The sequence below is a fragment of the Lynx rufus genome, unplaced genomic scaffold (genome assembly GCF_022079265.1).
Source record: "Lynx rufus isolate CCGP_SWC_20201006 ecotype Redwood Valley unplaced genomic scaffold, mLynRuf1.p SCAF_9, whole genome shotgun sequence".
NCBI lineage: Eukaryota > Metazoa > Chordata > Mammalia > Carnivora > Felidae > Lynx > Lynx rufus.
In genome coordinates, this window is record NW_025814897.1 from 88189427 (window position 1) to 88306282 (window position 116856).

General features: G+C 42.6%; 2 protein-coding genes, 1 non-coding gene and 1 pseudogene across 5 annotated transcripts; all 4 read left to right on the forward strand.

The window, feature by feature from the left end:
• The first annotated feature begins 13542 nt into the window (after nt 1–13542).
• Nucleotides 13543–16261, forward strand: LOC124506010 (40S ribosomal protein S17-like; annotated as a pseudogene).
• A 21956-nt stretch (nt 16262–38217) lies between these two features.
• Nucleotides 38218–76339, forward strand: CAPRIN1 (cell cycle associated protein 1). Of its 2 annotated transcripts, XM_047072530.1 has the most exons (19): nt 38219–38364; nt 38950–39165; nt 53728–53790; nt 53904–53990; nt 57648–57886; nt 57974–58056; nt 61473–61610; nt 62788–62840; nt 62916–63002; nt 65242–65397; nt 65480–65588; nt 66692–66753; nt 67476–67586; nt 68044–68193; nt 69113–69263; nt 71720–71914; nt 72405–72505; nt 73562–73625; nt 75158–76339. In XM_047072530.1, exons 2-19 carry the CDS (start codon nt 38950–38952, stop codon nt 75220–75222), a joined length of 2130 nt encoding a protein of 709 aa, XP_046928486.1. In that variant the 5' UTR covers nt 38219–38364; the 3' UTR covers nt 75223–76339. The 2 variants fall into 2 exon arrangements, with proteins under 2 accessions (XP_046928488.1, XP_046928486.1); XM_047072532.1 differs by lacking the exon at nt 62916–63002 and having other exon boundaries at nt 38218–38364.
• Nucleotides 76340–77393: 1054 nt separating this feature from the next.
• On the forward strand, nt 77394–116141 carry NAT10 (N-acetyltransferase 10). Of its 2 annotated transcripts, XM_047072528.1 has the most exons (29): nt 77394–81278; nt 83231–83353; nt 83666–83757; nt 84346–84517; nt 86011–86133; nt 87983–88044; nt 89449–89563; nt 89662–89769; nt 92873–93006; nt 94241–94334; nt 94476–94574; nt 97388–97524; nt 100269–100393; nt 100856–101006; nt 101281–101377; nt 102463–102579; nt 103430–103531; nt 103627–103701; nt 104493–104609; nt 105410–105543; nt 105756–105804; nt 109011–109107; nt 109186–109296; nt 110191–110363; nt 110864–110983; nt 111341–111439; nt 111807–111880; nt 113042–113125; nt 115330–116141. In XM_047072528.1, exons 2-29 carry the CDS (start codon nt 83246–83248, stop codon nt 115439–115441), a joined length of 3081 nt encoding a protein of 1026 aa, XP_046928484.1. In that variant the 5' UTR covers nt 77394–81278; nt 83231–83245; the 3' UTR covers nt 115442–116141. The 2 variants fall into 2 exon arrangements, with proteins under 2 accessions (XP_046928484.1, XP_046928485.1); XM_047072529.1 differs by lacking the exons at nt 77394–81278; nt 111341–111439; nt 111807–111880; nt 113042–113125; nt 115330–116141 and having other exon boundaries at nt 81565–83353; nt 110474–110956.
• Nucleotides 85190–85296, forward strand: LOC124506532 (U6 spliceosomal RNA). The gene has a single exon (XR_006960791.1). It is a non-coding gene; the product is annotated as a U6 spliceosomal RNA (small nuclear RNA).
• Nucleotides 116142–116856: the final 715 nt, after the last annotated feature.

Sequence of the window (116856 nt, forward strand, 5' to 3'; positions counted from 1 at the left end):
TCTGGACGGATGTTGCCACTTTTTAAATGTGTTAGCCTAGACAAGTCACGGAACCTCCATTGTCTTGTCTATAAACTGAGAGAAATAACAATAAAGGAGAGGTGATAGTTTACCAGAAAAGATAGAACGATAATACTAAAAACATATACTTAGAAAATAGATAGGTGGCTACAGTTAAAACATCTTAAGGTCCTGGGGCACCTGGGTTGCTCAGTCAGTGAAGCATCTGACTCTGAATTTCAGTTCAGGTCATGATCTCACGGTTTGTGAGTTCAAGCCCCATGTTGTGCTCTCTGCTGTCAGCCTAGAGCCCACTTCGGATCCTCTGTCCCCCTCTCTTTCTGCCCTTACCCTGCTTGTGTGCTCTCTCTCTCTCAAGATAAATAAATAAACTGAAAAATATATTTAAAAATAAAAATAAAATAAAGACATCACTCAATTAAAAAATATGGTTTTATTAAATTTTATTAAATATTTTATTAAATATTTAAGACAAAATCACACCCAAAGAAATATATATCAAACCGCTAAAGCAGATTTTGAAGGTGAATATATAAGCTTAAATGCATATACTAGAAAAAAAAAAGAAAGATTGGAAATTAATTTATGCAACTAAAGCAGTTACTGAAAGAACCACAGAGAGCATGCTCAAAAAAGAGAGAAAAAAGAAGACTAAAAATTGGCACAGAAATTAATGAAATGGAAAATAAGGAGACAAGAAAGAATAACACCGTAACACCACCAAAACCTTTTGGGGGGGGAGGAATATTTATCTAATAAACAACCCTCTAGTGAGATCTATTAAAATAAAAGAGAGAGAAGACATAAATGAACAATATCAGGAATGAAAAGAGTATATATTACAGAATATTTGAAACACAATAATATAATACCATATCAACTTTATGCCAAGGTATTTGAAATGTAGATGAGCAGTTTCATTGAAAAGTTTAAATTACAAAAACTGAGTCAAGAAGAAATAGAAAACCTCAGTGAACTTTATAAGAAGGAAAATGAACCCTTAATTTAGAAAATCTGGGCCTCCTGGATGGCTCAGTTGGTTGAGTGCCCGACTTCAGCTCAGGTCACGATCTCACAGCTCGTGAATTCGAGCCCCGCGTCCGGCTCTGTGCCGACAGCTCAGAGCCTGGAGCCTGCTTCCGATTCTGTGTCTCCCTCTTTCTCTGCCCGTAACCCACTCGCATTCTGTCTCTGTCTCTCTCAAAAATAAATAACATTAAAAAATTTAAAAAAAAAGAAAATCTGCCAGTGATAAAACAATGAGAAATTATTTTTTTAGCGGTCAGATTGATGAAAACCTGATACATGTGATAATGCCAAGAGTCGTCAAAGATGAAGGGAAATGGGAATTCTCAAACTCAGATAATGGGTGTGTAAACTGGAACACTTGGGAGAGCAACTGGCAGTGTCATCTAAAATTGTAGGTTTTACCCTATGACCCAGCAATTCCACTTTCAGGAATTTGCTCTAGAAAAAGTCTGGCCCGTGGCTAACAAGAACAGATGCACACCGGCCATTGCCGTATCTTTTGAAATGGTGCAAAACAAAGTTACTACGTTTCTAACAGCAGGAGACTAGATGAGTAATGCATGTGTCCACATACGCAAGTAGAGAGAGACGCTATCTAGTAAGTAAAGTGAATAAACTTAGATACATTTCAATGGAGAGAAATCTTAAAAATGTAACTTTGCAAAAGTGCAAATGGATACATATAGTATGATATTATATGAAAGTTTAAAGAATGAAACAACAATATCCATTGTGGATTCAGATAGATAAATAGATCATTAGATATAGCTTTAGGACCTGTGTGGGATGGTTCAAACATAGAATGGGTTTTAAAATGCAATGTTTAAATACAGTAGGTTCTCTGAGGAAGGACAGAAGGAAATGGGATGAAAGTATTCAATGGTATCTGTAACATTGTATTTCTTTAAGGAAAAATACATGTAAATGTGTCAAATCTGGGCACTGGTTCATGGATCTCTCTATATCATTCTGTGTATGCTTGAAATGTTTGTACATTAAAAATAAATAGAGAAAGTAGTACCTGCTCTGTCTTCTTCTATAAACATTGGAGGACATTTTTCAAGTGTACTGTAAATAAAGGTTTACGCAGATGTAAATGGTGTCCTCCTCAGAGGTCTCCAGTATGGCAGAGGTTGAGGGGGCGGTGGGAGCCAAGTCTGGGGCTCTCTCACCTGCATTTCCTACAAGGTCAATGTGAAGATCATTTCCAAGAGAAAATTCTGGTTGGGGCTCAAGCGGCTTGTCAAAATGCATATAGCCAGAAGTGTAGACAGCTAGAGTCAGGAGCTAAGAAAGGCAACCAAAAGGAGCGAAAGCGTACTAGGAAGTCGAAAAGGAGAGCCTGAGGATCTAACCAGGCAAAGACAGAAATGGCGTAAACGAATCCTGGAGATGAAGGCTGAGATCCACAGCAGGTTTTTACACGAGTTGGTAGGTCAGCTCTGTGTGAAGAATGGGGCTGGTGAGGGGTAGAGTTGTTTTTGCTTCTGTAAGATGTGCTACCTTGCAGTTTTGTAGGATTGGTTTCGCTTGCTCGGGCAGCTTTTCTTTGATGATGCTTCCTGCTCTTGAGACTCAGGCTGCGTGTCCCGGGTATGTTTGGTTTGCCTTGTGGAACATAAACGGTTGTATTCACTGTTAGTTAAAAGCATGGGCTCTAGGGTCAGAGATGAGAATCTGAATCCTGGTTCTACAGCTTACTAGATGTCTGCTCTTGGAAATGTTGAACTTTTCTTCTTTTCTTTTCTCTTTTTTTTTTTTTTTTTTGAGAGAGAGAGAATGCGCACAAGCAGGGGAGGGGTGAAGGGGGAGAGAGAGAGAGAGAGAGAGAGAGAGAGAGAGAATCTTAAGCAGGCTCCATGCCTAGCTCAGAGCCCAACTTTGGGCTCGATCTCACGACCAGGGGATCATGACCTGAACAGAAATCAAGAGTTGGACGCTTAAACAATGGAGCCACCCAGGCGCCCCTGAACTTTCTGAACCTTCATTTTTTCATTTGTAAGATGGAGCTAATGAAGGGCCTTCTCCACAGGGATGTTAAGAAACCAATAGCAGCAAGGTACCTGGCACATGAAACACTTAATGAGCATGGGCCCTTTCCTGTAAAAACAAACAAAAGTAATAATTCAATCATGCTTCTACAAAGAGTGCCAGTCATTTAAAAGCAAATGTAGGGGCACCTGGGTGGCTCAGTCGGTTAAGCGGCCGACTTCGGCTCAGGTCATGATTTCGCGGTCCGTGAGTTGGAGCCCCGCGTCGGGCTCTGTGCTGACAGCTCAGAGCCTGGAGCCTGTTTCAGACTCTGTGTCTCCCTCTCTCTGACCCTCCCCTGTTCATGCTCTGTCTCTCTCCATCTCAAAAATCAATAAACGTTAAAAAGATAAAATAAAATAAAATAAAATAAAATAAAATAAAAGCAAATGTAGACCTTTATCTTATTCCAGAGTGGTGTCAGGAGAGGTGATACTAACTACCCAATTAATGAAAGATAGTTGATCCTGTTGTGTGTGTGTGTGTGTGTTGGGGTGGGGGGGGTGTTCCCTTGCACACAACACATGCCCACATGCTCCTATGTGGGGTTTGCAGGCAGCAGGGGCCATGCCCTCTCCTCATGGTCACAACAGATTCCTCAGCCTCATCAAACCAGTCTAATCAGGACACATGGCTTCAAACAATCTCCTTCAGTTCTGGCTCCGGCCAGGTCTACAAACAGAGATGACCGAGGGAGTTAGTTCAAGAAAAAAAGAATTAAAAGGAAAGGTATTCTTGGGGCTGGGTGTGAGGGCTGCACAACATTATGAATGTACTAAATGTCACTAAATGGTAAATTTATGTTATATTTGTGTGTGTTTTTTTAATGTTTTACTTATTTTTGCGAGAGAGAGAGAGAGAGAGAGAGAGAGACAGAGGATGGGGGGGCGGGGCAGAGAGAGGGGGAGACAGAATCCGAAGCAGGCTCCAGGCTCTGAGCTGTCAGCACAAAGCCCGATGCGGGGCTCGAACCCACAAACCATGAGATCACGACCTGAGCCGAAGTCAGACGCTTAACTGACTGAGCCCCACAGGCCCCCTATTTATGTGTGTTTTAGTACAATACAGAGAGAGAAAAGAATGCATGCATAACCACCGAAATTCACAGACCAGTCCACCAGACACAAAATTAGCCTACGCCTCCAGCAAAGAACAGAGGACATGAGCAATCACTTCATGAATGGACCAAGATATATACATGAGGTGAGCACTTCCTGCATAACAGACAAAAGTATTCCATGTCAGACAAGTGATCTTTAGCTTTTCAAGGTGAACTGAAACCCAGATCCGCCTGACCTCTGAGAGACAACTGTGTATGATTTGAATGCAACTTTATGGGAATAAACAAAATGTGACAGGTTCTAATGGTGCCACTTTCTTGGTGTGGTCATAGCCGTGTGGTTCTTCACCTATCAAAGTTGTCTGGCTTAGGACTCGCTTACGAAGGGCATAAAACTTACCAATGGTTCTTGCCCCAAATTAAAGGCTGGCATTCATTGTTTTTGGCTTCAACGGTTTAAATATGAAATAAGAGGGGTGTGGGGCTGGCTTAGTTGGTTAGGCATCCAACTCTTGATTTGGGCTCAGGTCACGATCTCACAGTTTGTGAGTTCGAGTCCCACTTCAGGCTCTGTGCTGACAGCATGGAGCCTGCTTGGGATTCTCTGTCTCCTTGTCTCTCTGCCTGCCCCCCTGCACCCCCCCCTTGGCCCCCGCTCACTCTTTCTCTCAAAAATAAACATTTTTCAAAAATAAGAGGAAATAAGAATGTTTTAATTAGAAGGCTTCTGCCATCGAAGATCTTTTGCTGTATGTTACAGGGTTTCCAGTGCAGTCTCACTTGGATGGGGACCTCACTTGGGACCTTCAAGGACAAAGCCAGGAGAGTCTGTTGAGGGAGAGGTTCTAAGTGCATTTCAGTTTTCTATAGCAGTCATGTGCTGAGGGCTTAAACTGAGCCCAGCACTTTACTAAGCTCATCACAAATGTTATCACAGTTAATTCCCACAACACTCCTATGAAGGCAGGTACTATTATTATCTACATTTTACAGCTGATGGATCCAAGGCTTGGAGACACTGACTTCCTCAAAGTTACACGGCTAATAAGTGGCAGAGCTGGGATTAGAACTCAGGGTGGTATGACTTCGAATCTTGAGCTCTTAACCACCAGCTCTACGGCCTGTCTGTTCCACTTGAGTGGAAAACTGGGTTTCATCATTCTTTTTTTTTTATTTTCCGCCTCTTGCTCTGCTCTCCTCCGGGTTGACTTTGTTCTCAAGCAGGCTTTTTCCACATGGCAGCAGGGATGGCCCCGTCAGCTCGGGATTTGTGAGATTCCTAGTATGTGGGCTTCTCAGAAGGAGACTAGGTGTAATAATGGCCCTGGGGAGGGCTCTGCGGTAAGTTCCCCGCAAAGTGGTCACCTCACCGACAATTCTCTTTCCTGTGCAAGCATGCTGCTCCTCCATCAAGAGATGGAGTCTATTTCTTTTCCTCCTGAATATCTGAGATGGTGTTCTCTAACACTGTGACAGAAGTGACATTCTGGGACTTCTAAGCCCAGGCCTTTAAAACACCAGCAGCCTCACTGTCATTGTCATGCCCTAAGAAGTCCAGGCTATACCACTGGAGAAGGTCACATGGGAAGGCCCTGTGAGATGAGATGCCACACAGAAGGAGGCCCACAGAGGAAAATTGAGGCCCCTTAGCTGAAGGTCACCAAGCACGATGGTCCCAGACCTCTCAGCTCAGCCTGGCTGCCTGCTGAACGGGGCTGTGTGAATAAGCCCAGGCAACACCACACGGGGCAGAGAAATGCCCAGTCAACCCACAGAATCGTGAGAAATAATAAATCAGTGTTTAAAATTGCCAGCTTTGGGGCGCCTGGGTGGCTCAGTCGGTTAAGCCTCCGACTTCGGCTCAGGTCATGATCTTGTGGTTTATGGGTTTGAGCCCCGCGTCGGGCTCTGTGCTGGCAGCTCGGAGCCTGGAGCCTGCTTCCGATTCTGTGTCTCCCTCTGTCTCTCCACCCCTCCCCTGCTTGCTCTCTCTTTCTCAAATAATAAAAATTTTAAAAATTTAAAAAATAAATAAAATTGCCAAGTTTGGGATGGGCGGTTACACGACAATTGTCTTGGTGCAGGTAGCATCACACGCCCAGGGGCGCACAGGGCTCTGACTGGAAAGGTGTGCTTCACCTGTGTCCTGTGTCCTCTCTTGAACCCTCAGTGGCTGCCCGTAGAAATACGAGGCAAATGGGCAAAGCCTATGTCCACTTGTTTTGTGTGGGTTTCCATTAACGTAGAAGAAAGAGCAAAGACTTTGGGGTCCAAATACTCGGATTGGAATACTTGGTTCTGGCCTCTTGCCAATGAACCACCATCAATAAGATATCTTGCCTCTCCGGGTCTTTCTAAAACCTAGAAATAATCTCAATTTTTCATCCAAGCCTCTTCCGTTAAGATGAAGTGAGACTTATTCCACATTTACTGAGCCCTTCCAATCCACCTGACGCTACCCGTTGCATTGTCAGCTCTCGGAGAACAAGCTCTTTGTACTGTCGCTTTTTCTAAAGTTCCAAAAACATTTATTGAATGGATGCGTCGGGACAGATCCTGGTGACACGAAGATGGATGCAGAATTGACTTCTGAAAAGTTCAAGGGTCCGTGGTAAAGAATGTATACAGGACTACAAAGTGGCAAACAACATTTCACTATTATTTAACCTTTTAAATACAGTGGTTCACCAATTCACTTATTAGATTTACTAACTCTCCCACCTCATTCACAAGAAGATTTGCAGAAGCTTAAAAAAATCATCAAACATAAAAGGATAAAAGGTAGGTGAGAAAATTAGGGCAACGGGAAAATAAAGGTCAAAACAATGATTTATTCATCTATAACTAATTGCAGCGTTGATTGTTTTTAAGCTGGTAGCTTCACTTAAGATAATTAATCTCTAACTAGTGCCAAGATTTCTAGAAGCAATAAAATCTGTTAAATTAGCCACCTGTAGTTTTGCCTTAAACAGATCCACTCAGATTATACTGTACATTTCAAATCATTTTAATTGGTAGTAAAGGTCTTGGAAAAACTGCCCCTCCTCTAGTTGGGTTAAGTTTGTTAGTTCAGTCTAGGAATGTAACCATTGTGACATGGTGATCAGGTGGTAAGCAGTGGAGACCAGCAAGTAAAAACTAGAAAGCAGTTAGTAACTGAAAACCAAGCTTCAGGCTCCTGGGTCTATCACTTGCTAAATATGCGACGGTGAGCAGGTGACCTTTCCAAACCTCAGTTTCCCCGTCAGTAAAATAAGTGAATGACAGTACTTGCAGCATAAGGTTGTTATAAGAATTAAATGAGATAGTCTGTGGGTATTGAGGAGGGTACCTTTTGGGATGAGCACTGGGTGTTGTATGGAAACCAATTTGACAATAAATTTCATATATTAAAAAAAAATAAAAAAAATAAATGAGATAGTCTGTGTACCATTCAGTAAATTTTCATGAATGTTTGCTATGTTCGTTATCAGCATTGTAGCAGAGAGAGGATGTATTGTGGAAAGGAGAGGGTCTCTGGTTCGTGGGCAGCTGTAATTTTATCGTAAGTCTGAGTAGGTGGGTATTAATTAGGACACTTTGGTAGCAAGTGGAATGGAGCTAATACTGGCAGTTTGAAAATCATCAATGTGCTTTTATATTTAGCTTGTCAGAACACGTGATCTTCCCCCCTAGTCTCCCTGAAGCATCCTTCTGGCTAGGGAGATTAAAATTGTTACAGAGGCTTCTGAGTGGCTCAGTCAGTACCGTCTGACTTGGGCTCAGGTCGTGATCTTGTGGTTTGTGAGTCCGAGCCCTGCTTTGGGCTGTCTGATGTCAGCACAGAGCCCACTTCGGATCCTGTCTCCCTCTCTCTCTGCTCCTCTCTCTCTCTCTCCCAAAAATAAACATTAAAAAATAATTAAAAAAAAAAAAACCAAACCTGTTACATAGGAGAGGTGCCTGGGTGGCTCAGTTGGTTAAGCATTTGACTCTTGATTTTGGCTCCGATCACGAGATCAAGCCCCGTGACAGGTTCCGTGCTAAGAGGGGAGCCTACTTGGGATTCTCTCTCTCTGCCCCTCCACTGCTCACGTGCTTGCTCTCTCTCTGTCTCTCTCAAAATAAATAAACATTAAAAAAAAAAAACTTACAGAGGAAGGCAAAGCGGGTGTCTGGCTCTGGCACTTGAATATAGGATTTTTCTGCACCACTCCAGCTTTGCAAGTCAGACTATTAAGGGAGCATTGCATGGCTTCCTTTATTTCCATCTTTATTCATCACGGCCCAGGCTTGTAGAGTTCCATATAGGAGGAAAGCCTGCCCTTTCTTGGCCCCAGAAGTATCGTAGGAGGAAGGATAAAAAAGAGGAGGCAAATCAAGCCTAGTTTTCTCTCTCTAGGCTTCAGCCGGAGTCTTTTGCCCTGTTGCCTGGGGCTCTGGGAGGGAAACACCTTGGTGGCTGCTCTGAAGCAACAAGGAGATCACACACACCCATTAAATTTGGCAGCTCAGCTTGATCAGGCAGAGGCAGTCTTGAAGTTTAGGTTTCCTGAGCTGCTCTCTAGCACTGAGGGACTGCAATCAGTCTGCCATCCTGGAGCAAGGCCACTCACTCCATCCCAGAGGTTAGTGGAGTTTGGGGGGGCGTCGGGGACCACTGGCTGGAGGCCAGAAAGAGGATGAGGCAGAGGTCAGCAGCCTGCAGCCGGGAATGATGAAAGGAAGCCGACAGCACAGGGAAGAACGGACCGCACCCTCCGCCTTAAGCCTCCACCAGCCGCCGTCACGCTGCTGAAAGAAGCCTGCTCTGTGTGACCTCGGACAGACCACATATCACTCTGGGCATCCAGTTCCTCGTCCGTAAAATGAAGAGGTAGGTGACATAATCTCCAAAGCTCACCCTTGTCACGGAATTTGATGATTCTACAATTCAAATCAATGTCAAACTTTCTCCTAATGCGTGCAATTTACAATAACAACACAACTTAATTAAAGTCACAGGTAAACCTGGTATCCCGGGCGTTGTAACAGAGTTAGAAGGCCTCGTATTTAGTGCATTTCAGACAGGCATTTAATGCATTCAGACATAGGCAACGAAAGACTTAGCAGAATTAACAAACTTCTATTTTATGAATTGCAAGAGCAGAGAAGAAAACTCTCTATTCCTCACTACTCAGCAATGCAACGCAGCAAACTACTTTATGGGTGAATCTCAAAATAATTATGCTGAGCGAAGGGAACCAGATACGAAAGCGTACATTTTGTAGGATCCCATTTGATTAAACTTTGTGATGACAGAAGGCAGATCAGTGGTTGCTTCGGATGGGGGTGCACAGAGGGGATTACAAAAGGGGCCTGAGGAAACTTTGGGGAGTAATGGATACATTCACTATCTTGATTAATGGTGATGGTCTCATGAGTATACACATATGCCAAAACGTAGAAAATTCGGATGCTCTAAATATGTGCAGTTTATCGTGTGCCATTTATACTTCAATAAATGTGTTTTTGTTTTTATTTTTATTAAAAAATTGTTAATGTTTATTTATTTTTGAGAGAGAGAGAGAGATAGAACACAAGCAGGGAAGGGGCAGAGAGAGAGAGAGGGAGACACAGAATCTGAAGCAGGCTTCAGGATCCCAGCTGTCAGCACAGAGCCCAACGTGGGGCTCGAATCCACAGACTGCGAGATCATGACCTGAGCCAGAGTCAGACGCTCAACCGATTGAGCCATCCAGGTGCCCCAATAAATGTGTTTTTAAAAAGATTAAATTTTACAGAATAAAAGAAACTTTATACATTCCTTCATTTGTCAACTTCAGTAGGAAATATATGCCAAAATGAAAATTTTAACTCTTAGCTATTATAGACTTGGAGAAAAAATGGCAAAAGAGTATGTATGTATATATAATATGTATGATATATAATGTGTAATATGTAATATGTATAAAATACATAAAGTGTATGATTAGATAAGGTCTCTCCATTTGATGGTCACAACACTGAAATCACACTGACTGGATTGGACTACAAAATTGTCATCCCATGAAGTAACAAAATGTTAAATCATAAGATGCTGTATTTTTCTAAAGTATTCATGGTTCAAGATACCTAAACTTCAGGAGTAAATAATAGCATCATTTGTTTAGGTTTTGCTCAATCAGCATTTGAGATTCTGTTTACTTCCTTTTGGATGCTTTGCCTGCAATTGAAGCATGCTGTCACCAGTGAGCAGTTATGTCTCAGTTATAGCCATCACATGTCAACAACAGGGCTTCCGCCATGGGTGCGGCTAATTGAGAGAACGCAGCAGAAATGAGCACTCACCTTTAAGAGACCAAATGAGGGGCCCCTGGGTGACTCAGTAGGTTAAGCGTCCGACTTCAGCTCAGGTCACCATCTCATGGTTGGTGAGTTTGAGCCCTGCGTCAGGCTCTGTGCTGAAAGCTCGGAGCCTGGAGCCTGCTTTGGATTCTGTGTCTCCCTCTCTATCTGCCCCTCTTCCACTCACACTCTGTTTCTCTCTCTCTCTCTCTCTCTCAAAAATAAATAAACATTAAAAAAAAAAGACCAAATGAAAATTCTTAAAACTGATGCTCATCAGTATTGCTTATGTTCATTTGTTTTCATTGTAAAAGCAGTTTTAGAAATTAATATGGAAGTATAATTTTATTTCTTTGCAAATTCCTAATTGTTATACCTTTCCACTTCTTTGGAGGGGAAAGTTTTTGTGTTTGTTTTTGTTTTTGAGAGAGAGAGAAAGAGAGAGAGGGAGCAAGTGAGCGAGGGACAGAGAGAGAGAGAGAGAGAAGTGGGGCTCACCCAGGGCTCATGTTTTTTACCCGAAGTGGGGTAGAAGCTCACTCGAAGTGGGTCTCGAACTCACAAACTGTGAGATCATGACCTGAGTTATATTCAGATGCTTAATGACTAAACCACCCAGGCGCTTGAAGAGGAAAGTTTTTTTTTTTTTTAATGTTTATTTATTTTTGAAAAAGAGAGACAGAGCATGAATGGGGGAGGAGCAGAGAGAGAGGGAGACACAGAATCTGAAGCAGGCTCTAGGCTCTGAGCTGTCAGCACAGAGCCCGACGCGGGGCTCAAACTCAAGAACTGTGCGATCATGACCTGAGCTGAAGTTGGACACTTAACCAACTGAGCCACCCAAGTGCCCCAGGAAAGTTTTTAAGAAACAAACACTGGAACTCAAAGAGAGAGCATGAGAAAAGTGTATCAGGGTAGCCAAAAACAAAAGTCCCTTGTTCCGGAGAAATCTGTGGCTTTGAAAAGATTAGCAGAAGACCAGCTCAATTCACATAATGGCATACACATTCTTAGTAAAACTTCAAACTGCTTTTTGTTTTCAGGTGTTAGGCTAGTGTGAAACAGGATTAAGGCCACATCCTTTAGACTTCGCTTGTGTAAAGTCTGAAGTTGATTTTAGATTCTAAAGTTGACTTTGCTATTACAGTGAGACTGTCAAAGCTGAGTTTCAGGGCACATAGTGACTCAACAACTCCAGCTATATTTCAAATTCACTGAAGGACCCCGTCATTCCGGAGTCATTGAAAACTTAAACTCGTAGGGTCAGTGACTCTCCATGTTTCATTGTCCTGTCATTATAAGAAAAGCAGTGGAGAATGAGGCCGGAATACCAGCAAGGGAGAAGAGCCTGCTGGAATATGGATGAGCTAAAAATATCTATGAAACCATTTTATTGGTGATGGTGGGTGGGAAATTCTGGTAGGAGGTGAAGGGCGGGACAAAGTGTTTGCAGTGGACATTTCCTCTCCTGGTAATAGCCAGCTCCCCACCCCCATCACCAGCCATGTGGCTTGGGTGGGATTGACCCTGGCTCCATTTTAGATGGGCTGTGACTTGCTTAAGCCACCCGAGGCCTCTTAGTCACCATGGTCTTTCCAATGAGCACCTAGTGCATTGAAGGCAACTAGAATGCAAGGAAGTATTGGGACATCTGGGGGGAACTGTTTGCTTTCCCTTCAGTGGGAATATCACAAGAGACCCTCTTCCTCTGAAGAGTAGTAATAAGGACGGCACACCTGACCCACTTGGATTCTGAGTATCCCTAGGATCCCTGGACAGGTCACCCAGTTGTTCAAAATCCACCTTTGCCATAGTCCTCTAAGAGAGCCTTTTTTTTTTCTGGCAGGCATGTATAGACATCCCATCTTGATGGAAACAGCTTTTATTCTTTTCTTATTTCCAGATCATGTGGGACTTGGTGAAAAATGACAGCAAACTCTCAGCTAGGTGCTTGTTCCATACGGGTATTGTGCTGAGTAATTTATATGTACCATCTAATTTTCTTTCAGTAGCTACTATTTTTACTATCGTACCTATTTTCTAGATGGAGAAAACGAGGGTTAGAAGAGTTAAGACACCTGCCCATGCCCACACAGGTGGCAACATCAAGGCCAGGGCTTGAACTCTTTCAGGGCCACATTGAAGGGTAAAGGCTACAGCTAATAATGTTAGTTACTGGTGGGAAAAGCCAAAGAGGCTGGTTCAATGTCTCTTGGGCATAGATAAGCTGTAGCCAACATTTCTCCTCGCCAGGAGACGAGAGCAGAAAAACAAACATTGCTTCGCAGCACACGTACTTCCGCATTAATTATATGGTCATTACCAGGATCATTTCTTTCTGATTAGGAATGTGCCAACAAGCTCTGCTTTGGGGGGAAAGGACTGAAATCCCCCCTGCTTCTGTCCCTTTGGCACTGTCTGTGTGTGTGCTGAGTTGTGGTCCAGAAAGAAGATGGGGGCGGGGCGGGATGGGACAGGAGCTGGGAAGGGAGACTGAAAAGAAGCTTGAAGGGTCCTGAAAAACTTGCTAAAGGAGTGAGGTTTGAGCAAGATAGTGACTTAAACAATTGTCTTAAAGACAAAGGTGAATCTGAGATGTAGCATGAGTCGAGCTCCAAGGGGGTAGACTGGGAATACCCCCAATTCTAAAATGGGCAGATTCTACAGCAGAGAATTGGCAGAGACTGGTGCCCAGATCTCCATGTCATGATAATGGTTTTGAAGTTGTGTTATCTCTTGCGTCTTTTGTAAACAAACTGATTCATTTCACAAACGTGTTCTGATGTCTTGCTATGTGCTAGGCACTGTCCCAGGAGCTAGAAGAATAAAGATAAACAGGAGGGAATCCCTGTCTTCAAGGAGTTTATAGTCTAATGAGGAAAATAAATATTGGAGTCATGCAGTCATTACAACAATGAAAGTTCAGTATAAAGAATTATCAGCTATAACATGACTTTGTAGTGATGAATGATTAGTAAGAAGAGAACTCTAAAGAATACAGAAATAGCAGATCTCTAATAGCAGTTCTATTACCTATATTATATCCAATCGCGATTACCCCTAAGGTTGAGTTAGGGTACAGAAGAAGAGCCCCCATGGCCGCTAAGGTTGAGCTCATCCTGGAGAGGGCATGGCCATGGCTTACTGGATGGCAAAGGAGTCTCTGTGGTGCTGCACCTGTGAAACTTACCATAAATCTCCCTGGAGTTCACACCCTTATACAACTGCCTGAGGAGGGTCCAGGGGAGCCTGGCTGCTGGGCCCTGGTGCACTTCAGGGGCAGGACACCAGAGAAGACTGCCATGCAACTGGCCACTGGGGAAATGACATGTGCCGCCAGAGCCCAGTGTTGAAGGAAGACACAGGAACTCAAGTTTGCTGCAGGAACCAAGAAAGAAAACCCTTTCCTCTTGTAACATCTCTCCAGCACCCTCTACTGACAAAGCTCCAGGGTCAGCTGGCGAAGGACAAATGTTAAAGGCCCAGACCCATTTTCACAGAACAGGCCAAAAGGTTGAATTGGAGCTGAGAGGAAGTAAATCTACAGCTGGCACCCAGGGACAGGGAAAAATTCTTCCGACATACCCCGAGAAAGTTATTTTCAAACTAAACTCATGACGTCAAAGTGTTATATCTGATAAAATCCTTTCTAGTGGCTAAAAATCTGTCCTGGGAGATTTGTGCCAGCACACCCCGTTTACTAATATGACTTTTCTGTTATTAGTATCAGGGAAAGTTGTTTCCATTTGTGATTGAAAGTGGTGTTGTGTGCCTTATTTTTAAATGGTAGTTAAGAACAGGAGCTTTGGAGTTGAAAAATCTGAGTGTGGCCAGTTACTTGATGGCCTGGTACACATATAAATATTATCAGACTGCTAATAGCAGCTGAAAAGAATGACAGCATACTAACGCTTAAAATAATTCACTACATGCTAGACCTAACAGTGGCTTTAAAATATTATTTATTCATCCAATATTATATATCAACATTAATCACATCTTGGAATTTGGGCAAGAGACTGGTTTCAGATGTCATGAAGCTATATCAGTATGGCAATTAGAATGTATTGCTCTTTTCTCTGTATTTCTGAAATAAATGCCTTATTTGTGTGCCTATTCTAGTGCTTAAATCATTTTGTCTGTTATTATGGTGTTATGGAAGATGGTTTTCACTAGACAGTGATTTCCTTAGGATGAATACTGTTTACCCATTTTTCTTTTCCCTCCAGACTTCTAAAAATTGTGTATTTTGCATACAATAGGCACTCAGATAATTGCCAAAATGGAATTTTTTATTTTACCATCAGTCTTTCCTTATTCTTGCATATCTTGAAATTCTTACAAACTCCCTGTAAAGATTTAAAGGGAACAAGAAGGTTTAATAATTTTGTTTTACAGAAGAAGATTCTGAGACCAGAGTGTTCTGCCTAAGGTCACACAGCTAGCTTAAGGACAGGCCTAGGACCAGAACCTAAGTTTCGTTTATGGATTGGTCATTTTTCAGATATTGAGCTAGGTACAATGCTGGGCTCTACAGTTCTGCAAATTAAGCACAAAGTCTTTGCTTTCAAAGATCTGATAATATATTAGGATGGGGGGACAGGGGACAAGTAAAAGCAATCCTATGGATACCAAGCAATGTGACAAGTGTACTACAGGGAAACATGGACTGATATTGAGCTGATGGTCCAAATACTGAAATATTTTTATGTCACTGATCAATAGCCACCTCCCCCGATACCTTCTCTCAGACATTCCCATGATCTAGAAACTAAAAGATTAATTCAGGAGTATCCAGAACTCTGTTCTAGTTGTTGGAACCAGGCTGGTGTTCTGATTAGTCACTCTCAAAGCAAAGTCAGTTTTTATATATCTTTTCATATTTTGACTATCACCCCTGGGGATATGCATAGGGAGTTAGAATTCGATGGAGTATAGCTCAGGAGAGGGAACGAATTCAGAACAAAAGGTTAAAAAGCATCTTCAAGAACTTTAAAAAAGATTATTTTATCTGATTATAACATATACTAAAGAATTTATGAAATACATATATTGTTATGTAAGATACTGTCAAGGGGTAAACTGAGTGAAGGGTACAAAAGACCCCTCTACTATTTTTCCAACTTCCTGTAAATCTTCAATTATTTCAAAAAAAAAAGTGTTTTTTTTTTTTTAACATGAAGGAAACCTATCTACCTGGGTTGCTATTGTTAATTACAAAGATATTCAATATGCCATTGCAAATGGAATTCTGCTTGGGCTTAATTAAAATGCACAAATTTTAATGACAGAAAAGATTAAGTCTAAAATAGATCTGAAATATTTCACTTCACTAGTTTGCAGTATAACGCAGACACATCTTACAAAGGTCAAATATTAAGGCCTTGGCCCTTTTACCCTACCCGCCAACACAGGCCACGTTCTCACCAGAACCGTGAAGAAGGTGACTCGGGTCATCACTGAGACGTACTACACACACCTGGACGACTTCCGTACCGACACGGCCCTGTGAGAGGAGACCGCCATTATTCCCAGCCAGAGGCTCCACAACAAGGCAGCAGGGCTATGTCACGTGTCTGATGAAGCAGATGCAGAGAGGCCCGGGGAGAGGTATCTCCATCAAGTCTCAGGAGGAGGAGAGAGAAAGGAGGGCTAATTATATACCTGAGGTCTCAGCCCTGCATCAGCAGATCTTGAGGTAGATCCTGACACCAAGGAAATGTTGAAACCCTTGGTTTTGGTACTCCATCCAACCTGGAAGTCACTCAGCCTACGATCAGGATGAATTTCAAAACACCATGTGGAGAAGTTTGAATCTTCCTGCCAGGCTGTAACATCTTCAATAAACCTTGGACAACATCATCAACGTCAACATCATCATCATCATCATCATCACCATCAACAACAACAACAAAAGGACTTGGTCTTAAGGAAATCCCTCCTTCGCCTGAAGTTCTCCCTCACAGATGCCCATTCTCCATGATTCCTGTGGCCCATGCTGCATGTCAAACCCTGGAAACTCAGACTGCCAGGGCCCTTCTGGGAAGCACTGATTCACCCTCACCATTTCCTCAGCAATTACTTGGGAGAGCTCGGTCAGGAAGGTTCTAGAGTCTACCATTTGCTCAACCTGGAAGCATTTACTCCAAGCAAGGACATAGTCATTATCCTTAAATTCTTCTGAAGTAAAGGCAGACCCCACCACACAGATGAGGCCAATATTATAGTCTATTTTTTTAAGTTCATTTATTTTTGAGAGAGAGGGAGAGAGAGAACATGAGTAGGGGAGGGGCAGAGAGAGAGGGAGAGAGAGAATCTCAAGCAGGCTCTGCACTGACAGTGCAGAGCCCAGTACGGGGCTTGAACTCACAAACCATGAGATCATGACCTGAGCGGAAACCAAGAACCAGACGCTTAACCGACTGAGCCACCCAGATGCCCCTGAAATTACTAAAATTTTAGAAAGCCATTTCGCCTTCTTCTTCAAAGTCACAGGCTGGCTAAAGACAAGCTCAATTTGCATTACCAGACAGAACACGAAGTCTCAGTCTGTGGCATCAGTGTGCAGATTTAAAGTGAACTGTATAGCTTTCTTGGAGACCACTGAGTAAATGTTTGCCTCATATAATAATAAATAAGGAGCACATTGTGCTGAGTTTCCCAAAACCGAGGAGTCAGCTCCAAAGAGAACTCCAGAAGCCAAAACAAATGACAGCTTCCTTGGATGGAATGACTTTACACACAACATGCACACACGCACACACACACACACATACACACCTATAAACACCACTGTGCACATACGCTTATATATTTTAGTATAAGATTTTTCTTAGTTCCTATATATATTTTTTGAGTTCTTCTTCTGGTACCCCACAAGATAATAAAATAGATCAACATAAACGCAAAATGACAAATAAATGAAGTTAAATTTTAAGAGTATCTTTTCGACTCACCTCTCAGTACAAGTAAATATACATGAATGAACATGTATATTTCACTCTAATGCAACCACTAAGTGAGATATGTGAAAATCATACATTAAATAATGAATGTGAGATTCCCCATCTGCCAACATACGGAAGCGCTGATGAGTGGAGAGGCTGGGATGGAAATAAGTCACAGCATGTTAGTTCTAGAAGGCATGGTAACTGGTCTCCCAAGGTGGCTCCGATGAACCACTTTTTCTAGTAGCCACGCCCTCTGTAGTCCCCTCTCACGGTGAATCTGGGCTGACCCTTCTGCTTGCTTTAACCAATAGAATGCAGTGGAAGTGATGCTCAACAACAAAAGCATTTTTTAGTTCTTTTTTTAAAAGTTTATTTATTTATTTTGAGGAGGGGCGTGAGTGGGGGAGGGGCAGAGAGAGCAGGGGAAAGAGGGAGAGAGAGACTCCCAAGCAGGCCCCGTGCTGTCAGCCCAGACCTCACATGAGGCTCAAACCCATGAACCATGAGATCATGACCTGAAGTCAAATCAAGAGTCAGAGGCTGAACTGACCAGGTGTCCCAACAAAAGCATTTGTAACAATCAATTGCTATATAGAATTTAAGATAAAAAAATATATTTTATTGTATGTTGTGTCTATTCATCTTTTATAGTGATAAATTATAAAATACACACAAACACATACATGTCACACACATACACACGTGCATGCACACACACACTTTTTTCCCAGAAAGCCAGTTGTTGAATATTCACCAGCACTGTTGGGCTTGCCTCATCTCAACATACCTTCCTGGAGTTGTAATCTTCTGGAAAAAAAAAACAAGTCCTCAATCCTTTTACTCTGAACTGGAAATTACTAAAATCTGCCAGAGTGGTCTTGGGTGACTCTTTGATCCCTGTGATAGGAAATACAAAAAAATCATTGTGATACAACTGCCCATGAGGATAGAAAGAGCGGGAAACAGTGGGCTCACTTCTGCATCATGCAAAAGAAAATGAAGGTCCTGAGTCTATGAGAAGGCCCTGGCTCAACTTCCTTAAAGGCAAGCTCCAAGAGAATGATGGAGTTGGTGATGCGGATTTGCTGTGGCACAGGGGATTCAAGGTGATCTCGATGTAGAATACCTTGGCATAAAGACCATCAGGCTCTATCCTGGCCTGCCAGGGTCTCAGCAGGCAGTGAGACCCAGTCTCCGGGTGACAACATTGAGCAGAAACTTCTCTGCACACAGCATGGGTTTCAGCCAAGCAAGCAGGCGGCATCCAGGAGCACATGCAGAAGACTTCAGGCTCAAGCAGGTCAGTCTGACTTTCAGCTTCAGAAGCCAAGCTGTGCTAATACCCCAAGTCCCAGAAGGCTTTTGGCTCTAAGTAAAGTTTTAGTGTCAGATGAGATTTATTTTCTAGAAAAAGAGCAGAAGCTTAATTTTAAAAAGGAAGAGGGGAGGGGAAAAGAGGAAAGGAGAAGGAAAAAAACATTTTGCCTGGTCATTAAAGACGAGCATTAAGTTGGGTTCAAATTTAGCACCATGGCAAAGGGCATGACATTCATCCTTAAAACGGAAGTGGAACGGGAATGAAGGTTCTCACATAGACACATCTTGGTAGGTTGCCAAAGGGCAATGTCCCAGCAAACAGGGGAGCTTGCCACCAAAGCCAGAGGTAGGGAACTAAGGGCAGAGAATGTTTCCTAAATGAGGAAAGTACTTTAAAATGTATGGTCTTTTTAAAGAACTGTTTTTTTACCCTCTAAATTTTAGGCCCAACCACAGACTAAGCCTCAGTTACTAAATTGTAGCTCTAGATATTAGCTAAGTCACTTAAATTCTCTGAGTCTCCATTCTCTTGTATTGGTAAAATAACACCTGCCTCACTGTATTAATTGTGCAGGTTAAATAAGGATACAGATGAAGTGCTTGGCATATAGTGAAAGGTAGCCAGAATTGTTTCTATTGAGGCCTTTCAATTCAGAATTAGATTAGTAACGCTTCATACTAGATTTTTAAGTCTAAGAAAGCATTCAGTTTTACTTAGGGTTTATTTCTTTAAATTTTTCTCTAAAATTAGGAATTGTGGGGCACCTGGGTGGCTCAGTCAGTTGGGCATCCTACTTTTGGTTTCAGCTCAGATCATGATCTCGTGGTCTGTGGGTTTGAGCTCTCCATCGGGCTCTGTGCTGACAGTGCAGAGCCTACTTGGGGCTCGCTCTCTCTCTCTCTCTCTCTCTCTCCCTCTCTCTGCCCCTCCCCTGCTCACTTGTGCACGCTCTTGCTCTCTCTCTCTCTCCCAAAATAAATAAACTTAAAAGTAAAATAAATAAAATTAGGAATTGCTTCATTAACGGTTTCTGCAGAAAAGTTATTGAAGATGTTTGATGAGAGCAGGTACCTGGGACTTAGGAAAAACAATCCAGTTTGATATGTAGTCCTACACAGGTACTATCATTCATCTTTTTTTATGTTACCTAAATTTCAGGCATAGTGTGTAGACAGAAAGAAATAGCCTCTGAAGGACTGTGCAAAGCAAATTTATAAGAACGTGTATATTTGGTGGGGGGGAGTGCCCCTGATGATTCTGATGTGCAGTCATAAATATTTATTCGAAGGAATGGATTTCCAATCCCTAAACCCCACAGTGGAGAACCTCTGGGAGCATATTCAAATTTTGTTGCCAAGCTGTGCTTACTTGCCCTAATTTCCAATTAACTTTAGCATGCCCAGAGGGTACATGGCACAACACTTTTAGACCTTCTAAGGACTTACCAGACAGATATTTCATGTTCTGATAGGTCCATGGCTCTGTAAGGGCTCGCCCTGCCCTCACCTGAGCCAGACTGCACACAGGTATTTATGGGTGGCTCTACTTTGCTCCTATGGCCAATTGAAGGGAAGGGCCCAATATAAATCCAGTCTCATCTTGAGAAGTAACAGAAGTCGGATTAATTTTGCTCTTTTCGTGGGGACTAATATGTTAAGTTAGGGCAACTTTGGGTCATTAGCCCCTTCTGAAGACCCTATAGAATTCTTTATAACCCCTCTAGGACATGGTGCTGGAATGAGAATTCCTCCTGCAATCCCCAGAGAATTGATTGGGCTCTGACTCAAAGTGCCACTCCTTTCTCTACTGTACTTCCTTCATTCTGTTCAGACGGAACTTCCAGCTTTATCCTGACTCATATGTTAGTGTTTCTGCTTGAAAGGACACATGTGACTTCTCCCTCTATTAACAGGCTAGAAGCAAATGATGGCCAGGAGTGATTCACGGACATGTGTGATTTTCCCTGGGAACTTGATAAATGTTAGGAGGGAGAGGAGTCTGAGAGATACCATAACATCTTCAAATCAACTACGTTAGGGCTTGTAGCTTTGAGATTCTGGAGTTAAGATTCAAAAATATTCCCAGAATTCAGGTGAAGTATCAATAAGTTTACTCCAAATTTCAGTTCTCTAACTTCCCCAAATATTTTCAGGAAAACCTTGGAAACAATTTGAATCCCTGCTAGTCAATCAGGTAAGGTCTTGGAGCATCAAAATCAGGGGGATTGCAGGGCACCTGAGTGGCTTGGTCAGTTGAGCATCCGACTTTGGCTCAGGTCATGATCTTGCCATTTGTGAGTTTGAGCCCCGAGTCAGGCTCTGTGTTGAGACAGCTCAGAGCCTGGAGTCTGCTTCAGGTTCTGTGTCTCCCTCTTTCTCTGCCCTCCCCCTGCTCACCCTGTCTCTCTCTCTCTCTCTCAAAAATAACTAAAACATTAAAAAAAATTTTTTTAAAGATTAGGAATATTGGTACATTAGGGGTATTGGTATTGGGATATTGTGACTTCATTTATGTAAACCAGCTTGTGAAGCCCGAGATCTAACAGCTGTTGGCAGCTCTATGTCACTGTTGTTCTGATCCAGTTGTCTATGCCTGGAAGTCCTTGGACGTTTCAAGCACTATCACCACTCCTTAGTGGAGCCAGACAGCTGATTATATCTCGGCCAAGACTTCACAATCTAAGCCCCAACAATTCCACAGTGCTGCAGTTTTAGGCCAGCCTCCAATTTTCCTGAACTTAGTATAAAAATCCTTCAGTTCACAAGGTAGCACTGCTTTGTGCTAGGCTCCTGAAAGGGATACTTCATAATAAAGATTTCTGGACTCCGTGGTATATTCTCTGGGACTAAGCTGACATTACTTGAATTAAGACAAGACCCTCAACCCCCCCCCCCACCACTCACCCAAGCTGAATATATTGAGGCCACTGGTGTCAAGCTGATGCCACCTAGAGTGAAGGGAGCCAACCCCTCTGTCCATTAACCCAGAATCGGACATCCTCCAGGGGATGGTGGATGGTGGATTAATCCACTCGGCACTCCCATCCCGGTTGTCCTTGCCACATTAGTCACTGGTTTCCCATCACATCTGTGGTCTCTGAAAGTGTGGACCTTGGATCAGAGCATCCACATCACTTGTAACACAACTTGTAATACAAATTCTCAGGCCCCACCCAGATCCACTCAATCATACACTCTGGGAGTGGGTCCTAGCAGTCTGTGTTACAACAAGCCCTCCCCGTGATTCTCATGCACATTAAAGTCTGAGCATGACTGCATCAGAACATCATCCCCATTATGCTCCGTATTTCCTTGTTCCTGAATCAGTACCCCTTCCCCCCCACTGCCCTCCAATGTACCTTCTGGAGCAACTTCTCTGTGATCAGCAAATTGCCCTTCATTCTCCACATATTCCAGGCATTTTCTCCATACCTCCTCGCATTAATTGAAGCCCAGTGTCTTCTAGAGAGGTGGTGATAGGTGCTCGTATCAACTTCTCTGTGATCAGCAAATTGCCCTTCATTCTCCACATATTCCAGGCATTTTCTCCATACCTCCTCGCATTAATTGAAGCCCAGTGTCTTCTAGAGAGGTGGTCGATAGGTGCTCGTATCTATTTACAGCAGGGCAGGTCCTTGTCCCCCTTCCTCTTCATCAGTATTTCTACACAATTACTTCTTTCCCACCCTTTTATAAAAACACCTACTCCATTGAAGCTCATGCCCTGTAGTTACATCACCCTTCCCTCTTCTTATCATTCAAGTCTTCTGTACCAGGCTCATCCTGGGTCACTTTGAAGTCCATTGTGCTGGTGAACACCTGAGCCTCTCCATTTCTTGACTACTTTATCTCCAATGACTTTCTCCTTTGTCCTCTAACACTGACTCCCAGAGTACACACAGAATCTGTTCCCCTTGAAACTACCTTCCCTCTAAAAATCACAAATACAGGCATCCCATTCCTGACCACAAATTCTTGCAATATAGTTTGTTTGACCGCTATTCCCATTAGGATCATTTTCGAACCTCTTTGGGATATCTAATTCCAACCCTTCCCCTTTTAACTCCCCTCATATGGTCACCTCCTTTGTTCCTTTCCCAGCTTTGATTGGATGGCCTATCATTTCAGTCTTTTGTATATATCTTCATTTACTTTGTCTTTCTGACCTCTGTCTCTACTCTGGCAAAATCCAATCATGGTTGACATCAACCATCAATAAATCAGATATTGAATAAGCATCAACTTCATGTCCAGTACTTTTTATAGGCACTAACACTGCAAAGTGAACAAGTCAGATCATGGCCTTGGCCTAGTGGAGTTTATTCCCTATTGGAGGATAGATGGGGATGAAAAAATCAGACACACAGATATTCATTTCTTTATTTTCCTTTTTTTTTCTTCCAAGATTTTATTAAAATTCAAGTTAGCTAACATATAGTGTGGTATTGGTTTCAGGAGTAGAATTTAGTGACTCATCACTTACATATAACCCAGTGCTCATCACAAGTGCCCTCCTTAATGTTCATCATATATCTAGCCCATCCCTGCCCCTACTCCATCTCTTGCAACCCTCGGTTTGTTTTCTATAGTTAAGAGTCTCTTATGGCTTGCCTCCCTCTCTTTTTTTTTATCTTATTTTATTTTTCCTTCCCTTCCCCTATGTTCATCTGTTTTGTTTCTTAAATTCCACATGTGAGTGAAATCATATAGTATTTGTCTTTCTTTAACTTATTTCACCTAGCATAATACACTCTTGCTCTATCCACATCACTGTAAATGGAAAGATTTCACTCTTTTTGATGGTTGAGTAATATTTCATGGTGTATATAAACCACATCTTCTTTATCCATTCATCAGTCGATGGACATTTGGGCTCTTTCCATACTTTGGCTATTGTTGATAGCACTGCTATAAACATTGGGCTGCACATATAATATGCCCCTTATAATCAGTATTTTTTTTTTAATTTTTTTTTCAATGTTTATTTATTTTTGGGACAGAGAGAGACAGAGCATGAACGGGGGAGGGGCAGAGAGAGAGGGAGACACAGAATCGGAAACAGGCTCCAGGCTCCGAGCCATCAGCCCAGAGCCTGACGCGGGGCTCGAACTCACGGACCGTGAGATCGTGACCTGGCTGAAGTCGGACGCTTAACCGACTGCACCACCCAGGCGCCCCTAATCAGTATTTTTGTATCCTTTGGATAAATACCTAGTATTGCAACTGCTGGGTCGTAGGGTAGTTCTATTTTTTAAAAAATATTTTTTAACATTTATTCATTTTTGAGAGAGAGAGAGAGATAGAATGTGAGTGGGGGAGGGGCAGAGAGAGGGAGACAGGCTCTGAGGCTCCAGGCTCTGAGATGTCAGCACAGAGTCTGATGCAGGGCTGAAACCCATGAGCCATGAGATCATGACCTGAGCTGAAGCTGGACGCTTATCCGACTGAGCCACCCAGGCACCCCAGTGTAGTTCTATTTTTAACTTTTGGAGGAAACTCCATACTGTTCTCCAGAGTGGCTGTACCAGTTTGCATTCCCACCAACAGTATAGACGGTTCCCCTTTCTCCACATCCTCTACAACATCTGTTGTTTCTTGAGTTGTTAATTTTAGCCATTCTGACAGGTGTGAAGTGATATCTCATTGTGGTTTTGATCTGTATTTTCCTGATGATGAGCAATATCGAGCATTTTCCATGTATTTTTTAACATTTACGTGTCTTCTTTGGAGAAATGCCTGTTCATGTCTTCTGCCCGTTTCTTAACTGGATTATTTATTTTTGGGGGTGTTGTTTGATAAGTTCTTTATATATCTTGGATACTAACCCTTTATCCTATATATTTGCAAATATCCTCTCCCATTCTGTCAGTTGCCTTTTAGTTTTGTTGCTTGTTTCCTTCCCTGTGCAGAAGCTTTTTATCTTGATGAGGTCCCAATAGTTCATTTTTGCTTTTGTTTCCCTTGTCTCTGAAGACATGTCTAGTAGGAAGTTGTTGTGGCCAAGATCAAAGAGATTGCTGCCTGTGTTCTCCTCTAGGATTTTGACGGTTTCCTGTCTCACATTAGGTCTTTCATCTATTTTGAATTTAATTTTGTGTATTGTGGGGGCGCCTGGGTGGCGCAGTCGGTTAAGCGTCCGACTTCAGCCAGGTCACGATCTCGCGGTCCGGGAGTTCGAGCCCCGCGTTGGGCTCTGGGCTGATGGCTCAGAGCCTGGAGCCTGTTTCCGATTCTGTGTCTCCCTCTCTCTCTGCCCCTCCCCCGTTCATGCTCTGTCTCTCTCTGTCCCAAAAATAAATAAACGTTGAAAAAAAAAATTAAAAAAAAAAAATTTTGTGTATTGTGTAAGAAAGTGGTCTAGTTTCAGTCTTGTGCATGTTGCTGTCCAGTTTTCCCAACATCATTTGTTGAAGAGACTGTCTTTTTTCCACTGGATGTTCTTTCCTGCTTTGTTGAAGATGAGTTGACCATATAGTTGTGTGTCCATTTCTGGGTTCTCTGTCCCATTCCATTGATCTTTGTGTCTGTTTTCGAGAAACATAGATATTTAATATATGTCAGGATCATGGTAAGTGCTTCCAGGAAGAATAAGTGCCAATAAAGGGGATAGGAAATGATGGGAGCAATGGGGTGGGGAAGAGGGCAGCACTATTTTAGATGCCATGGTCTGAGAAGGCATCGTGAGGAGGTGACTTTTGAGCAGAGACTTGAATGAGGTGAGAGAACCAAGGCATGGGAGGAGACTCCAGAGAAAAGCAGGTGCACAGATCCTCAGGTGGGCATGTGCTTTGCCTGTCAGAGGAAGAGCACAGTAATGGCAGAATTGAAATTCAGAGAGTAGTACAAGATGAGGTGGGAAATATACCCACAGGATGTTTCATGAAGGTCTTATAGATCCAAATGAGGACCTGAGAGTTTGTTTGTTCCAAAGAAGCCACCGAAGAGTTTTAAGCCTTTGAATGAAATGGTCTGACTTTCCTTGGAAAACATCACTCTGAATACCGTGTAGAGATTATACTGCGGGGAAGGCATGGACGGAGTTGGGACACAGTGAGGGAATTCTGCTGTGGTCCAACTGGGAGATGAAGGTGCAGCCATACACTTTCTCTGTACTTTTCTCTGAAAGTGTGGTCCCTGAGCCAGCATCATCCACATCACCTGGAAACTTCTAATGCAAACTTCCGGGCCCCAACCCACTCATCTACCTACATTTAATAAACTTCTGGTCCCTTACATATCCCCTCGTTCTCAGAAAATAACCCTCACTTCCTACTTTGCAGGGAGAATTAAAAAAGGGAATCCATTGTGTAAGAATTCTTCCATTTCCCATATCTATAAAATTATTTATTTCCAGTCTATTCATACTAAGGACTTATCCCTCCTTCTAATTGTGGTCTCTCCATCTTATTTGTGTTTATTGTTCACGCGTGCTCAAATCTCTACCAACATGCTAAAAATAATTTTCCCCACCTCGACCTCCAGCCATCACTCTGATCCAAAACTGAACAAACTCTTTGAAAAGCTGCTACATTCATTCTCTCTACCCTCCAATCCCTCTCTCCTCCCCAACCTACTTGAACCTGGCTTTGGCTCCCACCATTACACTGAAAGATCTTTCACCAGGTTCCAGATCATCTCTTGCTGTTAAGACCATAGAAAACATTCAGCCATGTCACACATGTACCCCTTAACTTCATGTTAAATTATTGGAATACTTTTGTACCAGTTTTATAAAGAGCTGCCACCCAAACCCCACCCCAATACATCCTCTCTCTCCCTGTCTCAGACCCTCCTGCTTAGATCCCCCTCACCTAGTAGCTGAGGGGTTAATGCCAGGCACAGCAAGTGCCCTCCTCACCCAACTCCCATATCAGCCATTCTGATTGGTTTGTATACTATATACTTTAGTATAACCCATCTCAGCTAAAATCACAAAACTTCCAGGCTCCTTCTTGACTGTTCAGAATCATTTAACACAGTGGACTATTTGAAACAGTCTCTTTGATTTCTCTGATGACACACTCTTGATTTTCTTCTTGCACTTTTCAGTTTCCTATACTGCCTTTCCCCATTGACATAACCTTTACGTGTTGATATTGTTCTGGACCCTCTTCTCTTTACTTTACTATCTCAATAGATCTCACTTATTCTCACCTCATGTCTTGAATTACTATCTGTATGCAGATGAATCCCACATTAAATGTTTAACCAAGACCTCTCTTCTGAACTCCAGACCTGACTCAAATATCTGCTTAGCAAATCATTTGGATGTCCCATCAAATCTACAAATGTAACATGCATGAAATTGACTTTCTAGCTCTTAGCTTCCCATCTGTTCCTTCTGCAGAGATGGTTCTACCACCATCTACCCAGATGCACAAATCAGAAAGCTGGGAGTCATCGGTAACTCCTCTCTCTCCCTCACTACCCCTTCACTACCCCTCATTTTCCATCAGTTACCATGTCCTATTTACTCTCTTTTAACCTACATGGGATATATATTAAATCCATTCCGTTTGCTCCCCATATCCCCTGCCGTCTCTGGTTCAAGCCACCATCACCTCCAACCTCACTGATTACAGTGGGCCTCTTGTATTCCTGCATCCATATTTGCCTCCCTCCATTCTATTTTCTCTAAAGCAGCCAGAGTGATCTTTTACAAAATGCAAATCTGATTAAACCAATATATCCTGTTTCACTCCCCTGGAGTTCAAAATGAGGTCACATTCCTCTTAATGTTCAAATCAGATGAGTTAGAGCCTTCAGCTTGTCTGCCAGGTGTGATAACTTCAGATTCCAAAGGTTCAGATGGTCTTAATAAATAGAGCTGGAAAATCTGCTTGACTCTCAGTAAAATGCCAGATTGTACTAGTCCTCTGTCCTTGGGTAGTCCTTCTCCATTGCTGCATGATCTGTAGTGACCAGGTACAAACGTCCGCCAAATAACCCAGAGTAATCCTTACCCAGTGAAAGAAAGTGTTTTTAAGGTCTAAGCCCACCAGTGTTTCAGTTCTGGAGGTAGGGGGAAAGAATCTTTACAAATGTCATAGCCAGCTATGATAGCTCAATGCCATGGTAGGCCTGGGACCCAAATGTTAGAGCTCTTCCCTTATTCAGCTCTTTTAGTTCAGATACATGGACAAGGAGTGATGGTGGGTATCAGAATCTGCTTACATTTCCCAAGGCAAAGCCTTAATGCCTTTGTGAATTTATGCACGGAGATTGATTTGCTTGTGCTCAGGCCTGAAGGCTCCAATGCAAAGGATATTACCAGAGGCCAGCAGCCTGGGCCCCAACACTAATCAGAATGCACCTGAAGCCTAATGAGTTAGGGTATAGTCTACCTCTTTCTGAGAAAGATCATTTTTAACCCAAATGTCCCTGACACTCTCTAATTCCTGTCTTGAGTAGGGGGTCTGACTACTAATTCAAGGTAGAAACACAGGAGAATCCCAGGAGCTACCCTCTCCCTGAATCACATCTAATCAGCCACCAATCCTTGATGATTCTACCTATGAACGTCCTTAGAATTCAGCGCTGACACTTAGTTCAAGCTCTTATTTGTTCTTTTACCATTTTAATCAGTTCCTACAGGTCACCTTGGCTCGACTTCCAATATAACCTCCATATTGCACTCATTGATCTTTCTAAAATATAAATCTGATCCTGCCTCTGTTCTGTTGAAAGCTCTTTAGTTAATCCTCCGTGTATCTTTTGCAAGGATAGGATACTTAATCTGAGATGCAAGCAGCAGGAGTCAATGGATGGGCATCAGAAGAATTGTGAATCATATGCAAAATTGTACATGTGCATTTTCCCAATGAAATAGCTCACAGTTTTCATTGGAGTTTCAAGGGAATGTATTTCCACAGAAAGGCTAAGATCTACAGCTCAAGCTCAAGCTGTTTAGCTGGGATGAAAGGGATTTTCATGACCCGGTCGTTGCTTACCTGTTCGGTCTTATCATCCACATCTCTCTCCCTGCCACCCCTCCCCACTCAATACTCCAACAATGTACAACTGCTTATGATTCCTAAAACACACCGGGCGATTCTATGCCTTTGTGTGCTTTTGCGCATACCGCTCCCTCTGCCTGCAGTGCCTCCTTCCTTTATTTGCTTTTGTCTGCTTGTAAAATTTATCTTTCAAGATCCAGCTCTGGCAACATTTTCAGAGAACTTTTCCTGGTTCCCTCCTATGAAGAGTTAACCACTCTGACTTGTGAGCCGCCTCTCTTTTTTTGTACAGGTGTCTGATTTGGCCCACCCTTGTGTCCGTAAGCAACTGAAATATGTTAAGGAGACATTTTTGTTGAAGTACAACATGTGTCCAGAAATGTGCAAACCGTTTAAGTGTGCGGCAGCTCTGTGATTTTTACAAAGTGCATACACCAGTGTCAACCGTCACTCGGATAAAGGAAAGGAATACTGCCAGGGTCCCGAAAGCCCTCTCGTTTCGCCCCCCGTCATTATCTAACCTCAAATGTAACCACTGTTCTGATTTCTTCTTCCATAAATTAGTTTGCCCATTTGAAGATTTCCGTGCCTCGTGTCCAGCTTCTTCGCTTCGACATTCTGTGTATGAGACTCATCCATGGTGTTTCTGGTAGCAGCAGGTTTGTTCACTGCTGTGTGGTATTCTTTTGTGCAATTTGCGTTTCTTTTTCTACCACCGATAGACATCTGAATTGTTTCCATTTTTAGCTACTAAGAACAGGTCGCTATGAACATTCTTATCCATGTCTTTCATTCACCTTACATATACATTTCTATTAGGTATACATCTAAAAGTAGAATTTCTGGGTTATAGGGTATGTGTGTATTCAGGATACTGCCAATACTGCTCTAAAGCTGTTGGGTAAATTTATACCCCCAGCAACAGTGTTGGAGGGTTCACGTTGCTGTACGTTGTCACCATTACATGCCCATTTCAGTTTTTTTTTTTAAATTTTTTTAATGTTTATTTATTTTTGAGAGTGTGTGTGTGTGTGTGTGTGTGTGTGTTTGAGAGAGAGAGAGAGAGAGTGGGGGAGTGGCTGAGAGAGAGGGAGACACGGAATCCAAAGCAGGCTCCAGGCTCCAAGCTGTCAGCACAGAGCCACACTTGGGGCTCAAACTAATGAGCCATGAGATCATGACCTGAGCCAAAGTCGGACATTCAACCAACTAAGCCACCCAAGTGCCCCGATTTCAGTTTTTAAGCTTCAACCCACTTTGATGACTGGAGTGTTACCTCACTGAGGTATATACTATACTGAATTTTATTTCTTTACATATCTGTCTACCCTCATCAACACTGATTTCCTTGAGGCCATGGGACAATGTCTCATGCAGCATTGGACACCAACGTGTACAATGCCAGCACACTCGGGTGCTAAGGAAGTATTTGTTGAGTGAACAGACTGTTGGAGAAGTGAGAAGGGGCTCACAAGTCTTCCTAAAGGCAAAATCAAGCTTTTGAGGTAAGTGAGTGTCTATTTTTGCCTAACTTTAAGTCAAGTCCTAGTCATTAGATTTGAGTGTCCATCCACTGCCAGTATTATTGTTCTGGTACCTTCTCAAGGGCTCACTAGCTAGGTACTTCATAGCATTGACCAGGAATGTATACACCAGGGCTGTTGACAATTCTAACCATAAAGTTAAAGACACCTTGAAATATAATTGTATTTCCCTCCTTTCTGGCAAAATCACATCTAAGCCACCCGCAGCAAAGAAGAAGCTAATCCTTGTTTAAAGATGCCGATCTTTGTTTAAATCCTCGATTAAAGAAGTTAATTCTTGTTTAAACCTTGTGGGTTTGATGAACACCACTTCTCACAGAGATACGTTCACCAGGATAGCTTTAATAAAAAGGAAAGGATAGTAAGTGTTGGCGAGGATGTGGAGAAATTAGAGGCCTCACAGACAGCTGGTAGGAGTGTAAAACAAATGGTGAGGCTGCTATGCAAAATGGTTTGGCCGTTGATCAAAAACACAAGCCTAGAGTTACCACAGGATGCAGACATTCTACTCCAGCCATATCTAATAGAACTGAAAACACATGTTCACACAGAAGCTTGTACATTCATGTTTATAGCAGCATTATTCAGAATAACCAAAAAGTGGAAACAGCCCAAATGTCCATCAGCTGATGAATAGAATTCGTAACAGTGGAATACTATTTGGCCATGAAAAGGAATGAAATACATGTTACAACATGAGTGAATCTTGAAAAGATTGTGCTAAGTGAAATAAGCCAGACACAAAGGCCACGTATAGGGCCATCTACATAAAATGTCCAGAATAGGCAAATTCATACAGACAGAAATTAGGTTAGTGGTAGCCAGAGGCCAGGGGAAGGAATAATGGAGATTGATTTGTCCCAGGGAGGGACCGATAATGGATACACATTACTTTTGGGGGTGATAAAGTACTAAGATTAGATAATGGTGATGGCTGCATGACTGTCGACATATTTTAAAAAACACTGAATTGCATACTTTAAAAGGATGAATTTTATGGTATATAAATTATATCTGAATAAAGCTGTTATACAATATTTTGAGCTGTTAAATTTATTTTTTTTACTTTAAGAAGTAAAATTTACAATTTACTTCTTAACTGAACTGTTTGCTATAAGCTTGTACTGCTTGTGCAATTTCAAAAATACAAAGGTTTCAAAAATACAGGTGACCCTTGAACAACATGGGTTTAAACGGGGGGGGGGGGAGGTCCACTTATAAGCAGATTTTTCAATGAATATAGTACAGTAATGTGAATGTATTTTCTCTTCCTTATGATTTCCTTAACATTTTCTTTTTTGTAACTTGCTTTATTGTAAGAATACAGAATATAATACAAATACCATTCAACATATGTGCTAACCAAGTGTTTCTGCTATTGGTAAGGCTTCCTGTCAACAGTAGGTCATTAGTCACTAAGCTTGGGAGAGTCAAAAGTTATACACGGATTTTCTACTCTGCAGGGGAGAGTGTCCATACCCCTAACTCCCAGACTGCTCAAGGGTCAACTGTATATTTAATTATGATTTGTATTTTTTTTCCCTGTAAAAAGGTTGCATTAATGTACTTCTCCTGTATTATTGCCTCTTCTTTTTCTCATTGAACCGGGCAGCATCATCCTAATGAACTGGCCCCTGCCTTCTTCAGGTGGATGTCAGCATAGCATTCGTGAGGATTGTCACCGGCTCTAACTCCAAAGAACGCCAAGGAATATCATGTGCAGTAGGAAAGGGCTGGCACAGGCATTTGGTTCAGACCAGAAGAACCCAGGGGAAAGTTTGCTGTTTCCTTCCCTCATTGTCCTTTGGAAGCAACGTCTTAATTGAATATGACTAGCCTGATCAAAGTCCCCTTCTACTTCTTCTCTTCCGGTCTTTTGGAGAGGAAAATACCAAACAAAAAGTAGGTACATGAAACATGGTATTAGAGTATGTACCGTCACCTTCGACGGCTTTTAAAAATTTTGTCTTCCCCTTGGTTTTTTTCCTTGCTCCAATGATTTAAGAAAAAAAAAATTTTTTGTTTTTAAATTCCTCTAATCCTGTGCTTCTCAAAATGTGGTTCCCAGCCCAGCAACACCCACATTACCAGAGGAATTGTCAGAAATGTAGATTATTGGCCATGGGAACCTGCACACGCCTGCACTGGGACTGGGACCCCGGGGCCTTAAGTAGCCCCCCTCAAGGTGATTGCGAAGGCTGCTGGCCTTTTAGCACCCCTGCTCCGGTTTCTGCTTCTCTCTCTCAGCCATCAGCTTTTCAAGCCTAATGCACATTAGTAAGGCGCCACAGATCTGCTGAGTCACCCTCCTTTCCCTTCCTTTCCCTTACCCTAACCTTCGCCACTCTGCCTGGATCCTTTCCTTAGCATATTTCTCTGCATTTTCTCTTCCATCTTGGAATCCAACTGCTCTTTCCCAAATCAGCAACTTGGGTTTCTGTCCTTTCCCACCTATCCGGCGACTGACAACATGCCCTACTTAAGAATCCCTCACGGCATTGCCTGGGAAGAAAGAGGGTATCACGAAAAGAGGAATTTTTGTTCGAACATTTGTGGTACTTATTTTTGTAAAAATAATTGTGCCACTGCTATGGAGCAGAGATTGACAAACTCAAATGTGTAAAGGGGAGTTTGTGATTTTTAAAATGCATGTTTCCAGGGGCGCCTGGGTGGCTCAGTCAGTTAAGCATCTGGCTTCAGCTCAGGTCATGATCTTGTGGTTCGTGGGTTTGAGTCCCCACGTGGGGCTCTGTGCTGACAGCTCGGAGCCTGGAGCTGTGAGATCATGACCTGAGCTGAAATCAAGAGTCCAATGCTCAACCAACTGAGCCACGCAGGTGCCCCGGTGCCACAGGTGATTTTGAAGGTGGTGGGCCTTGCCCACTTTGAGAAACACTGGCTAAAGCATGAGCTTTATGTTGGGACAGGCCTTCCATACCTCTTCCCTTTGGAGAGTCTACGCTCACTGGAAATGTATACAAGAAAAAAAAAGTAACACAGGACCTATATCTTTTAGTAACATTTTCCATGTCTTTAGTTTAGCAACTGAGTGCGAAGTACTGGAACAAATGACTACATTTTTGGCCCCATAAAATAGGGTTGCCCAATTCCAGCATTACCATTATTTTGGTCTGGATAATTCTGTGCCGTCCGGTGCTTTGCGGGAGGTTTACAAGTATCTTTGGCCTCTACCCACACTATGTGTCAGTAGCACCTATCCCCCAAGTTGTGATAACTTAAAAATACCCCTAGACATTTGCCAAATGTCCTTGGGGGAGCAAAATTTACACAGGTTGAGAACCATTGAAATGGGAACCTTAAGTGAAGAGAATGTACAATTCATATAAGTAACTCTATGGAACATTTGAATGCCTGTGGTCAAAGTATTTTTGCATTTACATTAGAAATAGTGTGTAACTTGTAAGAGTGTTCAGTTAGAAACGACAGCGTTTTAAGAAATGTGAAAAAAAAATCTTCTATCACTACAAAATATGAAGCATATCGCTAAAAGTAACATGAAGAAAGTTAAGGTGGACACATGAAAATGTAAGTGGAAAAGAAAGTTATCTCAGCTGATGACCACCATGTAAGAGGGCAAAGAGGCAGTATGGACCAACAATAATAATATCAATACCATACTGTATGTTAATACAGTAGGCGATATTGACAAAACATTTGTGCCAGGCGTGTTGTTACTTCTGAGAATGCAGAGGTGAGAAAGAAAACAAAGTAACTGCCTTCTCTCATAAGGATCAGAGTCTAGTGGGGACTCAAGGGCACAGACAAATAATTACAACATTGACTGAATTAGCATTAAAAGGGCAGTACTGGAAAAATTATGATAGCAGTATCTACTGCTCACTTGTGGTAAAAGAACTGAAAATTTTAAGAGACTTTGAAAGCCTTACTGTGTGAGCAGTATAGTTCACACCCAGGCCAGGTTTCTGTCATCCTGACAGAGTTAATATAATTCAGACGGACGTACCCCTCTTTTGATTGTAAATAAACATGGCATTAGTTTATTGGGTGATTGAAGTTGAAGCAGCTGGACTATTTTGACAAAATGATCAGGATAAGTAGTTCAATTACTCACTTTACTTGTCTGTGAAGAATTCAGACAGCTGTGGTCCAATGAATTAAGTGAATGCCAACTTGGGAGATTTGTGTTATTAAAATATGTTAATATTTGATACAGCTTTAAAACCAAGGTCTTGGGAGAAAGCGTTGTCCATTTATAGGCACACCTCATTGTGTTGCACTTTGCAGATACTGTGTTTTTTTACAAATTGGAGGTTTGTGGCAGCCTTGTCTTAAAGCAAACAGCATCTTCTCATTTCATGTCTGTGTCACATTTTGGTAATTCTCACAGTATTTCAAACTTTTCATTATATTTGTTACGGTGTTCTGTGATCAGTGATTATGACTCACTGAAAGCTCAGATGATGGTTAGCAATTTTTAGCAGTATTTTAAAATTAAGGTACATACAGTATTTTTTAGACCTATTACTGAACATTTAATAGACTACGGTATAGGGTGAACATAACTTTCATATGCACTGGGAAACTAAAAAAAAATTCATTTGACTCGCTTAATTGCAACGTTTGCTTTATCGTAGTGGTCTGGAACCGAACCCACAGTATCTCCAAGGTATGCCTGTATACACATATGCTCTCCCACTGGTTTGCTGGGAAAATGCTTTAATTTTCTTGTTTCTTCAGTGATCCAATTACCCCAAGCTACTGCATGGCTCTGGGTTAGAAAAAAAGGTTAAATAAGAAAAAGACAGTAAAGGATTAAAAATCCACATAACCATAGCTGCAGTACCTTTTTTGTCAAGTAGGAATCAGACAAATTTGGTTTGCTGGGCCCATGGCATTGGACTGGGGAGGAAGTTAGACAAACGATATTGATTTGCCTTAAAATTTATTGGTCTTCCTGGACTTGCTGACCTAAGTAAGCAACTGTGAACACATTCAAACACCAAGGAAATGGGGTTGGGATGACTGTACATAGGAAATGAGAGTGTGGACAGCTACGCATATTCGCAAATATTTCTAGTTCACCTGGCTTCCTGCTAGGCATTTGATAGAACGGAGCCCTTTAGATGAATGGGATCATGTGACTCTTTCTGGCCAATGAGGTTTGAGCATACATGTGGCATGGCTGGCTGGGGTATTTGACAGCTGGAGATACTCCCTAGTTCTTTTCCTTATAATAATCAGCAACACATGAAATATGGTTTTATCAGCCTGAATCTACTGAATGACTACTGTGAGCATAGCCCTCTGCTGAACCTTGATGGATGTATATCATGTCTTAAGCAGAAAATTGGCAAGCTTCTTCTGTAAAGTATGAGTATTTTAGGTTTTGCACACCATACTGACTGTATCACAACTACTCAGCTCTGCTCTGCGTGGCATGAAAGCAGCCATAGGAAATATATACGTGAATGGATGTGGCTGCAGCTCAAAAAAGCTTTACAAAAACAAAAGGCCACTTGGCCTTGGGACTATAGTTCGCAGACCAGACCCCTGCTTTAAGTCATAGACTTTTTAGGATTGTTACTGCAGCATAACCTAGCCCATCTTGATATACTGTGGGCTGTGAGATGGCCCCCCAAGTGAGAATCTTTGTCATCTGTGTTATATTTCCTGCTCTCTCTTGATAACCTTTCCTTTTTCCTTGAAAAGCCTAACTTAGCTGACCATAACTGCTTCCATAACTGTTACTGATGTGCCAATGAAAGGCAGCAGTGGCCTCTCCTCACACCTTCTCTGGAGCCCTCTTCAGCTCAAACCTGAATCATTCATTAGAGGTCTCGGTATCATCGGTTTCTGTACTTTGGAATCACCAGGAGGAGGTGTTAAAAACAGATTGCTGGGCCCCACCCCTGGGGTTCCTGACTGTAGGTCTGGAGAGAATTTGTCTAGCAGACTATTTCATGTCTGATCTTAAAGACATTGGTCCAAGGAATAAAGCAGTGCTTTTTTTTCTTCAAACTTCAATTTGTATGCACACATCAGCTGAGGAGCTCGTTAAAATGCAGATTAATACAGTAGGTCTAGGGTGGGGCCTGAGACTGTGATAGTGATAGAGGTCAGGCTGAGTACACTGAGTTGCAGGGGATATAGGATTCTAATCTTCCTTTCTAGCCTCTAGGTGTAGCAGTGCTAAACACAGTGCAGGTGCTTCAATCTTGAATAACCTTAGGTCAATATTGACTTGTCACACCTTACGATTTTGTTAGCAAACTCTGTTGGTTCTATTATCACAATACACAAAGCAACCAGCCACACATCACCACCGTCATTGTAACACCCTGACCTTGGCCACCACCACCTACCTGTGGGCCATATTTCAAAAGCCTCCTAATTGGGCCCCCAGATTCTGCTCTTGCCCCACTCTCCCTCTTACCTCTAATCCACACTCACGGTAAATTCTTTACATAGCAGCAAGAGGATTTCTTTTAAACACAGGTTGATTACATCACTCCCCTGCTTAAAACTATGTGTGCAGCGACTTCCCATTTCACTCAGCAAAGGCGAAAGTCCTTATGATGGCCTGGCAGGCTTCATAACACTGGACCTCTCTTAGATCTTTGGCCTTATCTACTACTCTCTGCTTCAGTCACTGTGGCCTGCTTGCTGTTCTTGAACCCACTGAGCACACTCCCATCTCAGATCCTCAAACTTGGGTGTTGCCTCTACCTGGAAAATTCTTGCTCCAAGATAACTATTGGGCCTCCTTCCTCACTTCCTTCAGTTTGGTCTCAAGTGAACGGTAAGACTTTTCCTACTTTTTCTTCTGTATCATTTCAATATCTGACATTTTCTTTTCCTCACGTGAAATGAAGTTCCACAAAGATCTTTGTTTTGTTCACAGTCTCTAGCACTAAAGAGTTCTTAACACATAGTAAGGTGCTCAATAATATTTGAATGAATAGGTAACATACTTTGCAGCTAACTGGAATATTTTAAGGCTGGAGGCTGCTGTTGTTTCCCTAGGCTCCCTCAGGATACACTGTTGCCAGCCAGTATTACTCATTTTATTCCCCAGGGAATAGTGGGTTTGGTATATAATACTTCTCAAAATCCGTTTTCAGAGAATTGAAATTATAAATTGGTCATTTACTGTTGTCATACATTATGCGGCTGAAACTTCTGATCATGTTCGATACATTTTCTTCCAGCACTTGGCTTATTTTCTGTTCATTGTCCACACCCAACCCCACCACACCCCTAGTTTAATTACAGGACTGGAATAATTCCCTTTGAGCAAAAAAATTTTGTTTTGTTTTGTATTTAACATTCTCTTGCGAGTATTAGGAATCCAAAACAAAAAGTCTAATTTGTGATACTCGGGTTTATTGGATAAGTGTCATCTTAAGATAATTTTTAACATGAGTCCCGAGTTTTAAGACTTTTTATAAGCCACCCATCTTGCTCATTTCCAACGCGTTCTATAGGGAACTCCTAGGTTACCGGGTGATTGTTTTGTGGGGGTTAGAGGCGAGCTTTTTTCCAAAGACCTTTTGGGGTGTGGGAATTTGCTTGCTCTGCATACAGAAGGAATTCTAGAAGCTGGGACTGCACCACCCACCCCACGTACCCCTAACTTGCAGAAACCTTTGCCCCCCGCACCCCCCCCCCTTGGCCCCAAGGCTCTTTACAGGGCAGGAGCCAGCTCCGATCCAGCTGCTTGACACCTATTGTCCCCGTTTGGACGTCAAGCGACTTCGCCTGAAGGACCCTAGATTTGATTTCGCTCAAAACTCAGGACTCCGCTGGGGCACCCCTCCCGGAGCCGTCCCGACCTGCGCGGATCGACCGTCCCCCCCCAAGGGCAGGGGCTAGAGCGGCGCAGTAGGAGACCCGGTGGGCCCTTTCCCACAGGCGTTCGCGTCGGGCAGCCCGAGCGGCCGCGAAGGCCCCCGCCCGCAGCTTCTCCCGCCCCCTCCGCCCCAGAGGGCCGGCTGGCTAAGTCCCTCCCGCTCTCGGCTCTCCGCCTCACTAGCAGCGGCTCTCGGTGCAGCGGGGATAGGGCGAAGCGGCCTGCGCCCACGGAGTGCACGACACTGCCCGGAACGCACAGCCACCCTTGCCCCCTCAGCCGCCCACTCGGGATTTCCAGCGTCCTCTGCGCGCGCACGGTGAGCGCCACCCGGACCGAGGCGCTGACGGTGAAGAGGGCCGCTGCCCCGAGTGTCCTTTACCTCCGGATCGGCTGGACCTTCTCGAGGGGCTTGCTCCTCAAGTCTCCCCTTCCCCCTCCGCCCCCCCCCTCCCCCGGTCATTTCCAGTGCCCTTCTCCACCCTTCTCCGCCTCAGCCTCAACCTCTCTCCTCCCTCCTTTCCTCGCCAGGCGACGAGTGCCGGCCCACCCCGGCGGGGACCGTTGCACTGGCCGTTGGCGGCCGGCTCTGCGAGGCCCCGCCCCCGGCGCGAGCCTCGGTACCCCGGGGCTGGTAGGCCGAGCCGGCGGCCTGCGCGGGGGAGGGGCGGGCCGGGGGGGGGGGCGGTGCGAGGCCCGGCGGGGTGCCCTGCTGGCGGGTCGCGCGCGCGTCCGCGGTGTCTTCCTGCCCTCGCGGCGCGCGCTGGCCCCATCCCCACCCCCACCCGCTCGCGCAGGCTCCCGCCCGCTGCGCGTTTTGTCCCGCGTCTCGCCCCGTCCGCCGCCTGACTCGCCGCTCTTGTCCTTCCTCCCGCTTTTTCTTGTCTCCTCTCACGGTCTAAAGATGCCCTCGGCCACCAGCCACAGCGGAAGCGGCAGCAAGTCGTCCGGACCGCCACCCCCGTCGGGTTCCTCCGGGAGTGAGGCGGCGGCAGGGGCCGGGGCAGCTGCGCCGGCTTCCCAGCACCCCGTAACCGGCACCGGCGCTGTCCAGACCGAGGCCATGAAGCAGATCCTCGGGGTGATCGACAAGAAACTTCGGAACCTGGAGAAGAAAAAGGTGCCAGGAGTTGGCGGGGAAGGGAGGGTTTGATGCTCCAATCCTGACTGCTGTGGCCTGCCCTCTTCCCGTCCCTGTCGCATCCCCTCCACCCATCCCCACCCCCCACGCCCGGCCTGCTCTGTAAACGGAGCTTCGAGCCCTGAAAACGGGCTCCTAGGGGAGGTGCTTGTCACCTGACCCGGACGGGGCGCTCCCCCCCCCCTCCCGCCCTGGCCGCTTTATTACTCTCCTCCGGCAGTGGGCCAGGCTTCTTGGCCTTTGGGAGTGGGATGTGTAAGGGCGGGGGCCTGCCCTGTCGCCAGACTTAGCCGTGTGATACCCTTCCCTCCGTCACCGAGGCCCGATTTCTTTGACGAGGGCCAGCGGGGAGAAATGAAGGGGTCCCGGTGAGGGGGCTTAGGGCTCAACCCACCGCCTGGTGGAGTTGGGGCGGCCTACGTCCTACAGTCGTGGGGTTGGTCCGCTCGGTTACCGTGTACTTGAGGCCTGTTCGGTGTGCCCTCACCTCTCTTGGGAGAGAAGTGTGATTTCACCCAGAATTGCTTCTGTGTCAGGCCCCTTTTGAGTGTGTCTTCGATTTGCTACCCCCCCCCGCCCCCATCTGATGGGCGCCCCCACGTTTCCTTCTTTGTTTCGATTGTTTAGGTGCCCCCCTGAGCCTCAAGCTCAACTCGATCCCGAGAAGATTTTCTGCGGCGGCTCTTTGCCCCTCCGGGACTTTAGAGAGGGATGGGAGGGAGACGGCCACGATCGAGATTCGTTGGGGGGCGTGGGTCCGTGTTAGACCGAGGGGATCGCCAGGTCTCCGGGCACATGGAGAGAGCGTCTAACATGGCGGCGGCTGCGAGGAGAGGGAAGCGCTTTACAGGAGCTGCATTGTGAGCACAAAGCGAAAGCAGAGGGGGAGGGCAGAGACCAGGCAGCCGCCCCGGCTGGCCTTCCTCGCCCCCCTCCGAAAAACAGTCGAGCCACACCCACAATTTTTTGGATTCAATAGTTTGCCATTCTAGGTCACACCGTGAGGTGTATCTTCAAGTAGGCCTTTTGTTTTATGCTTTCAGTGCAGGACAGTGTACCAACTCTGTTTGGAGCGGCACGTGTGTGTGTGTGTGTGTGTGTGTGTGTGTGCCTGCCTGTGTGGGTGTGTACATATGTAGAGAAAGGGTCTCTGCAGAGTGAATAATTCCACCTTCAGTAAGACTGGAGGTGGAAAGGGAGAAGCAAATCAGTAGTATGAAAAATTGGATAATTACATCTGTGACTATTATGCAAACTTTTTGCCTTTTACCTTAAGAAAAATAACTCTGCTTGGATAACTTTCGTTTGTCTGCTTCTAGTAAGACATCTATTATAAAACATCTTGAATTTTGAAGAAGTCATTTAAGAATGTTTATTTAGTCACCCACCTAACAGTGTTACTTAAGATGTTGATTGAGATAGTAGCTATTTAAAATTTGGGCCAAATAACTTGAAGAAAATGGTGACATTTAGGCCTTAATTACTTTAATTGCTTGTTTAATTGATTTTATAGTTTTTGGGAGTTTTAAAAGACATTTTTAGATTAGATACTAATTTGTCTCATTTTTTCTACTGGGAATATTACTTGAATTTCTTAGCTTTTATTTGAAATCGAGAGATGCACTAATTGTGGATGTCTCCTACCTTTTGGTGATACTCTATTTTGATAAACAAGTGTAGTTTATTATAAATGATAAAAGTAATAGATGAATCAATATCAGCAAAGCAACAAAAGTATTTTACTTGTAAAGTAGTTGCATTTAAATACGTATTGGAATAAGCATGCCCAAGGCCAGTATCTTCTGAGTCTGCCATCTGAATCAAGATTTAGGAATCTTTTTAAAACCTCTTGCTACAATAAATCCCGTCAATCTGGTTGATTCCTGAGTGGTTTAATTTTCAGAATTCTTCTAGGATAGGAATCAAAAATAGTAATGATGTAGTAAATGTTAACTATAGACATATAAATGTAGATATTCATATTTTAAGGACTGAAAAGTAATTTTTCAAAGCCCTTAATGTAAAGTCAGGTACTGATTAGCAACCAATTTAGTTATGACATGACTGATTCTAGTGCTCCAAATGAGTATGGAAAAAAATTAGTTTTTAAGCCCCATGAGGACCTGAACAATGACAGGTCACCTGTGTATGTGTTTATATTGTATACATTGCCTAACACCTGCCACCCCCACCCCCATAGAAGAGAAAGTAATTACAGACTTAGGCTAGTAAGTACTGAAAAGTTCTCTTGTAATGGTGGAGGAAAAAAACCTCACAAAGTAACAGAAGTATTTCGTCTTTTTTTTTTTTTTTTTTTTTTTTGGTCTTCTCATTGTTTTGAGTGCTAGGTAGTAGAAAGGTCAAATTACAGGTAAGCTTTTTGGTAACTCACAGACTGAGCTACCTACTTGTTAAATAGCTAAGTTGGCAGTATGTTGTGACCTAACTACTATTGAAATTAAGTTTTACTTTTTGAGAGACTAAAGGATTTTGGATTTTCCTCTAAGCACATCTGGTTTCTAGTTTGTATTGCATTTTTTCTATATCTAGATTTACTGTATGAAAATGTGATTTTTTTCAAAACATGATTAATTTTTCAGTAGTGAGCATTTCTAATAAACCTAAAATAGGATTTACTTTACAAGTCAGTTTTGAATCTTTATAAACCTTTTTGCAGTAAAGGAAGATGGTATTTATAAATAACTGGGTTTCTTTTTATTTCAGTCCATTTAGCAACTTCTGTTTGAGCTATATTTTAGACTTGACCTATTCATAACGGTCTTCAGGACAAAATCTTTTTTTTTTTTTAATCTTTATTTATTTTTGAGAGAGAGAGAGAGAGAGACAGAGAGACGGAGTGGGAGCTGGGGAGGAGCAGAGAGGGAGACAGGAATCCGAAGCAGGCTCCAGGCTCCAAAGCCTTCAGCACAGAGCCTGATGTGGGGCTCGAACTCACGACCGTGAACTCATGACCTGAGCTGAAGTCGGACACTTAACCAACTGAGCCACCCAAGTGCCCCAAAATCTCTTTTTTAATGGATTCTAAAATCCAGTGTCCTGACCAAAATTACTACTAGAAATGTATTATCATTTAGTTTAAGACTTGGAGAATTGCAGTAATTTTATTGTACTTCATTTAAAAAAACAAAGTATTTGTTAATTTTCTGATAAGTCAAGCCATTAGAAGAAAGCTAAGCATCTGTTCAGTAAGAATGCATGCTTAACATTAATGAAATATGATCCTATTATGTAATGCAACTAAATGGCCTGGTAGTTTTTGAAATTTGGGTTTATAAAGACTATACTATGTATATGCTTAGCAAACAGAAGAAATGCAGTTATAATCAAAAGAATCAAGTGCAAAACTCCATTTACAAATCTTTTAATTTTTATAAGTAATAGAAATTGCCAAGTTTTCTTCATCAGTTTGTTGGTATAAAACGGGGCTATAGGGTAGGCAAGATGTTATTTTGAAACCAAGTTTTAATTTTCACTGAAGAGAGAGCTTATTTATATGGTGAGATGTAATCAGTTTTGATGTAGAATAAAGGATGTTTAAATAGATGACATTTAAAATTTTTATGCTTTTTGTAAGTATAATAGGTTTAGACACTAGTGATTTTGGTAGGTGAAAGATTAACCACTGTTCTCTTGCAGAGCAGTCTGACAGCTTTGTAACCAATATGTGACCAAGACAGATAGCCAAAGTGTACTGTTTTTCATCTACTCTCTCAAGTCTTTTTTGCTCTTTAGATCTTTTTAGTTAATTTACTGAAAAAAGATGCTATCATTGTTAGGATAACATTTCTTTTTAGAGCATTGCAGTGTGCCTCTACTTAGAATTTTCAATGCAGCTTTTCTACAGAATTTCTTTGCTAAGTATTTTGAAATAATAACATTCTCAACTATTTTATAAGTAAAATCTTTCCTTGGGGCTAACATCTGAAGTTTTTCTTGACAGTTGAAATTGCTGATGTATCCGCTTCTCCCATTGGTTGCATGAACTATTTCTCTGCAATGCAGAGGGCAAGATTACTTTGTTTTGCATTCACCTTGTCACAGGAAAAAAAAAAAAAAAAAACCCAAACATTTATAATGCTTCATTTGTTTCTCTCTGCCTGCCTGCCTGGGTATGGGTGTGGGTGTGTGTGTGGGTGTGGGTGTGGGTGTGTGTGTGTTAGGGAGAGAGAGAGAAAGAGAAGTATTTAAAATTTGAATTTAAAAAGGAAAAGATGTGAATTTCCTCGTGTAATAATTATAAGTATGTTTTTCTTGCATGAGAGTAGAATCCCAAGTATTATAATGAGAATGAATTGGTTTAACCTGACCATGTTATTTTACTCTAGAAAATTCCCATGTGGCAAATATTTGTATTAGAATACATTTTGTGTGACTTAGAGATTAAACATACAGTTTGTTATAATTTTATGTAATTAGTACCTTAGTTTACATTTAGGAGGAGAGGAAGATTAGTACTGTTTCATCTTTTAAAAAAATTAAATTCTTTCAGAGGTTAAAATTATAACAACCTGGCGTTGATCTTATTGTTATACTGTTAATAGAATCTAAGATCTTTTAAGGCCTTAAAGTCATCTTAGAATTTATTCTGATTCATTTTATGGAAGAGTTCATTCAGATGCCCATGTAAAGTCAACCAGTTTGGAAAGAGTGAATTCTAAGGTCTCTGGTTTTATGGGAAAAATTAGAATTTGTAATGTTCTGCAACATAAGTATTTTTCATGTTTAAGCCAATACTGTAGAACCAGGTGAAGGCTTTAACTTCAATCTTTAATTTTAGAGTTCCTCTGTTTTAAAATGCTGAAAGCAAAAGGAAAAAGCTTTTTATTTTTTCATTGTTAGACCTTTATTAGTATCTTGTTAAATTGTGTTTTTAGGCTGTCCAGGTAATGGGTCTTGAGAAAAACAGTACAAGTAAAGCCCCATTGTATCAGGTGTCATTGGGACATCTGTATTGTTGTAATGAAATGAACTTTTAAAGTTTAAATTCTGATATTTCTCTTTGTGCTTAAGTAAGCCCTGATGCACACTGGTCCGTCTTAATGCAGGCTTGGTATGTCGTAGACCAGATAATTTGGGAAAAGTGTTACCAGTAAAGCAGTAGGAGGTGTGTCAACCTTTCCGTATTCTTGTATTACAGGCTTTGGATATTTTTTTAGTGATTGGCCCCTTTTTCTGGTGGCAGTGAATTGTATGTAAGCAGTAGAGAAGAGTAAGAGGAGTAGCAGAAGAGACAGTATCAGCCAAAGTTGGAATTGTAAATTGCTTGGCTTCTGCTCATTTCTTTATTTCTCCCCCTAGCTGTACCAGTGCTTTTGTTGGATAGAGTATGAGTGTAAAAACATACATGACAGAGACTTTATTGGGCAGAGTTCAGAATTCATATTTCCTGAGGAAAAGGGAAGGTGTGCTTTTTGGCTGTGCTCAGCTAAAGGATGCTGTTTCCTTTAACTTCCTGTACTACCTATTGTCTCTACACTTCCTTGACATTTTGTATTGTGTTATGCTCTTACCTTATGTGTTTTTCTAAATAGGTAGTTAAGCTCCTTGGGGAGTATGAATGACAGCATATTGGGCCTTACACATGGTAAATGCTAAATATTTGTTAGTTTGACTGAATCATTATATAGAAATATTTGTAGCTTCATCAGTAAAATCCTGTTAAGACGGATTAATCCATGAGGGAGAAAATGCTTTTTGTACAGAGCTATTTACTTCAGTGTTTTTACTGAGATGGAATTTTTCCTGAAGAATTTTCTTTTGATCTATTTTTTAAGCGAGTAGAGTTGATTAGGCAAGTAGAGCACTTTTATAATTTTTTTAAAAAAATATTTATTTTTGAGAGAGAGAGAGAGACACACACAAAGCCCAAGAAGTGAAGTGGCAGAGAGAGAGAGGGAGACACAGAATCTGAATCAGGCTCCAGACTCCAGACTCCAAGCTCAGCACGGAGCCTGATGCGGGTCTTGAAACCATGACCCTTGAGATCATGACCTAAGCGGAAGTTGGACGCTTAACTGACTGAGCCACCCAGGCACCCCCTGCAAGTTGAGCACTTCTAAAATCTTGGTGCTATAAGCACAATTTGTAAATAGTCTTAGGAAGGAGAATAGATGATTCTTTGTATTTGAACCATTGTAAATGATTAGAAATTTTCATTGTATTTCCCTTAATATTGTTATCTAGCCATAGAAATAACTGAAATATACTTTAATCATTGGGAAAAAACCTTTTGGTCTCCATTTTAAGTGAATTACAGTTCTCATCTTTTTACATTGAACTCTGAATAGAGTTTCTAAATCATTCATGTAACGAATATACTATATTCATTCTACTGAGTAGTTTGGTTAAAGCAACTAATAATTCAAAAGATACTTGTTAAGATTGTTGATAATCATTTGTTTTTCAGATGCGCAAGATTTAGACTTAAGAATTCAAAGTGGGTGATGCCGGAACTCTTCAAAATTATCCTTTTTTGTTTTCCTACTAGGGTTAGCTGCTTCCATTCATTCAGGCTTAACTGCATAATTAACAACCATGGACAAGGAATAAGGATTATCTGTTACCTTTTTTTCCCCTTTTTAGTTGGACAAAAGTCTTGTCAAGTTAAACTCCTGGTTACTTATTTGCTTGAAAGATTATCTTACAAATTGTCTTAGAAAACCTCTAATTTAGGAGCACCTGGGTGGCTCAGTCGGTTAAGTGACCCTCGGTTTTGGCTCAGGTCATGATCTCGCGGTTTTGTGAGTTCAAGCCCCACATCAGGCTTTGAGCCTGCTTGGGATTCTCTCTCTCCCTCTCTGCCCCTTCCCCACTCCTGCTGTCTTGGTGTCTCTCAAAATAAATAAAAAAATAAACTTAAAAAATATTAAAAATAAAAAACAAAAAGGAAAACACCTAATTTAGCATCCTCTTACTGTTCTTAGTGTTAAGAAATCCTGCATTCTTGACAAGTGTTCATTCAGTTTCTGCATTAATCAGTCTTCTAGGGCCTGGTAGAATGCTCATTTCTCTCTGAAAGTCGATTTCATTTTTGAACAACTCTTTAAGATCTTGATGCTAGTCACCTCTCAACCCACTCTTCCTCTGTCCCACACAATATTTAATATTTGTTTTCTGGAACAGCTCAGACTTCTGCTACATGAGAAGTCTTCCAGCATTAGAAGAGCACTGTTAGGGATCATCTATGGATTGTACTATATGTTCTCTCTACCCTCCTTTTTATAATTGAGAAAACTTTTGTTTCTTACGGTCTTTCCTGTGAAGTTTATTAGCAACTATTGTCATTTGAACTGGTGGAGGGTAAACAGGAGGCAGTCAGCTGCCTACCATTATATGGGCAAAGTCAGAACTGATGTTTCTAGGTGAAGAACAGGGAATGTAGGGATTGGGGACTTGAAATAATGTCTAGAAAGTCCACTGAAGATTATGGAAAGTTGACAAGACAAATCTTTATCTTTTGTTTTTACATTTGTCTTTCTATAGGTTTTCAGTACTGAGAAGTGATTTATTTGGCCTGGAGACACAAAATAGCTTCTAGATGGGTGCTCTTGCTACTTTTGTTATTTTAGGCTTTATTTTTAAATTTTCTGTCTCAGTGTGGAGATCTTCTTAATTCAGAACAGAAGGTACAGTTTCTTGGGTAGCTAAGCTAGTTTTTTCAGATGTTGTCCCCTCCTAATCTTTCTTGTTGTGACTGTTTATAATTGTCTAGTTAAGGAATTTGGTTTTTTGGAGTCTCTCCTTTGCTATTTCTTTTTAATTGTGTAATTTAAAAAAATGTTTTCTTTATTTATTTATGAAATTTCAGATCTAACAGGAAGGAAGGAAAGCTCAGGAGGATAGCTGTTCTGGATATTCATCATCTGGCATCCTCACAGCACTGTATTGAATTTTTAAAAACCATTTCAGTTAAGTAACTTTGGTGGTGGTGAAAAAATCTTTGGGAAGAGTGAAAGATCTAGGTGTACTGCGATTAAGTCACCTAATTTTTACTCTGGTGAAAGGAAGGGAGGAAAACAGCAGCAGGGCAAAAATGAAATGTAGCAATGTCTAGAATCCAGAGTGACAAAAAAGAGGGGTGTAATGAGGCACAAATGATTTTTCTGGGACTTATGACCTTAGGCAAGTTACTAACTGCCCTTTCAGTTTCTAATTAGGTGAAATATGATTGATAATAGTCCTTGCTGATAGGGTTAGCTACCTGATATTTTAAATTTGAATGTCACGTAGTGAATACTGTCAGCTATTAAAAGCAACAAAGAAACAGGAGATAGGGGATAGGACTGGGCTGTACTTCTTGGGTAATCATTTGTCAGGACCACATATACATATAATCTTTTGACATTTACTGGGCATAGTCACATCTCCATACTATGGTTCCCCTTTAGAGACCAGATAATCTGGGAAATGGCCTGATTTTTATCTTAATCATATGTGGTGCTATAAGTGAACCTTTAATACTCTTAGGATGCTCAGTAGTTTGAAAAGGAGCCCTAAATAGAATTTCTAAATAATTATTTCCAGATAGAATGTAAGAGAGCAGGTTTTTGTTACCAGTTTCGTGATAGGCTCTTTGATAAAGATTTCCTTTTATGCTAGGAAAACAACTCCATTTTCTAGAAAAAAATACTTAATGTTCATTTTATGTGGATGATATGTGTATCAGCCAATTTATTAACTAGGTGTTAGGCAGCCATGTTCTAGCTTAGGGAAGAAAAAAAAAAAAAGCTGTGTTTGTGTGGAGCCCTTTGCTCCTATCCTTGCCCCTTTGCGTTCATCGGAGTTCATGTTGGATCATTGTGAAAGGCAGTTTCTTATTTATATATTGATTTAGTTCATACTGCAAATTTTAACCTCAAATGCACAGTTTTTCTACTTGGACTTAATTTAAGCCATTTGGATGGGATGTGACCATAGGAATGAAGTTTGTCTTTGAGTAGTCTACTCATGAGACTAGTGCAGATACAGCCTTTTTTTTTCTTTTTGAGATCTCTGAAAGCTACTTAGGAGTGAGCTGAGATTGCAAACCAACCTCATTTTCAAAGGTAGAAAATTAAACCAGTTGATTTTTCTATGAGGCTTTCTGTTTCTAGTGCAAAATTTGGCACTCACCAGTGAGTTTAAGTGCTCTAAACTTCTGGAGCTTGGCTCACAATGCAGAACTTAATAAAAGTAGTATTTATGAATGGAAGATGGTACCCCTTCAATGTTTGGATCATAAATGGATTTTTTCTTATGTAACTAATGACTAGGTTAAATAGATTTATAAGCTGGTTTAGAAAACCACTATTCAGCAAGTTTTCGGAGTTGTTTAATGTTAAACCTTTAACCAAATTGAGGTTGCCATATAATGTGTTTTATGGTCACAGTTTGTATTGGTTGTGTGATTCAGAATAATTTCTTATTTCTAAGACTCAATTATTACAAGTGAATTGCAGTGTATTTGATCTAGGTTAGTGTTTCTCAAACTTAAGCACACATTAGAATCAACCAGAGGGCTTGTTAAAACACGGATTGCTGGGTCCCAGCCCCCAGAGTTTCTGATTTAATAGGTCTGGGGTGGTGCCTGAGAATTTACATGTCATTTTTCTTTTTTAAAGATTTAATTTTGGTGGGGGAGTGCCTGGGTGACTCTGTTGGTTAAACATCCGACCTTTGATTTCAGATCAGGTCATGATCTCATGGTTTGTGAGTTCGAATCCCACATCGGGCTCTGCGATGGCAGTCCAGAACCTGCTTGGGATTCTCTCTCTCTGCCTCTCATTCTCTCTCTCAAAAAAAAAAAAAAAAATTAATTTTGTAAAAGTAATTTCTACACCCAGCGTGGGATCTAACTCAACAACCCCAAGATTGAAGTCGCATGCTCCACCAACTGAACCAGCCAGGTACCCTGAGAATTCACATTTCTTTTTTTTTTAAATTTTTTTTTTTTCAACGTTTTATTTATTTTTGGGACAGAGAGAGACAGAGCATGAACGGGGGAGGGGCAGAGAGAGAGGGAGACACAGAATCGGAAACAGGCTCCAGGCTCTGAGCCATCAGCCCAGAGCCCGACGCGGGGCTCGAACTCACGGACCGCGAGATCGTGACCTGGCTGAAGTCGGACGCTTAACCGACTGCGCCACCCAGGCGCCCCTAGAATTCACATTTCTAATAAGTTCCTAGCTGTTGTTGATGTATTGCTGGTTTGGGGACCACACTTTGGAAATCACTGACTTGCAGACTAATAACAGGGTCTCTGCTGTGTAGAGTTAATTATGTGTAATAGTGAACAGAGGTGCCTTTAGTTCAAATTTCATGGTGATGAAAGTCTTTATACACCCAAGCAACCAGGAGATCCTGTATTATATGGACAAAGGAAAAAAAAAACACCTAGTGCCTTTTAATGTAGAACACTTTTTTCATTGTCTTTGCAGTCTTATTAGTAAGTTTTGAGTTTCCTCAAATGAGAGCTGTTTATTAGGCACTTTGATCAGACTCAGCATCTTGCTTTTTTAAAGGTCGGGTAAGGACAAGGGGATGGGATATTTATAACAGTAATATAGCAAGTGTTAATGGCTATATAGAGGAACAAATGTAAAGCTGTAATGAAACTTTTGTTTTATTATGGTTAGAAAAATGTTCATGAAAGACCTGTAGTTTCCATTCATTTGATTAACATTTTTTTTTATTGGACACTATAGCTGTATTAATTCATCTTACCAGATATAAGGAAGTGTGGTCTGCTTTTGAAAATCTTCTGTTAAAGACCCTTGAGATTTTTAAGTTATGTCATGATTTTTGAACATATTTCTTCTGTCACAGTGAACTGTCATTTCTTGTGGTGTTAGTGGCAGTCCTTCCTTTCAAAATTAGGGCTCTTGGGGTGCCTGGGTGGCTCAGTCGGTTAAATGTCCAACTTTGGCTCAGGTCATGAACTTGTAGTCTGTAGGTATGAGCCCTGCATTGGGCTCTGTGCTGACAGCTCAGAGCCTGGAGCCTGCTTCAGATTCTTTGTCTCCCTCTGTCCCTCCCCCGCTTGCGCACGCTCTCTCTCAAAAATAACATTAAAATTTTTTTTAATTATGGCTCTTAAATTGTTATGAATTGATAAATTTGAAACCTGTTATAGCAATATAAAAATCAAAAGAAACAGATGTACGAGTTCTAATGAAATAGATCTTTGTTTTGGCTGCACAGAGTCCTTTTGCCTATTTTTTGGTGACGGTATTTCATGAAGATGTGTACTGTGAAACCGAGTTTTGCATAGCAGCTGCTTTCCCTTTCTTTTGATTTCTCTTTTACCCTTGTTCCAGTTACTCCTGTGTGATAAATTACTCCAAAACTTCATTTTATTATGCACACATTCTGCCTGTTAGGGATTCAGATAGGACACACAGTGGGGTTGGTGTCTCTGCGCTAATGATTCCTGGGGCCTCAGCTGGGAAGACTAATAATGCTTGTTTGCTTCATGTCTGGTGCTTGGGCTATGATTCTAACACTAGGATTGCTGACCAGAATTCTTAAATAAGACCTCTTCATGGCTTGGCCTCCTCACAGGATGGCAACCTCAGGGTTGTTGGACATCTTTTATTTATTTTTATTTTTTTAAATGTTTTATTTATTTTTTGAGAGAGAGAGAGGCAGAGCATGAGCAGGGGAGGGGCAGAGAGAGAGGGAGACACAGAATCCGAAGCAGGCTCCAGGCTCTGAGCTGTCAGCACAGAGCCCGATGCGGGGCTTGAACCCACAAACCGTGAGAAGGGTTATTGGACTTCTTAAATGATAGCTTGGGACTCCAAATGTTTTTAGTGACTAGCAAATAGGACAGAGATACATTGCTTTTATGACACAGCCTTGGAAGTTGTACAGGATCACTTCCACTGTACTCTGTTGGTTGAACCCCACTTAGTACAATGGCAGGGGAATTGGACTAGTTCTTAATGGTGCAGTGAACAGTATGTAGAGCTACAGATGTGGCCATTTTTGGAAAATGCAATCTGCCGTAGAGTTTGGGTTGGATAAATACTAAATTTGATATTGTGTAGAAAATTGGAGCTTTGCTTTTCTCTAAAGGTTATTTATTTTGAGAGAGAGAACGTGGGGGAGGGGTAGAGAGAGGGAGAGAATTCCAAGCAGGCTCCTCACTGTCAGCTTGGAGTCCAGTGTGTGGCTCAAACTCATGAACCATGAGATCATGACCTGAGCCAAAACCAAGAGCTGGACGCTTAACCAGCTGAGCCACGCAGGTGCCCTTGGAGCTTTTCTCCTTTAGGGTAGCTTGCCCAACTATAGGATAGTATATAGATTCATATTCAAAGATTATTATAGGTTAAAGTCTTGGCAGTATCCTAAAATCTGCCAATCTTAATAACTTTTTTATAGCATGAAATTATAATTTTTTTATTTTACAAACTATATGTTCATTGCAGAATATCTAAGTGTACAAAACAAAGCAAAAGGAAAAAAGTTCCACCTATAGTTCTACCACTCAGGTACATTCTTAACATTAAAAAAGCTTTCATATATATTTTTACATATAAACCATCATGATTTAGGAATTCGATTTGACATCCATTTTGATTGGCATGTATGGTTTTAAATTTGTAAGACATTAAATGATAGAGCTAAACTAGGTATGTAAAACTCTACCCTGTAAGGGATATATACTGCACTCAACTCTGTATTAATTTTAGATTTAGCAACAGTTTCTTTGAAGAATGTATGAAAAAGGAAGATAATAAATGCTAGGTATGAGCTAATAGCAGTTTTTCTTTTGCCTAGCAGTGAATTCAGAATTTTTACTGTACTAGCACTACATTTCAGGCCCTCTTTCCATTCGCATATCTTCTGTTATCTGTATATTTCTAAATAGAGGAATCCTGACTATAATAAAGTGCTATTATACCCTAAGTCATCATTAAAAGCAAATCTTGTTTGTTTTTTTCTTTAAAATAGCCTACCCTTTTAAAAAATGAATGAGATGTCTTTATTCATCCTCAGAGAGTGTTCTGAGACAGTTGAGCTTATCTTTTTTACTTGGAATTAGGCCTGTCAGATCAGTGTAGAAAAAACTTGCATTTTTCAACTGGTAGACTTGAATTTTATACCTCTTCAGCTGGAGGTTATTGTGTGAAATAGTCTACCTAAGCATAAAATTGGGTACTTGGATCAGCCTTTAATGTTTTAATGTTTATTTTGGTTTTATTTGCCTCTAGGATAACTAAGGAATTGTTAGGCTTTTAATTTAGGGTGGAATGGTTATGCAAGTTGACTAATGGTTCTGGTGCAAAGAAAATGGATGATTTGACCTAAAACAACTTTTTAGTTTTGTTTTTAAACTTGTTTCTTGACCCTGAATGTATTTTATCAGATTTTGTGTTTCGTGGCTAATTTTATTATTACTAAGGGTGAGGAACAATATATGTTTATAATTTATTGTGATTATATTAATTTAAAAATTTGTCCCTTTTAATTTAGGTTTCTACTTATTCCTGCTCCTCTGACTTTTAAATTTTTTTTTTTTCAACGTTTTTATTTTATTTTTGGGACAGAGAGAGACAGAGCATGAACGGGGGAGGGGCAGAGAGAGAGGGAGACACAGAATCGGAAACAGGCTCCAGGCTCTGAGCCATCAGCCCAGAGCCTGACGCGGGGCTCGAACTCACGGACCGCGAGATCGTGACCTGGCTGAAGTCGGACGCTTAACCGACTGCGCCACCCAGGCGCCCCTCCTCTGACTTTTAAAACAATAACTTGACTACTATCAAGAATTGTCAAGAATTTTTGACTATTATATTACCTGAGTAATACTTTTCTTTGGGGTCTTATCTAATAGTAGCCTGGGAAACTGCCAACATTTTCATTTTAGTTGGGGGGAAAAAGATGACTTAAACCAGAGGTTAATATTCTGTCCCACTGTCATATTTAATTCCATTTGTGAGAAAAGAAAGCAAAGCTGTTGAGTAATGCACTATCCATAGGTGATGTGATAGCTTGGAGTATCATGTTGTTCAAGAGAAATGGATGAGGCCTATCAAAGACAGTATGCACATGGGTTTTTTTCAGGGAAAATACACTCTTTTTATATCACTTAGTCACACGAAGTGAGGAAGTGAGGTGAGGCAGGGGGTGAGGAAGGGACAAGAATTTAACATTATAAAATGTCTGATATGCTTCTGTGTAAGTAGGATCATAACCAAATTGTGGCCTTCACCCATGTTGGTAGGAACCATTTGTGCAGGCCATCTGATGCATATCTCTTTTGAGAAACCTAAATAAGCAGTGTTGTATCATGTCATTGGCTTATACTGTGGAATTTGGTTATTATTCAGCAGGGGCTGGAGTGTCTGCATTCATATTTTAGTGCACTATTTATTAAACTAAGTTGTGTACAAACTTAAACTGAAGTTAACTAAAAATTATCTTTAGGGCACTATTTGAGACAAACTTAGAGGATTATATGGGTTTGTTATTTCAGCATGGTTAGGCTGGTATGTACTTTAAAATGTGGGGCATAATTCTTTTTTTCTTTTTACATAGGGCAAGCTTGATGATTACCAGGAACGAATGAACAAAGGGGAAAGGCTTAATCAAGATCAGCTGGTAAAGATGTTACATTTTATTGAAGATTTTCTGCTCACTATTTTTAATAAGAAAATTAATTTTGTGGTTCTTTATGTTTCCAGTAAAGTTGGGCTCTGTCTTTGTTATTTTAGGATGCCGTATCTAAGTACCAGGAAGTCACAAATAACTTGGAGTTTGCAAAAGAATTACAGAGGAGTTTCATGGCATTAAGTCAAGATGTAAGTAGAAGACTATGTATATATGTTTATGAAATATTAAAAATAAGGAAGGCAAAAAATTTTATTTCTTTACAATTGATAAGCTCTTTGTAAGATGAGAGGATTGGATCCAATTATATCTAAGATGCTTTCCAGTTCTGTAAAGTTTAAAGTAACACCTGAAAGATGCCTTTTTAAAATTTTTAAAAATAATTTATTGTCAAGTTAGCTAACATTCAGTGTATATACAGTGTAGTCTTGGCTTCAAGAGTAGATTCCCATGATTCATATGTACAGCTAGTGCTCATCCCATCAAGTGCCCTCCTCAGTGGCCAACTCCCCACCCCCATCAACCCTCAGTTTCTTCTCTGTATTTAAGAGCCTCTTATGGTTTGCCTCTCTGTAACTTATTTTTCCTTCTCTTCCCCTATGGTCTATTAGTTTCTCAAATTCCACGTATGAATGAAAACATCTGTCTTTCTCTGACTGTTTTTTTTTAAACATTAAAAAAATTTTTTTAATGTTTGTTTATTTTTGAGAGAGAGAGTGTGAGTGGGGGAGGAGCAGAGAGAGGGAGACACAGAATCCAAAGCAGGCTGCAGGCCCAGGCTCTGAGCTGTCAGCATAGAGCCCAATGCGGGGCTGGAACTCACAAACTGTGAGATCATGACCTGAGCCGAAATCCGACACTTAACTGACTGAGCCACCCAGGAGTCCCAGACTGACTTACATCACTTAGCATTATACCCTCCAGTTCCATCTACGTTAATTGCAAATGGCAAGATTTTATTCCTTTTCATCACTGATCCGTTCATCTTTACATCTTTATCTGTTCATCAGTTGATGGACATCTGGGCTCTGAAAGATGCCTTTTAAAAGGACTGAGTCTCAGATATGACAAATATATATATAGGAGATACCCTGAAGATCTCTAAAAAATTAGCTTGTATATACGTGTATATATAAATATAGCAGGCATTTATTTTCTGTATATTCCTTTATACCTAATGACCATCTTACAATTCTTTTAACTATCAGAAAATAGGTCTTTTTTTTGGTAATCACTGTCTCCATTAGGGATCTTAAGGAATGTGGCAGAGTGGGATACATTGCTCTTGTATCAACTCGTGATCCAACAAAGTAAAGTGGTTTTGTGTTTTTCCCATACATCTTTTGATGTGATAGAAACCTTTGGGAACAGGACAAAAATGAAATACAGGCAAAGTCAAATAATTTGAAAGTTGAGATCAGAAAATTAATCTTCTGAATTAGTATTAGCTTATTTGGAGAAAGGCTAAAAGCACTGAAATACAAAACTGCCTCTGATTTGGTAAAATGAATAAACAAAACAATTTATTATGTGATGAGAGACATTGCAGTACAGAGATGAAAAGTTCTGATTCTGGAACCATACTGTCTGGTTTGAACCCTGATTCTGCCACTTAATAGTTGTAGGACTTTGAGTTACCTAACTTGTCTATCCCTATATCACTCAGGGTTTTCCAGACAAACAGAACCAGTAGTATCAAAAGAGAAGGGGGGAGAGGAGTGGGGCCGTCACACTGCTTCAGTTTTCTAATCTGTAAAATGGTGATAATAATGGTACCTCCCTCATCTCAGGGTTGTGAGCAATATTTGATGCATAATTAATATATTTCATGCACTTATTATTAAATTTGATTAAAGTTGGAAAATATTGATGGTATCCCTCAAAATGGAATAAATGAAACTTAATTTACACCCAAGTTGGGAATTGATCCACTTAGGTCAGATGAATCCTGGCCAATTAATTTTCTGATTAAAAAAAAATTTGTGGGTCATAGAAGTAGGATTGCTATACAATTTAATAATAGAATCAGTCTATTTCTAAAACTACTAACACTGTGTAAGTGAAAATACTTGTAGTCTCCTTTGCTTTTATGTTAACACTGGTATTTTCAGGAACTTTTCATTGGGTCTTTAACTTCATTGGCAGTCTTTTTATTGAACTCTGATCCTTTATCGCGCTTTCCCACACCTTTTTTGTTTTGTATTCAAGAATTCTTTAATCAAGCTCCAGCCTACCTTTTCTAGATTTCATATTTTCCTTACTTGAACTGCTCATTTTATTCAGAGTGGCATTCTTTATCTTACTTCTTTGGTTTTATTGACTTATTTCATATTCCTGCCTCTATTCCTATATTTCCTGCCTTTGGCTAGTGGCTGCTTCTCTGTCCTAAAATTGTACCCCTCACCCCCAGTAAGATTATGTTCCTTTCTCCTTGAAAGCTTTCTAGAGTGCCCTAGCTTGGATTTCATATCTCTGTTCATATGTACTGTTCACTTGCCACTTAACTGCTAAATATCATTTAATCTGCTGCCCTCTCTGCTGCCATCATAGATTTGTCTTATTGTAGACTTTATTGTTCTCCTATGTCTCTCTTCCCCCATTACTCCCTTTATTATACTTTTCTTTTTTTTTCTTTTTAATTTTTTTAAATGTTTATTTATTTTAGAGAGAGAGCGGAAGTGGGAGAGGGGCAGAGAGAGAGGGAGACACAGAATCTGAAGCAGGCTCCAGGCTCTGAGCTGTCAGCACAGAGCCCGACGCAGGGCTTGTACCCACAAACTCTGAGATCGTGACCTGAGCCGAAATCGGACGCCTAACCCACTGAGCCACCCAAGCGCCCCTTTATTATACATTTTGTATGTCTTTATTTTGGTTTTCTCTGTCTCAATTTATCCCAGTGAGGCTTGAGAAAGGGGAAGAAGGTGGGAAGGAAGACACTTTCATGGCTCTTGAAAAGATTGACCTTTCTTTAAAATTCTGACCATTCTTTGAGCCCAGTCTGACACTGGACGTGAGAAGAGAGAGACGTACTTGAGTCTGGTTGATGTTCTCCCTTCAGCCTTCACAGGAAAGTAAAAGACGGGTACTAGGAAAAGAGTAGTGGGAAAAATACATGTGTACTAAGCATTTATTTGTCTTCTGCCACCTTCTTTTTCTCTGCCAGCATCCCCTTATTCATAAAAACAAGTTAGTTTTAGTCACTATTTTCAAAATGTTGGGATAATATAATACTAGCGGTGGGTTGTGAGGAAACAGTGGTGGGTTTTAGCATCTCTTTTTAAGTTGATAGTAGGTACTTAAAATGAAAATTTTGGACCAGTTTTCCATAGAGGAGATGGATATAGGTAAGATTTTTTTTTTATTTTGCTGTACTCAGGTTTCTTTTTTAATTGGCTCAGGTTCTTAATTAGAAATTTTAATTCTTATACTTTTTATTATGAAAAATTTCAGAACTAAAGAAAGGAATATAATGAATACCTCTGTACCCATACCCAGCTTCTACAGTTTTTATCTCATGGACAGTCCTGTTTGATATACTCCCTTGTTCCCTGTCAGCTAGATTATTTTGAAGCAAATCCCAAATATATTGTTTTATTGGCAACATTTAGTGTTACAATAATACCTTATAGGGAAAGAAAGATGTGTTCTGAATTTCTAACATCTGCTTAAAACAGATGATGTTATTAGATATTAAACTCTATTTGTACGTTAGGAATCAGCATTTTGTGTATCAGGATCACATAACTCATCGAGTAAAATGTGTCTTACATTGGAAATGAAATTGGTTGAACTAAATTGGGAGTTTTGTGAAATTCATTTTAATGTCTATGCTTAATATTTTTATGCAGATTCAGAAAACAATAAAGAAGACTGCACGTCGGGAGCAGCTTATGAGAGAAGAAGCAGAACAAAAACGTTTAAAAACTGTACTTGAGCTCCAGTATGTTTTGGACAAATTGGGGGATGATGAGGTGCGAACTGATCTGAAGCAAGGATTGAATGGAGTGCCAATATTGTCTGAAGAGGAATTGTCATTGTTGGATGAATTCTACAAATTAGCAGACCCTGAACGGGACATGAGCTTGAGGTATAGTGGTATTTGGTAGTAGAAACTTCTAAATGTTGGCTTGACAACTAAAAGGTAATTAATTAGCTTTTTAATTATTATTATAAGGTTGAATGAGCAGTATGAACATGCCTCCATTCACCTATGGGACTTGCTGGAAGGAAAGGAAAAATCTGTATGTGGAACAACCTGTGAGTATTATAATTGTTGTAACTAAGAATATAATTTTGTAACTAAGAATCTTTAGAAGTTAGTTTTCTTTTTGAAAGTAATTAATTGGAGAAATTTTTAGAATTGTGTAAGTAACATTCATCTACTGTTTACTTTTTGGTTTATTTCCTTTTTTTCCTTTCTGGTGTGTGTGTGTGTGTGTGTGTGTGTGTGTGTGTGTGTGTGTGTGTGTAAGTAAAAAAAAACCCATCATGAATCAATAAATCTGTAGAGATGGGAATCCCCTGACTTATCACGATTTTGTTTGTAACTTACTCTCTGCTTGAGGTGGACAGATTAATACTGAATAGGCTTTCCAGAGTTCTTGGTATTAGATAGGGACTGGTTTTTCCTTATGGCTGAAATTTTGTGAAAAAATACTTACTATACCCCATACATTTTACTCATGGTCATTGCCTTCATCTTTTCTTAGTTTTTCATAGACTTCTGGTAATTTGAGGACATAATTCTTTTGTGCTTTTTAAAAACCTTAACCTCAAATATGCAATGTTTATTGACTTTAAAGAAAACAAAGGACATTTAAGCTTCACTTCATTGGTAAATTAGGAATTTTAGGTTTATTCTCTTAGTAAATAATAGGTTCTTATCTTTGCTATTTATAAAGGTGGTTTAGGGAAGTAGATTTTTGAACATCTTAAGGTAAAAGTGCTTATACCTTATTTTTAGCTGTTTGGTGAAAAATTAAATCGGATTAAAAGCTTTAATTGGCAAAACTGTATGATGTAATTTGGATTGTATTTGCTTTAAGGAAATGGGTAAATCAAATACGAAGAAACAACTCTCTTACATCTTTTCATTTAAGAAATAATTTTCTTGAGGCACCTGGGTGGTTCAGTCATTTAAATGTCTGACTCTTGATTTTGGCTCAGGTCATGGTCTCACAGTTCGTGAGATTGAGTCCTGTGTAGGGCTCTGTGCTGTGCAGAGCCTGCTTGGGATTCTCTTTCTCGCTCGCTCTCTGCCACTTTCCCCACTGTGCTTCTTTCTCCCCCAAAATAAATAAATAAGCTTTTTTTTTTTTTTTTTTTTAAGAATTTTTCAGGGCTCTGGGGTGACTCAGTCAGTTGGGTATCTGATTTTGGCTTAGGTCATGATCTCAGTTCGTGGGTTTGAACCCCATGTTGGGCTCTCTGCTGTCCGAGCAGAGCCCCCTTGGGATCCTCTGTCTTGCTCTCTCTCTGCCCCTCCCACACATGTATGCGTGTGTTCTGTCTCTCAAAAATAAACGTTAAAAAAAAAAATTAAAAATAAACTAAAAAAATTTTCTTTGTTGTGTTGTTTAGTGTATTTCTTTGTAAAGAAATCTTTATGTCTTCTTAATTTTAGTTTTGCCACAAATATGTACAGAAGTTTTATTAGGAAGAAATTTACATACGTGTATAAACTTGTTAGCTTAAAAAAGTAGTTTTAGTTCAAGCCTGATCAATTTTTCATGAACGTTATTGATGAGTAACAAGGGTTAAAGTATAAGTTTATATCTTGTTATGGTGTTTTTTGCCTAGTCTTGTTTACTTACCTTAGGAATGTAACATCTTTATAACTAATGAAAAGTTACTAATGTATTCAAGTTAGTATTTTTATGTGCATTCAGTTTTCAGATTTTTTTTAATGCTTATATATTTATTTTGAGAGAGAGAGAGGCAGAGAGAGAGAGGGAGAGAATCTCAAGCAGGCTCTGTGCTGTGAGCTCAGAGCTTGACGCCGGGGCTCGAACTCACAAACCATGAGATCATGACCTGAGCCTAAATCAGGAGTCGGTTGCTTAACCAACTGAGCCACCCAGGCGGTCCCTCATGCATAAGTTTTTTATTTTTTATTTTTTATTTATTTTTTATTTTTTTAAATTTTTTTAACGTTTTTATTTTATTTTTGAGACAGAGAGAGACAGAGCATGAACGGGGGAGGGTCAGAGAGAGAGGGAGACACAGAATCTGAAACAGGCTCCAGGCTCTGAGCTGTCAGCCCAGAGCCCGACGCGGGGCTCGAACTCACGGACCGTGAGATCATGACCTGAGCCGAAGTCAGACGCTTAACCAACTGAGCCACCCAGGCGCCCCTGCATAAGTTTTTTTAAAATGAATAGTTTTGAGTCGTGAGCCTCTGAAGTGGGGAAGGAAAACATGAAATGTTTGGCATAGAAAAAGTTGTTGGTAGTTTTATTGTTAATAGAGGTAATTTTATGATATTTTAATATAGTCCTGGGAAATTTTATTTTTCTGTATAGTGACTGATTAGGGAATAGATACATTCTATGTACATAGGTATATTCTGTGTTTTCAAGGCCAGGAAATTGAGATTCTTCTTTGTTGTAGTTTTTGAGTGAGAGGGGGAGAGAATCTTAAGCAGGCTATTCATGCTCAGCGAGGAGTCCAAGGGCCAGGCTCAATCTCCTGACCTGAGCCAAAATCAAGAGTCTGACGCTTAACTGACTGAGCCACCCAGGCAACCTGAGATGAATTCTTGACACACACCTTCACCTGCTGCTCTGCCCTCTCATATCTTAGTGTGTACCAAATTGTGACAGTTTTTTGCCTTTCAAATATCTTCTGAATCTGTCTCTCCTACGTTTCTCCCTTAGTGCATTCTCTTAACTGAATCCACCCTCCCCATCCCTCTTTAAAATTTTTTAATTGCTGTCTTTTAAATTAAATTTTATATACATTTGTCTTTAATTTAAAGACCTTGCATGTTCTGGCTCTTAATCAGTTTCTCCAGACTAGTCTGTATGCTTTTTCTTCCTCCCTATCCCTCCTCAGCTACAGTGCATGCTTTCATTTTCTTGTATTTGGTACCCCTTTTCTATATCCTTATCCTTTATACAGGGCTTTGTAAATGGTGTTGCTTCTGCCTTGAAACACTTCTTTCTACTACTCATCTTCTAGATCTCAGCTCTTGCAGCACTCACACACCAGGAAAGCTTCCTGTGCCTCTCTCTGATTAGGTTCAATCCATTGTACCTCTTTGTAGTACGTTTCACAGATGTGATTTCACTGCTTTTATATCTGATAACTTTTCTCTATTGGACTGGAAACTTAGGGAGGGCAGATACTGTATCTTACATATTTTGTAGCCCCATTGCCTAGCACATTGCCTGACATATAGGTAGGTGCTAAATAAATAATGAATAAATGATAACTGTCAGCTTTTTTTTTCTTGCAGTTACATAAAATATATAAAGTTTAGTACTAGTAGATTCTTCTTGTTCTCTATCATTCCATAATTTCTGTCCTTAGTGGACTTCAATGTTTTTTATATGTATGTTTCAGTAACAGTTGATAAGGTTTTTTTCTTACCACAGCATTTTGTAGCATATTGAATCTTACTCAGGTCAGGCATGCCCGATAGTCTAACATTATAATTCATGTTCTGTTTTTAGATAAAGCTCTAAAGGAAATTGTTGAGCGTGTTTTCCAGTCAAACTACTTTGACAGCACTCACAACCACCAGAATGGGCTATGTGAGGAAGAAGAGGCAGCCTCAGCACCTGCAGCTGAAGATCAGGTAGCTGAAGCTGGTGAGTACTTAGGTGGATATGAGCTGTAGTGTAGGAATCTTGGTTTTACCCTCCTTTGCCACAAGTTCAAGCTCTGCATTTATTTAGTTATGTATGCACACTGAGAGTTTTAAAGGAGCTTTAAGCACAACAAAACATTAAAACAATGTATATTAAGAATAATTCCCAGAGGTCTTGAAGATCAATCATTTACTTACTGGTCTTGATCACTATTACAAACTGATAACTTTTTTTGTTGCAATATTGCTGGCCTGGAGTACAGATGAGGGGAAATGTTTTAGGACTTTTTAAGTACATTTTGGCTGACATACCTAGATTTATTGTTGTTTACCATGCCAGTATATGAAGTGAATAGTATGAAGGGGGTGTGTGTGTATGTTAAATGATGGGGAGATTATAACTCTAATCCTGAACCATAAATTTCTCAGTGGCAAGGGATCTTTTCAAATTAACTTTAGTACAACACTAATATGTAGGTAAGCACTTACCAGGAATACTTTTATAACTTAAGTTGATGAATAAAATTCTCAGTACCATTGGAAACATTGTCAGAGTATGAACTTTGAAATGGTTGAAAAGAATCAGACTGCCTGGATTGTAATCTTGGCTTTGACGCTCATTAGCTATGTAACTTTGGGCAAGTGACTGAATTTCTCTGTCTCTTTATCTCTGTTGAGAAAGCAGTACGTGAAAGTATATACATGGTGCGTCTCACATAGTAAGCACTTTACACAAGTCTTAGCTATTAGGTTGAAACTAGAAGGGAAGATTGCACATTGGTGGAATTTATGGTTGCAGATGGACATAGTAAGCCTCCTCTCCATCCCCCCAACCACTTTACCAAGTAGGTTAAAATAGTAAGATTTTAATCTGTATGTTGCTGTATGATAGTACTCTAAGAATAGAGAGGTTTTAACTTAGGTCTTTATTGGCATTATACCTAGTCCAGAATAACTACTCTTGAGCCTAATTTATTCTGTAATAAATGGTAAAGAAAACTCTTTCTAAATATTGTAAGAATGATAAAATACAGAAACTTAATGCTAACTATTGTAACTTTGTAAATAAATTCCGGCTGTTTGATGGTAAACTGTTAACTTATTTGGAGTTGAAATGAATTGCTAATAAAAAAAAATACTTTCTTAACACTCATTTATGTCAATTTTTAACTACTTAGAACCTGAGCCAGCAGAAGAATACACGGAACAAAGCGAAGTTGAATCAACAGAGGTATGATTTTTATTTAATGCTAGCTTTCCTTTTCTGCCTTTCAAACAATTCTCAAACATTTATTTTGCTTTGCAGTATGTAAATAGACAATTTATGGCAGAAACACAGTTCAGCAGTGGTGAAAAGGAGCAGGTAGATGAGTGGACAGTTGAAACAGTTGAGGTAAGAGTTCTCTCGGTTGCAAAGTTGATGTCTTTTGTTTTAATTAGTCATTTTTATCTCTCCTAAGAACAGATTTAGTTTTTTGCATTATTAGTACATTTACTGTCATATTAAACTTAATACACATAACAGGATCATTATGTTTTTTTTTTTTAATTTTTTTTTTTTTCAACATTTATTTATTTTTGGGACAGAGAGAGACAGAGCATGAACGGGGGAGGGGCAGAGAGAGAGGGAGACACAGAATCGGAAACAGGCTCCAGGCTCTGAGCCATCAGCCCAGAGCCTGACGCGGGGCTCGAACTCATGGACCGCGAGATCGTGACCTGGCTGAAGTCGGACGCTTAACCGACTGCGCCACCCAGGCGCCCCGATCATTATGTTTTAAAAAGTAATTTGTTTATCCCTGTGTATGTTTAATAGAATCTCTGCTGATCTAGCTACAGAAAATTTATATAAAGTTATCTGTGGAAGTGGGAAAAAAAAGTTATCTAAGGTTATTAAAGCACATGATTTTCTATTGTCGATACCAGGCTGCTGTTTAAAAATCTGGGCTCCCACATAGATAACCTCCAGAAAAGGCCCACCTTCCAAGGGATATATTGGAGTTTCCTCTTAGACTCCTCTTTCTCCCTAATGCGCTAGACTTCTGGTGTTTCCTAATTCTGTCCCTTAATTGACATTACCTTTTTTCAGGTCCTCATGTCTAGTTCAGAGGCTCTCTTCATATTTTTCTTTTCTAACTGCCCTAGGCCATCCTATTCACTTTTACAGGTCAATTACTAGAAAAGTTAGTTTTGATTAAGTTACTTTCACTTGAAACTCTTTGATGGTGCCGTGTTGCCTATAAGATAAAATCAAATGCCTTACCAAATTAGTCCCAACCATCCTTTCCATCCTCTTTTAGGTGACTTCTTTTATGTATTCATATATCTAAAGTGCAGAAAAAATAATATGTCTTCTATCATTCTCCAAAGGTGCAATTGTAGTAGTACTTTTAGCTCTTATTGATGTGCCAAAACATAGTACTGATAACCTGCCCCTGACCCCAGAAAGTTACCTAGTTTAGATGAAAACACTGTTCCATGAAACCCTACCAAGACAGTCTGTATTTGCTGAATTATGCAAGGCAGTTCAGAAATACTAGAGGAGGTTTAGAAGAAAATAAGATGTAAAAGATCTATGTAATGGTGGTGTGCGAACCTACTGGGCCTTGACTAAAAGTAGATTTGGTGTGTATTTTCAGGGAAGTCAGATAATAGGTATATATTAGCATGGATATGCAGGTAGAAATGAATTAGCATATTTGTTTTGTTGAACATTAGGAATGGAAAGTATGGGTTGGCATAGTAGGAAAAGACTGGGAAGTAACAGTGCTTTGTAGTTAAGTACTTTTTTGCATTTTATTGAGGGAGAAAAGTATATTATCACACTTAGCACCGTGCCAGTATGGTTTGTTTTTAAGTACTTGGCAGGTAGGGTCTTTTTAAAGGCTATCCATATGGGATTCTAAGGAATTTTTTGACCAGCCTGATGTAGATGACAGATCAGTTGGTCTTTGTGATCACTATTGCTTATAAAAGAAAATAAGGTTATGACTTACTGAGGCTTACCAGGTATGAGTTGCCCAGGTTTAAAACCAGACAGAATGTAAATTTTGACTGATGTAATAAAAATTAGATTTCCTAGAAGAGCAGGGAATTAGTAACAATAATAATCAGAAATTATTAGAGCTAAGAAAAAGGTAGATATAGTGAGTTTTGGCTTTTGTAGCAATTTAGATAAGGTGATAGGGCTTGATTCTATGGTATTGGCAGAGAGAATGAAATGGTGGGAACTCAAAATTTGATGATAAATAGTAACTTTTCTTTAGTGCTGTTTATCAGGTACTGAGGTGGATATGTATTTGATAAATATAAATTTACTTACTATAGAAGGCAGAGCAGTTTAAGCACAATATGTTTTTTTGGAAGTAAGCATGGGTATTCCTTCCTTTGAAAGCGGTTTATAAAGTAAATCTGAAAAGCTACGTGGCAATCATGTGGAGTAGAGAACACTGTAGAAGTAATAGCACTGAATGTTAAATTTGGGATAATTGTCAGTTGGAGTAGCTATATTAAAGCTGACTATCTTGTTTATAATGTAGTTCCATATATAGTTCAGGGACCTGTTGTGATGGTCATGAATGGAGCTCTTTCATTCCACCAGTCTGCATCTCCCCCCACTTCTTCCACTTTAGGTGGTAAATTCACTCCAGCAGCAACCTCAAGCTGCATCTCCTTCAGTACCAGAGCCCCACTCTCTGACTCCAGTGGCTCAGGCAGATCCCCTTGTGAGAAGACAGCGAGTCCAGGATCTTATGGCACAAATGCAGGGGCCCTATAATTTCATACAGGTAGGTGCAGTTCAGTCAGACACTAACTAACTGAAGGTTTAAGTGTTTACATTATTTAATTCCATTATATCCTAACTTGCAGGATTCAATGCTGGATTTTGAAAACCAGACACTTGATCCTGCCATTGTATCTGCACAGCCTATGAATCCAACACAAAACATGGATATGCCCCAGCTGGTTTGCCCTCCAGGTTAGTAATTGTACATTTTTGTGTGAGAAATATAGGGCCAGTGCTTTCAGGTTTTGTAAAAAATGTGAAAATGAATTTTTCCCTTTTAACGTTTGCTTAACTTTTGGATTTTGTGTCTTTTAATTTGATAAGAAAGGTTCTTTATTCCTATAATATGAATAACTGTGGTTCCGTTTTTTTAAACTTTTTATTGTCATATAGACTTAAGTACGTGCAAATGTAGAATTTGAAGAGTTTTCACAAACTGAACACACCAGCACCTAGAACCGGAACATTACCTGTACTCCAGAAGCCTATTTGTGTGTACTTCCAGTCACTAGTTATCCTCTCTTCAGCCCTGTGGGAACCATTTCCTGTTATTTAGATAAATGAAATTTTGCTTTGCTTTTAAAGTTTCAAAATTCATCTTAGCATAAAAATAATAGGGGTGTCCTTCTCTGAAGGATGCTTGCAGCTTTTTGGGAGAATTTGTGAACATTTTATTACTTAAATAAAAATGAGATGCAACGGTCTAAGTGGGAAAGAAGAGGATGCTTAAGAGGAAAGGAGAAGATGAGTCAAAAGACAGTTGAAGTTTCAAACTCTTAATAGTCTTACACCATTTTTAGAAGTAGTAGCACCAAATAGAGTTGTTGGTGTCTTCTTTGGGTTAAGTGGACTGTCTTTCTCAAGGACCATTAGTAATTTTGAGTCTTGGTTTTTTTTCCCAGAACATGGCATTAAGGGCACAAAAGTTGGAACTGTATAAAATATTTAATGTCTTCAGTTTCATAAAACGAGTTGCTGAATAAAAGCATGTTTAATGACACAGTTAGTTTGGTAGGGTAGTTAGGATTTCTCTAAAGTAAAGGGTACTCCTATCTCTGTGACATCTCTACCAAGAGTTAGAAAACAGATTAGGGTTATGCCTTCTAGAAATAAAAGCAATTGTGAGAGTATACTAATAATGACTACCAGGGAACCAAAATGCTCACTTGAAAGCTAAAATCCTGCCTAATTCTTTTCATGATCACCAAAAAGTGTTTTTTAGGATTTGGCTATAGAAATTTTCTCTGAAGAAATTTGATTTTGGATAACAGTGTTGCTTTCGGTCAATTTTGCAGTTCATTCTGAATCTAGACTTGCTCAGCCTAATCAAGTTCCTGTACAACCAGAAGCTACACAGGTAGGAATGATAGAAATATTGTTGCATATTTGTTTTTAAAATTTTTTTTTTTCAACGTTTATTTATTTTTGGGACAGAGAGAGACAGAGCATGAATGGGGGAGGGGCAGAGAGAGAGGGAGACACAGAATCGGAAACAGGCTCCAGGCTCCGAGCCATCAGCCCAGAGCCTGACGCGGGGCTCGAACTCACGGACCGCGAGATCGTGACCTGGCTGAAGTCGGACGCTTAACCGACTGCGCCACCCAGGCGCCCCTGCATATTTGTTTTTAATCTGTTCTTGGGTCTCTTTAATTAGCGTAATGAAAGTCAGGTATGAATTTTATCATTGTACAAGTCTGGTGAGGGTAGCTGTCTACTTTTATTTCCATGTTTATGTTTACTTTGGTATTAATAATTTAAAAATAATTTTTTTGGTTAAATCTTACGTTTATGATAGTAAGGAATATGCTTTTTTATTTTAAACAGTAAAATTTGAGAAGACACATTTTAAATTTCATAATTCTAAAATTTAGTGTAAATGTTGCCATTCAGAAGCATTTGTGGGGGACTTCATAACTGGATTGGGTTTATTTAATGTTCATCTTTAATATTATATGTATTTTTTGCAGTTGTTAGATTTTATAGTCTATTTAACAGGTATATCTGTCTACTTCTTAGCCCTGTCTGTATTAGAGTTGGTTTATAACAGAAAGCAGCTTTGATTGCTTTATTTCTGTGTAGGTTCCTTTGGTTTCATCCACAAGTGAGGGGTATACAGCATCTCAACCCTTGTACCAGCCTTCTCATGCTACAGAGCAACGACCACAAAAGGAACCAATTGACCAGATTCAGGCAAGTTTCTGTTACTAGGTAACATAAACTTGATAGGCACTTATTATGAATTGGGCAGAGGTAAATTATTAATGTTGTGACTCTTTTTGGACCTAATGCATGCGATACGTTATTTTGCTGTGATGCAATACAAGTATTTTGCTGTTATGAAATAGTTGAGTTTTTTTTTAAGTTTATTTATTTTGAGAGAGAGAGAAAGAGAACATGAATGGGGGAGGGGAAGAGAGAGAGGGAGTGAGAATCCCAGGCATGCTCCATGCTGTCAGTGCAGACCCCAGTGTGGGGCTCGACTCAGGAACTGTGAGATCATTACTTGAGCTGAAATCAAGAGTTGGATGCTTAACCGACTGAGCCACCCAGGCGCCCCAGTTGAATTTCTTAACATACTAAGACTTGGATAGTAGACTTGGCTAAATTTAGTTTATCACTAAAGTGCATCTGTTTACTTTGTGTTTAGGCAACAATCTCTTTAAATACAGACCAGACTACAGCATCGTCATCCCTTCCGGCTGCTTCTCAGCCTCAGGTGTTCCAGGCTGGGACAAGCAAACCGTTACATAGCAGTGGAATCAATGTAAACGCAGCTCCATTCCAATCCATGCAAACGGTAAGTAAATTAAACTAACATTAAATGGCTAGTGTGTACTATCATCATGCCAAAGTCTCAACAGAAAAGTCTTCATTTAACTTTGTGCTTGAGTGTGCATCTACCCAACTATAGAGTATATTTAATTGATAAACTCTGATTTTTCCTGCTCCCAGAGATAAATTTGAGTCTTAGGAGTTATGTGCTCTCATATCTTACTGTTTTGTAGTTTCATCCTTTAGATTTGGTTAACAAAAGTAAACACGCAGAAAAGTAGACTACTGTATCTGTGTATGTAAGTCATTACTGAGATTTAACAACTGTCTACTTTTTCCCATACCTTGCTTAATCTTTTATTTTACTGAAGTTTCTCATAATAAATTTCACCTGTTACACTTCATCCTGGTTTTTCAGTAAGCATCCCTAAATTGCAGAATTTCTATGAAAGGATGAGAATATTGTAATTGATGGGATACAGTTAAATCAGTGCTCATGGGAAAGTTTATAGGATTAAATACTTAAAATATTAACTTTTGGTTAAAATGTCAATAAGAAGAAAATTTAAATGAATAAAATATTCATAGAATTAATTTCTGTAAGTGACATTGTATCAGTGGTTTGCATCTGTTAAAAAAGATTTCTTATTTATAGTAACATTTCCAAGACTGCTGATTTTTGTATTTTTAAATTTTGAAACCCAGTTATGCTCTCCTTGAAGTGCTATATGGTGTGTGTGTGTGGTGTGTGTGTGTGTGTGTGTGTGTGTGTATGTATAAATATAAATAAATATGTATATGGGGGGAATATACGTGTGTGTTTGAGACTTCTGTAATGTATTTACATTTTTCAGTAAAACCAATATTGAGGTCTGTCATCTTAAAAGTAGGGAAATTGTTAGCAATAAGGGGATGAAGTAATCATTTACTTTATTTACTTACAGGTGTTCAATATGAATGCCCCAGTTCCTCCTGTTAATGAACCAGAAACTTTGAAACAGCAAAATCAGTACCAGGCCAGTTACAACCAGAGCTTTTCTAGTCAGCCTCACCAAGTAGAACAAACAGACCTGCAGCAAGAACAGCTTCAAACAGGTAGGAAAACCAGTGTCCCTTCCTTGGCTGCTTGCTTTCCAACACCATTACTGACAGTATTAGGAGGGTTTACACTTTAAAGTGGCAGTGTCCACAAGTTTTTGTTCTAGTAGTAGACTTTATGGAATTTTTGTTGCAGATCCTGAATTAAATCAAGTCCATATTTATCGTATGTGAATTATGTGCACTTTTTGGGAGGCCTTATACCCATTTTCCTTTGGTCAGTAAGCTTTCATAATATCTCTGTTTCATTCTGTGATTTTAGTGGAACTTGTTAGATTATGACCTACTTTACTTTTAATTGCTAATTAATTAAAGCCGGCTAGCATGATACCTGGTAGGTAGTTAAGTCAGTTATACAAAGTTAAGCAGTAAGGAGTTGTCAGTGTGCTAATTATAATCAGTAAAACATGCAGAAATCTCTTGGTGGCTGCATTTGGTAGAACTAGGTTGAAATAAAATCCTTTTTGGCAAGTAGGGTCATACGTAAGTTGGCTAGTTACCATACCTGTCATAACAATGTAGATAGAGATATCTTAGGTTTCTTAACTTTGTAAGGCATTAGAAATACCTGCTTAGGTCTTTGGTTATTTAGATCCTCGGTTGTTTAATTGGAATATCCCACAACAAATTAGCAAACCTTGCTAAAATCATAGGAGTTAATAGTTTAATTTTATCAGACTGATTGAAATAACTATGAAATATTCTAATCGTCTAATTTCTTGATAGACTTTGATGAACATTATGGATTTTTTCAGTACTAAATTCTTACATATCCCTGTAGTATTTAGCACTCACTGATTAGTAGGAAGTTTGAATCAGCTGTAATCTGATGGTTATTTATCCATTAGGCTATCTATGTTCAGCTTCTGAATGATAAAGCTGGGCTTTGTGCTCAGGCTCCTTTAATTATTGCCATGTACTCACATAAGCATGTCAGCACAATGGGCCCCCAGTACACCTGCTCTATAGCAAATTGTAGTATCTAGTTAGGAACAACATGAAAAAAGGATACGGCAAGAATCTGGCTATTTATGGACTTAAGAGTTTATGCTGTACAAACACTTCAATAGAAATTCTGGGGTTTTTGTTGTTTTTTAAGTAATTCTGGTATTTTAAAATAAAGACCACACTTTAATTGTATGAGTTTTATTTATTGCTATGAGTTTCCTTGCAGTGAAATTTGGCCAAGACTAATAAAATTCTTATTGATAAAAAGTGAGGTGAAAATTCACTTCTTTTGCCACTCTCTACATGCATATGAATGACTCTCTTTAGATAGAAAATGTCACCTGTAATCATGATATTTACCTGTAATTTTAAATTTAGGGAATGTAGGGAAAGGCAGTCTGTGTAGAAAGACCACAGTGAATAGTGTAATTAGTCCATTAATTGCACAGTTCAAAAAGGAGCCATAACATCCCTTCCACTAGGCACACTTTAGCTTTTTCGTTGCACAATAGTATTTTAAGAACCGATAAATGTATTTGGGGTTTCCTGAGGCCACAAAATATATCTGGTCAAGTTTTTCAAGAGGTACACCACCTTTTCTCTCTGTCTAAACATGGGGGATTTGGGCTGTTTTTGTTATTGGGGTGTGGGCCTTCCTCTAGTCTATACCTTCCTCACCTCCCAAAGGTAGTGTTAGTATCCTGTCTTTTCTCCCCTGTGCATTGCGAACATTGGTTAATACCCGAAAGGTACCTCTGGGCTTAATTTTTAAAGATTTCTAGATTCTAGACTTCCCATTGTGGAAGGAGGGGGGTGTACAAGGTAGTGTGAACCTTCTAGAATCTTTTCTTTACCTCATCAAGTTGAGTGCCAGTGTGAGTACTATTTAACTGTCTTCTTAATTGGTTGTACGTTAAAAGTACTTGAAATGGAATCAGGCATTAAAGGAGGTGTAAGTTGAAGACTTCTGCTAATTTACCTTCATAATTGACTGAGTATTCTACCATATGGTTGTTTAGCTATGGGAGAGCATGGTTTTTTGTAGGTTTCATTAACGTGTCAAGGGAAATTTAAAAGAATAAGAAAGCTTCTACCACTAAGGAGTTTTATAGTGGAAAAATAATTAAATGATACACAGTGGTAATTGTACTGTTTTAGTATGTAAGATCTTTTGAATTATTGTGGGTCTCTTGTGCTAATAGGCAGATGCCTCTCAGAAGATGTTTAATAATATAGGTTTTCATTCCATTTGGAAGGGATAGAGTTTTGTGCTCTCACACATTGTGTGCTTCCAAAAGTTTGGAACTGTTGTTGGAGAATTGCTTAATATATGGGCAGGAGAAAAATAGGGACTTATGTGTAGGTTTCCTTATTGGAAATATTAAAATTTATTTAAAGATGATTTGAGGAGAAGGTATAAGACACTTCTTAACCCAGAAAACGCGAAAGAACAAATTGTAATGAGCTGTGTGTGTGTGTGTATAAATTTTTTCTTTTTATCATAGTGGTTGGCACTTACCATGGTTCCCAGGACCAGCCCCATCAAGTGACTGGTAACCACCAGCAGCCTCCCCAGCAGAACACTGGATTTCCACGTAGCAGTCAGCCCTATTACAATAGTCGTGGTGTGTCTCGTGGTGGCTCCCGTGGTGCTAGAGGCTTAATGAATGGATACAGGGGCCCTGCCAATGGATTCAGAGGTAAAGAAAAAAAAAAGTAGCAAGTTCTTGTTCCTTTTTGATTTGTAAAATAGAAATATGTCATGAGGTTTTTGGGAAAGATACATATGTATCTCTGCGTTAATCTCTCATGTACAGCTTAAACATTTTAAACATTTTTAGTATATTATAGGTTATTTAAATTGACAAAATTGGTAATGGGTTTTTTTGTATGTGTCAAATCCATGTTTTCCATGTCTCTGAGGGGATAATTGCTTTCCATTATCAGAGTTTATGGGGATTTTTTTTGTATGTGGGGTGTGTATGGTGTGCATGGATGGGTGAAAATGTCCTCTTCTAAGGAAATTAATACTCAGAAATTTAGGAACAGATTGGATCAGGATGGGGAATTCGAAATTAATTTGAATTACTGGCATGGCTTATAATTTTTCAGTTCTTCCCTTGGTCAGTAGTAAGAAAGTAAAAATTTCTCATTTAGATAAGAAAATTATTTTCTTGTCCTAAATTTTAGGAGGATATGATGGTTACCGCCCTTCATTCTCTAACACTCCAAACAGTGGTTACACACAGTCTCAGTTCAGTGCTCCCCGGGACTACTCTGGCTATCAACGGGTAGGTAGAAGTTGCTTTAAAATATAAACCTGACCTAAATAAGCCAATGAAACAGACTGATGGGGTTGTTTGGACTTGGGTAACTAAGTAATTTGAGGCTAATTTTGCACATTTTTACAAGATACTTTATTATGGAGAATGGTGACTTTTGCTTTCCCTAGCACTCTAGTATAGGTACTCATTTTTTAGAGTCTGTTAAAAAGAGAATGATTTCATGCCCTATTGGTGGGAATGCAGATTGGTGCAGCCACTATGAAAAACAGTATGGAGGCTTCTTAAAAAATTAAAAACCGTATTACCATATGATCTAATAATTCCACTGGGTATTTAGCCCAAGAAAATGAAAACCCTAACTCGAAAAGATACACACACCCCTCTGTTTACTGCAGCATTATTTCTAATAACCAAGATGTGGAAGCAACCCAAGTGTCCCATCAATAGATGGGTAAAGAAGATGTATATATACACAATGGAATATCACTCAGCTACAAAAAAGAATGAAATCTTGCTATTTGCAACAACATGGATGGACCTAGAGGGTATAATGCTAAATGAAAAAAGTCAGAGAAAGACAAATGCCATATGATTTCACTCATGTGGAATTTAAGAAACAAAAAGACAAAAGACGAGACTCTCTATAAATAGAGAACAAATTTGGTGGTTGCTAGAGGGGATATAGATAGGGGGAATGGGTGAAACAGATAAAAGAGATTAAGAGTACACTTACCTTGAGCACTGAGAAATGTATACAATTGTTGAATCATTATATTGTACACCTAAAACTAATGTAATACTGTATGTTAATTACACTTAAATAAAAATAAATTTGTGTCGGAAAAAAAAAAGAATGATTTTTAAGAGCAGAGATATTTCATTGAATGTTCTTGAGAGTAACAGAAGTAAATTACGGAATAACTTCTGGCTATTATATATTGAAATGTCTAAAAAGAATAAGGACAAATTTTGTGTTCTGTGTGAGACACTAAGAATAGATAGATGAGAAAGCATTAAAAAAAAAATTACGTTTTCTTCAGTACTAACTAGCTTGTCTTTTAGGATGGATATCAGCAGAATTTCAAGCGAGGCTCTGGGCAGAGTGGACCACGGGGAGCCCCACGAGGTAATATTTTGTGGTGGTGATCCTAGCTCCTAAGTGGAGCTTCTGTTCTGGCCTTGGAAGAGCTGTTCCATAGTCTGCATGTAGGTTACATGTTAGGAATACATTTATCATTACCAGACTTGTTGCTAGGGATTAAATGAAATGCTCTGTTTCTAAAACTTACCTTGAACCCAAATTTAATTTTTTGAATGACTTTCCCTGTTACTATATAAATTGTCTTGAAAACTAGAACATTTCTCCTCCTTAGAAAAAGTGTTTTTCCAACTGCAAATTATTTTTCAGGTCCTAAAACCTGCTAAATGTTTTTAGGAAGTACTTACTGAAACATTTTTGTAAGACATTTTTGGAATGAGATTGAACATTTATATAAATTTATTATTCCTCTTTCATTTTTGAACATGCATATTATATTTTAGAGTCAGAAACACTTTAATGGCCAGATAAGCCATAGTTACATTTAGAGAACCATTTAGAAATGATAGAACTAATTGAAATTTCAATGCCTTTGGATCATTAATAGCGATATAAATGTCAAATTATTTCTGACTTTTAAGTAAAACATACAAAATCCTAACTAACTTACTGAACTATATTTAAAAATTGTAGGTTTAAAGAGTTTCTGATTTTGTCTATTACCATAGGAAAAGTGCTTCCTCATTTGGGCAGAAAGTCAACCTGTGTAACAATTAGAGGTAGCATTTCATATGATCTGAAGTTCTAAATGGTTCTCTGATTTAAGGGAAGTTAAACTGAATAGGTTTCCTCTAGGTTTTGGCCATCACATGTATAAAATGTATATTAAGGAGGAATTACAAAGTACTTTGATTTCAATGCTAGTAGAAACTGGCCAGCAAAAAGGTGCATTTTTAAATTAATGGATCACTTGGGAATTATTGACTTGAAGTATCAAAGGATATTTGCATGTGAATGTGGGTTATGTTCTTTCTCACCTTGTAGCATATTCTATGAAAGTTGAGTTGACTGGTAGCTAAAAATCTGTTTTAACAGCATGTAAAAAGTTATTTTATCTGTTACAAGTCATTATACAATTTTGAATGTTATGTAGTTTCTTTTTAACAGTTTAGGTAACAAGGTCTGTTTTTCATTCTGGTGCTTTTATTAATTTTGATAGTATGATGTTACTTACTACTGAAATGTAAGCTAGAGTGTACACTAGAATGTAAGCTCCATGAGAGCAGGTACCTTGTCTGTCTTCACTGCTGTATCTATTTCCAACGCCTGATGACAGTGCCTGGCACACAGTAGGCACTCAATAAATACTTGTTGAATGAATGAATGAATGAGTACTGGTGGAATACTCCATTAGCTCTACTCTTCTTTTAGCTAGAGAACATGAGCAAATTTGCGCATGACAACTTCCAGGACAGGTGAACACTGAAGAATTGACCTCTTAAACCTAATAATGTGGTGACAAGCTGCCCACATGCTTCTTGACTTCAGATGAAAAATCTGCTTGAAGGCAAAACAAATAATATTTGAAAGAAAAACCAAATGCCATTTTTGTCTTCTAGGTCGTGGAGGGCCCCCAAGACCCAACAGAGGGATGCCGCAAATGAACACTCAGCAAGTGAATTAATCTGATTCACAGGATTATGTTTAAACGCCAAAAACACACTGGCCAGTGTACCATAATATGTTACCAGAAGAGTTATTATCTATTTGTTCTCCCTTTCAGGAAACTTATTGTAAAGGGACTGTTTTCATCCCATAAAGACAGGACTACAATTGTCAGCTTTATATTACCTGGATATGGAAGGAAACTATTTTTATTCTGCATGTTCTGTCCTAAGCGTCATCTTGAGCCTTGCACATGATACTCAGATTCCTCACCCTTGCTTAGGAGTAAAACATAATACACTTTACGGGGTGATATCTCCATAGTTATTTGAAGTGGCTTGGAAAGAGCAAGATTGACTTTTGACATTGGATCAAATCTACAAGTCAGCCCTAGAGTTATTCAATGGTAATTGACAAAACTAAAATATTTCCCTTGAAGAAGGAAGGAGTGGAGTGTGGTTTGGCAGAACAACTGCATTTCACAGCTTTTCCAGTTAAATTGGAGCACTGAACGTTAAGATGCATACCAAATTATGCATGGGCCCTTAATATAAGGCTGGCTACCAGCTTTGACACAGCACTCTTCATCCTTGGCCAAACGACTGGTTACAAACACATGTAAATTGCTTTTTAACAGCTGATACTGTATAAGACAAAGCCAAAATGCAAAATTAGGCTTTGATTGGCACTTTTTGAAAAATATGCAACAAATATGGGATGTAATCTGGATGGCCGCTTCTGTACTAAATGTGAAGTATTTAGATACCTTTTTGAACACTTAACATTTTCTTCGACAATGACTTTTATAAGGATTGGTACTATATATCATTCCTTATAACATACATTGTCTGTCACTAATCCTCGGATCTTGCTGTATTGTCACCTAAATTGGTACAGGTACTGATGAAAATATCTAATGGATAATCATAACACTCTTGGTCACATGTTTTTCCTGCAGCCTGAAGGTTTTTAAAAGAAAAAGATACGAAATGCCTGCTGCTACCACCCTTTTAAATTGCTATCTTTTGAAAAGCACCAGTATGTGTTTTAGATTGATTTCCCTATTTTAGGGAGATGACAGACAGTAGTTTCAGTTCTGATGGTATAAGCAAAACAAATAAAACATGTTTATAAAAGTTGTATCTTGAAACACTGGTGTTCAACAGCTAGCAGCTTATGTGGTTCACCCCATGCATTGTTAGTGTTTCAAATTTTATGGTTATCTCCAGCAGCTATTTCTGTAGTACTTGCATTTATCTTTTGTCTAACCCTAATTGAATTCTATCTTTTTCTCATGGAGGCATTTATATTCAAAGTGGCGATTCCTTCACTTAGATGCATAGGGAGAGTCACAAGTTTGATGGAGATGACAGTTTAGTAATTTATGTACTGTTGGAATTTGTGCTAGCAGTTTGAGCACTAGTTTTGTGTGCCTATGAACTTAATGCTGCTTGTCATATCCCACTTTGACTTCATGGAGAATTAATCCCATCTTTTCAGCAAAGGCTACTAATACTAAGTTAATGGTATTTTCTGTGCAGAAATTGAATTTTGTTTTATTAGCCTTTAGCTAAGGAATTTTTCCAGTAGGTGCTCAGCCACTGAAGAAAAACAAAAACAAAACACAAGAACGATTCTCAAACATTCATTGTTAGACAACTGGAGTTTTTGCTGGTTTTGTAACCTAAAATGGATAGGCTGTTGAACATTCCACATTCAAAAGTTTTTTGTAGGGTGGTGGGGAATGGGGGGGTATCTCCAATGTTTATTTTAAAATAAAATAAGTTCCTGACTTTTCTCATGTGTGGTTGTGGTACATCATATTGCAAGGGTTATACGTTTACTTTTACAAATGAGTATTTCTTTGGCTAGCACCTCCCGTTGTGTGCTTTAAATGACATCTGCCTGGGATGTACCACAACCATATGTTAGCTGTATTTCATGGGGAATAGATAAAATATTCATGGTTTACTGGGTAACCCCTAGATGTGTATGCTTACAGTCCTTCTATATACAAAACTAAATTTGCTATCTGTGTAGAAAATAATTTCATGACATTTAAAATTGAAGTAAATAAGTGATTCTTCATACAGTGATCTCTATGAATCAGTTCAGAGATGGGATGGGGGAGAAATGCTTTCTAGGTTTCAAACTTCTATGCATTAGTGTAGATGTTGTGAATGTGTAAAGGTGTTAGTAGTTTCATTATTTCTGTGTATGTTTTTAAAAGAGTCGTTCTTTTTGAAATAGTATAATTTTTTTTTTGGCATTCTATCACAGTCTAAATGTAAAGCTTTTATGTCTCAATTCAGACTATATTTTTTAAAGGAGGTGCCTTGTTATGAGGCAGAGAACTTTTTAAAAAGTCCCGTTAAGATCTGAGTCTTGGTACTAAGTGTTCTGTATAATATGTGAATACTTGTCCTACCTGCAGAAGACCTTTTGTTTGGTCAAATGCATATTTTAGCAGAGTTGCAAGGAAATGACTGTCACGTGTGTCACTGTAGCTTCTTGGTATAGTAAGACTCCACATATAAAGTACTTTTGTAAATGCACAATATCAATCATCTCATGTGGATAATGAGACTTCTATTTTAGAGCTTTAAGGTAGAATGTCATTGATGACCTTGGTTAGAGCAGTTCTATTTCTAGATCTTAATATCCCTACTGAATATGGAAGAGTTTTGCAATCACTGTATCTTGATATTAAAACAAATATCCTTTGAAACATTTTTATCAGTTAGCTTCTACAGTTCTTTTGTCTCCTATATATGCAACTGTTATGTGGGAGACTTTTCCACTTATAGGAGGCATGAGAATGTGTTTATTTGCAGAAGGCCCAATAACTGAAGTGCTCTGTTGACAATTCATAAAATGTAGAAGCAGTTGAGTATTCAGCCTCCTGAGTGTCTTAGGAAATTTGTACTGTTCATTATATTTTCAGTAATATATCTAATTAGGGGATTGAGATACAGGTAAGCACTGAGTTCAAACCCTTCTTCATTTCATCTTTTAAGTTCCTGGATCCTCATCCCACTTGAGTTCTTATTAAGCACTTTGGCTATAAATTATATTCAAAGAATCAGTATTGCCCTTAAGCTTATCCCTTCTGTACAGTCAGTGGGGAGGGCAAACCATCAGGAAAATGAAAGTAAGTTGTTAAGGCTTATCTCTATACCTTTTCCCATTCTGACTTCTATAAAATACTGGAAAAGAATAGTGAATGTCTTAAATTACATAGACTAAATATTAAAATCTGATTTCTTACTGTCCTTGAGTGAAGTCTGCGTTAGTTGTGTGTAGTATCCAGCAAAGCTCTGAAGTGCTACTTGTGAGAGGAGAGGAAAAACCTTAACAGAAAATCTCTCTGGTAGCCTTGTCTTCTCAAGAGTCTAGACTACCACCACCTTCTTTCAGTCAGGAGCTCGTTGAATGTAGGCAGTGAAAAGACCACCTCATCTAGTAAATAGTAAAGGCAGTTCTTGGTGTATTCCTACTTGTACGTACTGCTTTAAGTACTGTCTTTATATTAGGGAGGCACCGTATCAAGCCAGTGAACTAAGGCTTTATTTGGCAAGTTTGGGTGTCCCTTTGCCAAGCATAATGGCAAGCACTAAGCATTCAGTGGTGACAAAATCACTGTGGTTCCTGCTTTCACTGAACAGTCTGTTCAAAGATAATGATGTCGTGACACAAAAATGTAGCAAATGCCGTGATGGAGCAACAGAGTTGATGACAGCTATAAAGGCCATGACTGTGATAAATTATGACCTAGTCAAAATGACTGGGAAAGACTTCGTTGAAAGGGATAATTGAACTAAGACTTGAAGGATGAGGAGTAATTAGAGAAGTGGAGAAGAGAGCATATCCAAAGAAAGGCGCACTCTTCCAGGACTGAGAAAGCTATCTGCTCAAGTAGGAGTATGTGTTTTAGTAGAGTTAGAGGCTGAAAAACAGGTAAAGAGTACTACAGGTGGCTTTACAGTTACGTTCCATGTTTTGTCTCTTAAGAACAGTTGGAAACTAAGGTTTCTAAGCTGTGTGTGTATGGGGCCAGGAGTGGGGTAAAGGATAGTGGGTCACCTAACAAAATTGCCATTTAAAGAATACACAATGCAGTTTTGAGAACAATCTGTATGGGGCGAGAGATGTCTATTGGGAATAGCCCGTGAGAGAAATGATTACAACATAAAGTGGAGGGCAGTAGTGAATGGATCCTACATATTTCCTGTCTCAGTGCTCAGTATCCTTTCCTGGGTAATCCAGGCTTCAGTCGTGAGACTGATCTCTAACTACATTCTTCCCTAGGCGATCCCATCTAATCCCAGGACTTTGAATACAATCAGTATTTTAGTTCCTCCTAAATATTCCTAGGTCCCCAATTACTCCAGTCTTGAGTGTTCCAAATCAATCTCTTCATTAACCTGCATTCATCCATTTGCTCAGGGCAAATACTTTGGGTATACTTTCTTTTGTACCCTGGATCTAGTCCTTAACCAAATCCACATAGTTCTACCTTGAAAATATATCCTGAATCATCTAACACTTCTGACCACCACTACTACCAGCTTAGAGCAAGTAACCACAGTAGCTTATAATGGCTCTCTTTCTACTCATCATCCTGCAGTGATTTTTGTGGACAAGTCAGGTTTTGTCACTTCCTGGTTCCCCAAACTCCACTGGTTTTCCCATCATACCTAGAATTAAATCCTAAATTTTGGTCTATGTGCGTTCATTATTTGGCCTAATTGCCTACTGTTTTGTTCTTGCTCACTAGTCGATCTTCAAGCATGCAAAGGCTTTTCACTCAAATATTCTTAACGTTCATTCTAAATTCAGGTGTTTGCTCCAGTGTCATCAGCTCAGAGGCCTTCCATGTCCACCACTAAGACATATCCTTACTTTACTTATTGGACAGTTTTTTCTTAATAGCACTTAAAGCTTACCCAGAATTACGCAAACTTTATAAGTGAAAAACATTTTGGTCACTTTATCCCTGGTGTCTGGCATATTGACATTTGTTGAGCGAATATGAAAATGATGGGTGTTGGACTAAAAATGGGTAGTAGTGATGATTACACTGGAATTGGAAGTGTCTTGGTTTGAGGAAGGAGTTCAGCTTCAGACATTTTGAATCTGAGGTATTCAAGAAATGTCAAGCAAGCAGTTGGAATTTGTTAAATTAGTTCAACAATCTGGCCCAAAGACAATGTATAAGAATATACAGGTGGTTCTTGTAGTAGAAGAATATATAGGTGGTGCTTGTAATATGCTTGGGCGAGTTCGCCTGGGAGCTGGGCGGGAGGAAGAAGTATTTAACAAGAGCAGAGCCCCAGAGCTGATTTTCAGAAGAGCGCCATCATTTGATGTCCAGTTTAGGCCTAAAGGGAATTTACAAAGTACCCGCACCGGTGGGTAGAAATACTTAGTTTCCGACAGGTCTACAGGGCCCTTTCTTCAGGTGTGGAAGATCAAGTGAATAAAACAGGTCTGCTGATCGAGTTTCCTCATTTTGTCACGTTAAAATGGGAAGTTATTTAAATAAAAGGGTAAAATTACGCACAGATCCCTGGAGTCGGTCGTCTCGTATAACTAGGATAAACACTAAGAGCCTTGGACCCCCTTACCGTGTGCTGCCCCGGGCCTGTCTGGTAACCCGGGCTCGCCCCAGCACAGCGGCAAGCGCTTATTTTGTCCCTCGGAGCCAGGGCATCTTGATTCTGATACAAGAGGCAAATCGCACCCGTGCCACTCGGAGCAGAGACTAAATTCCAAAACCGCGCTGGCCACGTAGGCTGCAGCTCCGCCTCCCGGGCATCTGACGTCATCACACGGAGACATGGTTGCCGAAAGTCCCCGCACGCACGCCGCACCGCGCCGTTAGTGCGCTCGCGCACATGGAGCCTTTCAGTGCCTGAGCAGGACGCGCGTCGCGGAGTGAGGCCAGCGCTGAGAGCGCGCGGTCAGGCATCGCTAGGGGCAGCCCGCCGTTCCCTCTGGGATTCTGGAGTAATTGGGTTTCCCCACGTGCTTCCGCTTGGCTGCTGGCTGGGATCCGCTGGGCTCGGGGTGCAGGTACCCAAGACGGGATGGCTGGGGATGGGTACCAAGGTCGGTGTCTGTGTCCTGCTTGGGACCAGAGGTGGCCGGCTCGAGGATGAAGGCTCTGTATGCTTGCCAATGCTCGGTCCGCGTCGACTGCCGGCCCACACGGGCGCTCGCTCCTAGATGACAGGCTCCTCTTCCCCGATTGGCGGCCACTCTCCGCGTGCTTCTCGAGCGCTCTCCGGGGTTGCGTGGCTCCATCTCCACCTTCTGGGGAACTCTAGCTGGGGGTCTGGGCGTGTGTGTGTGGGGGGGGGGGGTGACAACACTTTTGCTTTCCGCGGAGCTTGCCTACGGTTCCTGGTTTTGGCGCTAGGCATTAAACCGAGGCAGTCTGATTCCAGATCCTCCCATGCTTTCATTTGTTTGTCTAAGCTCGTTCGTTTATACTGTTTTTTTCAGGAGTCACATTCAGGACTTGTTTCATTTGCTAATGCATCTAGAATGGTGACTGGCACATAGATGCTGTGTTTACTTGTTAGACAAATAGACGAGTGAATGAGGAATAGTTCTCTTTCTTTTCCTTTCAAGGCCCTCTTCCTACGTTAAGCCTTCCATGGCAATTCCAGCCCACGGTAATCTCAGACCTTCATCAGACTATTGGCTGTACTATTATTTTTGCGTCTAGTTTTATCTGTCTTTAGACAAATTGTCCCTTATCTCTTTCTCTTGAATATTCTCCGCAAGGAGAATGAAAGCCCCTTGAAGTCAAGTCTTGTCTGGTATTGTTTCTGGGGCTCCCACAGTAACTAGAGCAAAAGGCGGTCCCTACTAATTAGTTATTGATTGATTTGTGTGTGATCTCTATGTGGCCTCAACTCAACTGACAAGTTGGGCAGAGTGGGGAGCTGGAAAGAGCTTAGGCTTTGGAGTCGGGCAGATTTGAGTGTGAATCCTGTCATATTCCTTCCTTAAAATACTTGAATTCTTTATACTTGCTCCTTTCCTCATAAAAAAGGAGCCATTGATTGTAACATAATGTTTTATATTAAGAAAGGACTTCTAAAATCCATATTTGGATTGGAGGGTAGAAGGACAGTTAAGGCACACTTAAGGTTCAATTAATGAACTTTATATTTAGAATGCAGCAGGCTCTGTAGTTTCTAGGTAGGCTGTCATTCTTCCTTCAATGTTGTAGAAATGTAATTGATATTCCTGATGTTTCTTTGGTGTATTTATTGTGGTAATAATGCATTATCGTATTGTACGTAATCCAACTTCAAGGTCTGTCTGTACAGGCTTCAGTACGGGTTTCTCTCCTTTGAGGAGACAGTTGGACACATTTCATCACAGTAACATTCATTGATTTCCTTTCTCTGACTTTATTAGTAATGCATATGAATAAAAAAACACAAAACTCTAAAAAAAACAAAAGAACAAAATAAGAACCACCTGCAGTCTCACCATCCACAAAAATTACATTTTTGTGTTTTCTTTCAGGTTTTTTTTTTTCCCTTCATGTTATGTACATGTGTTTAAAAGATGGTATCATGCTTTGTTCTGTGATGTCAGTCTTTTCATAAGCATCTTTATCCATATCCTTAGATAATTTCTGAAAGTGATTTTGAAGGAGCTTTTTTGAAAACTGCCTTATTATCTCACAAATATACCATCATATATTTTAATCATTCTATTTTGTGGACCATTGTTTCAAGTTTTTTTAAAAAACTCCTTGATAGAAGTATGAAATACAGCTTCCCTTCTGACTTCCATGCTGAGGAAACATTTTCTTTGCCTCCCAAGCCTCAGTTTCCTAATTTTAAAAATGAGACTGACATGTTCCCTAGGGAGCAGTTTGAGGGTTAAGTAAAATGATACTTCCCAACGTGCCTAGCATAGCTCCTGGTCCCCCAAGAGGCTAATGTTCCTCACCCAGAATCTGGCGTTCATGTCCAGTTGTGTTTCCTTTCTCTCTCTTTCAGTGATAGTCTTTCACCATGCATCGGAAGAAAGTAGATAACCGAATCCGGATTCTCATTGAGAATGGAGTTGCTGAAAGGCAAAGGTCTTTGTTTGTTGTAGTCGGAGACCGAGGAAAGGACCAGGTAAGACCTCGTAAACACTTCCTGGCTGACTTTGTGTCTTGTCCCACAGGTAGCTTGTTACTGCTCCTCTGAGGTTTCAGCACATAATAACATTAAGGTCCTTTTGACTGCTTTTCTCTACACAAAATGCCTTGTGAGAACCTAGGGGTGGACTGAGCACAAGGTTAAGAGTGTGTGACCGGGCTTCTAGTCCCTGCCTGGGCATTGCCCTCTCCTGGCCCTCTGTTTACTTTCCAGATCTGTCAAAATGAGGTCTGGCAGTCTCTGAGGTCTCTTTTGGCCATGAGATTCTGTCACTTTTTCCTTTGGCAGGTGGTCATACTCCATCACATGTTGTCCAAAGCAACTGTGAAGGCTCGGCCTTCAGTGCTGTGGTGTTATAAGAAAGAGCTGGGGTTTAGCAGGTAAGTTGGGCCTTTTGAGTGTCCCATACCATTTATAGTTGCTGCTCCTTAATTAAATGCCAGGAAATGATTATCTGACATAGTTTTTCAGGGATTGTTAGGGAGCTGCGACCTCTGAGGGCTCTTCCAAATAGTGAGAATAATAGAGCTGATGTCCTTCTTTCATTCCTGACAATAAATTTCAAAGCCACCTTGCCTTTCCCAGGTCTTCTGGGGAACGGTACTGTGTAGTAGAAGCTTTGGCTTGAGACTAAGGTAATGAGGCCACCAAGGTTGGTTTCAAGCTCTGGTCTAGCCAAATAGGAGGTTTAGGTACTCTCGTTACCCTTCTTTTGAAGATGAGAATCTGTGGAAGGTGCCAGGGCAGCACAGTAGGATTCCCCCACAGACTCACCCCTGGCTCCGGGCCCATCCTCTTAACCTCTCTACTCTTTCCTTCACTTTTAAACGGAGGGGGTTGGCCCTGCGATAGCTGAGTTCCTTCTGGCTCTGAAGGTCTTGATGGGTGATCAGTGAGCCTGTCCCCTGCTCCCACCCCTTTAGCCTCTCTGGTTAACTGGCTCTCCTGGGGTGGGTGGGTGATTGCAGTCATCGGAAGAAAAGAATGCGACAGCTACAGAAGAAAATAAAGAATGGGACGTTGAACATAAAGCAAGATGACCCCTTTGAACTCTTCGTGGCGGCCACAAACATCCGCTACTGCTACTACAATGAAACCCACAAGATCCTGGGCAACACCTTTGGCATGTGCGTTCTCCAGGTAGGTGGCTTGCTCCAGCTTGGGACTGGCGTCAGAGAGCGGAGGGCTCCCCTCAAGAACAGGCGGACAGTAAGGGGAAAGATTGACCCATACAGCCTCCCCCAGGCAGTATCAGTGGAATAGTTGGCCACTTTCCAAAGCAAATTGGGTAACTCACCCCATATAAAAATAAACTTTTCCACTTAAAGCGACGCTTAACCTAGAGATACCAAAACTGACACAGGTGCTCCATCATGGCTGGTTCTAACCGGCTGAGGATGAGAAAGAAAGTATTGTGAACTTAGAGGGACCCCAGATTCCCAGATCCTAACTGGAAGTAGCCGAAGACTTTGGTGAGCAGGGAGCAGTGGGACCTGTTTTAACTGGCTGGGCGTAGTCCTTAAAACCCCCTCACTTTTCCTCCACAGAGAACTACCTGGTACATTTCTTCTCTGGTATTCTTGTCTTGCCAGAACAAACTTCACATTTTTTTGTTTCCAGCTCTGGCGGTCTCTGTTTTATCCTTTGATTCTTGGACACCTGTGACCCCCCCAACCCCTCCACCCCGAAAGGAGAACACATTTAAGCCCCCGTCCCCAATTTTGGTGTGTGTTTATCATTTGCATGTAGTACCAGGATTACGTATGTCATAAGTTGTACCTTATGAAAGGTAAGTTAAGAAATGAGGGGAAAGTGCTCGCCTTGGCAGCACATATGCTAGAGCTGGAATGACACAGAGAGGAGTAGCACGCTCCCTGTGCAAGGGTGATACACAGCTTCCTGAAGCATTGCATAGTTTTGGCATTCAGAGGGCACTTGTTGGGATGAGCACTGGGTGTTACATGTAAGTGAAGAATCTCTAGAATCTCTAAATTCTGCTCCTGAAACCAACCTTATACTCTATATTAACTGGATTTTAATAAAATCTTGGAAAAAAAAAAAAAAAGGAATGAGGGGAAAAAATCACGAATTGGAAGTTTTTGGTTTATTTTTCTCACATTCCACTTGTTTGTCCCATACTGCTGGCTTGCATCCCACCTTGTAGACTAGAAAGGAGCATTTCGCTTCTTCTCACCTGGCCACTGATTGGTAGTGAGTGCTCTTAGGCCACCACTGTTACCAGGTGCAGTGAAGATGGCTCCTTGAGGCAGCAGCTCCCCCATGTGGGGCAGTTTGAGTTTTGTCAGGTAGGTTTTATGTAAACACATCCGAAAACGAACGTGAGGTATTTGTGAAATACAAGTGCAAATCACTGGAGAGGATTTCTTCCCAGATAGGATCTTGTGTGAGGTTATTAGACACACTTTTGTCATACAAAACCGGGTACACCTCTTGCCCAGTGCTGGGCTCTCTTCTGTGCCCCTAAGTAAAGGGAGGTGTGTGGGCCCCTCCTGGTGAGTTGAGTGAGGGCTATGGTCTTGGGTTCGTGTTCAGAAGCCCTCCTTTTATTTAGTTAAACTTCCCCGGGGGTGCTCTTTGTGTGACTAGCCCTTTTTGAGGTCTCTTTCTTTCAGGATTTTGAAGCTTTAACTCCAAACTTACTGGCCAGAACTGTGGAAACAGTGGAAGGTGGTGGGCTGGTGGTCATCCTCCTACGGACCATGAATTCGCTCAAGCAATTGTACACAATGACCATGGTGGGTATATGGTTTTTAACTGAGTTGTGGCGGTTCACATCAAGTGTGTTTTTGCTGTTTGCCACTTTCTTTTAGGAGTTCCTATGGAGGGGGCACCTGGGTGGCTCAGTGGGTCAAGCAGCCGACTCTTGATTTTGGCTCAGGTTATGATCTCACTGTGGGATTGAGCCCCATGTCAGACTCTGCACTGAGCATGGAGCCTGCTTGAGATTCTCTCTCCTCTCTCTGCTCCTCCCCTGCTTGTGTGTACTCTTTCCTCTTCTCTCAAAATAAGTAAGTAGACGTTAAAAAAAAAATTCCTGTTGAACGGTTTTAGTGAGCAGTCAGCACAAGGTCTGGGTTGGGAGTTCTTTGACTGTAAGTAATGAGAACGTCACTGCAGAGAAAGTCAGTGACCTTGAGTGTGCCCAGGCATCTCTGAATTTCATATTTCCTTGCAGGTATTTGTAAATTCTATACCTGTGAGATTCATGTATGTGGCAGTTATTAGGTAGTTACGTTTCTGGAATGGTATTCTGCAAAGAGCCACGCCAGTGCCCCCATTTTGGATTACCAAAAAGGGACCATGCACAGACTTGCCCACCAGTCCTCATGCTAATGGATAACGAAGGAACATTTGCCACTTCCACTCCCAGTTTGGCAAGAGATTTGACTGTGAGAGGGGTAGTTTCCACCCAAAGCTGAGGACATGGTTAGGAGTGGGAATATGTCTCTGTGGATTCACAGCTAGTCTGCGACCCCATCAGTATTGCCATTTGCATGTTCCTTGTGACAGGTTTTAGTCACAGGCCTGTGGCCCTGCTCAGGAATGGCGTTAGAGTTGGCCTCAGGGTTTCACAAGCTGCGTTTATGCGGGGACATGGACTTTTCCACAGGTCTTAGTAGCTGCTTCCCATCACCGCTTCTCCTATAGCCCCTCTGGCTTCCTCAGGGGCCCTCAGACATGCTCAGTATGCTCTCACCTCATGGCCTGTGCACTTGCTGTTGCCATTGGGATATCTGCACAGCCCGCTTCTCACTGCATTCATGTCCCTGCCCACATACCCCCTCCTCTGTGGGACAGACTCTGTCTGTCACTCCTTGACCTGCTTGATTTTCCTTCACAGCATCTGCCAGCTACCTAAAGTTACATATTTATTTGTTTGTTGCCTGCCTCCCTGTGCTGGTGTGTAAACTTCATGAGGTTAGGGACTTAGTTTTCCTCACTGGTGCATTCCCTGATTCTGGAAGAGTGCCTGGTGTTTACTAAGCACTCGTTAAATACTTGTGAATGAATGAATGACTTTTTGCCCACATCGGTTTGTTTGTCCTCCTTCCCCCTTTTCCCTGCTGCCTGCTTCTCACCTCAGAGGTACACCACGTAAGTAGCCACACTCCTGCCATTTGCTGTCACTGCACATTGTTTTTCATTTGGAGCATTTGCCAGATTTTTTTTTTTTTTTACTCGTTTCCCTCCGACCGTTAGACTGTAGGCTCCATGAGAACAGAGGTCCTGCTTTATTGAATACCGGTGTATACCCGGCACGTCTGGTTCACGGTTGGTATGTGTGTTTTATTGAATGAATGAACGAACACATTTTATGATGCTGGATAAAATGTGGAAAAAGTCAAAGCCGAGGTGAGGGGATGTTTGTTGTAATAAAAAACATTACCTTTAGCATTTGATGATCCATCCCAGTTCCAGCAAATAGCAGCTGGGCTGTTCACAGCAGGTTCTGGAGGAGTGGGTTTCCAGCAGTAGCTCTGGCGCCTCCTTATCCCAGGCTTGCTTGATAAAGCTGCTTCACATTTGGACCGCGAGCCGCAGCGCTGTTGGGATGTCTGTGTTCACAGATGTTGTCTCTTTCAGGACGTGCATTCAAGATACAGGACGGAGGCCCATCAGGATGTGGTGGGACGGTTTAACGAGAGGTAGGTCTGAAGCACATTTCTCGGGTCCTTAATTGTGGGGAGCCGCGGTGCAGAGAATATTTTTGTCTTGGACCCAGATGAAAGCGGTGCTTTTGTCTGAGGGAAGGTAGCACAGGGGTCCAAAATGGTGAGATTCCTGACAGCAGTGGTGGTGGTGAAGCCAACTGGAAGCAGTGAAAGTGAGTGGGGAGCTGGGGCCTGAACCAAGTCATTCTCCTCTCTGGCTTTTAGCTTACTCATCTGTCAAAGGGGTGATTTGTCTGGATCACTGTTTCCCAAAATGTGTTTCACAGAACACCAGTATTTTAAGAGGGACTTTATGTCAAAAGGGTTTCTGCTAGATACGTCTGGGAAACGCTGATACAGTTTTTCCTATGTGAAGATTCATGTTAGCCTGTTGTAGTCTCCAAAAAGTGTTGCAACAGCAGGGATCTATTTAACTGATTGTTTCCCAGATTTATTTGACCATAGAGCCCTTTTTTAGGGAGCATCAGTTAGCAGCCTGTGAAACACCTGAAGAAGCTGTGGCCTGGATCAGTGGTCCTCATCTACAGCAGTCTTGCTCCCTGGGGACATTTGGCGATGCCTGGAAACCTTTTGCTTGTCATGACTTGGGGGGAGGGAGTTGGGGGGACGCTACTGGCATCTAGTGAGTAGAGGCCAGGGGTGCTGCTAAATAGCCTAAAATGTACAGAACAATCCCACAACCAAGAATCATCTGGTCTGAAATATTGCTGAGGTTTAGAAATCCTGGCCTCGGTGAAGCTTGGGGCCTTTCCAGTTTGAATCCTCTCTGGTGTTTTCATTTAGTAGATGGAGTAGGCCAGGGGGGGCGGCCGTGTGCTGCTGGATAGAATGGAAGCCTGTGAAAGTAGCGTGTGAGGTTCTCTTCTTGCACCTGTGGGAGAAGTTTGACTTCTCTAGCCAAACACATGTTTTCCTGCACATGGGAATGTCTGTGTTACATTTCTTGAGGCAGCTTTCTTCTTCCTTTTCTTTGTTTTTTCTTCCTTTGTGGCAGAAGGTAAATTTGTGACTGGTGATCATTTGTGGAGTGGGGTAGGAATTCCCCATTTAAGGATGGCCTGAGACAGCTCAGTCCTCAAAGGGTGAGCCTCAGAGGTGTGGGAAGGGCCCTATGACTCAGTTGTGCACAGTAGGAATGCTTGTAACCCGTCTCGAGAGAGAGAGTTCTGGGTTTTCTTGTTTGCCGTATAGAATGTGTTCAGGTGCCTTGTAGACGAGGCTCAGAGTCCTCTTACCCTGCTCTCCAGCTGGGTTTTGGCTCTTTCTAGCTTTCTTAGAGACGTGTGGGCATCAAATCATTTTCCTCAAGAAAAGCCACACCTTTATATCATGTATCGGCCCCTCCCCCCAACGCCTCATTACGGTTTTCTTCCTCAGATTTATTCTCTCTCTGGCCTCTTGTAAGAAGTGTCTTGTCATCGATGACCAGCTCAGCATCCTGCCCATCTCCTCCCACGCTGCCAGCATTGAGGCCTTACCTCCCCAGACCCCGGTGAGTCAGCCAGGGGTCCAGGAATCTGGGTGAGGCCGTGTTTTTTTGTGTGGACCCTCTCGTGGCAGTGGCAGACCTTGTCCTCTCCTCTCTGGTAGGATGAGAGTCTTGGTCCTTCTGATCTGGAGCTGAAGGAGTTGAAGGAGAGCTTGCAGGACACCCAGCCCGTGGGCGTGTTGGTGGATTGCTGCAAGACCCTAGACCAGGTGAGTGTGGTGTTCCGAACTTCCCTGTTCCAGTATAGACAGGGCAGAGGTAAAATAGAACATGCAGAAAGCAGCAGAAGCCAAGTTAGGACAAGTGAGGATTTGGATCCTCCTTGGGGAAGGGACCTTTTCTCTTGCTTGAACCCCTGCAGCAACACCAGGGCTAGTCTCTGTCATCTGCGTTCATGGCAAGTCCAGAGATTATGTCCCCCTTCACCCCAGGTCATTAATTCCCTGAGTAGAGGGTCTGGGGGGAAGATGGATGTAATTTAAAGAGGAACCCCCAGTGCTTTTTCCAAGAGAGGGTGATGTATCTGTATTACTCCATTTCAGTTCAGTTTTGATGACATGAAGGTTTTGGCCTATGCCTTGCATAGAAGTGAGAGGAGAGCCTGAGGCCCCTTGTACTTACCCTAGTTCCAGAGTGAGGCCTGATAAGGCCCTCCAGGGTGGGATGGACCTGATCTGTAGGTACAGATAACAGACTGGGTGGGAGCTTCCAGAGTGCATTTCTGTGCTCACGGAGGTGGCCAGGGCTGGTAAACTCGGATTCTCTCCTGGTTCCTGGGGTGAGCAGAGCTGACCGGGCAGTGCCCAGAAACCTTCAGTTTGTCAGGTGTGTTCAGGATTCTGATCGTGAGCCTCTTGGCACTGGACTCTTCCCTCATGATGGAAAACAGCTGCAGTGACACGTCCCACTTGGGGCAGAATCCCAACAGGCTGATTCCCTTGTTCATTCTAGAAATAGAATTATCAGCCACATGGCTCTCTATGCAGAGGCTGCGGGCTTTAGGTGGCTTTGAATCCAGTCTGGGATATTCTTTGTCAGAGGAAATGCAAGAGGATGGAGAAAGGGCAGAAGAGGGAGAAGCTGTAAAAGCAGCAGGAGTGTTATAAGAAAATACGTAGAAAAAAAAACACTGAGTGTGAAAGAGTGTTCGTTAAAAATGGAAAATGGTGTTTCTACTTGGCAGTCCCGCTCTGTAGAGACAACTGCCATTAACAGTTTATTTTGGATACTTCTGGAACTTTGTCTACGCATACAAATGGATATTTTAAAAATACGTGGAGGGGTTACACTGTACAGTGTAAGTGTAAGTGATTAGGCATTGGGTTGGTTGGTTGCAGTTTTTTTGCTGTTATAAACTGTGCTGTTAGGATCTTCTTACAGATACGCATTATCTCTGGGATAAGTTTTTTTCCCAGAAGAGTTGCTGGATTAGATTGTGTGTGCATTAAAATAGGTGTCGTGCCAGTTTGTGGAACCAGCAACAGTGTGTGAAAATGCCCTTTTCCGTATGCCTTGCCAGCGTTGGCTACAGTTAAACTTCCAAGCCTACCAATGTGCTGTGGGAACACAGGATCCCTGTTTTTGTTTGTATTGCTTTAATTATGAGAGAAGCAGGCACTTTATCATATAATTACTGGTCATCAGGGTCTTTTTGTTTTGTAAATTAGTTTGTGTATTGGTTTTTCATTTTAGTAAATTATTTTAGAATGCGTTTTCAGTTCAGATTTCTTACTCTTCTATTCTTACTCTTCTTTTTTAATCGTGGATTTTTTCTGGTTATGTTTTGTCGGAGTTTAAAACTTCTCTAAACAACAAAAGGGCAAAATACGGTGTTCAACAAAGGCCACGTTAAGATGAGCTGGGCCTGGATCCCCTGACTGTTTCCTCTGGAGAGACTCTGGCTTCCTGGAGCTCTTCCTCTTCCTTCCCTTCCATTTGCCTGGGCTTGTGTCTCTTCAGTGTCTTCTTAGTGTTGCTGCCTGGGTGTATAAGGCAACTTCAGGACCTGACAGGCCAGGCTGGACCATCTGGTCTTCTTCCCAGTCTTGGTGGCCTGTTCCCAGGGCAGATGCCAGTCGGGTAGTAGAGTTTGGCCCCTAAGTAGTGTTGTGGTTTCTCCTCTCACTCAGTGCCTGCTCTCTTAGGTGCCTGACATGACCCTAGGCACTGGGCTCAACAGTAAAAAGGAGGGGCACACCCGCTTCGTGGGGCTTACGTTCTGGTGGCATGAGACTGACCGTGAGTCAAGGAAACCCGCCCATCCTGAAGTGTAGTAGAAGGTGCTGTGTGCAGTGTGGACACAGGGCATCAAAGAGGGGTTGGGGGTGCAGGAGATAGGTAGAGGCTGCGGCTCTGGGAGGCTTTGTTTAGAAGGTGATCCTCAAGCAAAGCCTGGAAGGAGTTGGGGAAATGAGCCATGGGGCCATTGGGGAGAGTGCTTCTGGCAGAGGGGCCACCGTCTGCATAGGCCTGAGGTAGGAGTCTGCCTGGGGTACTCGAGGACCAGCAAGGAGGCCGCCAGGGGTGAAGCAGAGTGAGCAGATGAGAGTAGGAGGAGATGACAGAGGTCACACGGCACAGCCACGTGACCCTGAGGGCTTGGCCTTACTCTCTGAGAGGTGGGTGCCGTGGAGGGTTTCACATGCACAGTGTCTCAGCCCGGCTGCCGGAGGGATTCTTAGGCTGAATTTTAAAAAAGATCCCTCTGGCTGCTCTGTTGAGTCTAGACTGTAGGGGAACAAAAGGGAAGCCGAAAGACTAACTAGGAGCCTACTGTAGTAAGAGGGGGATTCAGGATAGTGGCTTCAATCAGCCCGGTAGAGGATGGCACTGGTGAGGAATGGTAGGATTTATACATATTTTGAAGGTAGCGCTGATGGGCTTTGCTGGTGAGTCAAGTGTAGGGAGAAAATGGAGAAGGCTTTTGGCTTAATCAGTTGGACAGTTAACTGACAAGGGGAAGACTGTAGATGGAGGAGGCTGGAGGGGGACACTGGGTTCCCCTCAGGTCAGTCAGAGAAGCCTGTCTGATGTACAAGGGTAGACACACAGGGGCAGTTGTGTGTATACAGATGGGTGGGGAAGAGGTCTGGACCAGAGACATGAATGGGGTGTTACCAGCACCTGAGAGGCATTTAAAGCCTTGGGCCTGAGAGGAGATGACCAGGCAGTGAGAAGTCCGAGTGCTAAGCCTTGCCTCCTGCAGGAACTGCCCCCACTTTGATTTAGCCTCAGCTTCTCCACAGTGGTAGTAGTAGATGGCTGAAACTTGGTCTTTCTCAAAGCTCACCTGATAGGGTTCTCTTTTCACAGGCCAAAGCTGTCTTGAAGTTCATTGAGGGGATCTCTGAAAAGACCCTGAGGAGTACTGTTGCGCTCACGGCTGCCCGAGGAAGGGGGAAGTCTGCAGCCCTGGGATTGGCTATTGCTGGGGCAGTGGCTTTTGGGTAAGGAGGTCTGATTCCCCCTCTTTGGGAATTCTGAGCTCTCAGGGAGAAATGTGCAGGATTGGGGTCAGGGGACTAGGAAACTGTTCCTGGGTCTGTGCAGGCTCCTGTGTGATTTCTGTAGGTCATGGGTTCTGGTCTGGAAAACAGCAATACCGTTTCCCCCAAGCACGCCCAGCCCCAGCCCCAGCCCCAGCCCCATGGGGCACATATATGTGTGCAGGCACACGTGGACACATACACCAGGACCTTCGTGATCAATATTTAAAGTTGAACAGATACACACAGAAAGTTGGACAGACATAGAAAAGCAAAGAAATGGGGGTAAGAAACGTTAAAACTCTTCAGGAGATGGGAATGTGTATGACCATGTTTGCTAACTGCGAAAAGTACAGGTTTGGCATTTGAATGATTTTGATCAGTAGAAAATCTTGTTTGCTTTTGAGGATCTACATTTGAGTGTTTTTTGTCCTGGGTGGAAGATTTATGCAGTTGCCAGAAGAGTGTGTACTTCCAACTTCGCAGTCAGAAATAATGGATCTAGAATTTACCATGTCCTCATATGTGTTATCTTCCTTGGTGCTCCTAATAGCTCCGTAAGCATTTCACAGATGGGTCAACCTAGGCTCAGGGAGTTTCAGTGACTCACTCAAGATTCCTCAGCAAGTCAGTGCTGGTAGTGCTGGGGCTGAGCCCAAGCCCTGACTTGTCTCTTGTCCCTGCTGCTCCAGTGGTACCAATCAACACCTTAGCCGTTAGCATCCTTTACACTGAACAGGGGTCCCCTGCAGGTTCACTGTGGCCTTGGCCTGAGCACTGATTGAGCTATCTGGCCTCACAGTTTGGAACCCTCTCAACACAGCCAGTGATGACTGTGAAGCCACCCTCTTGTCCCAGGACACAGGCTTGGGAAGCAGCATGCTGGCTCTGCACACTGAGGGCGTTGTGTCCAGGCACCTTTGGGCAGTGTGCCTTCACAGATGTCGTAGCTAATTGCCAGGACATACTACCTTCGAGTTGTTAATGTGTTTTCATTAGTTTGGGAGGAAAAATATCCTCAAAACTGGAGTTGCTTTACTTTTCCTCCCTAAAAAGTGTCCTTTTTTCTGCCATTATCTCTGGTTATCACCTGTGTGATAGGGCGAACAAAAATCTCTTCTTTCCTCTTAATGTTCCCTAAAAGTCCCTTGGATTTCCTAATGACTTATAAAAGTTCTCTTCTTTTGTTCAATAGGTACTCCAATATCTTTGTTACCTCCCCAAGCCCTGATAACCTCCACACTCTTTTTGAATTTGTATTTAAAGGATTTGACGCTCTGCAGTATCAGGTAGGGAATTAGAAAAGAACTCCCATTGATTCAGAGCTGGGTTTAATCTAGGTAAAATCTTTAGGATGCCTGCTTACTTTAATTTTCACTTCTAAAGCTTGTTTCTAAAGTCTGTCATTGGTTTGACTCTCTTTCCATCAGGAGCATCTGGATTATGAGATTATTCAGTCTCTCAATCCTGAATTTAACAAAGCAGTGATCAGAGTGAATGTATTCCGAGAACACAGGCAGACCATTCAGGTGAGGCTCATTCTAAAACCCTGCTAAGTGGGGCCAGTGTCCTGCTGTATTTAAATACAGTAATTTCACATCATTTTATGTCCTGTGTAATTGCATGTCTTGTATACAGTGTTGTTGTTTTATGATAAACCTGCTTCAGATTTTCAGCCTCTTCTCAACGAAGACATTCAAGCAAACTAACAAATAACGTATGTAGCCAGAATGGAAAGTTGTAGTTTTATCCCTTGAAAATTGAGTAAGTGTATTTGTGAGTATGCTAATCAGCTAGAAGAAATACAGTCACTGTTCTGACATCAGTTCTCATTTTGCTGGGTTACAGCAGGTTTTGAAATGGTGCATCTGTAACTAGAACAGTAATCTCTCCATTTAAAAGAAAAAAAGAACTTTGCAAGATGTACTCTGAATCTTTGTGGTTTAGCCAGTGGCCTATTTTCCTTTTTAAACAGCGTTTCCCTGAAAGCTCTATAAATCTCCAGTGCTCTGGAGGCCTGAATGGCTTGCACTTGTCCAAAGGCTGCAATTTTGTTCAGTTGTAGAAAAGCATCAGTGTGACAGGCTTGCCGAAAGGATGGGGGCCGCTGGGCTCCTAGCAGAGGAGGCTCATCGATTATTTTCGGACTTGGGTCGGGGTGGGAAATGGGCCAGGCACACTTGGCAGTTTATGTCTTTGACCTTTATGCTCGTTAAAGCATATGTATGTATTCCTGTCAGGGAGGTATTTCTTTTATCAAAGGTCCAGATTGTAAATAATGGTAAGTGTTTATACTTTTGATCTAAGGAGCTTAATTTTTTCTTACTAGGTCTCTTTCTAGAATCTCTTCATTCTTTAGTTTCTTCGACTTTTGCCTGACGCCCTTGGCTGAGGTGGGGGTGGGGGGTACAGATGGCGGGGTGGGGTGAGGTAGAGGGCAGGAGGCCGCAGGGAGAGTGCGGCGACCTGTTAAAACTCAAAAGTACACAAACCAAGGAAGGAACACTTTTCTCTGAAATGCCCAGGCTCAGCCCTGCTGCTCCTTGGATTTGTAATTAGAGACCTGCTTGTATTGCCAGAGTCCCTTTGTCTCCAGACTGGAGTTTAAGCCCAGAAGAGGTGACCTGACTTTATGAGGCTCCATTTGTGTCCCTTGGAAGCCTCCTCTTCCTTGCTGGAAATTGAGAAAAAGACAAACATTAGATTAAAGTCGGCTGCGCCTCTTCAGGGGGCTGCTTTCTGCTGCTTTTATGAGGTGCTTGTTTAGTTTTTCCCCTTAAGAGTCCCAAGACATGGGGCCCAGCCGAGGGTGTGTGTTCCGCTGTTCTAACTAAGTGGAGTTGCTGTCTCCCTGACCTATCATTCAGCTTCCAGCAAAGCAGTTAGATGATCTTGTAATGAAATACTTCAGAAAAGTGCAGAGATCAGTGGAACACTCAGATACCCGGCACTTAAGCCTTAGAAATGTTGACATTTTGTTGTTTGCTGTGTTTCTTTTGTATTTTAAAAGTCCTTTTTAGTTTTGTTTTAAAGACTGAAAGCATCACAGACACAGTTGAAGCCCCTCTTCTACCCCTCCGCATCACATTCCCTTCTTCTGCCCCTCCCTATAGGTAGCTCTACTCTGGATTGGGATTTCCTTCTGATTCACATGTTTGTGTTTTACTATGTAATTATGCCTCCATAAATGGTAACATACTGTACTTGTCCTTTTTCAGCCTGCCTTTCTTACTCAGCATTTGTTTTCAAGATTTGTCCAAGATTGAAGCTTGTGGCTTGGGTTGAGTTTAAGCACTCTATGTCTATATTACCATTTATTGATGTTCTAGGGGTGGATGAGGGGAGCTCTCGGTTTTTAGGGTATGAATAGATTTCCAGCTCTCTTGGATTTTGCCAGATTCTCCTTCTAAAAAGTGTACCTGTTTACCTTCCCAACAGCATTTTTTTTTTTTTAAGTTTTGTTTCTTCAAGTTCTCATCAGCACTGGGTGTTTTATTGCTATTTAATTTTTACCTACCTGTATGTGAAATGGGATCTCCTTGTTGTCTTTGGCATTGCACTGACTACTAGTGAGGTTGAGTGTCTTTGTTTATGTTAATTGGCTGTTCAGGTTTCCTGTCCTGTAAAATCCCTCTTCATGGCCTTGAGCAAACTTTAAAAATAGCAGGAAGCCCTGAAGAAACTGAAGGGGTGGTTTGTATGCATAAGGGTGCCAAATTTTTTGTGGCATCAGGTGGCCATGCTAATAATATAAATAAGGGTGTGTGAGTAGTGTGTATTAGGAAGGGGTGGCGTCTTAGAAGCATCCTCACCAGTGCGGAGAGAGTTGGTTTTCCTAATGACAGTATCCACGCAAGGAGCGCGGTACCCAGTGTGTAGCAGGTGCTTGAGAATGGTGATGTCATCCCATTTGCCGCCTCTGGGGCAAAGTCAGAGCCAGGCTGGGGGGGAGCATGAGGAGACAGAAGAGAGAAAGGAGAGGGCAGCACCACCTATGAGTACTAGGCCAGGCACCAGCCAGGGCATTTTTCCAGATTTACCTGATTTTTCTCTCAAGCAGCCGTCAGATAGGTATTTCCTTCATTTTCCAGGAGAGGAGTCTGAGGCCGTGAGGGTTAGTGACCTGTTCAGGGGCACACAGTTGGTGGTTGAACTTCTGAACCCAGATGTCTGGCTCCAAGCTCATTCTGGTTTGCCCTGCCACGGAAAAGTGGAAAGGAGGAATGGGAGAAAGAACTGGGAACAGAGCGAGAGAGGACAGAGTGGCCTTTATGAGGCGTCATGGGGACCGCAGCTATGGCACTGGGTGGCCAGGTAATAATAGAAATCTTCCTCCCTGCAGTATATACATCCTGCAGATGCTGTGAAACTGGGCCAGGCTGAGCTCGTTGTGATCGATGAAGCCGCCGCCATCCCCCTGCCCCTGGTGAAAAGCCTCCTGGGCCCCTACCTTGTGTTCATGGCATCCACCATCAACGGGTAAGCACCTGGAGTGGGAGTCCTTGCTCCCCTTATCGGTTCTTGCTTGTTAGGCTGGGGGGCGGGAGGCGGCAGAGGGAGAGGGGAAGAGAATCTTTAGCAGGCTCCACACCCAGCCCAGTGTGAGATGATGATCTGAGCCGGAAATCAAGAGTCAGTCCCTTAACCCACTGCCGACTGAGCCGCCCAGGCGCCCTTAGAGGTAGCTTTTGTTGTATATTTTCTATGTGTTTGTTTTACTTTTTTGTTTTGAACAAGAATGTAAATATACTTTACATATTGCTTTTAATTTTCTTTTTTAATGTAACAATATTTTGTGAACTCTTTCCAGGTCAATAAATATGTATCTTCAGTATTGGAAAGATTTTTGTGTGGAAATCACATCTTCTTAAAGAGAATTCTGTATTACAGATGTATTATTGTGTCTTCCTTACACTGAAAATATTTAAATAAAATGGATTTTACTTTTTTTGCTAACGGCTTTATTGAGACACAGTTCGTATACCATACAGTTTTACCCACATCAAGTGTATAATTTGGTGATTTTTAGGTTTTAGATCTGTACAGAGTTGTGCAACCAGCACCATAATCACTTTTACATTTTCATCACCCCCAAAAGAAAAACCATACCCTTTACCTGTCACCCTCCAGTCTGTCCCTAATCCCCTGCCTTAGGGAACTACTCATCTACCTTCTCTGTATAAATTTATCTATTCTAGACAGTTCATGTAAATGGAGCCATACAGTACAGGGTCTTTTGTGACTGGCTTCTTTCACTTACCGTAATGTTTTCAAGGTTCATCGGTGTATCTTTTATCGGTATTTCCTTCCTTTTTATGGCCCAGTAATACTCCATTATATGTTTATACACATTTTGTTTTTCCATTTATGTGTTGATGGACATTTGGGTTATTTCTATCTTTTGGCTGTTAGGAATAATGCTTCCGTGAACATGGGTGTGTAGATAGGTTATCTGCGTGGACGTGTTTTCAGTGCTCTTGGGTATATACCTAGGAGTGAAATTACTGGGTTAGATAGTAACTTTATGTTTAACTGCTCAAGGAACTGGCAGACTGTGTTTTCCAAAGCAGCTGCACCATTTTAAATCCCCACCCGCAGCGTACGAGGGTTCCAAGTTTTCCATATCCTTGCCAGCATGTGTGTTAACGGCTTTTTGATTATAGCCATCCTTGTGAGCATGAAGTTGCGTCTCGTTATGGTCTCCATGTGCACTTTCCTGATGGCGGTGATGTGGGACATCTTATCATGTGCTTCTTTGCCATTTGTGTGTCTTCTTTGGAGAAATAGCTATTCAGATCCTCTGCTCATTTTTCTATTTGGCTTATTTGTCTTTTTATTATTGAATTGTAAGTGTTCCTTATGTATTCCAGGTACAAATACATTATCAGATGCTTGATTTACAAAAATTTTATACTATTCTGTTATTTTCCTCACTTTCTTGATAATGCCTTTTGAAGCATAAAAGTCTGTTTTGTTGCTTGTGCTTATTTGTTTTTCTTCTTTTTTAAATAAGTAAATGAAATTCCTTCGAGGAAGCTTTGTTCTGTGAGGTGGGGCAGAATAAAACACTCGAAAATTCCAAGTTTTTTTCAAAATTTCTTTTTTAATGTTTATTATTTTTGAGAGAGAGAGTGAGACAGAGCATGAGCAGAGGAGGGCCAGAGAGAGAGAGGGAGACACAGAATCTGAAGCAGGCTTCAGGCTCTGAGCTGTTAGCACAGAGCCTGATGCAGGGCTCGAACCACAAACCGTGAGATCATGACCTGAGCCAAAGTCAGACAGATGCCTAACCGACTGAGCCACCCAGGTGCCCCCAAAATTCCAAGTTTTTAATTCTTCTTTAAAAATAGTATTTGAATGAGAGGAAGTATTTATACAGTTTTGAAATATGACCACAGTGAGTACTACGAAGTGTTGCAATACTGGATTAAAAAGACCCGGGTGCCTGGGTGGCAAAGTTGGTTAAGCATGTGATTCTTGATCTCAGCTCAGGTCTTGATCTCAGGGTCATGAGTTCAAGCCCCACATTGGGCTCTGCACTGGGCATGAAGCCTACTTTAAAAAAACAAACCCATTGAGCAGTCTGCCCCCTGTGGTCCCTGGGGCTGTGACTAAAGGAGGAAATCCAGATGAGAAGAGCTGGCTCAGTGATCTGATGATTTCTTTTTTTCCAAAATTCTTGTTAAGTTGTTTTATGTCACCTTTTCAGTGAAAGTAGTGATGAAAGGAATTACTAAGTGGTGGTTTATTGGTTTATTCAGTCTTGATTTTCCAAACTGGAAGCACTCTCTGCCTGCCTTCAAGCATGTTGCTTCAGTGGCTCTCACTCACGGACCATTTAATGTAGTTCAGTTCATTATGCTGAATGCTTTACACATCATCTTTCCAGTCCTTTCAGTTCACAGCATGATCCTGTGAGGTGTGTAGAATAATCCCCTTTTGAGGATGAGGCTAAAAGTGAGTGTGAGTTCTTTGCCCAGAGGTACTGAGTAGATGTGCCACACTTGAGCCACACTGCCAGCCCCCAGCTGAGCCACCGAGCTGGCCACCTTGCCTCCTTGGGTGTATGGATGCCCTGCTGGAAGTCTAGAGGGCAGTGGGGCTGTCAGCGGTGAGCAGGAGCTTGGTATTTCAGCAGGATGAGGGAGGTGGTCCTCTGTCCTCTCCTGGAGAGTAGATTTGGAACCTCATTCATGCCTGATGGCCTTTGCTTTTGCTCCTAGCTACGAGGGCACTGGCCGGTCCCTGTCCCTCAAGCTGATTCAGCAGCTCCGTCAACAGAGCGCCCAGAGCCAGATCAGCACCACTGCTGAAAACAAGGCCACAGCGACAGCCAGACTGGCATCAGGTACCCCCAGAGCTCTGAATGGGCCCGTCCATGGCAGGTCCCCACAGATTCTCTTGCTGGATCATCTCCTCATGCCACCACAGGCAGTACCAAACTGTCATACTGTCAGGCATGAAGGCTGGGTCCCCAGGAAGGGGAATTGCTTTCCCCAAGGAATAGCAAGCCAGTGACCAGATGGGAGACTGACCCAGGCCTTCTGGGTTGGGCCCTTGTTTGTTACTGCCTTAGGGCACGGTCACATTGATTTAGATCCCTGTGGGATCAGTGTCATGGCAAATTGAACATCCCCCAGAATAGTTTAAAACCACTCAGTTAAAATCTTTAAGCTGTATTTATGTGGGCATCAGGTAACAAAGAGAAAGTAGAACATTTGCTTTGCTCTTTTAGACAAACACATTTAATAATTGTTTCTCACTGTGTGTGTGTGTGTGTGTGTGTGTGTGTGTGTTTTGTGGGGAGCAGCGCGAACGCTGCATGAGGTTTCCCTGCAGGAGTCCATCCGATACGCCCCCGGGGACGCGGTGGAGCAGTGGCTGAACGACTTGTTGTGCCTGGATTGCCTCAACATCCCCCGGATAGTCTCAGGCTGCCCCCTGCCTGAGGCCTGCGAGCTGTATCCTCCCGGGTTCTGTGCCCAGTGAAGGGAGGGGGGTGATGGAAGAATTCGGTTTTGGCCCTTTGTTTCATAGGCTGCTGCTCGAAGGAGAGGGGGAAAGTTAGACATTCTCCATTTCCTTTCTTTTCCTTCCCTAATGTGTTCTGTGCAGGACACAGGGCTCTTCCTTCTAATCTGAGGGACATCTGCATATCCAGGTTTCCCTTTGGAAGCAGTGTGTCCTATTTTGGCCTCTCTTTGGTTTGTTTTGGTTGCTTAACTCCAGACCCAGCTACTACGTTAACAGAGATACTCTCTTTTGCTACCACAAGGCCTCCGAAGTTTTCCTCCAAAGGCTGATGGCCCTCTATGTGGCTTCTCACTACAAGGTAACTGCAGCTGGCTGAAGTGGGTGAACTGCAGCTCTGACAGTCCCCCTTTACCGGCTTTCCATGTCTTGTATTCCCCAGTGGCTCAGGTGACTGTTCTACTGGGACTTAAATGTCCTGATGTTGTCAAGGTCCACTGACTTTGCCGGAGGGATTGCATTTCCCATGGTTGTTCAGGCCTGTCTTGGGCTCCTAGCTTTGCACACGGAGTGTGGGATTCCTGCACGTAACTCCATACTTGGTGGGTGGGGAGGGTGGAAAGCTTTGCCTGTTTTAAAACGGGTTCTTCTATCTTTCCCTTGTCTGCTAATCAGATAGACTCAGATGATGTAGCAGCTGTTACCTGGTGGTGCTGACTGACCCAGCCCAGCCTTTTACCTCTGGGCTATTTTCAAACGTTTATTTTTGAGAGAGAGAGAGAGAGAGAGCATGCATGCACGCAAGTCGGGGAGGGGCAGAGAGAGAGGGGGATAGAGGATCCAAAGCGGGCTCTGTGCTAACAGCAGAGCCTGCCGTGGGACTCAGACTCACAAACCGTGAGATCGTGACCTGAGCCGAAGTTGGACACTTAACCAACTGAGCCCCGCAGGACTCCCCGCCCCGGGCTATTCTTAAGGAGCACTGGATGCAAATTTAGAATATTTGAGAGTCTTCAAAACTAAAGGGCACATTGGGAAGGACATTTCTTGAGTATCTAGGTAGCATTTTTGTGAACACCCCTTAACGGGAGGCTGAAGAGTTGGTGCTAGAAGTGGTGATAGGTTTTCTTGAGATAGCCTCTTTTCTGGGAAGTGACAAGTTCACTCCCCCGCTGTGAACTACACAGTGCTAACTAGGCAGTCCTCTGCCCTCTGCAGCATCAGCGCTCGTGGAGAGATGACAGCAAACATTTGAGGCGAAGTCCCACATAGGCCATCTTGGAGGGTCTCAGGCTGGCAGCCAAGATGCTGGAAAAGAGCTTCCCCAAGTTTCAGCTCGCCACTTGGCTTTGGGGAAGGTGGTGCTCCAGTCAGTGACTCCGGAGTGGCCTCTTGAGTAAAGGACAAGAGGAGTGGTTCTCATGGACCCGTATTTGTGCCCCACAGAACTCCCCCAACGATCTCCAGATGCTTTCTGATGCGCCTGCCCACCTTCTGTTCTGCCTCCTGCCCCCGGTGCCCCCCACCCAGAATGCCCTTCCCGAAGTGCTTGCTGTCATCCAGGTATGCTGGCATTCATTTGAAGAACCACTTAGGAATCAAGGATTAATGGCTCAGTAACTGTGGCCTGGGAGGGGGAGTGTTGATTCCTGGTGCAGAGCCAAGTAGCTGGGTCATCCGGGGCAGACAGTTAGGATGTGTGGAAGGGAACCACTGCTGACAGAAACCCAGAGCCCCACTGATGGGTGAATAGATGAAAGTCGGAACTGGCCGCTCGTATTTTGATTTACGGCTCCTCCTAAAACAGGATTTGTTTTGCTCTTATTACAAAAGCAACATGTGTACTTCTAAAATTAGAAAATACAGATGGAAACATGGGATCATAGTGTTTGGTAGTCTGGGTTGTTTGTTTTTTTTTTTTTTTTTTTTTTTTTTTTTTGCAGTGTGTCAAATATTCATAATCTCTGTAGTTTTTATTTTTTTCATAATTTCTGTAGTTTTTAAAGGTTTTAAAGGCTGTATTATTTATGCACGTACCATACCGTGTATAACCATTCTCCTTTTAGACACTAGAGTCGTGAATTTGCACTATTTCATATAGAGCTGCATGAGCGTCCCGTGTCTTAATTGATGTTTGCACATGTGCACATTGTGTGGAGACCCTCTTCTAGTGTAGTTTCTGTGCTTTGGGCCAGAGTTTGTCTGTGTTCTACCTTGTTATGACAGTGTCCGGATGCTCCTGGGGCAGAGTAATGACTGTTCCACTGAAAATGGAAGTCAGTTACAGGGTGAAGCCTGAACTGGAGTGGAAACAGCTGGCCTTGTCAGGGAACTAGCAGAATGCTGATGATCTGTGAGTGGGCTCTGTACCTGGGCTGGCCTTTCTGTCTACACCATCCTGCTTCCCTCATAGGTGTGCCTGGAGGGGGAGATTTCTCGCCAGTCCATCTTGAACAGCCTGTCTCGAGGCAAGAAGGCTTCGGGGGACCTGATTCCATGGACCGTGTCCGAACAGGTGCTGCACTTTCCCTGGTATGGCTGAGTGAGTGAAGTTGGCGGTGTTGGAGGACTTTTTTGTTGCTCACGTACTGCCCTGTGTCTCCCACACAGTTCCAAGACCCAGACTTCGGTGGCCTTTCAGGTGGAAGGGTCGTTCGCATTGCTGTTCACCCGGATTATCAAGGGGTAATGTGTCCTCATGCTTCTCAAAACTCGATGCTTTATTAGCTGCAGCCGTGTTGCTGGCAGCTTGTGAGAGCAGGTGGATTTGGTGGTATGAATGGAAGGCTGGTCAAGGAATAAGCAGTTCCAGGAACTCCTCTGCCATGAACAGTTTTCCTGGGGCTGGGGGTGGCGAGTGGGCAGGATGATTGTATATGCTTGCTTTTCTTTTGTGAGGACAGAGCTCTTGTGAACCTGACCTACTTTTCACCGTTACCTCCTCTTAGAAATCCCCACTGCCGGGGTGCCTGGGTGGCTCAGTCGGTTAAGAGTCTGACTTCGGCTCAGGTCATGATCTCATGGTTTGTGGGTTCGAGCCCCATGTTGGGCTCTGTGCTGACAGCTTAGAGCCTGGAGCCTGCTTCATATTCTGTGTCTCCCTCTCTCTCTGCCCCTCCCCGGCTCACACTCTGTCTCTCACTCTCTCAAAAAATAAACAATAAAAAAAAAAAAGAAATCCCCACTGGGGAGTCCGTAGTGGAGACATCAGTTTGGGGCTTGGTAGTCTGTGGATCAGAAAGCCCAGCCAGCCATCCTCAGGCTCAGGCTAGATGGTGTGAGAGTGAGGGTCATAGCATGCTCACTCTTAAGGGTCTCTCTTCGGACCTCTTTCAGGGATTTCATTAATTCTCTTTGCCAAGTGTACTGTGACTCAGAGTGAAGGCTTTCTGGAAGGAGTTCAGGGACGTAGAGGTGATTTAGACAGATTGAGAACATTCTCTTCCTTGTCTGTCTCCCTCCATGTTTGCTCACAGATGGGCTACGGCAGCCGAGCTCTGCAGCTGCTGCAGATGTACTTTGAGGGCAGATTCCCTTGTCTCGAGGAAAAGGTCCTTGAGACGTCACAAGAAATTCGTACCGTCAGCAGCGAGGTAAGCATCTTTTGGCCGAACTCCTTGTTCCTGGAGGATAGTTCTCAGGAGCATCGAGAACTGTCCAGTGGTCTGGGCTGTCTGAGCACCAGCAGATTTCCTCCTGTTTTGGAGAAGCTCTTGCTTCTCCAGCTGCCACTGGTGTTGAGAACCTCAGATCAGCATTATCAGCATCACCTGGAAACCTATTTTAAAAATGCCGGTTTTTAAGTCCTGCCCCCAGTCATGCTGACTCAGAGGGTCAGGAGTGGGGCCCAGCGGTTTGTGTCTCAGATCCTAGGTAATGCCGCTGCGTGCTCCAGCTTACAGCCGCCCAGCACTGAGCCGGGTCTAAGGGAGGTTGTGTCTATCTTGGTAAGGTGATAAACGCCAGGAACTGTGATGGCTTTTCACACACGTTCACTTGATTTTCACAGTAGCCCGTTCAGGAGGTGGGGAAAGGCCTTATATTTAAGGTCCGGCTCAGCGGTTTGTTACTTCCCAAGTCCCAGACCCATCTGATGACAGAACTGGATCTTCGGAACCCCACCTCTGTCTCTCTTTAAATCACGTGGCTATTTTCCTGAATTCTGGGTTTGGAGCGGTGTGGTTTCCATGCATGTCCAGGTGTTTGGTATACTTGGAAATGATCACTGGACTGAGTGGTGTGCCTCTATTTTAAAACCCAGGGAACAGAGAAATTTGTCCCAGTTTTTACTGTGTTTAGGTCAGAGCCTGGTATGGTAGGGGTGCTTGGGAATGTTACTAAGCTTCCTCTCCCTTTACTGGGTGGACTGTGTTCTCTTCCTGACATCCTGTAGGCTGTCAGCTTGTTGGAAGAGGTCATCACTCCCCGGAAGGACTTGCCTCCCTTACTCCTCAAACTGAATGAGAGGCCTGCTGAGCGCTTGGATTACCTGGGTGTGTCCTATGGCTTGACCCCCAGGCTCCTCAAGTAAGGGTCTGCCTGCTCTTTCTCTTTCACATCACCCCGTGGCCTTGGTGTCCTGAAAATGAGCGTTCTGTGGACTGTGTTTGCCCTTCCAGCTGGTGTGTTTGTCGGTTCCGTTGACCACTCCCCCACCCCTGCCCAGCCCTTCCCGTCTTCATCTGCCGGCCAGTCTCAGAAGGTGTGCACAGTGACCTGCTCTTTTTGTGTCTTGGCAGGTTCTGGAAGCGAGCTGGGTTTGTTCCTGTGTATCTGAGACAGACCCCGGTGAGTGAGGTGGAGGAGGGGTGTGGGTTTGCAGTTACAGTTGGTGACAGGTCTGTCCTTATATGGAGCCCAGGTGCCTCTTGCTATGCTCTGAGCATGTGTGCCCTGCCTCCAAGAGGTTTATTCTGATGGACACCAAAACAGCCATCGCCACTTCAAGGCCATGCGATCACACACTTCGCTCCCCCGCTGTGTGGTGCACACTCGGTGTGTACCTGGCTTTGTGTTTGATTGTAAAATGGCAGAAGTGCGTGTGGACTCGTTCGTCAAATTCTGGAATCCTGCAGCCTGGGGGCCTCCTAGAATTTGTGAAAAGTGTAGCAGTGTCTTTAGGAGAGGCTTGCAGATGCGCAGCCTTAGGTATGTGAAGGAGGATGTGATTACGTGGATGACCAAGCCATGGAGGATTATTATGGAAGGGAGAGAGTTACTGGGAGTTCATTAAAAAAAAAAAATCTAGCACCTGCAATGAGTAAGGTAAGCCACAAAACTTATTTTCTAATGGGTAGAATTAGGCAACAAGAAAGTGAAGAAATGAGAAGTTTTTTAGGTTACGCTATGTGCCGTGAAGAAAAAATTGGAAGTGTAGCATACTGAGTGGTCAGGCTTCTGAGGGGTGGCCTTTCCAACTGGACCCTGAGCATAATGCACTAGCCACATGGACGGTCCTAGAGAAAAAGGTGTTTCTTTTTTTTTTTGTTTTGTTTTGTTTTTAAATTTAGAGAGCCTACTGGGCTGATGGCTCAGAGCCTGGAGCCTGTTTCTGATTCTGTGTCTCCCTCTCTCTCTGCCCCTCCCCCGTTCATGCTCTGTCTCTCTCTGTCCCAAAAATAAAATAAAACGTTGAAAAAAAAAATTAAAAAAAAAAAATTTAGAGAGCCTGCAAGTGAGTGGGGGAGGGGCAGAGAGAGCAGGGAGAGAATCCCAAGCAGGCTCCTTGCTGTCAGCGCAGAGCCGGATGCGGGACTTGATCTTACAAACTGTGAGATTATGACCTGAGCTGAAATCAAGACCTGGATGCTTAATTGGCTGAGCCGCCCAGGCACCCTGAAAAATATGTTTCTAAGCAACAAGTGCAGGGCCTGAGGTGGAAGTGAATCGGTGATTTGAAAGCGACAAAAGAAGGTTGGCGTGGGTCATTGACTGGGGACTCTGTTTTCTTCCCTCCAGTTGGAGGAAGGTGTTCAGGAGCTGTGGCTGCTGTGTAGACAGTGGATGGTGGTGGCCCAAGAGTGGAGGCGAGGATGTGGGTGGATGAGAGATGGGGTGTGGGCTGAGGAGGAAGCAGTGAAGATGGAGAGAAGTGGCCGAGGCCGGGCATGTTTGGGGGTGACACTGACTAGAACTGAAGGATTGGATTGCAAGATGAGCGAACCAAAAGAATCGAGGATAATTCTTAGGTTTTTGGCTTGAGAGTCAGTAAGAACTGGGAGATAGAGGTGTTATTTGCCGAGAAGAGCCGCTGGGGGAGGGACAGGTCTGGAGGTGACAGCGGGAATGCCCTGGCACAGTGGGAGATGCTTGTCAGATGCCCGATGGGGACAGAGACAAGCGGTGGCCTGCAGGAGTCTGGCACTCCAGGTAGAGGTTGGGGCTGGAGATGGACACTTGGGAGCGTATTCTCAAGAGAATATACTCCCCGGGGTCAAGGACTTTGTTTTCTTCACAGCCGTAACCCCGGCACTTAATATCATCTACTACGTGTGGTATCGTGTTCAGTAAATATTTTTCAGTGAATGAGTACATTTTAAAAGTTATCGAAAGCTGGGACTGAAAGTCGACTGAGGGTGCGTCCTGGACTGTCCAGCCTTTGGAGGAATGAGTCAGGAGACGGCAGAGTGGCCTTGAGGTGGAGGAGAAAGTTGGGGAGCGTGTCAGAAGCCAGGATTAACCAGTGTTTCAAGAAAGGGACTCGGTGGCTTTCGGAGAGCAAGTAAGCTGAGGACAAATAAATGGTCAATGGACAATGGTGATTAGAAGGAAGGCAGCTCCTGGAGAGCTCAGGGCTCATCCTAACTGGAGAGAATGGAAAGTGAGGAAATAGATGATTCATATGGGAAGTAAAAGGGGCAGAGAAACAAGGTAGCTGCAGGGAGACTGGCATTCAGGGGAGTTTATCTGGTGGGAGATTCTAGAACATGGTTGTTTGCTGCAGGGTATGATTCTGTAGAGATCACACAAATCGTAGTATAGGTGACAGGGGCTGATTGCAGACCTCGAGGCAGGGGGAGTAGGACCCTGGGTGCAGGGGGTGAGGTGGCCACCTCATCCTTCACAGCAACAGGGAAGGCAGAAAGTTTGGGCACAGAAGGTGGGTCGGTTGGGTTGGTGCTGGGAGGACCAAGTTCTGTTTTCCCAGATGGGAGGCTGAGAGAAGGGGCATTGGAGGTTTGATTGTTTTGGAGTGCACAAAGCCCCCAGTTTCCACGGGTGGTGCCCATTTGAGAGTTTAAAGTGGGCCTGGTGAAGACCACTGGGTGTTCGGCTGCTTCTGTGTGGGCAGAGCAGCTCCCAGGTGGGCTGGGTCCTTGTCAGTGAGTGGGGCTGAGGCTGGGCTTAAATTTGCTGGTCGGCTGTGAGGTTTGTGCAGACCGTTGAGTTCAGCATAGACCACGGTTTATCCCTGTGCTCTTGTGCGGTGTGCCACTCATTTGTGACATGGTGTGGGTATTTTGCTATGTGAGTGCTCTTTGGTCAAAATCCAGTAGATGTTTCTATTGTGTGGGGTTTGTGGTTGTTATGTAATAAAAATGTAAAGACCTATGTTCACTATTTTAGCACCTAGAGAAACTTGCATTTGCAAGCTGGTTGCCAGTATGGGAACTCTAGGTTTGGGGCAGGGAGTTTTGTTGTAAGTTACCCAAAACCTGTTGATTGGATCATGTGGAGTTTAAGCTGTAATGACTCAGAGTTCAGAATCTGACCTGATGGCATGCGAGTGGCTCACTTCCATGGGTCTGGAGCAGACCTTGAACCGCTCTGCTCCACTCCTGCGGCACCTGCTAGGAAGTCACAGAACCGAGGGGCCTCTGAAAGCTGTTATGCGGGAAATGAGGCTGTGTGGACGTGCAGGCAGTGCGTGGGGGGCTCTCCTAGCTGAGAGGAAGGAGACGCCTCTGGAAGCGCTGTGTCTTCCTGCCCTTCAACAATGACTGCTTCTTCAGAAAAGGGTGTTCTTGGTACCAAGTAGGCGTTTGTGTTTCCAGAATGACCTGACTGGAGAACACTCGTGCATCATGCTGAAGACGCTGACTGATGAGGATGAGGCTGACCAGGGAGCCTGGCTCCCGGCCTTTTGGAAAGGTAAATTAGAGTAGAAGGGAGACAGGTGACAGGCAGGCGGCCCCTAGACCTCTGACTCTGTGCGGGTGTCCTCCACAGACTTCCGAAGGCGGTTCCTAGCCCTGCTGTCCTACCAGTTCGGCACCTTCTCGCCTCCCCTGGCTCTGAACATCATTCAGAACAGGAACATCGGGAAGCCAGCACAGCCAGGTGAGCCTCGCGGACTGGCGCAGAGGGCTGGTAGTGGCTTGGTTTTGTGGAGGCAGGAGGTGGGCGTGGTGGTCCAGGAAGGCTGGCTTAAGAATTGAGGGATGGGCCCCCAGCCTGCATCTCCCACTGACCCCCCCTTCCTGCCTTTGCCCCAGCTGGCCCCGCTCTGCCTTAGGGGCACCTGCGCCCACAATACTTTCCATCTTTGTAACAAGACTTTGGGTGTTAAATAAGTTCATATTAGCTAGTTAATTGTGGAACTTGATTTAAATTCTGTGAGCTAGAGTAACCAGCTTAATTCTCAGGCTCAGTGTCCTCATTCATGAAATTTGTAATAATATGTGCTCCTCCTCCTGTGGCTGACACATGGGAAGTGCTTTGGACATGTAAATTCCGTTGGAATATTTAAAATATTAAAAAGTGTAATGGATCATTAGTATTAATAGCTGTAGGTTTTTTCTGCTGCTGGGTATGTGTGTGTACCTTTTCTTTTTTCTTTTTTTTTGCCAATTATATTTTAATGGAAAAATCTGTTTTCCTCAAACTGGGCAGAGCATACACACTTTCTGTGAAGCTGGGTCCTGAGGAGAAGTGGCAAAGTGGGGAAGGAGTGTTGTGCTCCTCTATCCCTGGGACGCTGGAGCCTTTCCTTGGTCTGATGGGCTGGCGTGGAACTCTGAGCAAGGGTGACATGCCAACCGTCCCCCCTCCCTGCGTGGCCTGAGGCCGCCTGCCCTTGGCAAGAGAAAGGTCAGGGCTGGCCCAGAGGAGGCCCTGTGGAGGAGCAGCTGTTAGGGCGCCACCAGGGGACCACTGTGTGTTACTTGGGAACCCCATCAGGCCTTGCAAGGACGTCCGGCTGCTCTAACGTGTCTGGCTCTGTTGCTTGGACAGCACTGTGCCGGGCCGAACTGGAAGCCCTCTTCCTCCCCTATGACCTGAAGAGGCTGGAGATGTACTCACGGAACATGGTGGACTATCATCTCATCATGGACCTGATCCCGGCCGTCTCCCGGATGTATTTCCTAAACCAGCTGGGGGACCTGTCCCTGTCTGCGGCCCAGTCAGTAGGTTATCTGCTGCTTGTGTGCCCATTCAGTTGGATGCTCTGATGTAATTTTGTGCATTTAATTCCTTACGGTTCTGATCGGTGGGTAGTGTTCTCCCCGTTTTACAGGTGGGGGGACACTTGGGCTCTGAAGTTGACTCACGTGCCTGGCCATACAGTCAGAGGAAGAGTTGCGGTTTGAACCCACATTCTTCCCACCCCACCACATTGCCTTGATTCTAACTCTACCTTAGCAGAGGTTCAAGGGCACAGTGTAATTTAAAATGCAGCTGTGAAGCAACTGTTTGTCAGGATAATCAGTTTGGGGATTTTAGGAGGAGGAAGCATTTCTTGGTGGTTTCAGTAACAGGGTGAAAGAGAAGATGCCAGAACAGACCATACCAGTCGATATTTTGTGGCTGATAGCTTTGGTCAAAAGAAAGTGACTGGTTCTCCGTGCCCTTTTAATGGGTAAGGGCCTGTCCTAGTGGCCACTCCAGCACATTTTCCATCCTCCAGGCTCTTCTTTTAGGCATTGGCCTCCAGCACAAGTCTGTGGATCAGCTGGAAAAGGAGATTGAGCTGCCCTCAGGCCAGTTGATGGGACTTTTCAACCGGATCATCCGCAAAGTGGTGAAGGTAATGTCATCTGAAGGCAGGGTTTTGATTTGTTTCCGATAATTCAACAAACTCACTCCCTGCCCTAAAACAAATAGATGTTAACGTTTGGCCGTATTTGTTGCAGATCTTCTCACTCACTCACTCTCGCTCTCACACGAAGAAATAGGGGCCTTCAGCTCTATATGGAATGTTCCCGTGCTTTCTCCCAGGGGCGGCACCACTGTTAGGAATTTGCTATCTTCCAGTCTGTGTTTTTCTACTCTTACCATGAAGGGGTGCACTCTTGCCCATGTGAAGTGTGTGCTAAGTGACTCGGTAGTGAGTGACAGCGTCCCAGCTGCCACTCCGCTTCATCTCTCGGCCGTTGTCTTGCAGCTATTTAATGAAGTGCAGGAGAGGGCCATTGAGGAGCAGATGGCAGCAGTGAAGGATGTGGTTATGGAGCCCACGATGAAGACCCTCAGTGATGACCTGGTAGGACCCGCTTAAAGCGTGGGAATGTCGGAGGCGCACCCGTCGCCCTGGGGGGAGAGTCCCGCCCTGACGCAGCGGAGTCCCCCTGGCCTGCGTGTGCTCGCGCTCTCGCTCCCCGACGTGCGATGCCCCCCGAGTGCGTGCGTGCAGGCGGTCCAGCACTGCTACTGACAGCTTGTTTGTCATTTCAGGCTTTTGCAAACACACATTTGATACTCTTTTAGTAAGAGCTGCCTCTGATGGCGGGGAAGGGGGTGAACCGAGGAGAAGGAGCTGTCTGCTCTCATAGTGATACCGTGCCCTCTTTTTCTGTCATTTGTCCTCTGCTCGGCTCTGACCTGCTCTGTCTCTGGGGCTTTGACCGCAGGATGAAGCAGCAAAGGAATTCCAGGAGAAACAGAAGAAAGAAGTGGGGAAGCTGAAGAACATGGACCTCTCTCAGTAAGGCCCCTGCGCCACTCATGGGGAGTGGAGGCTCCGCCTTGGCCTTGAGGACCCTGGGGACCTGTCTGCAGCTCCCTTCTGATCCACATCCGGGTGCCCTGGCAGCTGTCACATGGCACCATTTTAGAAGCCAAACAGCTAAAACCTCTCTAACTCACTCTGCATATTTTGAGGATTTTCCCTCAGGTCCCCAGGGAGGGGTGCTAATTGATGAACATCCATTTTCTTTTTTTTTTTTTTTTTATTTAAAAAAAAATTTTTTTTAACATTTATTTATTTTTTGAGACAGAGACAGAGCATGAACGGGGGAGGGGCAGAGAGAGAGGGAGACACAGAATCGGAAGCAGGCTCCAGGCTCTGAGCCATCAGCCCAGAGCCCGGTGCGGGGCTTGAACTCATGGACCGCGAGATCATGACCTGAGCCGAAGTCGGACGCTCAACCGACTGAGCCACCCAGGCGCCCCAATGAACATCCATTTTCAATGGCTGCTTTTCTCTGTTTCGCTTTTACATTTTAACTTGATTCAAGAAAGGATTCTACTGCCTACAAATAAACCAAAACCCCTTGTTCTGGAACCCTCTGTGAACTAGGACTCCTAGTCCCCCTGAGCTTCAGCTGTAATGGTGTCCTCCGCTCTGTGGGTTGATGTAAATGAAGTTTCTAGAATTAGTGGCCTCTGAGCTTCGTTGACCTGTAGCCCCCTGAGTCCTTTAGAAATGGTGGTTATTGGACTCATGAGATGGAGGACCCTGGAGGTCCCTGGGCAGGGTTTTGAGCTCTGCCCTCAATTCACAGTATCAAAACCCTGACTTGCTGGGGCTGCTGGCTTGAGAGAGGTGGGGCGAGGTGGGGCAGGGAGGCACGATTCCGGGGCCTGTGGGCACCATGCCTCTTGAGGTGGGAGTGAGCAAGATGCTTGTGGGGCCATAGGAGGCTCCCCCTGCTGGACAGTTAATGAGAGTATGACTCCTGGCAGGCCCTGTGGCCCTCCTTGCTCCCATGAAGCTCCCTAGTGTGCAAGTGCCCCTTCCCTCTGCCGTTCACGCTGGTGCGGCTGGCCGGGCCTTTGTGATGGGCCATGTCTGCTGAGAATGTTGTCACTATCTTCTTTTGAGCAGGCTTTGAGATTTCCTTTTTTTTTTTTTTTTTTTTTTTAGATACATAATCCGTGGAGATGATGAAGAATGGAATGAAGTTTTGAACAAAGCTGGGGAGAATGCCTCCATTGTCAGCCTGAAGAGGTGAGGGCCCAACAGACTTCTGGCAGGAGAGGCTTTCTGGTCTCTCAGCTCCTCTAGTGACTTTCATTAGGAAATAGGAGGTCGAAGCAAAAGCTTTGAGGGACAAAATCACTACTCTTTCCTTGAGGGTAGCTCCTTTGGTATCGTATTTCCTACAGATGAGGCAGGGCTATGGGGCTCTTGTGGGCATCAGTGTGGTGTCTTGTGCACCCTCACAACGGCGGTGGCTGCTTTATTACCAGCACTGTTCTAAAAATGAAGTGACCGAGGCTCCAGGGTGTTAAGTAACTTCCCAAGAAGCATCCATCCAGTAAGAGGCTGAGCCGGGGTCAGGACCAGGTGTGTCCACTGCTGAGGCTGGAGTTTTACCTGCTATATTCCCCTTGCTTGAAGCTGGTGATTCCCCAAGTCTTGGGTCTTAGAGTTCCTTTGCATCATAAAAATTGAGGGCCCCCAAGGGACTTTTGTATATGAGGGTTATATCTATCAATATTTTCCATGTTAGAAGTAAACTGAGATGTTAAAAAATTCATCCAGAATTAACAATCATGGACTCATTATGGTTTTGTTGTTTAGAAAAATAGCCTTTGCCCACAAAAATCTTAAGAGTGGCGTTGTTTTACATTTACATTTTGCAAACGCTGTCTGGGTTAATAGCAGCTGACTCCTCTGCTTCTGCGTTCATTCTGGTGCCATCGCACACCTCGTAGCTTCTGGAAGACTGGACAGCTGTGAGAGTGAAAGTGAGGGGCAGACAGTGTGTTTGTATTGTTGTGAAAACAGTTTCCCCCTTGGGGCCCACCTGGAAGAGTTGGGGATCCCAGGAGGCCCTGCTTGAAAACCTCCCCCTCCAGCTGCTTCTCTGCAGAGGGGGGCATTTGTAGATCATGGCTTCTCGGGCCTGAACCTATATTGGAGTTCCTGGGGAGGAGAATGAGGTTTCCCCTGCCCTCGGCCTCTGGAGATGAACTTCCACAGCTGGTTTGGAGTTAGTGGGGAGGTGAGTTCTTGGCGTTGCCATAGGATAGGTTCCCTTGAGGGATAGATTTGGAAAGAAGAAGTCTTGTGACTCTAGGAACTAGAGATCCCAGAAATCAGATACTGTCTCCTGCAGTCTCCATAAAGTTACTGTGGCATTTTGAAGGTTCCAGCAGCGCTGCCAACCTCAATCCCCGGATGCTCTCAGATGTGGCACGAGAGCTCACTGTCATCGTGTCCTAGTTTCTGGTTTGGCCAGGATAGCAGATGACGCACAGGGCCTGTGATGGCTCTGGCCTTGAGCATGGTGGCTTTGACTGGAACAAAAGGCTGGGGCGTGTGCTTGGTGTGGACCCCGCTGGTTCCACGTCCCTCGGAGCTTGGCTTTTCCTGCCGTTTGGCTGTGTCACTGCTGGTGAGGAGCCTCCTGCTTTCACTGGCCTCTGTGGCAAATCTGCTTGAAGTTCTCCGAGTCAGTTCTACTCTTGGAGATAAAAACACTGATACCTGTCATCGTATTCTTTGAGGCCTTGCTTTTCTTTTTTGAGAGGTCATTTCGTTCAGGTGATGGTAGTGGTCTGTGGATGGAACTGTTTGCTTTCTCGTCATAGGGAGGTGTTTGTTCCCAGGACGAAATGCCACTGGAGAGAATCTTTAACCTGTAAAAGGGAAGGAAGGCGGTAGTCCTTTGCCGAATGACTCCAGTACTAAGCTGTCAGCGAGGCCGCCCCTGGCCAGCTGAAACGTGTAACCTGAGTTCCTACTCCTTTCAGTTTCTCTCTCATTTAGGAAAAATAAAATACTACCACGCTGGAAAGTATTACAGGGTGTTCTTGGGAGAGTCCTGCTTTGTATTAGAGACTATCCACAGGGTCCGTGGGATAATATGTCTGCTTTTGAGTGGTGGGAGGGGAGAATGAACAGCAATCCAAAGGGAATTCAGATTTCGGGTGTTAAGAGAGATTTATTCCTCCAAGGAAGAGCCCGGTCTGGGCAGGAACTGGTCGGCATGTTCCCCCCAGCACAGTGTCTGGCGTGCAGGTAGGCTTGCAGAGAATATTTCTGTCTCATTAATGTTTCAGATGGTGAAAACCCGTTTTCAGACAAAGCAAAGCAAGCCTGAAGCAAAGCAGTCTGAAAGATGTTACAGATCTGTGCATATTTCATTTTCTCTTTCTATTTGTGGGTTTTTTTTGTTTTTTTTGTTTTTTTTTTTGTCTCTCTAGTGACAAGAAAAGGAAGCTGGAAGCCAAACAAGAACCCAAACAGAACAAAAAGTTGAAGAAAAACAGAGACATGAAGAATAAAAAAGATATGAAACTGAAGCGGAAGAAATAGGAAGGTGGGCATCCGTGGCTGACGCGTAAGGAGAGGAGTCTGACGTGCTGAGCTGTCTCTGGCTGGACCGGGTGGCGGCCTGGATGTTAAAAGCAACGAAGTCCCCATCAGACCCAGAAGCTGCCCAGGAGTTCAGTCCGTGGGCCAAGCTTGGCTTAAGGCGACGTCCCTTCTGTGCTGGTCCGCTTAGAACTGGACGGTTGGACAAACCTCTGGTGCTGCTGAGGGCCTGCCTCCCCTCCCCCTGTCCAGGTCTTTTTTCCCCCATAAGTTCACACTTTGCTCTGGGCCCAGCTGTTTTGGCCCCTTCCCATCTATTGGAGCCATGCTGACTCTTGTCCCTTCTCAGACATTAAATGCACAACCTTCTGGTGATGCTCAGGAGGCCCCTGATGGAGCCCTGGGCCTCTCGTCGTGGCCTAGAGCAGCAGGAGCTCTGGTCCAACCACGTGGCCGCGGCAGGTTACTGTTCTGTGCGCTGGGCTTTGCTCTGCCGTGAAGCATTCCTCTCCTGGCTCTGCAGGCCTGCTGCCCTGTGTCCCTGGAGAGCTTGAGCTCTTCATTTAGGAAAAGACTATGACATTGAGTCCCCAGATCTGTTATTTCATCTATTTGGGAAAAAATGTGCAAGACCATTTTGCTAGCAGGGGTGAGGGAGGGATAGAGAATCTATTTTTAATAAATAACAAGCTAGAAAGACCAACCGCCTGTGGGTGCTCATTGACCCCGTGTGGGTGGGAGTGGTGCCTTGCCTTGTTTCTCCTGGTGGGGCTTGGCTGCCCGGTAATCTCCGGAAGGAGTTGGTACCGAGGCCAAGGGCGAGCAGGGGCCAGGGCTTACCGATGACCCAAAAGTCTTTGGGAGAGTGGCCGGCACCCACTGTGCTCACTGTGGTCCCTCTGAGGGACATGCTGTGGTTCCGGGAAGCTAGCTAGCTGTGCGTTTCCTCCAAGCTTCTGTCAGGTCATCGGGTCCCTTCTGTTGGGTACAGGAATTGTGTGGTGACTTCACGCGTACTTTGGTATGCTGTTTCACGGTATCTACTTTCTGGTTCTAAACCCAGTACTGTGTATTGAAACCTTGACCCTGAGGGCCTCTGCTGGTTTCTGTAGGATTGTTCCTTATCCCTGTCGCTGAGGGTGAGAAATGCTCAAGGTGGAAGTCGGCTCAGTCGTGCTCTTGTTCTGATCTGCTGTCTCCCTGTGCCCTGCGGCTCCCTGGCTGCGTCAGCCTCGAGCTTTGGTTACTGATCCTCCTCAGATTTTCATAGAACTTAAAAGGACTGGTCTTCCATGAGTCCAAAGACCCTTTCCTCAGTGAAAGGTGTGTAATCCAGCTTCCTGGAAGGGGAACTTCTGGACCAGAGGATTAAATGTACACCTCCCAGGACTCACACCCACAGCAAGGAGAGAAAA

Excerpts from the sequence above, each read along its gene's own strand:
- CAPRIN1 (XM_047072530.1), top strand. The coding sequence starts at position 38,950 with ATGCCCTCGGCCACCAGCCACAGCGGAAGCGGCAGCAAGTCGTCCGGA. Across the intron at positions 65,398-65,479 it reads GGCCCTATAATTTCATACAG|GATTCAATGCTGGATTTTGA; the intron begins GTAGGTGCAGTT and ends CCTAACTTGCAG. Across the intron at positions 72,506-73,561 it reads ACTACTCTGGCTATCAACGG|GATGGATATCAGCAGAATTT; the intron begins GTAGGTAGAAGT and ends CTTGTCTTTTAG.
- NAT10 (XM_047072528.1), top strand. The coding sequence starts at position 83,246 with ATGCATCGGAAGAAAGTAGATAACCGAATCCGGATTCTCATTGAGAAT. Across the intron at positions 94,575-97,387 it reads AACACAGGCAGACCATTCAG|TATATACATCCTGCAGATGC; the intron begins GTGAGGCTCATT and ends TCCTCCCTGCAG. Across the intron at positions 101,378-102,462 it reads ATGTGGCTTCTCACTACAAG|AACTCCCCCAACGATCTCCA; the intron begins GTAACTGCAGCT and ends TGTGCCCCACAG.